This window comes from Notamacropus eugenii, chromosome 2 (assembly GCF_028372415.1).
Source record: "Notamacropus eugenii isolate mMacEug1 chromosome 2, mMacEug1.pri_v2, whole genome shotgun sequence".
Lineage (NCBI taxonomy): Eukaryota > Metazoa > Chordata > Mammalia > Diprotodontia > Macropodidae > Notamacropus > Notamacropus eugenii.
In genome coordinates, this window is record NC_092873.1 from 93,531,184 (window position 1) to 93,675,362 (window position 144,179).

Consider the following 144,179-nt stretch of genomic DNA (forward strand, 5'->3'; position numbering starts at 1 on the left):
TGCTAGAGTGAGGCTTTAGGAAGAAGAACCAGGGCATAATAGAGGAAATCCCAAGTGTAGCCTAGAGAGGAGTAAGACATCTGCACAACGAGGGTTTTGTACTACATGGCCTCCAAAGTTCCTTCTGATGAAGGCTGGAGAGATAGAGGAATGATAGAGGAACCCCAAGACTGGAGTTCCCTGTGTGGGCTGCCTGACAAAGAATTCAAGGACTCAAGCATTCTTGAGGTCAAGATGGTAAAGATTTATTACACTTTTCAGTGGGCAAGAGTTCTTAGGGAAACTGTGATTTGAATGGGGTACAGGTAAAGTTTATATATTATATTCTATAGTAAGATATGTGCCAAGTGTGATGATTAGGTGATTCAGGACTGGATTAGGGAGTGGTTAGTTCTTAAAGGAACATGCACTTTTAGTATCTATTGCACAGGTCTTTTACCCAGAGTTCATCAGGAAAGAGCCTAAGGGGGGCTACATGGAGGTATGGTTTTAGGTCTAAAATGTCACTAAGTCAACTAAGGGTCAGGACTGACTAAAGAATACCAGACTGCTCCCATCAATGTCTTGTTAGACAAGAAACAATCTAAGGGAGTATATGTATGTCTAAGTCTAGGATACATATGATTAGTCAGTAAGTAGTAAATATTGTTATGCTCCAGAACACAGCCAGTTCAGTCAGTACACAGCTGGTTCAAACTAATGAATTCTATAGGTGTAGCTGGCTACTGTATCAGGAAGAGAGATAAAGATTTTGCTAGGGCAGGCTGTGTCCTTGGGCTGGGGAGAAACTGTCAGGGACAGGTTAGGAAGAAATGTGATTTTAGGATCGGAGTCCAAGCACAGGTACTCAAGCACCCCATCACTTCTAGGAAGGAACTTTTGCCTAAAAGACTATTTTAGAGAGAATTCACACAAGGGAAGTTATCACAGAGAGGTCGGAAGAAGTATACAAGGATACTCTCAAGGTCTCTCTGGAAAATTTTGGAATCGATTGTGAGACCTGGGAGACACTGACACAGGACCACTCAGCATGGCATGCCCACATCAAAAGAAGGCACTGTGCTCTCTGAGCAAAGCAGAATTGTAGGAGTTCAAAAGAAACATAAGATGCCCAAATTTAGAGATAACTCCTCTCCAAATCTTCTTATAAACTATTTGTGTCTGATCTCTGGTAAAGCCTTCCAAGTTTATATTGACCTAATCAGTCAGTCAGACAGAGGGCCATCTCCAGGAGTCCTGATCTATATCTTACCACTAGATCCAGATGCTTCTGGAGGAGAACTGGTGACTGCACAGCCCTCCCTCACTTAAATCCAATGTACTTGCATGGCATCATCTTCCTGATGTTATGGTTCTCTTCAAGAGTGAGAGTGAAGGATGAAGAACAATACAGTTGGACACACCATACCTTGACCCCAAAATAGTGATGGCATTTTGATCCTCTTTGAGCATGAAGGACAACAACCAACCAACCAAGGACTTCCTTCTAGACTGAATGATCTCCAAATCTCCAAATCCAGCCCCACCATTCTAGGATTCTCTGGCTTCTTGATGTATTTCACAATGTAAAACATGAGCAGCTGTGTGCAATTTCTTGCTTGTTACACTGCTAAAATAATATACTGTAATTGGACCAATGAGCTACACTTTAGAATATCCTCTATTTATAATGGCAGCAAAACTCTGACAGCCATTCCAACCAAAGGCAGAGCGGGGGAGGAGGTGAAACACTCTTCCCTTTAGCCCTGCTCATGATGGCTCCATCAGCAGAGTGTCCTAAATCTTAATGTCTCTAGTGGTATCTATCAGTTGGATCTAAAGTTATGTCTGTGTAGCCTGGGGTACACTACTAGTCACCAATGGAAAATCAGTCACCATGATGCCATCATGTAAAACACCAAACATAAAACATTTAGTTAATTATAACACAAAATAAGTATTATAGCATTTACTCATCCAGATGAGTAACATCACAGTTACTCAATAGAAGATAAAAATAAGAATAATCATAATATTTACTCAATAGAAGACCAGAGCAGGAATAAGGGGGGAGGGGAAGGGGCTGAAGTCAGCTCTAACCAATTTATTAGAGAGATGATGAAATTTTCAGTGTGAGCATTCACCCTTCAGAAATTGGCAAGGACTAGATTTGTTATTTTATTGGTTACCTAGACTTAAGAAAGTGTTCATAATGCAGATTAAACTTAAAATTATGTATGTGTAATTTTTTTTTTTATTTCAGAGCTATTTACCAACGTACTTCAGGATAACTCTATAAACACTGCTTGAACTCAGCAGGTATGCAGAAGTCTCAGAGCATAAAGTCATCATCAGCCTGGCAGTCTGGTGACTTGCAGGCTGAAAATAATAATAGTAGTGCTGAAAATAATAACAACAACTGGCATTTCTGCAGCACTTTAAGGTTTCTGAAGTGCTTTACAGTCATTATCTTATTTGAATCTTACAACACCCCTGGGAAAAAACATGACAATTCATCTATAAACCTAGGTCACCATCTCCTACCAATGCACAAAGTATGTATTGTGAAGAGGGGACATATACTTGCAGAAACCTAGCAGGGAGGCACATGAATCAGGAAACTGATGTATTTGGGATAACTTTGGACTGAAGTACTTGATATTTTTTGGACCCTCCACAATCATACAAAGCCGCTTCTTTGCTAACTGCTCCTCTTCCAGTGCTTATGGCTTTCCTGCTGGAAAAAGCTGCTCTTCTCCTATTCTCAAGCTTATGAACCAGTGGCAAGCTCTTTTCTCTTACAGCCACACTCAACAGGGTGCTTGAGGAAGTGTTATGCTAGTTTAGTGACAAGCAGTATTCTTTAACTGCAGAACTGCCAAGTTGCAAAGATCTGAAAATAGCAGGTGATTAAGCCCTCCTCGAATCAGATCCAAGACTCTTCCATAGCAAAGCACAGCTCCAGGAAAATAGAAGCAAAGCTGGCTCCTCCACCCATAAACCCCATCCTTCCTGTCACATCACAGAGGACAGCAGAGAGCAGCACAGGCACCCCAAAAGGTGTCTCCTTTCTCAACCTGAAGGTGGCGCTAGAACAACAAACCCCAATAGCTCTGCACTCAGCAGCAAGGCTCAGTTCTCTTCCAAAGAGCTTCCAGCAGCTGTTCCAGTCTTGCACCTGTCAATCAGTAGAGCAGTTTCTCTCCTCCAGTCAGCAAGTTCCCAGCAAAGCAACTAGAGTCAGCTGTCTCAGTTTGCTTCTTCCCTCTTGCTTCCTGTCTTTTCTTCCGGATTCCTCAAATCTTCTCCTGTTGGCTTTTTACTTCCACTCTCATTGGTTTATCAGCAACCTCTAATGACTCAAGTCAAAGACCTGGTGGTCAACGACTTATCTTTATCATGTGAAATAAAATTCAAGAAATTCATCTTTGTATCAGGCGTGAATATTCCATATTTAGTGCAACAGTCCTGATAGAATCTTCCCATTGTCCCCAATTAATAGATTTATAGTTTTGTCAATTTCGTAGTTGTTTTGTAGTTTTATTTATTTATTTTATATTTTAATTTTAGAGTTTAATTTATTTTAATTTTATAGTTTCATTATAGTTAATTTACAGTTTTGTGAATTTTAAAACTCCAAAAATAGTGCCATGAAGATGAGGTATTGGAACATAATATCCTGAACTATTCTTCCCTAAGTCATTGCTATGCTCCCAAACAGGTACATTCATCTGAGGGGCCACTCTCCATCCAATTCTCAGAGGTGTCTGTCTCTACATCGCCCCCCAAACTATTTCTCTTCACAAGTGGGTTTTTTTTAAATCATTTTTTCCTTATACAAATGTTCTCTCCCTCCCACCACTCTCAACAATCAAACTATTTACATACAAAAGCTCAAGAACTTTACATTTGGAACCCTTCTAACAATGTGTGTATAGGTGAATCCCCCAGTTTCTCCAGGGTTTGTTGGTGCCCAATTGTTTCAGTTAGGTTTTTGCTAGAGATACTGGAGTGGTTTGCCATTTCCTTCTACAGCTCATATGACAGAGGAGGAAACTGAGGCAAACAGGGTTAAGCGACTTTCCCAGGGTCACCCCAGATAGTGTCTGAGATCAGACTTGAACTCATGAAGATGTGTTTTCCTGACTCCAGGGCTGGCACTCTATCCACTGTGCCACCTACCTGCCCATTTGGCCAAGACAGTGATGATTTTTGACAACCTGTAACTGTATTCAGATGACCCAGAAAAAATACTGAGTAGACTCTATTCCAGGGCTCAGGGGAAAAAACTTTCTGTCAATAAGAACCAATTGTGAAGTCTTGTCCCTTATTCTGTGATTTATCATAGTTAAATTAAGATAGGTATATGGTAGTTGGCAAGGAATTTTTGATTCTTTATATTCTCTACAAATCAGAGCCCTGGCTCTGATCCTAGGCAATGGCCCCTCCAGTCCAACTACGGATAAATTAAGTTATCCCCCTCAAGCATAGATTCCACACAAAACATTCCTTAAAACTATAACCATAGAGACTGAGGGTTATAGAGAAAAGGGAGGAGCAAATGTTCCTCATCTCTGACTCTCAAATGGCTACTTTTCCTGGGAGCTGTGATGATCTCTGCCAAGTTATTTCCCTTTTCTAGGGAATTCATTCCCTAAAGTTCATTTTCCTTTAAGCAATGGATTTGGAACCCTAAATTTGGAGTCAGGACCTGGGTTTGAATTCTAACTCTGCTACTTATTACCTGTGTGACCTTGGCAAGTCAATTTAAATGGACCTCAGTTTCCTCCTCAGTTAAATAGGGAGGTTAGACTAAATAATGAGCCCGTGATATTTCCTCTCACCCTCTGCACAGACACCCACTGTCACCTGCCACCCAACGTTTCAAGGTAACATCATCCTATTCCCTTCCCAAACTGGCTTTCTTTCCCAATTTCCCTATTTCTATCAAGGGTACCAGCCTTCTCCAGGTCTCCAGATTCCAAAATGCAGAGTCATCTCTGATTCATCTCTTTCCTTTATCCTCTAGATCCAATCAGACACCAAAGGCTATTGAGCCTTCATAATTGCTCTTGGTCTCATCTCTCCTTCCTCATTCCCCTGGTTGCCATCTTTACGTTGATCCTTATTACCTTACATTTGAATGTTGCAACATTCTCCTCACCAGACTTGATATTTCTGGCCTCTTTTTATACCAATCCATCTTGTGTACACAGATGGCCATCAAAATACTGCCACACGGGCTTTCATCATAGCACCTTCAGCTCGATAGCCTATAAATGGCTCTCTACATCTTTCATTGAAAGCCTGCCTCCTAAAGCAGCGTGATGTGAAGGAAAGAGCACTGGATTTGGAATCAAAAAGCCTGAGTCCAAATCCCAGCTTTGTCACTTCCTACCATTGTGACTTTGGGCAAGTCACTTAACCTCCCTGTGCCTCAGTTTCCTCAACTGTAAAATGAAGGTATTAGTCTGGATGATCTCTAAGACTCCTTGAAGCTCTAAATCTATGCTCATGGGGTTATTCTGAATCTATCCAGTTGTAACTTCCATTACCCCCAAAGGTAGGACCCTTTGAGAGTCTTATCAGTGTGCCCTTCTTTGCCTGTTGTTCCTCTAACCTGAAATGCCCTCCCTATCTCCTCATTGGCAATTCAATTCAGTTCTCATTTATTAGGCACCCACTGTGTACCAGAGACTGCCATAGATACTAGCGCCAGGGGAGATACATCTAAATTTTCTAAGGCCCTAAGCAACATCAGTGTTGCTTTCCTACTCATTAAGGTACAGTGGCTCCTTGGTATGTTGAGGATCAAATATAAAATCCTTTGTTTATCACTTAAATGTCTTTATAACCTGCCTTCTTCCTACTTTTCTAGCCTTCTTACATGTCACTTTCCCACACAAATTTCATGAACCAACTACAATAGCCTGTTTGACATTCCATCTCTGTGCCTTTACACTGGCTGTCTCCCATGCCTAGAATGCTCTTCCTCCTCTCCTTTACCTCTCAGTTTTTCTGGCTTCCTTTAAAACTTTTGCAGCCAGCCTTCCCTACTTCTCCCCAGCCACTAAAACCTTGCCTTCTGAAATTACCTACCATAGGTAGATTAGGGCAACTGGGTGGTGCAGTGGATAGAGTACCAGTGCAGAAGTCAGGAGAACCTGAGCTCAAATCTCACCTTAGACACTTGACACTCACTAGCTGTGTGACCTTGGGCAAGTCACTTAACCCCAATTGCCTCATCCTGGGTCATCTCCAGTCATCCTGATGAATATCTGGTCACTAGATTCAGATGGCTCTGGAGGAGAAGTGAGGCTGGTGACCCGCACAGTCTGCCCTCACTCAAAACAAAGTCAAATGCAAGTCATGTCATTATTTCTCTGATGGCATGGTCTTCTTCAATGAAAGAGGAACACATCACAGGTAGATTACCTACCTTCTTATCCTGTATATACCTAGCTATGTACCTGCTATCTTCCCCATTAGATTATCAGTTCTTTGAGGGTAGGGAGTGTTAGGGTAATTTTTTTTGTCTTTTTTTGTATTCCCAGCTCTTGACATTATACCTAGTAAATCCTCTCTATCCATCAAGGCCTCAATCAAATTCCCCCTTCTCCGCAAATTCTTTCCTGACTATTCCAGCCCACACAAGTCATAACACTTTTCAGAGTTCCTCCAGCATGTAGGGTTTGTGTCACATAGTTTAAGATTTAATTCTCTGATTGTTTTGGGAGTATATACTTCACCAGACCTTAAGTTATTTAATCTGTAGACTGTATCTCCACAAGGGCTGGCACAGTTTTGGGTTGGTTGACAACTGGTAGGGTCTCCAAACCACTCTCTCACCCTCCCCAGAACAAGATTTAAGATATTATTCCATGATCTTTCCTTTCAGGTTCAGACAGCAACAGGATTGTGGATTTAGAGCTAGAAGGGGCTTAGAGATCATCTGCTTCAATGCCTTCATTTTTCCAAAATAAGTCTTATTGTTGTGTTTCATTTGTGTATCAGTCATTTCTGGAAATCTCTGTCCTTGCCTTCTGAATTGAATACTTCTTGTAATCAAGAAAACGATTAACTAGAACTATCCAAAATACAGTCACAGTGTACGAAACATTGTATCCTAGAAGTCTTTTCCATCCTCTTTTCCAAGAGAAGGGAGGTACATTTCATTATCTCCAATCTCTTATTTTGTTTTTAATTAAATTTTACATTTAATTAAACATAGTCTGTCTTCTGTCCCTCCTAACACTTCCCCCCCCCCTCCAATGAAAAAGAAAGAAAAGTAAAGCTCTTGTCACAAAAAAATTTCCTGCATTGGTCATGCTCTCAATATATCTCCATCTATACTTTGAATCTATCATCTCTATTAGGAGGTGGATAGCAGGTTTTATCATAAGTCCTCTGGAATCCTGATTGGTCATTGCATATTGATCAGAGTTTGTACGTTTTTTGAAGTTGTTTGACTTTACATTATTATTATTTTTAATTGTACAAACTGTTCTCCCGGTTCTGCTCATTTCTTTCTGCTTCTATTCATACAGGTCTTCTCTGGTTTCTCTGAAACCATGCCCTTTATCATTTCTTACAGTACAATAGTGTTCCATTATATTCACATTCTATCATCTTCAGCCATTCCCCCATTGGCGGGCAGTTCTTTGCTGGAAAAAGAACTGATATAAATATTTTTGCACATATGAGTCCGTTCTCTTTTCCATAGATGACTTTGAGGTATCAGCCTTTTTTCAGTATTATTGGATCAAAGGGCAGGCACAGTTTAGTGACTCTGAGGGCACAGTTTGAAATTGCTTTCTGAAATGGTTGAACCAGTTCATAGCTCCACCAACAGTGTATCAATTATTATATCTGTTTTGCCATAACCTTTCCAGCATTTACCTTCTCCTCTTTTTTTTGAAGTCAACTTTACCAATATGATGGATGGGTATACAACCTACTAATTTTACAGGGAAGAAAAGTGGATTGTGACTCTTCCATGTAATAAGTGGGTGAGGTAGGATTTGATCCCAGTTTCTCTGACTTCAAAACTGACTTCTCTCACCATATCATGCTGCTGTTATGGGCATTAGAGGTTCTCTGGACTGTGCATGTTGAGATTGTAATAAAGGAGAGTCCTGAAGTAGGTATGATGGTAGACAGGATAAGTTTGAAGGACCCTTCCACTTCTGGGATTTAAGATCAATTAGGGCTGGGGGAGGAGGGTTTCTAAGATCAAATTCTTCAGTAGCTCCCTCTTTCCAAACTCATCCTGGCATTTAAGGCCCTCCATTATTGTCTTCCACTTTATCTTTTTTTTTTTTTTTTTGGGTGGTGGGGAAGGAACTGGGCTTGTGTATCTATTTGGTGTAAAGGACTCCCAGGGAGGAACCTCCCTCTCCCACTGCAGATTAGCTCCTGTTCTTCAAATTATAATCTTAGAGGGTTGCCTGCAGCACCAAGAAGTAAATGAACTTGCCCAAGATTACATGGCTAGTATGAATCAAGGGCAAGACTTGAACCCAGAACTTCCTCATTTTGAGTCCAGCTCTATCCATTCCTGCACTCTGCTTCCCTTCACATTACCTTTGCCATCTTACCTCATGCCACCCTCTTCCATTCACTATAGGATGCAGTTAAAAGCTATGACTCTCTGACTTTTCACATTTTTAGCTGTTCTTGATTATGCCCAGAATTTTTCCTTCTCACATTTTTTTGAGGTTATGCACCATGAAAATTTATTGCCTTTTACAAGCCCATAATTTTTTTATTACATGTAAGCAAAAATTTTTAATGTTCATTTTTAAAAAAAATTTTGAGTTCCAAATTTTCTCCCGCCCTCCTTCTCCTTCCCCCTCCTTGAGAAGGCAAGCAATTTGACATAGATTATACATATGCATTGATGTAAAACATTTTCACATTAGCCAAGCTGCAAAAGAAAACAGACAAAAAATAATAAAGTAAAAATCATGCTTCAATCTGCATTTAGACTCCATCAGTTCTGGAGGTGGATAGCATTTTTCATCATAATTTCCAATTATTTGGAATTATCTTGAATTAATTGTATTGATCAACATAGCCAAGTCATTCACAATTGATCCCTCTCACTATTCATCTGTTGAATTCCTACCCAGTCTTTATAGTCCAACTCCTCCAGTAAGTCTTATCTGCCCCCATCTCTACTAAAGCTAGTAACTTCCCTAGTTGGCCAATGTGCTTAATTCTGATGATTTTTTGTGGGGGTATTATTTCCCTATTCTTCTAAAGAGGCATCAAAACATGGTGGATAGAGAATTGGTCTCAAAGCCATGAAGATCTGGGGGTCAAGTCCTGCCTCTGATACTTACTGGTTATAAGAAAAGTTACTTCTTGGGACCTCAGTTTCCTTATCTGTAAAACTAGCATACTATAGTAGAATTTAGTAGGACTGTCACGAGAATCAAATGCGATACGTAAACTGGTCTGTGAAAATTTTAAATGGTGTTTTAAAATTTGTATTGATTTTGGGGGCATTTATATCACCATTTACAAATATGTCTCCCTTCCCCTCTCCGAAGAGCCATCTCTTTTAATAAAGAATATGAAAGAAAAATCAGTTCAGCAAAACTAACCAACACATCAGTTGAGTCTTATTGTATATGGAGCATTCCATACCCACAATACCTCAGCTCTTTGCAAATCTTAAAACATTATATGAAGATCAAGTGTTACTACATAATCTTGGACAAGTCACTTCCTTTCCCTGGGTCAAAGAAATGAAGAATGGCTCAGATGATCTTCCTGCTGTCACGATACGTGAATGTAGAACCTCCCAAGATCAAAAGCCATGACTCTAGCTCTGTTTCAACTACAAAATATGCGAGGAAGCTTCCTGTGTAGGTGGCCACCTACCAGGTGCTAGGAAAATCGTCTCCGCCCCCCCCCCCAAATTCCTAAACATCTCCCCTTCCCAGGCAGGAAACTGGTTGAAATTCTTAGGCTTTTAGAATCATTCATTTGGACTAAACATGACCATTGGTTCCCCTTTGAAGATGAGAACACCCTTGTTATTGTGTGAAGTTATTAATAACTCAGTAATAGTTTAAAAATCCATTGAGAAGGCAGTGTGTTGTAGCAGAAAGAATGCTGCCCATCAGAGGACCTCATCTTGGATTCCTTACTGTGTCACCTTAGGCAAATCACTGCCCTTCTCTATCTCAGTCTCTTCATCTGTGAATTAAAGATCAAACTGGCCTGCCTGATCTCTATCAGCTCTGATGTTTTCTGAGCTTCCTGGTCAGCAAGAGACTGTGGTTGCCTTAAGGTACAGGGGAAGCAGGTAGTTAAGATGTTAGGGGTGGTGGAAGAGAGCAGGTGTGGAGACATCTGAAGTCTAGGCTTCTAGGCAGAAATCTGGTTCTAATGGGCCCCTAGAAATAATTATGCAAGAGGAAAATGACAACAATAACAAAAAACTATAATATCTTACAGCTAGTCTCATCAGGGCCTAGTGGCCCCCAAAAGGGAAGAGGGAGGGGAGGAAGTCATTATGACACTTAATGAACAGAGATAGTTGTGGCCAGTTACAATTTTGCCTTTGACAGCTTTAAAAAAAAATGCCTCAACCACTGATTAAATTCCAGCTGGGTATAGTATAGAAGAACTAATACAAAAGGTCGAGAAATAGAGTTGGTTTTTAAAAGGCCTAGGGAGTGAAGTCTGTGGATAGCTCCTACCTGTGTGGGGAGTGGGAGTGTGGGGAGGAGCATGGATGTCACAAGCCCTGTAAACAAGGTCTCCTTCTGCCTCGTTAACCATTGCACACCTCCGGCCGCACTTCCTGCGATCGGGCCACCTTCCCGCAGGAGAAATGCCAACCCTTTAACTCACTCCCTCACTCAGCATCGCAGCAGCACGGTGCTAGGAAGGGAGACACCCACCCGCAGATAACCATCACCTGGGTTTGCAACAGGCTGAAGATTTGACACTAGTTAGTGGCAGGTCGTCTGAGCATGGTTGAACTTGGGGAGCCCTGAGCTGCTCCTCTAGTGGGGATCTCAAGGGATCTCCTACCACTGTCCCCCACTTCCACCCCACCGCGTGGGCCAGGGCTCAAATCCCCCCAAAAATGGGCTCGGGAGAGAGCTGACAGTGCGATTATATCAGGCGCTGGGATCGTGCAACCGGGACGCCGCCTGCACTGGCTCGACAGGGATTCCTGCTTCCCCAGCCAGAAGCCTGCGGTTTCAGGCACCACCGTAGTGGTGGCTGCTGCCTTCAGACCGAAATTAACTCCGGCCGAGCCGGCCCGGGAGGTGCCGAGCCAGCCGTCCGGCCCACATCAGGCGCCTTGTCGGCTCCAGGGAGGCCCCAGCTTGTCCCGACAGGACGAGACAGGCGAGGGACTCTTGGAAGGCGAGGGCTCGAGGCTGATTCCTCCCCCTCGAGGGAGGCCCACCCGTAGCTGCAAAGATGATGGAACAGGTCTTTAAGGGGGACCCCGATACCCCGCATTCCATCTCCTTTTCGGGCAGCGGCTTTCTCTGCTACTATCAGGTGGGAGCCGTGGATGCTTTCCGAGACCTGGCGCCCCGCATGCTGGATACGGCTCATCGTGTGGTCGGGACGTCAGCCGGCTCGGTGGTGGCTGCCCTGACCGTGTGCGGCATTGGCATGAGTAAGGAGTTTATTCTACTTTCCCTACACCCCTGGTGAATCCTCTGGCAGGAAGCCTGGCTCTGGGTGCCGGCAAAGCACTCTGAAGTAGGCATTTGGGAACTGGAGGAGGTCCGAGCACATTCCAGGAGGGGAAAGCCAGTCACCGGGGTGAGGGCAGGGGCCCCTGCCTCTCTTTGTTAGTTTGGGCAAATGACTCCCTCCTCCCCTGGCTTTCCTATGCATAATAGAAATCACAAACGCTGGCTTCCAGGAAAGACCTTGTGTTTGAAGGCAAAGGAGCACTGCTTTAGGACTGAAAGGGACAGAAGAGATTATCTACTCCCACCTTCTTTTACAGACAAGGAAATGGAAGCCCATAGGGATTAAAAAGTCACTGTCCAAGGTAAATGGTATCAGGGAAAAGAGTCTGGAGCTGAAGGATATGTATGACTTTAGGCAAGTCACTTGACCTCAAGGCCTCAGTTTTCTTATCTGTAAAAAATAATAAGTTCAAGTCCCTGCTTTTTGACAGATTAGTTGTAAGATCTCTTGACTTTGGTTTCCTCATCTATAAAATAAGATGCTTGGATCAAGGTCCCTTCTAGCTCTAAATCTATATAATGAGTGACAGCGATGGGATTTGAACTCAGGTCTTCCGACTTCCAGCATTCTTTTCACTCAACTTTGCTGAGAGTAGGAAATGACTTCAGAAATTGGCTAATCTGCGGTTTCCCTCACTCAAAGAGCCTTGAAATATTTCAAATGATCGTTGGATTGAAAGCTGAAATAGATCATAGATGTCATCTAGGCATACATATCTCATCTTGGGGCAGTCAGGTGGTGCAATGGATAGAGCACCAGTCAGGAAGACCTGAGTTCAAATGTGGCCGCTTCCTAGTTGTGTAACCCTGTGTAAGTCACTTAACCCTCTTTGCCTCAGTTTTTTCATCTGTAAAATGAGCTGAAGAAGGAAATGGCAAACCAGTCCAGTATCTTTGCCAAGAAAACCCCAAATGGGGTCAAGAATCAGAGATGACTGAACAACAAAGTCCAGTTCCCCAATATTTCCTCATTTCCTTTTTCTGAAGAGGGTTACTAGGTAGATCTGAGGGGAAGGAGTTAGACTTAGTATTTCCTGATTTCAGAAAGACATTTGACATATTCCTATAGGAACAGCCACCTGATGCAGTGGATAGAACACTGGGTTTAGAATCACGAAGTCAAGTTAAAATTCAGCTCAGACATTTACTAGGTGTGTCATTCTAGACAAATTACTGTCTGCCTCGGTTTTCTCGACTGTAAAATGAGGATCATAAGAGCATCTACCTCATAGGGTTGTTGTGAGGACAAAATGAGGTAGTATTTGTAAAGTACTTGGCACAGTGCCTGGCACTTGAAATAAATTCTTATCCACTTACCCCTACATCCTTGTGGACAAATTGGAGAGATGTGGTTTGAATGAGAGTACAGCTCAGTGGATTTGGAACTGATTGAAAGTCTAGATTTAAAAAAAATAAGAGTGATAGAAGAAACATAGAAGGAGATAAATCCAAAGGATGTTCCCAGAGATGCTTCTTTAGAGCCCCGAGCTCATCAACCTTTTTATCAATGACTTACGTAGAGAGAATGTTCATTAAATTTATGAATGACATAAAACTGGGAGGGATGGCTAACATATTGGATGACAAATTTAGAATAAAAAAACTAACTTGTTCAAAACAATGGATATAATTGGAGAAGATGAAACTTAATAGGGATTAATACAAAGTTCCATGTTTGGGTTGTAAAAAAATCCATTGCCCAAGTAAGGGAAGGTAACCGGCTGGGTGTGTATATGTGTGTGTGTGTGTGTGTGTGTGTCTGAACTTGATACTAGTCAATAATGTTCCATTAACTAAGAAAGCTAATATCATCTTAGGTTGTATTAATAGATGCATAATCCCTGAAAAAAGGAATGTAAAAGAACCATTGTGCTTTGCCCCAGTCAGACCTCCTCTAAAGTACTTAGTATGGTCCTGGTTGCTGTATCTTAGGCAAAATATTGACAAACTGGAGAATTTTCAAAGGAGGGTAACTTAGATGGTGAGGGAGCTGAAAATTATAAAATCAGAGGTTTGGTTAAAAGAACTAGGGATAGTTAGCCTGAAGCAAAAACTGAAAGCTGTCTAGGTATTTCAAAGGTTGTTATGTGCAAGAGACAGTAGATGTGTTTTGCTGGGTTCCAGAGGACAGCACTAGGAACAGTGTGGGGAATTTAGAAAGAGATGGAGGGAAAAACTTCTGAGCTATTAGAGCTGTTCCCAAGTAGAAACATATGACACCTGCTTGGCATTTTCAGGATATGGTACGTTCCTTATTTATGGTGATCTTTTGAATCTGGATGATCCACTGGCTGGGTATGTGGAAGGGGATTCTTATACAGGTTTAAGTTAGACTAGTTAGACTGGCATTCCTTCTAATTCTAAGAGCCTGTGATTCAAACTGTGCATATTGATAGCATCCATGCAGGCTCTTCAGGGTTAGGGGAAGGGAAGAGAAAGAAGGGAGAATGGAACAACCTTGGGAGAATGGAACAACCTTGGGATAAAAGGGAATTCATGAGGAAAATGATGGTATGAAATTGAAGAAGTTAAGCCTTCATACTTGCTGAGAAACAGTGTGCCAGAGTGACTAGAGAGCTAGTCTCAGACCAGAGAAGACCATGGTTCCAGTCCTCCCCCTGATACATATTTGCTGTGTGACTGGGGCAAGTTTTTTTAACCTCTCAGTGCTCTAAGCAATAATATGATAATAGCAATTATAGCTGGCATTCATAGAGCCTCAATACTACACCAGGAATTTTAAGATTATTATCTCGATTGAACCTCTCAAAAAGCCTGGGAGGTAGATGCTATCATGATCTCCAGTTTATACTTGAAGAAACCGAGGCAAACAGAAGTTAAGCGACTCACCCAAGGTCACAAAACTAGGTGGGATCTGAACTCATGTTTTCCTGAATCTAGACCCTTCACTCTATTGACTGCACCACCTAGCTGCCTGCCTTCAAAACTAAATTGCAGTGAAGTTGTTGACCAGCATTGGTAGAGGGAGCCTTTTCATTTGGGAGTCCTTTGTATCCATGGTATTACAGGTTTATACCCTATCCAGGGATGGGGAACTTGTGGCCTTGAAGCCACATGTGGCCCTCTAGGTCTGTAAGTGTGGCCCTTTGACAGAAGTCAAAGGGCCACATTTGAGGACCTAGAGAGCCACACATCGTCTTGAGGCAGCAGATTTCCCACCCCTGCACTTATCCTTTTATGCTGGACACTTTTGTGCTTAGTATTTTGATGTATGCATAATTTAAAATTTATTATTTTAAAACAGAAAATATTGCTGTTGTAGGAATTGTTTCATGAAACCCTTGTTCAAATCATGTGGCACCTCAGAATTCTGTGGAAAGAAATTTAGGAAATTCTGATCTACCCTAAGGCCCTATTTCACATTTTTGTTGTTGTTCAGTCATTTCAGCCATGCCCAGCCCTTCATAACCCGCTTTGGGATTTTCTTGGCAAAGATACCAGAGTGGTTTGTCATTTCTTTCTGCAGCTCATTTTATAGATGAGGAAACTGAGGCAAATAGGATAAAGTGACTTGCCCAGGGTCATATAGCCAGTAAGGGTCTGAAATCAGATTTGAACTCAGGTTTTCCTGATTCCAGGTCTGGCACTCTATCCACCTGGCCACCTAGCTGCCCTTTAGTCTTTCACATAGCAGGAAACTAAGTCACACCTTCTAATAACAGGGAGATGATAACTCCTTCTGCCTTGATCATACCACATCTAGAATATTGTGTTAATTCTGAGCATCACAATGTAGGAAGGTTGTTGACAAGATGGAGAACATCTCAGCATTCTTTAAGGCTTCTTAGCAAGTCTTGAATTCATGTCATGGGAGGATAGACTGAAGAAAATGGGGCTGTTTAAACAGAAGAGAAGGCTTGGGGGATACATTACAACTGTCTTCATGAAGGTTCAATATATATGAAGATGGGGGTAGGGATGGGGGGGAGCAGAGGTCAGAATCAGGAGCAGTGGGTTAAAGTTGTAAAGAGTTAAATATAGGCACCAAATCAAAAATACTTCCTGATGATTAGAGCTATCTAAAAATAAATGGATGGAGTTGGAATGTAGAGCAAAGCAGACTATTTTCTATTTTGTTTTTTTTCTTTCTCATGGTTTCTCCCATTTGTTATAATTCTTCTATGCAACATGACTAATGTGAAAATGTGTTTGACAGGAATGTAAGTGTAGAGCCCATATCAGATTGCATGCTGTCTTGGGGAGGATGGGGGAGAAAATTTCAAACTTATGGAAGTGAATGCTGAAAACGAAAAATAAATAAATTGAAAAAAAGGATAAAAAAACCCCAAATAAACAAAAACATTCCCTGTCCAAAAAAAAAAAATGAATGGACTGTCTTGGAAGGTGATGGATTCACCATCATTGGAGGACTTCTGGCAGAGGCTAGATGACCACTTGTCAAGTATGTTATGGTGGAGATTCCTTGTAGGTATGAGTTAATTCAACCCATATACCCATGCCACTGGGTATAGACAGCTGCTGAGGTCTTCCCCAACTCTCAGAATTCTGTGATTCTTTGAGACTCAAAGATAGATGGGAAACGACTTGGCAGGATCATATAGCTTAATAGGGGCTGAGCTAGAATTTGAACGTGTGTCTCCTGACTTCCAATCCAGGAATCTTTCCACTGAATTACACTATATAGTCCTCTCTGTGTTAGGATTTGAGGGGAACTGGAAATGTTGTCCTAACTCCTAAATATTACCTCCAAAGATGATTGAAATTCCACTACTGGAGAATCATTTTCCTAGATTAGCACTCTGCCTGGTGGCCTCTATTAAAACACGAAGACCCTTGGAAGGTGCAACACTTTAATGGAAATTAATAAGAATAATGACAGGTAATATTTATATAATTCTTACAATTATTATCTTCATTTAATCCTTGCCATAACCCTGGAAGATAGGTGTTATTATTATCCCCATTTTACAGATGAAGAAATTGAGTCTTAAGTAGGTTTTGTGTTTTAAGAGGTTAAGTGTTTTGTCCAGGGTCACACAGCTCTAAACTTCTGAGGTCTTAGGTCTTCCTGACTCTGTGCCTGACAGTCTATCCATTGTGCCATCTAGATGATCTCCATTTGCTTTATCAGATCAGCTTTCCTTATGTTAGAATAGATAGAAGTAAGCTGAAATCAGTGGGTACCTGGTTGAGCTGTAGGGTAGAAAGAACATTGGATTTACAGTAAGAGAACTCAGACTCAAATCTCACTTCCGCCATTTACTAGTAGTGTGACTTTGGGCAGGTCACTTAATATCTCTGAGACTCAGTTTTCTCATCTGAAAAATTATTGGCTTGGACTATATAGCTGCCAAATTCCCTTTTAATTCTAAATCTAAAAATCTCAGTGTAACTTAAAACCTTAACAGCTTTAAACACACACATGCACGTATATATACATATACATATATGTAAGTATATATGCACATAATATGTATATATATGTGTGTCTATACATATAGCTCTATCTATATCTGTATGTATGTAGGTATGTATCTACTATGATCTAGCTATTGACCCTGGCTTTGCTCTCTATTCTGTTATTTTGGGCAAATCTTTTTCCCTCTCTAGGTTTGTTTCTTGGTCTATAAAATGAACGGGTTAGATTTAATATACTCTTCTAGTTCTAGCTCCTGTAATTTTAATTGATTTAAGAAACATTTAATAATTGTTTTTTATGAACAAGTCACTATGTGAGGTGTTGATTTGGATTTTAAAGGCTAGCAACAAACAGGCAGTTTCTGCCTAGAAGGAGTTTACCTTCTACTAGGGAGATAGAACAAGGTCAGAAAATACAAAACTAACTGTACTCATCATGGTAGGGATCAGGGAAAGCTCAAGGTAGAATCCCTTAAGATGCTGAGGACAGAAAGATGTCTCAAAAATCCATGTTCTGCATTACAGGAATATGTGGCCAGCAGCATGAGGGGACAAACTGAACTAATGTAACTACTAAAAATAAAAACTGGGTGGTGAGGTATGGTAGAAAGATCCCTAACTTGGGAATCAAAAAATGTGGACTCCAATTGTAGTGCTGACATTTTCCAGCTGTGTGACCTTGGACAATTTAGAAGGTTTCTGGTAGGAGGGGGCCTCTGACTGGAGCCTTGGAGAATGATAAGAATCCCTAAGAGTTAGAGGGGAGGCCTTCTTTCAGTCCAGGCATGGGGGAAGAGTTTGTGCAAAGGCACAGAGATAGAGATGGGATGCTGAGTTCAGGAAACAGTCTAGTTTGTCTAGAATTTAGAGTGTGTGAAGGGGAATGATGTGAAATAAGGCTGGAAAGGGAGGCTGGAGCCAGAATGTAGAGGATTTAATATGCTGTGGTGATGGAACAGAAGGTGCTGACAAGAAGAGAGAGAGAGAGAGAGAGAGAGAGAGAGAGAGAGAGAGAGAGAGAGAGAGAGAGAGAGAGAGAGAGAGAGAGAGAGAAAGGAAGAGGGGGGGGGGGATAGGGAGGGAGAGAATAAAGGGTTTAGGGGATGCCAAAGACAAATTTAACTTCCAGGCTTTCCTGGAGTGAGTCTTGTTAACTCTAGAATTTAGAGAGATTCTGAGAAGGTTCTCATTGAAAAAGTAGAGTTGAGAGTGGATTGTTGTTGTGTTTGTCCTTTATTTTCGTAGAGGACCATGATGTCAGGAAAATGATGACATGACTTGCAGTTGACATTGTTTTGAGTGAGGGAGGGCTGTGCAGGTCACCAACCTCGCTTTCTTCTCCTGAGCCATCTGGATCCAGTGACCAGATATTCATCAGAATGCCTGGAGATGGCCCAGGATGCAATGGGAGACCCCAACCCTTTTAGTCTAAGGCCTTTTCAGGTACCCACTTAAAGTGAGGTAATACATTGGACTCCTGAATCAGCGCTTTTTCCATGGTACTACCCTTTTGTAATTGTTGTTAAGATCTATGATTTCCTGGTAAGGAAATTCCCTACACTAAGGAAGACTGGCAATTCCTCTATAATGTAACATTTTAAAGAGTTGCCTGGGGGCCACAAAAAGTTGCCAGGTCCACAAAACCAGTCTTCCTGATTCCAAAGTGGACTCTCTATGCCTACCTTGTCAAGATACCTTTACATGTATAGTTTAGCAAGAATTTAAAAAAATAGTTTTCTGGACATCAGCAACAGCAGATTATTTATTTAGCAGAGAATTTAAATAACCCAGTCTCATAAAAAGAAATTGAATAAGCCATATGGGAAATCCCAAAGGAAAAGAAAAAATAACCACTCTCTGATCACATTTCTATAGATCAGCATTGTTAGAAATAACTTTATGATCTAATAATAGTTTAGTGAGGTGGACAGAGCAAGAATTGATATCCACATTTGTAGATGAAGAAACTGAAGTTCATATTGGTGAGGTGACTTTGCCAAGGTCACACAGCTGATAAGTAGGACTGATGAGAAATAGGACTGAAATCTATTTCTTCTGCTTTCCTAAGAGTTCTGAGCTTTTATTTTGTCTTATTCTGTTGGAATTTTATTGCCACCAAAGGCATCTAGAGTGACCAAGTGGATGGAGTGCTGGATCCAGAGTTAGGAAGGCTTGAGTTCAAATCCTTCCTCATGATGAGTTCCGGGTACACCCCAAGAATGTTGGGGTGCCATCTGAAATGATGGAATATAGACATGTGGATCCTAGTGTTTTGAAAGCATTCATATTCACTCAGACAGCCTCCAACTTCAAGAAAGGCATTTATTGGGGTGATGCACCCAAGTGGTCATGCTCTCTGTGAGCAGGTCCTGTTCCCTACTACATGTGGGAGGCAGAGCCTAGGCAGCAAGCCCTGCTCTCCTAAGGGAGCTTGACCCTGCTTCTCATAGCAAGAATTTTATTTTATTTTTATTTTTTTCATAGCAAGAATTAAAATTTTTTTTAAAGGGCCATTATTGAGATTAGGTGTCTGATTTAAATATAATTTTATGGAAGATGGGGGAAGGGGATATCATGTCAAGAAGAACAGGAAAGGGGGAAGAGGAGGATTACTCCAGAATGTCACCTAGTTCATACAGATAAGCTAAGAGAATAGGAAAGGGGAGGGGAGATTGTCAGGTTAATTGGGTGTGTTTTGTGAAAGCACACAGATAAATCCATAGTGGGGGTATCAATGCACAGTCTTCTTTGATCACTTTTCGGGCCGTCATACCCCGAATCTTATCTCCTATCTCACATCCTGCATCCTGCTTGCTCCATCAGCCTCTAGCACTCCTGTCTGCCTCACCCCATCTTTCAGATGCTTGCTGGCTGATTGATCCTGGGCAAGTCACTTAACCTCTGTTTGCCTCAGTTTCTCCTCTATAAAATGGGTATGATATTAGTATCTGCCTTACATGGTTGACGTAAGGATGAGAATGAAGACCGGACTGATTTTACTGAGTCAGGGCCCTCCTAAATGAGGAAACTCATCACTAATTCAAATCTGCCCTTTTCTCTGCTAACTGTAGCTTCAGAGAGCTTCCTAGAGCACTGAGAGGTTAAGTCCATCTTGTATAGCTGAACTCAGGCCAGTTCTCTAGCCATCAGGTCCCACTGCCTCTTTTGTATTTTATCTTATGACAATAAAAGGATATAAACACTTTGTAAATGTTTAAGTTCAACATAAGTGTTAACTTACTGTTATTATTTTTTTTAAATTTTTATTATCCAAACCCTTTGCTAACAAGCCACGTCCTGGAATGAGACTCAGGGGTCAGCCTCTCTGGGCACTGGGTCCTTGGCTTAACTTCCCTAGGTTAAAGACCTGTGGCACAAATGCCAATCTCTCCTTGTACATTACCACGTTATCTAGGCACCACTCCCTCACTGTTGTAACAAACATTTATTAGGTATTCAATGTAGGCAGAAAAATGTACAACCAGCTGGGGAAGTTACAGAGTTTTGATAAGACTGGGGATGGGCCTCACAAAGACTCTATCAGGGAGATAAAACACCAAGGCAGCTGTAATACATCCCTACTGTTTAGTCTTCAGTCTTCAACTCCTTTGGGGGTTTTCTTGGCAAAGACACTGGAGTAGTCTGCCATTTCCTTCTCCAGCTCATTTTACAGATGAGGAAACTGAGGCAAACAGACTTGCCCAGGGTCACACAGCTAATAATTGTCTGAACTCAGGCCTTCCTGACTCCAGGCCCAATAGTCCATCTGCTGAGTCACCTAGCTGCCCATAATGTTTACTACCCTGGGATGAAGATGGGGAGGAGGTGTTAAAGAAAGTACTGCATGGACTTAGAGGGTCGGTCATCCCTGACTTGAGCATCAGAGGAGACTTCCTGCAGGTGAGGTTGGAGTTAACCTTTTAAAGGATGGTTTGATATTCAGCCCATAGGGCAGGAGGGTAGGGAGAGAAGGGAACAAGCATTTATTAAACACCTACTATGTGTCAGGCAGCATTCCAGCTGCAGAGAACACCTGTTTCTGCCTAACTAAAGCTTAGACCACAACCTTGTAATTTCCTAGATATTTTATTAAGAAAGGAAAGGAGCAGTACACAGAAATAAGAAGGGTTCTCTGATGGCTTCTAAGTGGTACAGTGGATAGTGCTACACTTGAAGTGAGGAAGATCTGAGTTCCAATTCTAACTCAGACACTTGTTAGCTTAATGACCCTGGGCACATCATTTAAATTCTCTGTGCTTCAGTTTCCTTACCTTTAAAATTAGAGGATTGAGCTTAACCTCCAAAGTCTCTTCCAACTCCAAATCTGTCATCTCATGATCTTGCCTCAGAGCTTTCCTCGCTGTGTAAAGTCACTTCAATGCTCTCAGCCTCTATTTCTTTCTCTGTAAAATGGGGATAAGAAGAACTCATACCTCCCAAGGTTGTTGTGAGAATTCATTAAAATAATATATATGAATATATATGTTATCCTCTAGTACGTGGGAAGGGATGTGGGGAATTATCCGAGTTTTGTCTGCATGGCATGGTGGGTAGAATGTTATACTTGGAATAAGGAACACCTGAATTTGAATCTTGCCTCAGACGCTTGTACCCTGTGTGACCTTAGACAAGTCACTTCACAAATCATTCAGTTTTCTCCTCTGTAAAATGGAAGGGAGATGTTAATAATTGCAGGAGATGCTCACTAGACTGTTACCAGGATGAAATGAGTCTATCAATCAATCAACAAGCATTTATTGACCACCTACTATGTGCCAGGTACTGTGCTAAGTGCTGGGGATACAAAAAGACAGTCCTTACCCTCAAGGAGCTCACATCTAATGGGGAGGCAACATGAGAACAGATTTGTACAAAACAAACTGTATACAGAATAAATAGAAATGGCCTGAAGCTTGCGCAAAAGGCAATGATTATAGTAACATAAAATTGTAATAATATATTATATATAATATAAAATATAATAACATATGATTGTTATTATGTTGTGCCTGAAGCTCTCAATGCAATCAATTCTGTGTCCCTAACTAAGCTCTCTTTGTGAAGGGTTCAAGAAACCACCACCCCCAGTCCTTTCTCCCCCTGCCCCCTCCCCGGCCCTCAAGGATCTGACCTTCTAGTTGGGTAGATAGGGCTACACATACAAGGAAATGAAGACTGGAAGGAGATTGCATGTAAGCAAGGGGAAAATTTAAGTGTCACTGATGAGAAGGGTTCAAATAACTGACATTTATTGGTCCTTTCAGATCGACTAAGCTTGTTCAAATCTTTGTACAACTTGCTTCTTTTGACTCCAAGTTCAATTGCCCCTTTCCCTGCAGCATAATTGTATGGGTGGTGAGAAAGCAGAGGTAGAAATGACATGGGAAAATCTCTTAAGAGGATGGCAGGGTCAAGTGAAGGTTTTTTAAAGATGGAGAAGACCTCACTTACTTTGGGGGAAAGATTAAAAATGGGATAATGAGGAAGTGGTTAATAGGATAAACTTTCAAAATAAAAATGCAATAAAGGTTTATTTGTTAATATAAAAACAGTAGTTTTTTTTTGGTTTTTGTTACTATAATAATATATAGTTTCTATATTATTTATGTATTTATATATAATATATATAATCAGAAATAGTTTTTGTTACTATAAAAATAAAAGAATACTTTTCTTGAGGAGTACAAAAAAGGCAGTAAGCTAGATGTGGTCCACTGTGACAATTTGCTGCCCTCTGCTATAGAACAATGCTATTAATAGTGATTCAGAACTTTGACATCCTAGCAACTCTCCCCAGTCATGTGATGCTAAAAAAAGCTGGAGAAAATAATGAAATCAGACTGCCTGGGTCCGCTATAAGTTTATGTTACTTAATCTCAACTGCACCAGGGCAAGGCAATGCTTTTATACCTCAGGTCTTCCCCTCCCAGATTGATTCTTTTGTGAGGGCAAACTAGGCCATCTTTTGCCTCAAAATCTTACCTAGCCTTTAATTATTGAATGGGCATTGCCTCAGACAAACTGAAGCCTGGGAAAGACCTTAGTTTAAAAAGGTCAAGGTCTCCTATGGCATCTGGGGCCATCACCCATTAGTTATCTTGATCTATGTCAAGTATATGTAGATATGATTTTATGAAAAAGGAGAGAGCTGTAATATCTAGGGGGAATCAGCAAAGGCTCTTTATAGGAGATTACATTTGAGTTGAGCCTTGAATGAAGCTAGGTGTTCTAAGAGACAGTGACAGGTGGAGTATGCATTGCAGGCATGGTGGAGGGGGATAGCCTAGGCAAAGTGATGGAGACCAGAAATGAAATACTGAGTTCATGGAACAGCAAAAAGGTCCAATTTGGTGGAAACTAGCATATGTGAAGGTGAATGACCTGAAATAAATCCTTACAGGCAGATGAAAGGGCTTTTTGAAAGACTTTAAATGTCCATCTGAGGAGTTTGTACTAATGAAAGAGGTGATCAATGAGTGTCAAATGTTTCACAAATGTTTAAACCTTACATGGGCAGCTAGGTGGTGCAGTGGATAGAGCACTGGGCTTGGAATCAGGAGGATTCATCTTCATAATCCAGCCTCAGACATTTACTAGTTGGCAATTCACTTAACCCTGTTTGCCTCAGTTTCCTCATATGTAAAATGAACTGGAGAAAGAAAGAGCAAACTATCACAGTATCTTTGCCAAGAAAACCCCAAATGGGATCATAAAGAGTCAAACACAACTGAAAAACAACTGAACAACAATAAGCCTTACATAGATGTGATGTAAAAGTGATATTAGATTAGCCCAAAGGCACTGGAAGATTCTTGAACAGAGGAGTAACATGACCAGACTGGTATTTTAGGAAGATGATTTTGGTAGTTGTGTGGAGGATTTATGGGAGAATCAGAGGGACTGGAAACAGTGAGAACAATTAGGAGGCCACTGTAGTAGTCCATGGGATAAAGGGTAGTAAAGGTTGTCAGAGAAGGAGGTGGAAATCGAGTCACTAAGACTTGACAGCTGATGAATATGGGGAATGAGAGACAGTGAAGAGTAAAGGATAATGGAGTTGGAAAACCCGAATGTCTAGAAGAATGTAGTTGTTGTGTTTGTCCTTCGTTCTCCAATAGGACCATGACATCAAGATGATGACATGCCATTGACTTTGACTTGAGTGAGGGAAGACTGTGCAAGGTCACCAACCTCACCTTCTCCTGCTGAGCCATCTGGGTCCAGTGGCCAGATATTCATGAGGACGAGTGGAGACGCCCCAGGATGGAAAACGGGACCTTGGCCATTTTAGGCTAAGGTCTTATCAGATTCTCATTTGGAGTGAGATATACCCATTCAATGCATAGGCCTCATTAAGTAGTTACTCAAGGGATGGCCTTTTTTAAGAAGAAAAATAATAATAATAAAATCAAACTGGGAGGGGAAGACCCTCAGGGTTCCTGAGTAAAAGAGAAGCAGGTGCCCTCTACAGAAATAGGGAAATTTGGAGGAGGGAACAGATTAGGGGAGGGGAAAGGGGAAATGAATTCTATTTTGGATATGCTGTTTGAAATGTCTAGACTCTGACTACTGACCTCCCTCATTTCCTTTAAATCTCAATTAAAACCCCACCTTGAGAAAGACCTCTCTCAAGAACTTTGGATTTGATTGTGCGACATGGGAGACACTGGTACAGGATAATTTAACATGGCATGCCCACATCAGAAGGGGTACTCTGCTCTATGAGCAAAGCAGAATTGAAAAAGCACTAAGGAAACGTAGGATGTGCAAATTTGGAGTATCCATCCCAAATGTTCACATGGACTGTTTGTGCCCTGTCTGTGGCAGAGCATTCTGAGCTTGTATTGCTCTGATCAGCCCCAGTCAGACACAATAAAACTTGACTTCATCATGGTGATGTTATTTTGGTCCTCTTCGAGAACAAAGGACAACAACCAACCAACTTTCCTTGACAAAACCCCACCTTAAGAGGTATTAATACTTCTTAAGGTACTAGAACACCTTCCCTTTATCAATTATCTCCTATTTATACAGTATATACCTGACTTTGTACAATTTGTTTGCATGCTGTCTCTCCCACTAGATTGTGAGCTTCTTGAGGGCAGGGACTGTCTTTGCCTCTTTTTGTATCCCCAGTGCTTAGCATAGAGCCAGGCATTCAGTAGGAGCTTAATAAATGCTTATTTAGTTGAATTGGTGATGTGGGACTGGAATTCAGGAGGAAGACTAGGGCTGAATATCTCATTCTGGGAATCATCTGCATAGAGATGATCACTGAACCCATGGGAGCGCAGATGAACTTGAGAGACAGGGGTAGAAAGAACTTCGAGAATCACTCACAGTTAGGGGGAGTGATATGGAGCATAAATACAGCAAAGGAGTCTGAGAAGGGGTGGTTAGACAGATAGGAGGCAAACCATGAGAAGGAAGTGTAGCAACACAGGGAGAAGAAGAGTGCTCAGGAGAAGGGAAAAGTCAAGTGTCAAAGGAGGATGAAGGCTAAAGTCTAGCAACGAAGAGATCACTGTACACTTAGAGACAGTAGTTTCAGTCTGTGATGGGCTTGGACCAAGGGGTGAGAAGTGAGTGGGAGGATAGGAAGCAGAGGCAAGGAATGCAACAGCTGGACTCTTCTCCTTTTTTTCTTCCTTCCTTCCTTTCTTTTTCTTTCCTTCTTTCTTTCTTCCTTCCTTCCTTTTTTCCTTCCTTCCTTCCTTCCTCCCTCCCTCCCTCCCTTCCTTCCTTCCCTCCTTCCTTCCTTCCCTCCTTCCTTCCTTCCTTTGTTTATTCCTTCCTTCCATCCTTCCTTCCTCCCTTCCTTCTTTCCTTCCTTCCTTCCTTCCTTCCTTCCTTCCTTCCTTCCTTCCTTCCTTCCTTCCTTCCTTCCTTCCTTCCTTCCTTCCTTCCTTCCTTTGGATGAGAACAGCAATGACAACAACCATAATAACATCCAGCATTTACATTGACATGGGTGTTTAAAAGTTTGCAAAGCACTTTACTCGTATGATCCCATTTTATCGTCACAACAACCCTGGACAGTGAATAAGAAAAGGATGGTAGCCAGAGAAGATAGCTTGAGGAGACACTAAGGTCAAGTGAAGATTGGTTTTGTTAGTTTGGTTTAAAGTGTAGGGGTGACCTGGCCACCATTTGTAGGTACCAGAGAAGGAGCCAGAGGAGATGAGAGGAAGAGAGTCCTGACTAAAGTTATCAGGGACCTGGAGGAGATGAGAGGAGATGAGATCCAAAGGGACAAGTAAAGTACGGGTCTCACCAAGAGTCAAATTTAAATCTGATGTATGGAAAAAAAATTTTTTTAAGAAAAGCAATGAGATCCAAACAAAGGTGGAATGAGATTCCTCTGGAGGTAATGGGTTCCCACTCATATGAAGGCGTTAAGTAGATGACTACATGTTGGGTGTGTTATGGGAATTCTTGTTTGAGTATGGGTTGGACTCTGTGGCTGCTGAGGTGCCTTTTCCAAGTTGAAAATTCTGATTTTTCCTTTTAATCTTCTGTTTCTGAGTTCTGGGTGCATTCCTATTGAAAGTCTAAGGGTGTGCCCCCAGAGATGAAATCACAAATCCCCAAAAAGTTTCTTTGTTTAAATACAGATGTTCCTTGTTAAAGCCCTTCACTCTTAAGTAGTTGAACAATCCCTTCTTTACTCTATCAGTTTACCACCCACCAACAAAGGACTGGGCCAAATGGAGAAATGTAATCATCCCTGACTGAGGTTGCTTTTCCTGGAGGAGCTGCACATCTGGGACCTGAGATCACCTATCTCATTATATGGGTGATGTTCAGAAGCAAATTAGGTCAACCAAGGTTCTTAATTCCTCATCCATTGCAATGTGGTGATAGAGACGCTTGGCTCTGGTTTAGAGAACAAGGCAGTGTGGTCAGTTGTAATGAACTTTGTTTCTTTCTCAAGGCAGAAAGGAGACTTGGGTTTTAGTCCCACTCCACTGTTAACCCCAGATAAATCACTGCCCCTCTCTGGGCCTCAGTTTTCTCCTTTATAAAGTAAAGAAATTAGAATCAAATTAGACTAGAAGGTTCCTTCTGACTAGTGGAGTGTAAACCCTGTTTTAACCCAGCAAAATACCTGTCAAGATCAATTCAGCTTTCTATCTTTGTACATACCCTTAATATGGAATTCATCTAGCTGTGAAATCAAAGTGAAGTCATCTCCTCTGACTGGGAATAGATATCAAGAGATCATCTCAGTATTCACAAAATGCATAAAAGAGTATCTGCAAAATGGATTCTTTCCCTAAGAATGCCTTCTTTTTCTCTTCCTTATCTATCTAACTTTTGTCTCATTGTTAAGGCCCAGCTGTCACCCCTCAGGTACAAACCAGAGGGAATAAGTTTGGCCAATGAAGTGATGTGTCCTTAAGGGCATAGCACAATAGATGATGGTCCTAGGTTTGGAGTCAGGAAGTCCTGGGTTCAAATCTTGCCTCTGACATTTACTGTGTAACCATGGGCAAGTCACTTAACATATCTGTGCCTTAGCTTCCTTATCTTTAAAATGAGGTGGTGGTGGCCCAGATGGCCTCTGAGGTTCCTTCTAGCTCCAAATATATGATTCCCCAGGAGCTACTGTTTTCAACACTGTTTTTAGTCTTTATACTATATATCCTTCTAATTTAGTATTTACTATGTACTGGCTCCTCTTCAGCCCTAAAACATGCCAGTCTTTCCCTTTAAAAAACCAACAAAAAAGATGACAAAAAAGACCCTTGTTTTCAATTATGTCCAACTCTTCGTGACCTTATTGGGGATTTTTTTGGCAAAGATACTGGAGTGGTTTGCCATTTCTTTCTCCAGTGTGCCCCCATTTACAGATGAGGAATTAAGGCAAATAGGGCTTAAGGGACTTGCTCAGGGTCATACAACTGGTGTCTGAGGCCAGATTTACACTCAGGTCTTCCTGGTTCCAGACTGAGTTATATAGTTGCCTCTGCCTTAACCCAGGATCCCCTACAGGATATCATCTCCCTTTCATAATCAAACTCCCAGAAAAAAAGCTATCTCTACTACTTAACTTCATTCAGTTTCTTTCCCTTTCATTTCTCAGCTTCTGTAATTCAGCTTCAAATCCCATCACTTACTGAAATTGCTTTCTGAAAGATTAATCATGATTTTTATATGACTACATCCTACTGCTAAAGTGTTCTGCACCATTTGACACTGTTTGTTCATTCTCTTCTCCTCCAGCTGTTTTCCTGATGCTTTTCTCTGCTGGTTCCCTTCCCACCTGTCTGGTGGCTTCTTCTCAGCCCTCTCTGCACCATGATCATTTTTCTCTTGTGTTCCTGAGACAACGAGAGAGAGAGAGAGAGAGAGAGAAACTTCAGAGGCTTTTAGGGCTGATGAAGACCTAGAGACCTCCCAGTCTAATCTTTTTATTTTACAGAGGGGACAATGGAATAGTCCCATAGAGGCTAAGTGACTTGCCAATGGTCTCAAATTATGAGTGCCAGAGCAGAAGTTAGAAACTTGGTCTTCTAACTTACAGGGCAGCTAGGTGGTGTGATGAATAGATTGCCTGGCCTAGAGTCAGGAATACATCTTCCTGAGTTCAAATCTGGCCTCAGACTAACTGGGTGACCCTGGGTAAGTCACTTAACCCTATTTGCCTCAGTTTTCTCATCTGTAAAATGAGCTACAAACCACACTAGCGGTCAAGGGTCAGGCTTCCAGAATGATATGGGAAGGAGTTGCATAAGATCTTTTGTAAGAAAAGTGAGGCAGCTAGGTGGCACAGTGAATGTAGCTTGGGCCCTGGAGTCAGGAAGACTTGAGTTTGAACCTGTGTGACCCTGGGCAAAGCACTTAACCTTTCTGTATATCTGCTTCCCCATCTGTAAAATGGGGTGATAATAGAACCTACTTGACAGGGTTGTTGTGAGAATAAAATAAGTTAAAATGTAAAGTACTTTGCGAACTTTAAAGTGCTCTATAAACATAGAAATAATCACACAAATTCATCCTGTACTTAGTCTGTTTACATATATTTATCTCTTTGTTTTCTGCCCCATTAGATTATAAAGTCCTTGAGGGCAGAGACAGTCTTTTACTTCTTTTTGTATCCCCAGCCATTAACACAGCGTGTGGCACATAGTAGGTACTTAATAAATATTCGTTGATTTGTTGATTGATCTCATCTAAAAATGGGGATGGTAAACAATAGCTCACATCTATATAGCATTTTAAGGTTTTCTTTCTGTATCCCATTCCATCAGCACAATGCTGGGCACATAGTAAGCCCTTAACGTAAAATTTATGTTTCTTAACTTGTTGATTGATTTCCTCATTTGTAAAATTGCGAACACCTTGGTAGTATTTTAGTATTTTAAGATTTTCAAGACATTTTAAATATATTATTTTATTTGACCTTCACCACTACTCTTTGAAATACAGACTACAATTATCCCCATTTTACAGATGAGGAAAGTGAGACCCAGAGAGGTTTAAAGACTTTTCCCAGTTCACACAGGCTAATTTGAACCCAGGTCAGTCACAAGTCCAGGTCCACCACTCTAAGCACAATCCAATACTTTCTTACTAATACTGGTACTACCTTCCCCGCAGGGTTGTTGTGAGAATCAAGTGACATCATGGCTATAAATTGTTTAGGGTTTTGTAACCATTGAGCTATATAAATGTAATACGAACAATTCACTCTGTACTAGTATGTTCCTGGGTACTAATGGATTCATAATATGTTACCACAGCAAAGAACTCTGTGTTAATTTTATCAGGGGCTTTCTGAAAGCAATGTTCTAACTTGTATAATGCAAAGGTCTCATCCCTACTATGGCAGATTGATGAGGGGCTCAGTTGCTTTGTTGGTAATCAATAGTGGTTAGGGCACTGAACTTGAAGGAAGTTATTGTCCTGTCATTTTAGTTGTGTCTGACTTCATGACCCCATTGGGGGTTTTCTTGGCAAAGATACTAGAGTGCTTTGCCATTTCCTTCTCCAGCTCATTTTACAGATGAAGCAACTGAGGGAAACAGCATTAAGTGACTTGCCTAGGGTCATACAGTGAGGATCTGAGGTCAGATTTGAACTCAGGAAGATGAGTCTTCCTGACTTTAAGCCCAATGCTCTAGCTGCTGTATCATCTAACTGAAGACCTGAATTCAAATCCTCCCTAGACACTGATGAGTTCTATAACCCTGAGCTCTTCTTGGGTCTCAGTTTCCTTATATAAAATAAGCAGTGAAAATTAAATGGCTATTAGGGTCTCTGCCCATCCCCAAAATCTAAGCTCCTATTCTAAGTAAGTAGGGAATAAATGGATAATCACGTGAAGCAACCATAAAAATTTTTCATTTCTCCATTTTTGTTAAGCAAACACTTTGTTCTTCAAAGTAGCCCCTTTCCTCAGATCTTTAATTTATTGTTGCTTGGAAGTGACCCTGGGTTTTCTAACACCATGACAGGGATTTGCAAGGTGTAGCAGATACACCCAAAGTAGGAAGACTGAGTATGGACCCAGCAAGGGACTAATGGGTTTATTGCCTAGGACTAGTCTTGCTAAGTTGGAGGATTCGTGCAATTGAAAACTTTACTTCCTTCCTTCTATCTTTCCTTTTTTCCTTCCTTTCTTGCCACGGGTTGCAGTCGGATTTGATGGGTGTCAGTGAAAGTGTGTATGGGCAGAAAAGTATTATTTCCCTTATCTTAATATGTATGGGCCTCAGTTTCATTATCTGTAAAACAAAGGGATTAAACTCCCTCCCAGCTCTAGATGATTCCCTGGTCCCATTATATAACTAAGGAAACTGAGGCCCATAGAGGTTAAGTGTTTCCTCAAGGTCATTCAGACAAAAGTGAGAGGGCTCAGATTCAAACACAATTCTTCTAATTCCTAGGGTCAAGGATTTAGAACTGGAGGAGATCTTAGAAGTTCCCTTGGTCAATTCCTTCATTTTACAGAAGAAGAAAGCAGATGAGTAACTTGCCCAAGGTCACCCTGGTTGCACAATTGAAATCCAGAGATTAAGTCACCATGGGTGGGAGCTCAAACCCATAGGTCCCCACCATGGGTCGGGGGAGCAGGGAAGGAAAGGGCACTGTAGATCCTTGTTCATTAGGCCATGAGAGTAGGACTAATGCTCTGTCTATGACATCTCATTGCCTCCCATGACATTAAAAAATATAAAATTCATATGAGGGAGAGATCAGTGGGGGCTGAATCAGTCAAGGAAGGACTTTAATGGAGGATGTCCCTTTCAGCTCCAACTTCAGTCCTTTCCATAGTTCTTGTAAAATGGACCAGAGATCAGGGCCCCTCCTATCGTGGGCTTTGTTAGCCTGATGTTTATTGTTGTTCAGGTGGGTAGCAGTCCTTGTTGCTGGGCTGAATGGTGGAGGCAAAATGAAGAAAGAGGAAGAGGGAAAAGGAAAAGCATTTATTAAGTACCTACTATGTGTCAGACATTTTTCAAAGTACTTCACAAATCTTATCTTCTTGGATACCTCACAATAACCCTAGGAGGTAGGTGCTACTACTAACCCCATTTTATAGTTGAGGAAATTGAGGTGGATACTGTGCCTTGCATGGGGTCACACAACTAGAGTGTGTCTGAAGCCAAATTTGAACTCAGGTCTTTCTGACTCCAGGCCTAACACTATCCACTGCACCACCTCGCTGCCTTTAACTCACCTAAATCACATCTTTCTAAGATTAGTGGCTCACAAGGGAAGATGCCTTACCCAAAACAAACCTACACACTAACTATGTCTTAATAGAAGATACAACATTCCAGACCCTACTCTCTAAAGACATTAGGGAAGTATTGATTGATCCCTGAGGTCCCTTCTACCTTTAAATCAGTCATTAACCTTTTTAATGTCTTGGACCTCTTTCTAGCAGTCTAGTAAGGTCTATGGATCCCTTCTCAAAATAATGTTTTTATGCATAAAATAAAATACAAAGGATTATAAAGGAAACTATCTATATTGAAAAAGTTTTCAAAATATTAAAAAAAGTTCATAGACCCTAATGCTTTGCTTCATCATTGGTCCTTTGGGAATCAAGATTGGTTATTACATTAATCTGAAGCCTGATGTCTTGTAGTTCCAACACCTTGTTAACGGATATCTAGCCCTGGTGAGATGGGAAATATAGGACACTTTGGAGTCAGAAAACTTGGCTGCTGATCTCAATAATAAGAATTATAATAAATAACATTTATATAACACTATATGCCAGGCACTATGCTAAGCTAATCTCATTCAATCTCCATAACAACCATGGGAGGTAGGTGCTATTATTATTATCATCTCAATTTTACAGATGAGGAAACTGAGGCAGACAGAGGTTAAACCTAGGGTCATATTGCGAGGTAGTGTTTGAGGCAGGATTTGAACTCATGTCTTTCTGACTCCAGACTTGGCACTCTATCACCTGTTGTTACCTAGCTGCCCCTGTAGCTCCAGCACTAATTATCCAGGTGACTTTGGGTACTTTAATTTCCTCCTCTCTAAAATGGAAACAATAATAATTATAGCATTTATCTCATAAGTATGTGTTGTGATCAAAGAAGATAATGGGGTCAAATCTTTTGTCCCTATAAGGGTCATAACTAAATGAGTTGTTGTTATTATCAGCAGAGGTTGAATGAGTTTATCAGATCTAAAGGAAATAGGAAGAGCACTGGGTGGTAGAGAGTAGGGGAGGACAAGAATAAGACAAGCTTCACCTGCTTCCCAGGTAGATGTGCCCCCAGAGGATGCATCAACTGTTTGGTTGGCTTGTCAAGCAACCGAAACACACACTTCACTGGCTGGTGGCTTTTACTAACTTGATGAGGTCATTATTTGGGGAGGGTGGCAGCCTCAGTAGGCTCTCCTGTGAATTCTCTGTGAGTACTTCCATTTTCTTGGGAATGACCAGTATCTTTGGAACTTGAGTGCAGAGCTGTTTTTTCTCTCTCTTTCTTCCCCTCCCCTTTTCTCCCCCTCTTCCTCTCTCCCTCTGTCTCTGTGTTTTTCTGTCTGTGTCTCTCTGTCTCTCTATCTCTCTGTTCCTCTCTTCTTCCCTCTATCTTCTCTTTCTCCTTCTCTCTCTTTCTCCTCATCCTTCTGTTCTCTCCTTCCTCCCTTTTTTCTTTCTTTCTGTTTCTTTCCTTCCTTCTCTGTTTCTGTCTCTCTCTCCTAGCAGACACCATAATAGGGAAAGGTGGCATGTGTCAAGGCCTGGAAAACACCGAGAAAACCCTTTATAGATAAATGGCTGAACATGAGGCAGGTTGCTTAGCAACTAGGTCTAGGGCTGACACATTAAAAAATTCCCAAGAACCTATCATCTGCAAGGGACTTTATTCTGAGCTGGCTTGAACTAGTAAAGGGAAAAAAATATCAGAGCTGGAAAGGTCCTTAGAGATGATCTTGTTTAACCTCTGCATTTGACAGCTGAGAAAACTGAGGCAAAGAGAGGAGAAGTGACTTCCCTAATGTCATACAGCTAGGAAAGGGAAGGGATTCAAAGTTAGGTCACAGTGGTAACTGCTGAAGATCTCTGACTGTGCAGCAAAGGGTCTAGCATCTAGTCTATATAACCTAGGACTTAACCTCCCTGGGCTTCAGTGTCTTCTCTTGTATAATGAGCTGTTGTTCAGTCACCTCAGACTCTTTGTGACCCTATTTGGGGTTTTCTTGGCAAAGACACTAGAGCAGTTTGCTATTTCTTTCTCATTTTATAGATAAGGAAACTGAAGCAAACAGGGTTAAGTGACTTGCCCAAGGTCACACAACTAGTTAAGTGTCTGAGGTCAGATTTGAATTTAGGAAGATGAGTCTTTCTGACTCCAGACTGGGTGCTCTGTGCAAAATGAGAGGTTGTACTATATGGCCTCTGAGATCCCTTCCTGCTCTTCTGAGGCTAAGGATACTGTTCTATCAATTATACTACAAACCCCATTTTTCAGAGGAACAGACTGAGGACCAGTCACAGTGTTGGTTTGAATATTGAGGCATCATCTAGCCCTGGTTAGAGGATTTTCCTCACAGTCCTCATTTCTTCCTGGAATAAGACAGAAGCAGCAGGCAAAGTTTTCCTAGAGCACATATCTTTGCTCCTTTTCCTGCTTGGTTTACATCATGGTTCACATCTGGTTTCTATGGTTCCTACATTATGGAAGAGTGGATCGGGAGTCAAAGAAGCTAGCTTCACATCCTGCCTGTGGCTAAGTTGCTTAGATCTTTGGTGGAACCTCAGTTTCTCTTTCTGTAAAATGAGAGATAGGACATAGGGGTCAGCTCTGTGATTTTATTGGAACCAACTACCAACTTGGAAGTACAGTTTCCAAAAGAACTCTACCAACATGGGTCAGTACCTCCTCTGACTAGCACCTCTGGTGTGAGTGCTTTGCCTATGGTGTCCACTTTTCACCCATCTTTTACCTGTGACTCAAAAAAACTGTACCATGCCCCACAACCATATCCTGGTAAACTTTCTTGGCAAATGGGCTGAACCAAGATGAAGGTAAGCGATGGGCCACAAACCTCTTGGTGAGTTAGGGAGGTATCTACTCCAAGCATTGAGGACTTCCCCCAATGGAATGGGTTGATGAAGACAATTTATTTCAAAGGCTAGGAAGGTGGATGAAGCAGGCTCTGTGGAGCGTTTAGAGCTTGGTCAGATGTCTAAGATACCAAGGCTGTCCATTGTATCCTGGCATCACCAGTTATTCTGACTTTTGTCTTGCCACTGGACTGATGATTCTGGAAGAGAGAGTGAGGCTGATGACTTTGTGTAACTCTGCCTCACTCAAATCCAATTCATTGTCCATTCAAGACATCATCCTGTGATGTCATTTGTCCTTTTTGAAACAATGAACAAGAAAGACTTCTACAAATTAAAGTCTTAGTGTTGCTTAGAGCAGTGAGAGGTGGGGTGTAGGATGTGTTTAAGGAGGAGTAGTACCTCTGGTGTGATGGCTGCCAAGCCCTTTTCAGGGCTGCTTTCCACTTTTGGTGTCCATCTGTTCCACTCAACTCTCACCTATGTCTCCAAGAAGCTGTAGCATGCACAGTGTCCACATCCTAGGAAACCTTTTGATTAGATGGGCTAAATTAGGTTAAGGATAACCAACAGGTCTCAAACCCATTGGTGGTTTAGGGGGGTGTCTATCTTAAGCACGTGAAGACTTCCCCTGGTGGAATGGGTGGATGAGAATAATTTGTTCCAGTGGCCAGGAAGGCAGCTCAAACAGGCTATGGAGCACCTGCTTGGTCAGACACTGAAGATGCAGAGGTCATCCATTGTATCTTGTGCCATCACCAGTCGTCTTGACTCTATCCTGCCACTAGACCATGAGGACTCTGGAGGAGAGAGTGAGGCTGATAACTTCATGCAACTCTGCCTCACTTAAATCCTATTTATGCATGAATCCCCCCCCCCCAAAAAAAAGACTGAGAGGTTAAATGACTTGCTCAGGGTCACACAACCAATATGTATCAGAGCCAGAACTTGAACACAGATCTTCCTGGCTCTGAGGCTGGCTTTCTATCCATTATAACATGCTGCTTCTCCAGTAAAATGAGGCAAAGGGAGAGAATGAGATGGGTTGGACTCAATGACCTTTAAGGCCCTTTTCTAGTTCCAAATCGATAACAGCTCCCTTTTGCATGGGACTCTAAGGTTTGCTAAGAGCCCTAAATACCTTCCGTCATCCAAGCCTCCTGATGACCCTGTGAGGTAGGTACTCTTAATATGCCTACTTTACTAATGTGGAAATGGAGCCACAGTTAAGACATGAGATTCAAGCGTGTTCCTTCCTGATTGCCTAGTCTTTCTCAGCAATGCCACCCTGTGAAGAGTTTGAGGTGGGGCGGGGTGAGGGATACCTTCATTCTATAGAGGAAAAAAGGAGCTCAGAGAGGTCAAAATTCACTTCTCCTCCTGAGGTCACACATTTGGGAAACAGTCTTGTCTCTTCTGGCTCTGAGCTCAGGGCTCTTTTTGTTGTTCTTCAATGCATCTGAGAGCCTGTCAGCTAGATGGTCAATTAGACATAGTTGTCATTTTTCAGTCCTGTCTGACTCACTGTGACATTTTGGGATTTTCTTGGCAGAGATACTTGAGTGGTTTTCCATTTCCTTCTCTAGTGTGTCCCCATTTTGCAGATGAGGAACTGGGTAGCTAGATGGTACAGTGGACAGAGTGAGTACTGGACCTATGTCAGGAAGACTCAACTTCATGAGTTCAAATGTAGTCTCAAACACTTATTAGCTGTGTGACCCTGGGCAAGTCATGTAACCCTATTTGCCTCAGTTCTTCAAATATATAGGAAACTGGAGAAAGAAATGAAAAACCACTCTAGTACCCTTTCCAAAACAACCCCAAATGGGGTCACGAAGAGTCTGAAACAATAACAACAAAAAGCACTAAATCTGTGAGCTTATGGTCTATACACTTTTAAATTTTTTACATTTTCCAGGTAAGAAAAACTTAATTGCCCAAAGTCATACAGCTAGTGGATGGCAGAGCCCGGATTCAGCCTTTTTGCCTAAACTAAGGAAGAGAATCCCATGGTTAATGTTATTTATCCATTACAAAGCTTCCTTTCAAATTGCTACCATTATAGCAAGCTCACAATTTCATTTAAGATTCCCTCTTGTTCACCTTTCTTCCTCTTCCAGTCCAGCTAGAAACTTTTGTTCCTTTCCACCTAATAGTATTTTATTTTTTCCAATTATATGTAAAGATGGCTTTCAGCATTCACTTTTATAAGATTTGGAGTTCCAAATTTGTTCTCCCTCCTTCCCTTCCCTTCCCTCTCCCCAGGATGGCAAACAGTCTCATACAGGTTGGACATATACAATCATATTAAACATATTTTCCCATGAGTTGTGTTGTGAAAGAAGAATCAGAACAAAAGAAAGGACAAAAAGAGAAAATAGTCTGCTTCCATCTGCATCCAGGCTCCACAGTTCTCTCTCTGGATACGGATAGCAATTTTCCATTATGAGTCCTTTGGAATTGTCTTAGATCATCATAGTTGGTGCTTGTACAATATTGCTGTTACTGTACACAGTGTTCTCCTGGTTCTGCTCACTTCACTCACCAGATGGAAGCCTTTAAGCCAAAATACTTAGTTACCTTCCCACTACCTCAGGGGAGGTTAGAGAGGGGTTCTTCTGCCTTAACTTGGACAGAATAAGAAAGAAGTAAAGAAATAGGAGCTGGGAAATAACTCAACTTGGGTTCCATGAACTTGTTTTTGAAAAGTGTATATCAATATGATTGGTTTCTTTTGTAATCCTGTGTACTTTACTCGATGCCTTTAAAAACATGGTTCTGAGAATGGATCCATAGGCTTCCCCAGATTGTCAAAGTGGTCCATATTATGAAAAAAAAAAAAAAGAAAAAAAAAGCTTCCCAACCCATAAACTAGGGGGAAATAAGTTTCTCAGCTCCTCAGTAATTGCTGACATGGTAGGGATATATTTTTGCCAATTCCCATCATTTCAGGATCCTTAAGACCAAGCTTAAGTACCACAAACATAACCCAAAGTAAAATATTCAGACTTCTCCATTCCATTCTCCTGGCATACTCGCCTTCCTCATGGATAATTGATTTAATTCATAGGTACTAGAAAGAGCCTTAGGAAACATGGTGTCCCGTGGCCAAACAGTTAAGTTGAGTAGACATAATACTTTGAAGATATTATCTTGTTTGCTCCTTGAAACATCCTGTATTGTAGTATAAAGAGGCTTTAGTGACTATGTTGTTTTTCAATTGTTTCAGTCACGACCCCATTTTGGGGTTTTCTTGGCAAAGACACTGGAGGGGTTTGTCATTTCCTTCTCCAGCTCATAGATGAGAAAACTGAGGCTAACAGCGTTAAGTGACTTGCTCAGGATGATGCAGCTAGTAATTGTCCGAAGCTGGATTTGAACTCATGGAGATGTCTTTCTGATTCCAAGCCCAGCATTCTATCCACTGAGCTACCTAGATGACTTGTAGCCAAAAGGGCCTGCAGAGTGCAGGGGTAGAAGAAGCCAGGGAAAGCCTACTTCTCCCATGTCCCTGTCCTTGATCTAGCTCCAGGGCTAGAATTCGGGTTCTATTTATAAATACTCTTGTTGGCCTTCATGAATCTTCCACCCACTCCCCAGTCCCTGCTTCCACCTTGGACCAGCTTGGGTGCTGGTGCAGAGGTGGGGCCTGGTTCCCAGGAGGGCTCATTGTTCTTACCACTGCTTAGCCTTGGGGACCATCGCCAGAACCAGATACTGGGTGACGTTATCGTGTTTATTCTGGGCACCCTACTTTGAACAATAACCACCTAACAAGACATTTACCCTGCTAAACCCATTTAATATATGTATTTAGAAAGCTGAACAAGAGCAGTCAATCACCTGGGGGTGGGGAGAGTAAACTGATCAGTATAGACATTAAAACACCAAAGCCAGAGCTTTCTGAAGACAAAGAGCAGAGGGGCATTTCTTGCTATAATCCTGAAAGTGAGCTTGGTACCTTCTCTTATCCAGTTGTCCCTGATTCTTTGTGACCCCATTTGGTGTTTTCTCAGCATTTGCCATTTCCTTCTCCAGCTCATTTTACAGATGAAGAAACTGAGCAAAGTTAAGTGATTTGCTCAGGTCACACAGCGAATAAGTGTCTGAGGCTGCATTTGAACTTAGGTCTTATGGCACACTGCTCACTATAACACCAAGTTACTACAGTTTCTGGTGGAAGGATAATGTCTGTGAATGGTTGTCTCACTCAACAGGCTATTATAGTTCATACCTAATCCACACCACCCGTGTGGATTAGTCCTAGTCCCTCTGGATGCAGGCTCTGGGGAAACATCTTTGGGAATGACCCCACATATGCCTTGAAAATCCATCCATCGTTTGAATTTAAGTCTCTGTGTCTCAGTTTCTGTCTTCTCTCTCTCTCTCTCTCTCTCTCTCTCTCTCTCTCTCTCTCTCTCTCTTTCTCTCTCTCTCTCTGTATTTTTCTTTCTCTATCTCTCTGTCTTCTCTCTGTCTCTGTCTCTCTGTCTCCTCTCTCTGTCTCTCTCTCTGTCTCTCTCTCTCTGTTTCTCACTTCTGTCTTCTTTCTCCTTCCTAGAACCATATATACTCATGCAGCCTGGGATTGTTTCCCAAAGCAACTACTGGGTGTTCTAATAACCTGAACCTTGACAATCATGGGTTGCAGTAGTAGCATTTCCCCCCCTTTTACAGATGAGAAAAACAGACCCCAAGAGATGAAGTCACTTGCCCAAAGTCAGGCACTAATAAGTGGCAGAGCTGAGGCTAGAAGCCAGGCCTCCTGACTGGACTTAGAGAACCACAGAATATTACTTTGTGAGTGCAGCTACAACTCCCAGCCAAATCTGAGATATTTTATGTGAGACTCTCCAAATTGGTGGAAAGAATGCTGGTGCAAGTCTGGAATTTCCATACATGTAGAATAAATATAGAGATATAGGTGTGTCTATACACATACATATAGAGATACATAGTTACACATATGCACATTTGTACACGTCTACATTTTCTATCTACCCATCTCTCTATCTAGTATTTACTTATTTCTGTTCATGTTGTTTTCTCCAAATAGATTGAGGTTCTTGAGGGTAGAGACTTTATCCTTTTGGTCTTTGTATATCCCAGCATCTGGCACATAGTAGGCACTTAATAAATTCTTATTGAATGAACGCATGAAGTTAGAAGACATCTTAGGAACCCTCTTATTTTCCAGAGGAAGAAGCAGCCTCAGAGAAGCTACCTGCAGGTACAGGGAACGTGCCTCCCACCAACACTGGCTATTGATATGACTCTTAGTAGAGCAGAGTTCAAAGGATTCCTTTTCTTTTTTTTCACAATCCTTGTCAAAAGGGAGAAAAATAAACCCTGAACTATAAGGCCTACCCACTTAGCTTCCACTTGAAGCCAAGTTTTCAGGATTCTGAAAGAGTGTCAGGAAAGGTCTTTGAGGATTTCTTGAGAGCTACTAGTTAAGAATCCAAAAACAGAAGGGTGACCACACCCCGAGTGTGGGTAGGCAGCTTGTACCGTAGCTTGTTTGTCCTCTCAGGTGGGTCCCTGATGTGAGCACACATCTTGGTATCTGTACTGTCTTGTCTTTTAATGACATTCAAGACTGTCCACCTGCCTTCCCCTCAGGGCCAGGAGGGAAAAACTTGTAAACAACAAATTCATTGACCTCCATCTTCACGCTTTTAGCAACCCAGTACTTTCCTGTATTGTCTTAACCACCCATGTTCCAAGCTGCTTTGGGCGCATAAGATTTTGAACTGGAAGAGATCTGAGCTATTTTTAGTTGAGTTCCCTCGTTTGACAGATGATGAAGGTGAGGATGAAGGAAGGAAGGTCCTACAGGAGTTTAAGGAACAGGACTGGAGGTCAAATCCAGGTCCTACCTCCAAATTCAGAGTTCTTTCCACAACACTACATAGTTAGCCCAAGTAAGGATTGTTATTCACATTTTCCATGAGGGAAACCAAATAAAGCGTTATCACTTGGAATTGCTTTAGACTATTGGACACTCAGAGTTGGAAGGGACCTCTGACACTATCTCATTCAGTCACCTCACTTTACTGGGGGAAAAACAGGCCTAGAGAAGGAAGTGATTTTCCTCACACAGAAAGTAAGAGGCAGAGGACTTAGGATTTGAACTCAGGACCTTTGACTCCAAATTTAACTCTTACCATGCTGCACTCTGGAGCTCAGATTATATGCAACAATGGATCCTGGACCAAGCATCACCCAATGGTTATTTTTGAGCTCTCCTAGCTCATAGGGTCTTCCCCTCCCAGTTTGTTTTTTCTTTTTTTTATTAAAGGGGCCATCCTTTCATTCACTTCTTATTCACTGAATGGGAGTTACCTCACTCAAAGTGAGAACCTGCAAAGACCTTAGCCTGAAAGGGCCAGGGTCTCCCATTGTATCCTGGGCCATCTCCAGTCATCCTCATGAATATCTGGCCACTGGATCCAGATGGCTCTGGAGGAGAAAGTGAGGCTGGTGACCTGCACAGCCCTCACTCACTCAAAACAAAGTCAACTGCAAGTCATGTCATCATCTCCCTGATGGCATGGTCCTCTTTGAAAACAAAGGACAAACGCAGCAATCCTGGAATAAACATGTGGGATAGTAAAAAAAAAAAAAGTACTGGATTGTTTTTTAGTCCTGACTTTACCACTGACGTACTGTGTGATCTTTTGGTAAATTATATCACTTCTTCAAGGATCAGTTTCTCCATCTGCAATTTGGGAGCGATTTCTGCTCTGCAATGAGACAATGGGTATGAAAGCAGTTTTAAAACTACAATGCATTATATAAATGCAAGGAATGGTTATTAATCCTGGTTGTGTTACTTGCTGTATGAAACTGGACAAATGTTCAGCCTCTCTGTTTTTGGGTTTCTCTCTCTAGAATCACTAATGCCCCACTTCATGGGAATGTTTGTGAAGACAGCAGGAGTTAATATATTATAACATTGTCTTGTAGAGGAATCACAAGAACTTAGAACCACAGGAATAGTGAGTTAGGAGTTATCTTAGAGTCATCTAGTGTCACCCAGTGTTGGAATCTTCTCTAGGGCATCACTGACAGGTGGATATCCAACTCTCCATTTGAACCTTTCTCATGATAGGAAGTTCACTACTTTGGTAAAAGACAGTCAAAATTGTTATAATTGGCATTTGTACAGTGTTTTAAAGTTTACAGGGTAATTTACTCACATTCTCATTTGAGTCTCATAATAATCCAGTGAGGTTAGCTGGCAGCTGGGTGGCCCAATGAGTGAATCAAGAACTGGGTCTGGATTCAGGAGGACCTGAGTTCAAATCCAGTGTCAGGCATTTACTGGTTGTGTGTAAGTCACTTAACCTCTGTTGGTTTCCTCAACTGTAAAATAAGCTGGAGAAGGAAATGGCAACCCCTTCCAGTATCTTTGCCAAGAAAACCCTATGGACTTAGCCACAGAGTCATAAAGAGCCAGGCATGGCTGAAACAACTGAATAGCAATTGTTAGTTCTTGCTTATGGGATGATTTAAGATTTTTTCCACAAGGCAATAATATTAGCTCTCTCTCATTTAAACCTCACGTTATCCCTAAGAAGGAGACGAGGTAAGCAGGTGATATGGAACCAAAGATTTCTAGAATGTTAGAGCTGCAGGGAGAACTTCAAGATCAACTTATACAAAAATCTCATATTAAAGATTGGGAAAACTGAGCCTCAGAGAATAAAAATAACTTATCTGAGATCACAGTTTGACTTTATGGAGGAGCTGGGGATAGAAGTTCAGACATTCTTACTCTCAGATCCATGTCCTTCCAACCAAGTCCCACTACTCCAATGATCCATTATTTTTGGTACTTTCTGTATCAAACATTTGCAAAGTACTTCCCTCTTAACAACCTTATAAAATAGGAAGGGTACGTATTATTATCCCTGTTTTACAGATGGGGACACTGAGACTCAGAAAAGTTATATAATTTGGGCTAGTAATCATAGGAACTGGAACTCAAGGTCTGCTGAATTTAATTCGACAGTAATTCAGTGAGACACAATCTGGCCCAATGGAAAGAGTACTTACTGGTTCTGGATGGAGGACCTGGATTCAAATTTTGCCTCTGAGCTTATTACTTTTGTGGCCTATGAGAAGTCATTTACTCTGACCTCAGTTTCTTCAAATGTAAAATAAGAAGGTTGAACTAGATGGACTCTGAAGTCCCTTCTACTTCAGTATCTATGATCAATTCAGCTAGAATTCATTGTTATTGTTCAGTCATGTCTGGCTCTTCATGATGGCAAATATTTTGGAATAGTTTCCACAGGGTATCCCCATATAACAGATAAGGAACTGAAGCAAATAGGGGTTAAGTGACTTGCTCAGGGTCACATGGCTAGTAAGTATCTGAGGCTGGATTTGAACTCATATCTTCCTGATTCCAGGCCCAGTGCCCTATCCACTATGCTACCTAGCTGCCCCAAGGATTTATTAAATACCTACTATGTGTAAAACATTGTACTAAGTACTGGGGGAATAGATAAATGGCCCAAGGAGCTCATAGTCTAGAAGGGGTATAAGACACCAACAGATAGGATTTTATTTTGAACTGAATCTGACTCAGACCAGTCTCCAAATAGCTTTTCTTTGCTGTCATTCAGTCATTTCAGTTGTGCCTGACTCTGACCCTTTTGGGGTTTTCTTGGCAGAGATACTGGAGTGGTTTGTCATTTCCTTCTCCAGCTCATTTTACAAAAGAGAAAACTGAGGCAAACAGGGTGAAGTGACTTGTCAAGGGTCACACAGCTAGTAAGTGTCTAAGACAGGATTTAAACCAGATCTTTTGACCCCAACTTTGATACTTTTTCTATTATTTGGTCTCTTCCCACTCATCTACTTAGAGTACCATCCTGGTTGGTTTGTAGGCACAGTGAATAGAGCACTGGGCCTAGAGTCAGGAAGCTTTGGGTTCAAATCTGGCCTCAGACACTTACAAGTTGTATGACCCTGGGCAAATCACTTAATCTCTTTTGCCTCAGTTTCCTCATCTGTAAAATGGAGATATAATAACACCTTTGTACTAGGATCAGATGAGACAGTGCCTGGCATGTACTAGGGCATATATTGATTAAAAAAAAAAGGGGGGACAACTAGGGGCACATGGATGGAGTGCCAGGCCTGTAGTCAGGAAAACTCATCTGAATTCAAATTCAAACTCAGATGCTTTCTAGCTGTGTGACCCTGAGCAAGTCACTTAACATCAATTGTCTCAAAAAAACTCCCAAAGTTCTGAGAAGGGACCAGAGGCTTCACTAGACTCTCAAAGAGGTCTATGTCACAAAACAAGTTAAGAACCCCTGCTCTAGACACATGATCAACTTAATAGGTAATCCACAATAATAACAATAACTCAGTTTATAAGTTGTTGTTCAGTCATATCTGACTCTTCATGATCCTGTGGACCTCTGTCTATAGGGTTATCTTGGCAAACATATTGGAGTGGCTTGTCATTTCCTTCTCTAGAGGATTAAGGCAAACAGAGGTTAAGTGACTTGCCCAAGGTCACACAGCTAGGCAGGTTCTGAGACTGGGTTTGAACTAAGGTCTTCCTGAGTCCCCTGAACCCAGGACTCTATCCACTGGCTGCCTCAATTTAGACAATACCTTATTCATTTTTACAAAACAAGGTTTATAAATTGAATATAAACATGACCTACAATGTGCTACAGTGTCAGGAAAGAGGGAGAGAGTGATCTCTCCATAGAGATTCTTATTAATCACTGAAGGGTTTATGAAGGAGCTGGAACTTACATTGGGTCTTGAAGGATGGGATGGTTTTGGATAGGAGAAGGAAGAAGCAGACAGTGGGAAGAATGATGTGGCCAAGGGGCAGATGTGGAAAGGAGTGTGGCCTATGTAAGATTCTGGATATGTGATTTCACTGGCATTCATTCCCTCTACCAAGTCGTGTTGGCACTTTTTCTGCAATTTATAGTCTCAGAGATTTTCCTAGAACAGGGAGAGGTTAAGTGATTTGCCCAAGGTTACATAGTCAGTTTGCATAAGAGGAGGGACCCAAACCCATGCCTACTTGGCTTCTAGGCTTGGCTCTTCAATAACTAAATGATACTTGTTGTTCAGTAAAAGGAAGTAAAAAGATTGTCTTGAAAAAGGTGAGACAGGAGTGTATAGGTATTGTAGGGCCAGATCATGAAGGACTTTGATCATCTAATAACTGCTTGTTTATTAATTGATTGACCTTGAAAGCCACGGAGAGGACTTTAGAATTTATTTTTCTCTTCCACACTTGTCTTTCTCTTCTTGGCACTAGATGGCAGTTCAGCAGAAATGCCTACATCATGCATAGGCCCAGAAGACCCAAAAATAACTTTAGGACAGTTTCCATCTTGGGGGACTTTGATGCTGATCACTCTTCCTGTTTCTGCCTTAGATGAGTATCTCAAAGTCTTAAATAGTGGTGTGGCTGAGGTCAGGAAATCCTTTCTGGGACCATTTTCGCCTTCCTGCAAGATGGTCCAGATGATGAAGAAGTTTCTTTACCGAGTCCTGCCTGAGGATTCCTACAAGTTGGCAACAGGAAGGCTCCATGTGGCCCTCACACGGGTGACAGATGGCGAGAACGTGGTGGTGTCTGAATTTACTTCCAAGGAAGAGCTCATTGAGGTAAAGGTGCTATATCCCTGGGGTTAGGTTGGAAGGTGGATTCTGATCAGATTTTTCCCAGGAAAGAAAGAGAGGGAATTTCCTGACTACTGGATTTTTCTTTTCTTTTCTTTTAATAAGCGTTTATTTTTCTCTTCCTCCCAACTCCTCCTATTGAAAAAAAACTGAAAGAGAAAAGCCTTCTAACAAATATAGTCTTTAAATATATCAAAAATAGAAGTTGGCTAAAGAACCAGAGAAACCATTCTCTTTAAAAAAAATTTCATTTCATTTGCATTTTAAATTAAAAAGCAGTTATTTTCTCTCAATCTCACCCCCTCTGGAAAAAAAAAGAAAAGAAAAAGAAAACTCCTGTAACAAATATGTACAATCAAGAAAAACAAATTTTGAAATTGTCTATCTCTAAACATGTATGTTTCATTTTCTTTCTTGAATCTATCACTTCTCTCTCTCTCTTAGAAGTTGGGTACATAATTCATCATCGGTCCTCTGAAATCATGGTTGGTCCTTGCATTACTCAGAGTTCTTTAAGTCTTTCACAGTTGTTGCTTTAAATGTTGTTATATAGATTCTGGTTTTTGCTTCCTTCATTCTGCATCAGTTTGTAGAGATCTTCCCAGGTCTCTCTTAAACCATTCCTTTCATCTTTACTTATGGTGCAATAGTATTCTATGATGTCCACATACTCCAATTTATTCAGCCATTCCCCCTAACTGATGTATATCCCTTTAATTGCCAGTTCTTTACCACTAAAAAAAGTTGTTATCAATATTTTTGTACGTATATAACCTTTCCCTCTTTCTTTGATCACTTTGGGGTAAGGAATTCCTATCCATCCACTCCGACATCCCAGTTTACTGAATCATGGTCAATTTCCACAAAATTTCTCATTGTTTTCATAAGACACTGAGGCCCAGAGAGGGTTCTGTGGTGCATTTATTTCTCTTGACCTTGGCTACAGTGCAGCTCCCCTGAAGAAACAGCCAGGGAGAAGAAGGCCCCTTCTCTCTCTCCCAGAGATATTTGTTAATGAGACTGAATTACTGCAGCCATAGGCTGCACTTTGCAAGAGACATGGTGAAATAGTGGGTAGAGGACAGAGTTTGGCATCAGAAAGACCTGGGTTGAGTTCCTGCCTCTGACACTGGCTCTGTGACCCTGGTTAAGCTTTTTTACCTCTGTTGTCTCCAGAATATAATATAGGTGAGTTGCCTGTATAAGTAGAGTAGTTTCTACAATGTAAGTTCCCTATACCAATGGAATCACAAACCTGGACCCCCTCCTCCCCCCAAAAAAACCCAATAATTGTCCTTGTGCTGAGTTCTTACTTAAACCAAAGTAAAACAATTATTACAGATATGTGGGGGGATAACAAAATGTACCAGTCATCTAAAATTACTCACATTTGAGCCTCATAATAACCCAGTGAGGTTAGGTGGCAGTTGGGTGGCCCAATGAATGGATCCAGCCCTACATCCACAGTTTGTTTTTAATGAAACAAAAATGGGGTCTTCCTTCACCCTACTTACTCCATTCCCCTCCATGGCCATGACTACACTATCCAGTCACCATCCATACTACATATAAAACTACAGAAAGGATGTGAACAGGAGTCATAGGGGAAGGTATGAGTATGTGGTGCCCATCGTTAGCCTTCCCTGATCTCCTCCCCTTTTGCCATAAAACAGAGTAGAAGAACAAAATGGCAGGTATTTGTTGAGCACCAGTCAACTAGTATTTGCTGAACACCTGGTTGCTGTGATGAAAACTCAGAGGACACTATATGCCAGGTTGAATCTGGACTTCATCCTATAGGTAGGTTTGTGGGTAGACAGGTGACATGATCACAGGAAAAGGCAGCAGGTGGTGGCTGGAAGGATTGGAGTGGGGCAGATGGTCCTCTGGATTAATGACTCCCTTTCCATCCTCTTTCCCCCAAAATAATTGGTTACTCCAGTTACTTCAAGGGAGTTGTGTTATCAATGATGTGGATACTCCCACTGCTCATGCATGTTTTCTCCTCTGATGTGATTCTTGTCCATGTCTTTCCTTTAAATCCCCCACAGAAGCTCCACCCAACATTTGGAGGATTTCTCTAGTTATTTTTCTTTTTAAAATTTTAATTTCTTTTAATTACATGTAAACAAAATTTTTTCATTTTTAAAAAATTTTGAGTTCCAAATTCTCTCCTCCCCCCTCAGAAGGCAAGCAATTTGATATAGATTATACATGTGCAGTTATGCAAAACATTTCCATATTAGCCCTGTTGCCAAAAACAATAAACAAAATACACGCACACAGATTAAAAAAAAAAGAATAATAAAGAGAGTTTTTAAAAAGCTTCTATCTACATCCATATGCCATTTGTTCTCTGGAGGTGGATGGCATTTTTCATCATAAGTCCTTTAGATCATTGAATGGCTAAGAATAGCTAAGTCATTGATAGTACAGTAGTACAGTTATATGTTATAATGTTCTCCTGGTTCTACTCATGTCACTTTGCATCAGTTCATCTAAATCGTTCCAGGTTTTTCTGAAAGCATTTTGCTCATTATTTCTTTCTTTTTTGCTGATTATTTCTTATACCACAGTAATCATGTACCACAACTTGTTCAGTCAACCCCAATTGATGGGCATCCCCTCCGATTATTTTCCAAGTCTTTGCCCTTCTAATTATTTTTGTATTTTATGAGACCAGGGCATCCCTCACTTCACCCATCTGTTATCCTTTTCCCTTTGTCTGTGACCTGCCTGTCTCTCTTTCTAGTCCTTGATTAATCTGTAAAATATGAGGGATGGACTATATGATCTCTAAGGTCTCTTTCAGCTCTGAATCCTGTCTTTTACTTGAATGCGCATCATCATTGGAAATATGCATCAGCCTGCTTATACTAACCATGAATCTTTCCATTGCCCTCTGGGCCCTCTCCATAGGCACTCTACTGCAGCTGTTTTATACCCGTGTACTGTGGTCTCATTCCACCAACTTACCGGGGTGTGGTGAGTACTCAAGCCTCAACACAGGAGGAGAGGTTGGGGAGAGGGAAAGTCAATGCTTTTAATAAGCATTTATTAAGAACCTAATTGTGTTCAGAGCACTGTGCTAGGTTCTGGGGGACATTATCATGAGGACTGATTTAGAGTTAGAAAGAAGTCTAAAAGACTATATAGTCTAACTCGGTCATTTTCCAGATAAACAAGCTAAGACTAAGAGAAGGCAAGGGATTCACTCACAGTACACAAACAGTTCCTTGCATTCATGAAGTGTTACATTCTGGTAGAGGGGTATGATGTAAAGACACAAAAAGGTAGCTGGCGGCTCAGTGTCTATAGTGTTGGGCCTGGAGTCAGGAAGACCTGAGTTCAAATCCAGTCTCAGACACCTATTAGCAGTGTGACCCCAAGCAAGTCAATTAACCTCTGCTTGCCTCAGTTTCCTCAACTGTAAAATGGAGGTATAAATAACACCTACTTCCCAGGATTGTTGTGAGGATCAAATGAGATTATAGTTATAATATGCTCAGCACAGTGCCTGGTGCATAACAGATGCTTCTCTCTTTGCAAATATCCATGATACAAAATAATACATAAGTGCCCAAGAGAGATTCAAACAAAGTACCATGTGAGGTGTGAAAGGTCATAATAGACTGGGTTAGTCAAGGAGGGCTTCATGGAGGAGGGAGCATTTGAGTTGGGTTTTGAAAGATGAATAAGAATTAATTAGATTAATTAATCAATCAATTAGCTTGGGGATACGGATGAAGATGTTTTATGAATAAGAAACTTAATGAGCAGAGTCATAGAGATGAGAAAGTTTGAGGTGTGTATAAGAGACTAAATAGTTCATTCTGGTGGAAGCATAAATGGGAAAAGTATGAGATAAGTTTGGTAAGGTAGTGTGGCTTTAGATTATGAAGGGCCTTGAATACCATGCTAAGGAACTTGGAGGCAATAGAGACCCGAGGATGCATGAAGCAATGGTATGCATGTGAAGGATGGTTTGCCAGGGAGATGGGAAAGAGGTTGTTATATTATTGTATTCAATTCTTAATAATATCAATAATGGTAATAATGGTGAGGGCTGGAGAAATAGAGGTACAGGAACTCCAAAACTGGAGTTCCTTGGGTTGACCATCTAGGAAAGAATTCATGGACTCAAGTATTGTTAAGGTCAAGGCAAAGATTTGTTATGCTTTTCAGTGGGCAAGAATTCTTAGGGAACTTGCAACCTTAGAAGGGTAAAGGTAAAGTTTATATAGGATATTGTATAGTAAAACTCATCAAATATGCTAACTAGGTGATTAAGGGCAGGATTAGGGAGTGGTTAAGGAGTGGTCAGTTGTTAAAGGAACATTCACTTTTAGAATCTACTGTATAGGTATTTTACCCAGAGTTCATCAGGAAATAGGCCGGGGGGGCTATCTGGAGGTGTGGTTTTAGGCCTGAAACATCACTAAGTCAACTAATGGTCAGGGCTGACTAAGGACTGCCAGACTGCTCTCATCAATATCTTGTTAGACAAGATGAATGTGAGGGAGTATATGTATGTCTAAGTTGAAGATACATATGATTGGTCAGTGAATAGTAAATGTAGTTATGAGCCAGTACACAGCCAGCTCAGCCAGTATACTGCTGGTTCAGACTAATAAGTTCTGTAGGTGTAGCTGTCTGTTGTATCAGGAAGGGAGATAATAGTTGTTGCTGGGACAGACTGTATTCTTGGGCTGGGAAGAAACTGCTTGGGATAGTGTTTTGAGGCTAGAGATTTTTAAAGAGAAATGTGATTTTAGAATTGGAGCCCAAGCACATGCCCCCAAGCACCCCGTCAATAATAGCTAGCATTTACGTAGTGCTTTAAGATTCAAAGAGTTTGACATTTTATCTCATGATCTTCCTACATATACTCCTATGAGGCAAAAGGAGTAGACAACATGACCCCTATTTACAAGTGAAGAAACTAAGGCCATGAGGGATAAAGTGACTTGTCAAGGTCATTCTGATGGTTCAGAGGTCTCCTGACTCCGAATCTAGTATTCTGTCCACTGTACCATGCTGAGAGAGCCAAGACTACTTGACAAGCTTTATTATTATTAATTATTATCATTTTGCTTAGCTAAGGCATTGCTATTTTTTTTTGACCTCATGGGAAGTCCTGGTCAAGTGACCTGCTAACAGGTGCCATTGATAAGTTCTTTCTCAGATGAGAAAGTTTCACTCAATTTATAGACAGCCTTTGGATGCAGACAAGAAAGGTCAAATTGAGGGGGGCATAGAGTAGAAAGGCAAATAAGGGACAGAATAGAATATTCTGGGAACAAGCAACATTCTTTTTGTTAAGAAAATCAATGACAGTACACACTGGGCAGATGCTTGCTATTGTTCTGCCTAAAGGCAGAAAATTTTCCCCTGGGAAAAGAAAGTTTCTCACCTGTCTTTCAGGGTAGCAAGAAATAGACTCTCCATTCCCCACTACAGAAATGTCAAACTGTCTGAAAGGAAAACAGAGCTAAGACAGGTCTAGAATCCTGATTCCCACCGAATACACTCCTGCCCACTCCCATCCTAATATCCCAACTAAAAATAAAAGCCTCTGTCTTTTTCAGATTTAAGGTTCTAGAATCCTTTCGCAGTAAAGAGAACAGTGTAGAGCTCTTGGGACCACCCTAATTAGTGAAGGTCTTCATTTAAATTGGAGAGTGTTCTCTCTGGGCTTAAAACACTCACCAACACCCACCTCTCATCAGGTCATAAACACAAATCAAGCCAATATTTTCATAGATGACAATGACTTCATAGTTTTCTCCCTCCCAGCTTTCTCCCTCCTATTTTCACAAGGGCCTCCTGGGGACAATGGCTTTCATCAAAGGAGTAAACTTATGAAAATGTACACCTTCTCTGGGAGATATTTGGGTGTGTGTTTTAGTACCAGCCCTACACCTAGAAGTGTGCTGGTAAAAGTTTAACAACCACTCAAAAAAATGCATATACTTGACACATACTGCCTTATTAACATTTTCTCCAGCACTTCTTAAGTCAAGATGATCCACAGAATAATAAACCAATCTTTGATTTGTATCATTTACTAATTTCTGAGGCATAAGTGCTCACATTGAAATTTTAATCATTGGCTCAAAGGAGCCAGTTAGAGCTGGCTCTAGCATCTCCCACCTTCCCCTCCCCAGGCAACATCCCATGGTATGGCTGGTCACATGTGGCCTGGAGGTCATCCATTGGTACCCAAAGGTCTAGTGTAAAGAGCAGTGGATTCGGAATCAGGTGCCTTGGATTCTGGTCCTGACTCTTACTAACTCACCTAGTGACCTTTGTCAAGTCATCTTCCTCATGTGAGCCTCAGTTGACTCATCTGTAAAATCAGGGAGTTGGATGAAATGACCTCTAACGTCCCTTTCAACATTAAATCTATGAGGATGATAAATTCTTGCGGGGTGTTCTCAGTACCTGTATTGATAGCTTAATTATACTAATAGCCTTAAGTAAATGCTTAATTACATCTACTATATTCCAATGGATACAAAGTAGATACTGAGAATGCAAAATTGAAACAAAGAATCTACATTCTCCTGGGAGGATAGAATATGTTCTTAGAAAAATAAATCCAGAACATGCACAAAATAAATTCAAAGTGATTTTGGGGGGCAGCGCTAACAACTGGGGGATGAGGAAAGGCCCCTTGCAGGAAGGCAAGAGACAATACTTGAATTGAATTTGGAAAGAAATTAAGGGTTCCAAACAGCAGAGTGAGGTGGGAGGGCACATCAGGAATAAGGGAGAGACGGTTTGAGTCATGTATGGAAAACGGAGAAGCCATTTTCAGTTGGAGGGTCGAGTGAGTGCCTAGGATTAATGTATAATCAGCCTGAAAAGAAGTTTGGAGCCAGATCATGAAGAACTCTAACTAATTGCCAAACAGGGAGATTAATGAGAGGGAGGGATTTGGAAGTGGAAGGCAGGGGCAGGATGTAGGTGAAACAAAGGAGGGGGAGAAAGAGTTAGTTTTCTATGTTATAGGTTCAAAAAATTAAGGACCTTTGACAAGGATAGTTTTGAGGGTCAGAAACCAGTGCTAGTTAGGAAACTTTGATGTAGATGGTCCCTAAGGCCCTACATAACTCTAACATTCTAGAATTCTACTATCTTTGAATGAAAAACTTCCTGGCACGTTCACCCAGGTATATTTCCAACGGTTCTTCTTTGCATTATCAATAACCAAAAAGAAATCAATAACCCCAAGTCCAACAAATATTCTTGTTCCCTTCTCCCTCCTACTTCCCAAAACAGAGGTATATTGATGGAGGTTTCACGGGAATGCAGCCATGCTCCTACTGGACAGACTCAATTACCATCTCAGCTTTCAGTGGCCAGCAAGACATTTGCCCTAGGGACTGCCCAGCTATCTTCCATGACTTCCAGCTATTCAACTGTACCTTCCAATTCTCCTTGGAGAATATTACCCGGATGACCCATGCACTCTTTCCCCCAGACCTGATGGTAAGTGGTAAGAGGTTATGTAGTCACTTTTTGAAGAGGATGGAGGGCTGCTCAGGATCATAGAGAGAGATTTAGAAGGGATCTCATCTAGTCTACCCTCCTTCCATTTTAGAGATGAGCAAACTGAGGGCCTAAGAGTACAAGTGACCTGCCCAAGACAGTAAATCAAGGGATTTGAATCCAAATCCAGTATGCTTTCTATCACAATGACTCTCTCTGGAGTTGGGGGCATTGGACTTGTGGTCAAAAGACTTAAGTTGGAATCTAGCTATACTGCTTACTACCAGTGCACCTTTGGATAAGTGACAACTTTCCTAGACTTCAGTTTACTCTTACGTACAATGAAAACTAGACAATCTCTAAGGTCCTTTGTGGCACCAGATTTTGTGACCTATGAAACAAATATGGAAATTGTGGAATTTGAGGGTTTGCTGAAGTCATGCAAATAACAGCAAAACAGTTTTGTGTTTATTTCTTTCTTCATGAATTTCCAGCAGAATCCTCTAAAATTTACCAGTCCCACATCTAGACAATACTTTTCTGGGGAGACATTGCACAGGGCTGGACTTACACATGAGCAGAGTAAGCAATTCAGTTCCATTCAAGCATTTGTTAAATGTTTACTATGTGCCAGGTACCGTGTTAGGCACTGAAGGGTACAAGGACAAAAATAGAACAGTTCTTGTCCTCAGAGAGCTTATATTCTATTAAGGGAGACTGCAAACAAGTACAAAACCAACATGAAGTAATTTCAAAAGGGAAAGACCATTAACAACTAGGAGGATCAGGAAAGGTCCATAAGCTATGAACCTGAGCTGTACTTTGAAGAAAATGAGAGATTCTTTGAAGCAGAGGTAAGAAGAGAGTATGTTCTAGGCAGAGAGGACAGCCTGTGCAAAGGCCTGGCAATAGGAGATGGGAAGCTACGTATACTCAACAGAGAGCAGGCTTGTTTGACTAGAATGATGAGTATGCAGAGATGAATAACAAGACTGGAAAGGGAGGTGGGAACCATTTCATGCCAAGCATGCCAAGCAGGAAAGTTTGCTCTTCACCCTAGAGGCAATGCAAAATGTTGAATGTTTTTGAGTAGGTGAGTGACATGGTCAGATTGTATTTAGTAATATCAGTTAGGTAACTATATGGGGGATGAACTGGAGAAAGGAGAGATGGGAAACAAGGATAGCAATCTGACTATTGACAGTGGTTTAAATGAAAGATGGCAGAGGCCCAAACTAGAGTACAGACAGAGTAGACATAAGAGATATGAGGCAGGTAAACTTACCCAAGAATTGGCAACTGATTGGATAATAGTGTGAGAACAAGGAAAAAGTCATGGATAACTTCAAGGCTGACACAAGAAGAGGTATCTTGGAAGAAATAGGGACATTTAAAAGGGGGATAGATTTTAAGGAAAGAAGGAGAAAACAAGCATTTACTAAGCACTTACTGTGTGCTGGGGGCAGCTAGGTGGTACAATGGATAGAGCTGGGCCTAGAATCAGGAAGAGTTGAGTTCAAATTTGGCCTCAGACACTTAGTAGCTGCATGACCCTAAACAAGTCACTTGACCCTCTTTGCCTCAGTTTCCTCATCTATTAAATGAGCTGGAGAAGGAAATGACAAGACACTCCAATATTTCTGTCAAGAAAACTTCAAATGGGGTCACAAAGTCTCAGACATGACTGAATAACAAAAATGTACCAAGCACTAAGCTAAGCAGTTTATAAATATTGGATCATTAGATCCTCACAATAACGCTGGGAGGCAAGTGCTATTAGTATCCCTACTTTACAGTTGCAGAAACTGAGGCAAACAGAGGTTAACAACTTGCCTAAAGTCACACAGGAAATTTCTAAGGTTCGATTTAAATTCAGGTCTTCCTAACTCCAGGTCCAGAGTTCTATCCACAGTGTCACTTAGCTGCAAAATTAGTTGCGCATTAGTTACATTTTAGACATCTTGAGTTTGAGATGCCTGTGGGACAGCAGATGTCAAGGTCTAGCTAGCCTTTGGTCATTGGGACTGAAGTTCAGGAGAGAGATTAGGACTGGATATAGAGAAATTTGAGTGATATCTGCAGAGAGATGCCAACTGAATGCATGTAGACTGATGAGGTCACCAAGGTAAAGAACACTTAGAGAGAGGAGAGGAAGACCCAGGATAGAGCTTGCGGTGAAGAAGGAGCCAGTGAATAAGAAGAGATTAAAGATGAGAGAAAGAGAGAGAACAACTAAGGGGAAGGTTCCTGGGGTAGGAGGATTCTAATCAAGAGTGCCATGTTGAAGGGTTAACCTAAGCTAGGAGGAAGACTACCTCTTCAGAGACAGCAGCAAAGGAGAAGGAAATGGAGGATGATGAGGACAGGTGTTTGGAGGTGTGGAATAAGAGAGATGAGGAAGTACACAGCAGATGTCTTTGATTTTCTTGTAAAGTTGGAGAAAAGGTCCTTGGTTGGGAGGAGGGGGGAAGATGGTAGTGTAGGAAGTTTGAGAAGATAGGAGAAGGGACTTGGAATATCATCTATGGAGAGTGTGACAGAATAGCAATCTAGGAAGAAAAAAGACTGTAATGGCTCAATTGAATTCAATGAGCATTTATTAAGCACCTACTGTATGTCAGGTGCTGTGTCAGGCACAAATGAAGCACTCCTTGCCCTCAAGGAGCTTATTTCTGCTGATCTAGTAGAGGGTAAAATTTTAACCCTTTCAGAGTTCTGAGGGAGGGAGGAAATAAGTCCCTCCTCCACCTTCTCTCCATAGCTCCCACTAGTATCCCAGGAGTGGGAGAAACAATGGCTTTTCATGGTATTTTTCTCCCCAGGCCCTGCATGAATACTACTACCGGGGATATCAGGACACAGTTTTATACTTGAAGAGGCTAAGTGAGTACTCTGGGGAGGGAGGAGATAAAAATAACAAAAATAATAGATAGCATGTACGTATCACTTTAAGGTTTGCAGAGTGCTTTATAATATTATAATTTTTATGTTATATTATAATATTTATAATATATAATATTATATATAATATATTATTATTATATTATATATAAATAATAAATATATAGTTATAATATTATAATTCATTTAACCCTCACAACAACCTTGGGAGGCAGGTGCAATTATTATCCCCATTTTACAGATGAGGAAATGGAGGTAGAGATGAAATGACTTGTCCAAGGTCACACAGTGTCTAAAGCTGGATTTGAACTCAGCTCTCCCTGATTCTAGGTCCAACACTCTAATTGCTCTGCCCCCTAGGGACCTCCTTCCATTGGCCAGCTAGCTTTTGCTTAAGCATCTCCAGTGGTTGGGGATCTATTATCCCAAGGGATCTTTGAAAAGTTACATGGAGGGGTTGAACAAAGAAATTCATCTCCAAAAGCATTTAAACTCATGTTTCACTGTGATGGTTGGGAATCATGGTATTCTAGTTAACAAAACATTCTTGTGAACTGACAGTCACTATGATGAACCCAAAAAAGAACACTTACTCTGAAATTGTTGGACCGAGGTCCAAATCCTTCCTCTGATATCTGTACCGATGATTCTCAGATTTGACTTTCAAACTCCAGCTGACACCTGAAACTGGATGTCCAGCAGACATCATATATAACCTCAATATGTCCAAAGCAAAACTCGTTATCTCTCCCCCAAAACCTTTCCTCCATTAGTTTGTAAACTCTTCGAGGGATGGAACTTTTCCCCTTTTTCTCTTGTGTTGTCAGCGCTTAGCAGTTTGTTCAGTCATTTTCAGTTTTGTCCAGCTTCATGACTCCATTTGGGCTTTTCTTGGCAAGGATACTGGAGGGGTCTGTCCTTTCCTTCTCCAACTCATTTTACAGATGAGGAAACTGAGGCAGACAGGGTAGTGCCTGACATAAAATTGTTTATTATTCGATTGCTTCCTGTGTGACCTTGGGCAAGTCACTCATCTGGGACTGCCTAGGTCTCAGTTTCCTCATTTGTAAAATGAACCAATGAGACTAGATGACTTCTGAGATCATCTAAATCTATGATCTGGGATCAAGTTTAGGAAAGACTGAATAGTCCAGTTTGGCTAGAGCATAAGGAAAAAATACAAGAGTATGGTGAGAGAAGGCTCAAAGTCTTGAAGGTGATGCTGAATTTTTAACATTCATTGTTTAAATACAGAGTGTTGAGTTCCAAATTCTATTCCCCTTCTCCAGAGGGTAAGCAATGCGATATAGGTTATACATGTGCAATCATGTAAGATTCGTTATGCTTGGCCCAAGAGGAGCAGAACTGGAAGAAATGAGTGGGAAGTGATGAGAAATTCATTGTGATGCCTTGTAAGGAACAATTTTCTATTTCTTTCTTTTCGGAGTCACTTAACCCTGACTACCTCCAAAAAGAAAGAAAGATAAAATTGTTCCTTACAAGGCAATCACACAGCTAGTAAGTGTCTGAGGCTGCATTTGAAGTGACTCCAGCACTCTATCCATTGTGCTGCCTAGCTACTTCTAAGGGACAGCTTTCTAATAAAGCCATCCCAAACTAGATCAGGTTGCCTTGGGAGGCGGAAAACTCCCTATTACTGAAGGTCTTTCCATAGAAGGCAGGACAAGAATGATGTCTTGTCAAAGACTGTATATTTAGAAATGGGGGCAGCTAGGTGGTACAGTAGATAGAGCACCAGTGCAGGAGTCAGAAGGACCTGAGTTCAAAATCTCACCTCAGACACTTGACACTCACTAGCTGTGTGACCTTAGGTAAGTCACTTAACTCCAATTGCTTCATCCTCAGTCATCTCCAGTCATCCTGATGAATATCTGCTTACTGGATTCAGATGGCTTGGTAGGAGAAGTGAGGCTGGTGACCTGCACAGCCCTCCCTTACTCAAAACAAAGTCAAGTGCAAGTCATGTTATTATTTCTCTGATGGCATGGTCTTCTTCGGTAATGAAGGATGAACACATATTTAGAAATAGATGATCTCAGAGATCATTCAATCCAACCCCCTCATTTTATAATTGAGGAAACTGATGTCCAGATGGCTTAGGCAACTCACCCAGGGTCCCTTAGGCAATGTTATAGACTAGATTTGAAGCCAGGTTCTGACTCCAAATCCATCATCCTTTCTGCTAAAGCTGAGGTTCTCAAAGCTTGATTTGGGGACCCTTGGGAGTCCATGAGGGCCAAACTATTTTAATAATATGAAGATGTTTTAATTTTTAAAATGGTAAATATCTATAGATAGAATCCACATGAACAGAAACTTTTTTGGGGTTGTTTTTTAATTTTTTAAGAGTGTTACAAGGTCCAGAGACAAAAAGTTTGAAAACCTACAGAGGTTCCCAAAGTGGGGTATACCACCCCAGGAGGTGCACTGGAATGATCCAGGGGGACAATAGTAGCCTCAGGTGCAATTGGGGGATGTTGAATAAAAATAAGGAAAGAGTGGAAGCATAAGGAGAGAAGAAAAGATAAGAAAATTTTGAAAAGCCATTTGTGTATGTTTCATCTGTTGTATAACAGAGTTAAAATTGTAGTGATTAAATTATTTTCCAAATAAACACACTACATACAAGTTACAACCAATCAGTGGTCAAGTCGGCTGACAGGTCTTAATAAGCAAGTGTTGGCAAGTAGCATGTGTGCATTGTCAGGAAGTCAAGCATGCATTGTCAGGAATATGTATGTGTAATGACTTGTTTGCAGTACAATACTATATGGTTACATGAGGCAATACTATACAGTTACATGATGCAATATTGCATCATCAAAATTTCAATACAGGAAAAAACCCATAAATTTAAAATAAATTATTAAATTTAAGATATGTCATTTAAAAACATTTTATATATTTTTAAATGATGTAAATTTTTTAAAAAAAACATTAAAGGGTTAAATAAAATAGATTTTTTTTTTTTTGAAAAGGGGTCAGTAAGCCAAACAAGTTTGGGAACCTCTGCACTAGACCATGGACTGGTAGGTGGTGCCATAGAGCATAAAGTGCCAGGACTGAAGTTAGAAGGATTTGTCTTCTTCAATTCCAGTCTGGCCTGAGACACTTACTAGCTGCACAACCCTGGACAAGTCACTTCACCTTGTTTGCCTCAGTTTCCTCTCCTGTAAAATGAGCAGGAGAAGGAAATGGCAAATTACTTCTTTGCCAAGAAAACTCCACAAAGAGTTACTAAGGGTCACAAAGAGTCAGACAAGACTGAAATGACTGAACACACTAGACCATATTGGACTCTGTGTTGTTTGGGTGAATCCTGTACTTCAAACTTCTGAGGTCCCCTTCAGTTGTGATATCCTACACTTCTCTGAGCAGGCTAAACTTGGTTCCTTCCAGACTCCCAAGGCTGGGATGAGTATCATCATGGTGGGCCAGGATTTCTCAGGTTCTAGCTACTATGACCAAGAGCTAGTTGGCTATTGCTATAGAGGAGACAAATTGCCATTGGTGCTCACATACTGTACCTAGATCCATTCTTTCCTCAGACCAAAAGAATGGGAATGGTGCAACCCAAAGCCTCACACCCAGAGATAATTCATGTTTGAGAGCAGGCATGACTGAAGAGTCAAGTGCTGGAAATGGCCCTGCCCCAGCGTAGTATCATCAAAGCTTCAGTCTGACCCTATATTTAGACATTTAGAAGGATATTTTTTCACCTTTGCCCTACTCCTCCCTTCTAAAGTGATCTTGGACAGGTATTTTTCCTGTTGCCAATTCATCCATCTTCTCCACCCTCAGTCTCCATCAGTGAGATCTCTTTGCCACAGGGAGGATCCTCTCTATCCTAACATTCCTGAAGACATATATCCCCTTTCCTGGAGATGTTCTTTCCTTTTCATGACATTGGCCCTGGAAATAGCTTTAACTTAATGTTATGTCCACTGCATTATCTCAGAGACATGCCAGAGTCATCTGGACAATTCTGTAGTCACAAGATTAGAGATTTAGAGCTAGAACGTATATTCAAGGTCTTTGAGTTCATCACTGTGCCTCATTTTACAAATAAAGAAACTGAACCCCAAAGACCTTACATGCCTTGCCCAAGGTTAGACAACAAGCAAGGCAAGACTCAGATTCTGCCCTTACTGACACCATGTTTGATCCTCTTTCCACCTCACCATGTTGCCTCTGAATCAACTGACAGTTCATATTTTCAAACTAGATCCAAACCTCCATTCTTTACCTGAATCACATGGAGGGATGAAGGAAGAACCAACAGGTCATCACCTTTCATATCCAGCAAAATCCTCGGTAATTAAGATGCTCAAGCGGCTGGTTAATTGGAATTAGGAGAAACTAAGTGTTAACACAACTCTTCCCCATAAGATTTAGAGTTGAAAGATTCTGTAGTCCAGCCTTCTCATTTTATAGATGACCTTGGTTTGCCCAAGGTCACACAGTTAATAAGTAGAAGACAGGATTTGAACTCAGGTCCTTTAAATCCACATTCAGTGTTCCATTGCTCTATTCTGCTTTACTTTAACCCATTTGGGATATATAGATAGATAGATAGATAGATAGATAGATAGATAGATAGATAGATAGATATAGATAGATAGATAGATAGATAGATAGATAGATAGATAGATAGATAGATATTTGCAAGGCATATTGTCCTACTTTCTTGCCTTAGTTTGTAGAATATGGGTGGGGAGGAGACATATGTCTTCTTGGACATAGAAACAGTTTAAGAATTGAACCATCTTGTTCAGTTATTTTTTAGTCATGTCTGACTCTTCATGAGCTTTCTTGGCATTGGGGTTTTCTTGGCAAAGATATGGTAGTGGTTTGCCATTTCCATCTCTAGCTCATTTTACAGATAAGAAAACTGAGGCAAACAGGATGAACTGACTTTCCCAAAGTCACACAGCTAGTAAGTGTCTGAGGACAGATATAAACTCAGGAAGATGAGTTTTCCTGACTCCAGACCTGGTGGTCTATCCACTGAGTCATCATCTTAAGAACATTGAAAAAGATCATTGAGAAACCCAGGAACTTAAACTCGAATTTATGACATCTTAGAGAGGGAAAGACTCTTAGATGCTTACCTGAAAGGAGAATCTCATCTACAACAGTGAATCCCAGAGAGAGAGTCAGCCTTTAGAGGCACCTTAGAATCAAGGTGACATGGATTCATGTCCTGTAGTGGATACAGACTTACTTAACCTGTCAGGCATCCCTAGGCAATTCTCTAAAGCTCTAGAACAGTTGCCAATAATTTGTTATGGTAGAAATTTCTACTGGGCTGAGTGCCCTGAATGGGCCTAAACTAGATTAAAATGTAATGGGGAAATATTTAACCAAATAAAAATACAATAAAATATGGATAATATTGATATGTGGTTTTCTAAGTCATCATGAGGCCCACAGGGATCTTCATGTCTGGTTTATTGGTCCCCATTTCTATTTGAGTTTGACACCACTGTTCTATAGCAATGAGATGTCATTGTTTGTCTTTGAGAATTAAGGCTGAACAAAACCTGAGGGAATAAAAGGTCTCATTAACATTGACACATAGACCTACAGTTAGAAGGGACCTTACAGATTGACCAGTTCAGCCTTCATATGTAGCAGATGAAGAAATTGGGGCCCAGAATGGGGTTGTGATTTTCCCAAGTTTACATGGCTAATAGATAAGTGGTAAAGCTCAGCCAGGAGCTTTGTCTTTGATTATAATAATAATTGTTAGGGTTTATACAGTGCTTTAAGGTTTGCAAAGTTCTTTACATCTGAATCTTGTTTTATCCTCATAATCTACCTGGGAGGTAGGTGTTAGTACCTTCATTTTACAGAGGAGGAAACTGAGGTAGAGGTTAAGTAACTTGCCTGGGATCACATAGCTATTAAGTTTCTGAGGCTGGATTAAAGCTCTGGCCTTCCTCACTCTAGGTCTAGTGTTCTAACTAATGCGCCACTAGCTGCCTCTTCCCATTGGCAAGCTAGCCTCTGTTTGAGCACTTCTAATGACTGGGGACCAATTACCTCAAACAGTTGTTTCGTTGTTGGACAGCTGTGATTAAAAGGAAGTTTCTCCATACCTTCCAGCCATTGGGCTCAGTTCTACCTTTTGGGGTCAAAAGCAAATCCGATGATTCCATGGGCTAACCACTCAGATACTTAATGTGAATTTCATTTGTCTTTTTCAAGTTAAGCATCTCTAGTTCCTTCAACAGATCATCTTATGGTCAGCTAGTCAGTCAATTAGCATTTATTAAGTGCCTACTCTGTGTCAGGCACAATGCTAAGCACTAAGGATACAAAGAAAGGCAAAAGACAGTCCCTGTCCTCAAGGAGCCTCTAGCCATGCAGTTGCACCACATTAACAGAGATCAGGAAAGGCTGCTTTTAGAAGATGAGACTTGAAGGAAGCTGGGAGAATTAGGTGATCTCAATCCAATTCCCTTTAAAGACTGGTTATTCTCTTCTGGACCTGCATGTTCCTCCTAAAATGTGTCACCCAGAATGCAATAATAATAAAAGTTACCATATACATGGCATGTTAACTTTTGTAAAACAATTTACATTGGATTCTTACAACAACTTTGTGAGGTAGGTTCTTTTATTATTCTCATTTTGCCGATGAAGAAACTGAAGTAGAAAGAAGTCAAGAGACTTGCCCAGGGTCACATACTAATGATTCAAGGCTGGATTTGAATTCGAATTTTCCTAACTCCAAGCTCAACATTCTATCTATCTACCTATCTCCTAATACTTTAACATGCCACATGGCAAACCTCCCAAGAAAAAAATTTAACAATGAATGAATGAAAAATATATTTTTAGGGGCAGCTACTTGGTATAGTGGATAGAGCACCAGCCCTCGAGTCAGGGAAAGCTGAGTTCAAATCCAGCTTCAGATACTTACTAGCTGTGTGACCCTGGGCAAGTCACTTCACCCTGATTGCCTCAATAATAAAAAAAAATAAATGAAAAAGCATTTTTTAAACACTCACTGTGTGCCAGGCATTGTGCCAACTTCTTGGGATACAAATACAAAAAGCAAGACAGTCCTTGTCCTCTACATTATATTCCAATAGGAGAACACAGCACATATAGGAGAATTGTAGCTAGGAAAGGGAAGGACTTTTGGTATGGGAAGTCACAGGATAATAAGTAGTCACAAGACAATTGATCAGCACTCCCTTTCCAGGAGGTAGATTTGATTCAGTTACTATTCTAGTACCAAGAGATAGAAAAGAAGTGGTATGAGAGTGCCAGTCAGGATAACAGCATCATGGCAAAAATATAGCTAGAATGTAGCATGGCGGGTCTGTGCCAGCTGCGTAGGGGAGCTCCCACCCATCAGGAGACCTCTGCTCAACTGTGGGGGAGCTGGAGGACCAGTGGGAGGTGGAAGGTGGAGGGAGGAGGGGAAGACATCTTTTCTCTTTGGGAGAGGACCCTTTTCTGTGCTCCACGACTCAGACACTCAGGGGACTGCTTTATCTGGAGCAGCACCACAAGGTGTCATACTCCTTCCCTGGAGAATTTTAAGAATAAGGTAAATACCAGTCTCTGAACATGAAACCAGCTCCAAAAGCCTGGGATTCTGTTGCCTTGCCTTGATACAACATACTTTCCTAATCAGGGATTCTGCTTCTGTTGTTGGTGGACACATTTCCCCCTAGTGGTGGAAAAGCGACAGGCCTCTCCAAATCGAGACTACAGAATTGTTTTCCAATTGGGAAGAACACAAAGGAATATTAAAGCTCCTAGAAGAGTAACTGAATCAAATCTACCTCCTGGAAAGAGTGTGTTGGTCAATTGTCCTGTGACCCTACTCAACATTAATGACCACAGTCATAGATCATAAATTTAGAAGGTACTTTGGAGAACACCTAATTCAGCCCCCTCATTTTGCAGCTGAGATCCAGAAAGATTAAGAGATTTTTGAAAGGTCACCCAAGAAACTTAAAATCTAATCTTCCATTTTCCTACAGTATTCCTTATAATATAATATAATATAGTCTTCCTATGGCTTCAGCAGATTAACTCCCTGATGGTGAAAGTGGCAAAGATGTCAATTTAGGATTGATGCCAGGAAAGACTTCTTTCGTTAAATAAGAAAGAGTTGCATTGATTGGCGTTGGGTTCTTCTGAAGAGGAAGTCTTCAAGCAGAGGTTGAATGACTGCTTTTCTGGGAACTGTATAGTGGGGGTTCCTTTCATGTATGACTTGAACTAAAGGGCCGAAGGAGGTCCCTTCCAATTCCCCAAATCGGTGATTCTTTGAGATTAAAGAGTGTTCGTGTTGTTTTGAGCAGTTTAGTTTGGAGCTACTAAGATCAAATTCCTTCCTTTTAGGGAAGAAGGTTAGGGAGACAGCTGGAAGTGATGGGAAGGGCTCTCCTGACCTTGGACTAATTCTACGTCACTACTCCTCCTTGCTGCTTTCAGAACTCTGACTGATGTTCCATTAACATGGATGTCATTGCTTTTGATGAGACACCAATAGGAACTATGTATGGAGTCTAGAAAATATAGACTCCTGGTTCATCCCCCTAAGTAAGTTTTACAATTAATAAAAATGATCATATCAGCAATTAGATATTAACTATAACAGTAATAATAATAGAATAATTTTTTATCATGTATCATACTATAATATGATAATAGTCATATTAATTAGAATGATTAATTAGCATTAAGCTATAATTAATAATTTTTAATTATTCAGATGAAATAGCACCTCATCCTATCCACACCCACCCACAGTGAAATTTCACCAGAAAAATATCTCTTTTTGTTCTTCTTCAGATACTTTCCATTGGTTCCCTGATACTTGTGATTTATTCACAAAGACTTTGGGTCTCCAATTTGGGGTCAAGATTTAAATCACAAAGACCCTTGGAAGAGAGAACACAGCCATTTACAATACTGAGGTTAGCTTTTGAGGGTGAGGGGGGCTTACTGGATTTGGGAGATTAGGCAGCTGGGAATAAGGAAAGTGAAGAAAGGATAGATTAGATGCTTGAAAGATAAGTTTAGCAGACTCTACAGTTTTTGCTAAGGTCCTCTATCTAAGCTGGGAAAGAAAGCGGATATAGACATTGCATTTAAAACTATAAGAATGATCCTCAGCTCTGTGGCTACATAAAAACAGGTGGCAGGCCAGATTTTGCTATTGGGTCACAGTTTTTTGACCCTATAAGCAGTAACTCTGTGAGAGAGTAGCTTATCACCTGCTGGGGGACCCTCACAGAGAGCCATTTATCTATGAAAAGCGTTAGACTTTGGGTCTAAGGCAGGAGACCTGGGTTTTGGCAGTAATTCAGTCTCTTAGTAGCTGTGGCATCATGGACAAATCACTGAAACTCACCAACCTGTTCAACAATAATTTATTAAGCTCTTATTATGTGCCAGGCATGCTATTAGGCATGGAGAAGGTGAGTGTGTGTGTGTGTGTGTGTGTGTGTGTGTGTGTGTGTGCAAGTGCGGGGGTGGAGGGTGAATGCAAAGAATAAAAGTTCCTGCTCTCAAGGAGCTAATAGTCTGTAAAAAAAAAATTTTGAGCCTGGGTCTCCTAATTCCCCCAAGTTGGAAGTACAGGGGTAATTATAAAGCATGTGTAAGAAAACTAACAATTGGGAGGGGAAGAGGAAGTAATTAGGAAACCATAATGTCATAGATTTCACGCCAGAATTAAATTGAACCCTCTGTTTTCTACATAGGAAACTGGGGACTAAACAGGTCAGGTGATTTACCCAAGGCCATGCACATAGTAAGTAGCAGAGCCATATCAGGGCTTCTGACTCTAGATCCAAGGGACCCTCCATGGCATCGCACAGGTTTCTCATATAGGAGACAACCCTGAGCTATGCTTTGAAGAATACTAGGAGTTCAGTACACCAGACACTTATTATGAGTCTGCCTAGAGTCAGGAAGACTCATTTTCCTGTGTTCAAATCTGGTTTCAGACCCTTCATAGCCATGAAGGCAGGTCACTTAACCCTGTCTGCCTCGGTTTCCTCATCTGTAAAATGGACTGGAGAACACAACAGCAAACCACTCTAGTATCTTTGCCAAGAAAACCCCAAATGGGGTCGTGAAGAGATGGACATGATTGAAAAACAACACCACCAACAAGCAAAGTCCCGTGCTGGTGTGGAAGTGGGAAAAGGCCTGAGTCCCACTTTCTGACTTCAAGGAGCTTGTAGAGTAGGGGACACAAGATATACATAAAAAAAACTTCAGTAGGATAAATATGGGGAATTTATAGGATAACAGCATCATTTTCAAGCGGGAAGGGGCCTGAGAGGCCATCAAGTTAATTTTAGGTGAGGAAATGGAGGCCGTGAGTAACTTGTATGCACACACACGATGCACACATGTAATAAACATGCACACATGTAATAAACATGCACACATGTAATAAACACGCACACATGTGTGTGCATGTAAGAAACATGCAATACGTGTACACATGGAACAAACATGCACGCACGCAATAAACATGCACACACATGTAATAAGCATGCATACATGCAATAAACATACACACATGTAGCATACATTCACACACGTGCACACACATGTAATAACCATGCGGACACGTGTACATAAGTGCAATAAACGCGGGCACATGTAATAAGCACGCACACACGTGCACACACATGTAACAAACATGCACACATAAACGTACATGCACATGTAATAAGCATGTATACATGCGATAACCACACGCACACATGTAGTAACCGTGCACACATGTAATATGCGTGCATACATGCGATAACTGTACACACATGTAACAAACATGCACACACATGTAATAAGCATGCATACACATGCAACAAACACACATGTAACAAACACGTGCACACATGTGCTAAGCGTGCACACATGTAACAAACACGTGCACACATGTGCTAAGCGTGCACACATGTAACAAACATACGCGCACATGTGCTAAGCATGCACACATGTAACAAACACGCGCGCACATGTGCTAAGCATGCACACATGTAATGAGCGTGCACACATGTAATATGCGCGCACACGCACGCACACACATGCAATAAGCGTGTATACATGCGATAACAGCGCACACATGCAATAACAGCGCACAGACATGCAACAAACACGCACACATGTAATAAGCGTGCACACACATGTAACAAACATGCACACACATGTAATAAGCATGCATACATGCGATAACCGTGCACACGCAACAAACACGCACACACGTAATAAGCATGCATACACATGCAACAAACACACATGTAACAAACACGCGCACACATGTGCTAAGCGTGCACACATGTAACAAACACGTGCACACATGTGCTAAGCGTGCACACATGTAAAAAGCATGCGCGCACATGTGCTAAGCATGCACACATGTAATGAGCGTGCACACATGTAATATGCGCGCACACGCACGCACACACATGCAATAAGCGTGCATACATGCGATAACAGCGCACACATGCAATAACAGTGCACAGACATGCAACAAACACGCACACATGTAATAAGCGTGCACACACATGTAACAAACATGCACACACATGTAATAAGCATGCATACATGCGATAACCGTGCACACATGTAACAGACATGCACACACATGCACACACATGCAATAAGCACGCGCACACGTGCACACATGTAATACGCTTGAACACAATCTATAACCGTGCACACACATAACAAACATGCACACACATGTAATAAGCGTGCATACACGCGATAACAGTGCACACATGCAATAAGCATGCACACGCAACAACCGTGCACACACATGTAACAAGCACACGCACACGCTTATTACATGTGTGCATGCTTATTGCGCTGTGTGCATGTCTGTTGCATGCGATATACATGTGCACACACATGTAATAACCATGCACACACATGTAGTATGCGTGCATATACATATTCACACACACAAAATATACACATATATATGCACATATACATATACACAGTTATATGCATATACATGTCTATATATGCACATACATGCATACAAGTATACATACCCATGCACATGCATGCACACACATATACATGTATGTACACACATACACGTACACCCATATGCATGTGTATATATGTCATATATAGTAAGTGTTGTTCAGTTGTTTCAGTTGGACCTGTGAGAAAAGATTCATTTGACCCCTCCTCTATTCCAATAGGCATTAAACAGTTTGATATTTTACACAAATGATATTACATAATTAGATAAGATAAGTTCTTATAGTAGGCCATTATAATGGACCTCACAATTTAATGTAATGTTCACTACTTGATTGGTAGTTATGAAGATCACTTGCACAGCCACAAGAATGCTAACAGATATCTCCATCCTCTTTTACTCACATTCCACGTCCAACACCATGGGTAGGATGCCTTGATTCTTTGGAAAGTCCCCCAGTTTATTTTTTGTACATCTGAACCACTCTCTCTCATGTAGCACGAGCAGGTGACTATCTTAAGATCACTTGGTGGAGATGCCCCTTGCTTCACCCAACCCGTGACCCCCCTACTGATATACCATATTTTGGATGATACATCATATTTGGCACTCAAGAGCAAGGTCTATCAAATAATGAGATTCTGTATTTTACTATGCTTCTTTCGTATATTTGGATGTTGAACCCTATAACAACAAGGTCCAAGGGACCACAGGCATCTCAGATTGTGAGGAAGATCTGAGGTCCACTTCATTAGAGGACACCGTGAATCATTTAATAAAGTACCATTGCCTCAGAGGTCCGCTTCAGTTTTTTAGGTTTGACAGTTTAAATCCACAAGTCTAATTTTTCATGACCCTCTTTGGGGTTTTCTTGGCTGACATACTGGAGTGGTTAGCCATTTCTTTCTCCAGCACATTTTACGAATGAGGAAACTGAGGCAAACAGGATTAAGTGACTTGCTCAGGGTCACATAGCTAATAAGTGTCTGAGGCCAGATTTGAATTCAGGAACATGAGCCTTCTTGACCTCAGGCCCAGTGCTCTACCCATTGTGCCACCTAGCTGTAGTAAGCTAAGTGGTAAGAACTAGAATTGTAGTAAGTGGCAGAACTAGAATTGCCCTCTAAGTTTTGAGCAATGGATAGTTTGCCTTTCCCACTACACAGGATTTTCAAGATAAAAATGAAATATGTCAATGGGGGTGATTTGAAGAAGTTTTGTTTTCAAGTGCATTGCCAGCGTAGAGTGGTATCGTGTCTTCATGCTCATTCTGTTGTCTTTGCTAGATGGCGTCTACCTTGAGTCCCCCACCAAGAATTTAATGTTCCCACGGGTGGAAGTGTTCTGCTTTGGAAATCTCTCCCGATGTGGGGAATGGAAAGTGACTGGTGAGCAGAACCCAGAGACCACACAAGCCAGCTTGTCAGAACTCTCAAGCCACACTCTGAATAAGGCCAACAAGGGGATTGTGAAGGATGATGATGGTCCACCTGATTCCTCTGCTGTGCAGGCCCCTGAATCTGTCCCTGCCCAACTCCCTCTATCACCAGCCATGCAGCTATCTACAGTGTCAGTTCCATCACTCAGAGAGTCACCTGTGCAGTCTCCTGTCTCACCTGTGGGGCTTCCATCATCACCTGTGTGGTCTCCTGTTTCACCTGTGGGGCTTCCTGTCCCATCACCATCCGAACAGTCCCCCATCTCACCAGTTGCTCAGTCAATGGCACAATCACTTCCATCACTCCTGCAGTCATCCATGCATCTCTGTCCTGTGCAGTCACCTTCCTCATCTATAGGACTTCCTTTCTCATCCCTTCCCACACAGTCATCTCTATCACCTCTTGAGCAGTTACCTGTCTCACCTCCAGAACAGTCACCAGGATCAACGCCTGTGCAGTCACTTCCTTCCCTCATAGTGCCATCACCAACGGTATCCCCAACCTCCTTACCTGCATCCTATCCTCCGTCAGTATCCCTGCATTCACCTTCAGCATCTTCTGTGCAGGCATCATCCATGGAGATAGATGTCACGTCCCAGCCCCAAGGTACCACCCTCCTCTTATGGGATTCCTTATGGGCTTTTATACCTGGAAATTATTTCATAAGTGTAAAAAAAAATCAGTTTAAAATAGTCATAGTCTTAAAGGTTCAGTTTGTTTTATAGGATTCTCTTTCTATCATCAGGGTTGAAGGAAAAGTTCACACAGTCCACTCAGTGTTTTTGTCCACTCAGTCCACTCAGCTAATGTTTCACCTTGAGCACCAACTGTGCCATGATCAAACTCTGACAAAGCTGGGAGATTCACATCTGAGGAAAAAGCCAGTCCTCTTCTCCCTCCATCTCAGCACCCCCAGAGGTCTGAGAAATAGGACATCTGATTTGTCCCCTCTGCTCTGCCACTCATCTCCTGTGTGATTACGGGCAAAGCAACTTTCTCAGTTTTCTCATCTCTAAAATGGGAAGAACGATCCCTGTGCAGCTTAACATCATAGGGCAGTTGTGAGGCTCAGATAGGATAATGGAAGTGAAAGCCATTGAATTACATTGGAAAGCCATAAGATTTCACATTTACGTATCGATTATTGTTACAAAGTACAATGAAGAAATTATCTTATAGGATCCTTATAACACTACTATATATTCTGCCAATTTTGCAGATGGGGAAACCAATCCCTGTAGAAAAGTTATTTGTGTAAGGTCATATAGTTGAAAGGAAGCATGAGGTAGTGGAAATGTTCTTGGACCTGACTTCTTGTCCTGGTTCTGTTAGCTAATGATACTAAATTTACATAATCCTTTAAGGTTTACAGTGCTTTTTAAATATATTACCTTATTTGCTTCCCACAACAACCCTGGCTGTTGTAGGTGCTATTTTTTATCCACTTCTTACAGATAAGGAAATTGAGGCCAAGAAGTTAATTGACTTGCCCAGGGTCACACAGCTAGTGTCTAAGGCCAAATTGGAACCCAGTTCTTTCTGACTTCAAGTCCAGTACTCTGGCCACTCCACCCATTCGTTGTGACCTGAAGCAAGTCTTAATTTCTCTAGACTCAGTTGCCATTTTTGCAAATATGAAAACTCTAAATCCTATGTTTCTGGAAACCATAAAATCACAGTCTTAAAGCCAGAAGGGATCACAGAGGTCATCTTGTTCAATTTTTTTCTTTTACAAATAAGAAAACTGGGCTTCAGAGAAATAAAAGGATTTGTCCAAGGTCACATAGCAAATATCAGAAGTGAGATCGAACCCAGTGCCAGGGCTGGGATTTGTACCCATGTCTTCTGACTCTGATCCTAGCTGCTCCTTCTCATTGAACAGTATCATACAGATGAGCCATACAAATTCAAGGGATGATTGGGATTACAAAGGGAAGATGGAAAAACATTTATTAAGCACTCACTCTTTTCCAAGTAAAGAGAAAGTCAATCTGTCCCTGGTCTTGGGAAGTTCACATTCTAATTGGGGTATGACAACGCATACAGAAAACTTCAGTTGTTCCTTAGAGTGGGTGGACAAGTCCAGGGATCCTTAAATTGTACTGTTGGGAAGAGGTGGTCATGATGGATTCTAGGCTGGCTCTCTTTGTTATGGTATATCTGGGGAATCCCTGACTGCCAGTAGGAAGGTAGGAAGGAAGCATTTGTTAAGCACCTGACAGCGGATAAAGCAGAGGGCATGGAGTCAGGAAAACCTGAGTTCAGATCCAGTCCCAGATACTTACCAGTTGTATGACCCTGGGCAAGTCATTTAACCCTGTTCGCCTAAGTTTCCTCATCTGTAAAATGGCAACCCACTCCAATGTTCTTGCCAAGAAAATCCCAAATGGGGTCACAGAGAGTCTGAAACGCCTGAAAAGATTCAATAAGAAAGATATGTTGGGCACTGTGCTAAGCACTTTACACACATTATCTCCCTTGATACTCACATTAACCCTGGGAAGTAGGATTATTGCCCCCACTTTACAGCTGAGGAAACTGAAGCAGATGTAGCGTAAGTGACTTGTCCAGGGCCATAGAGTTAGTCTGAGGCCAGGTTTGAACTCCTGACTCTAGATCTATCCACTGTTCCACCTGAACTTAGAGGAACAGTTCATACTCATTAAAAGCGTCTGATTTCCATCAAATCTGACACCAGGCTGAGATCTACTTGTTTATTCAATGGGAATGATTGATTCATTCTACCCTCAGGGCCCAATTCTGTACTTTCTTAGCTCCATCAGGTCAGGATGATGGCCAATTCAGGAACAAAGCCTTCCTTGTAACCAACTGCTGCTGGCAACTGGCTGGCCTTGTACTGGCCTTGTTAGCACTGTGTCTGGTCACGTGCCCGGTCATATCCTGGGCACAAAAAGAGAAAACTGCCTCTGGAGTTTATCTGTGATAAAATGGTGTGTCTAGGAGGGGATGGAGGTGGGAGTCTATGGGACAGAGAAGTTGTTGCACATTGAAAGAAAGTCCAAATGTATCATGCCATGTAGAGTAAAGAAACGAAGTGATCTGGAACAGAGCCAAAGTGTGTTTGAGGGAAATGGTTTTGAGAAGAATTGCTAATTTTGCAGCCCCACCAGCCATGTTCCTTCAAACTCATGGATAGTTGATGGTAAGAACATTTCTCTATTTCTTTCAAACATCGATCAAGGGGCTCACAAGGGCCTGTGATGCGTATACTACCTCTCCCTCCCACCGTGGGATCATCCCTGTTATACTGACCAACGAGGTGCCCAATTGACAGTCACTTAACTTCTAAGGACCTTAGTTTTATCATCTATAAAATGCAGATAATGATAGGGGTACTGTGTGGTTCAGATAAGATAAAGTGCTTTTTAAATGTTAAAGTACTACTTGATTGGCAGTTATCATCCATTCATTTGAGCATTGGAGAGGAGCATAATTCTTATATATTTGAGTGGTGACAATCAAATGAGATAATAGTAACAAAGCCCTTAGCACAGTACCTAGCGCATAGTAGGCACTACATAAATGCTATCGTGTCATTACTGTTGTTGTCATATGACTTGTATATTTGAGTTTTAGAACCTCAGAGCTGAAATGGACTTCAGAGATTATCTAATAATAGTTAACATTTACCCAGGACTTTAGGGTAGCTATGTGTCTTAATGGATAGAGCGCTAGGCCTGGAGTCAGGGAGACCTGAGTTCAAATTCAGCTTCAGACACGAGCTGTGTGACCCTAGGCAAGTCACTTAACCCTGTTTCCCTCTGTTACCTCATTTGGAAAATAAGCTGGAGAAGGAAATGATAAACCCTTCTGGTATTTTTGCCAAGAAAACCCCAAATGGGGTCACGAAGAATCAGACATGACTGAACAACAACCCAGCACTTTAAGGTTTACAAAGTAATTTCACATTTCATTTGGTAATTGTAATATAAATAGTATATTATCATCTCCATCTTACAAATGGGGAAACGGAGGCCCAGAGAGTTTAAATGACTTTCCTTTGGTCGCAACTAGAAAATGGCAGACAGAGCTAAAGTATAAAACCAGTCCTTCTTGCTCCAAGGTTCTAAGATGAGTCAAATATGTGAATCACACAACAATAAAATAATGGTAATACTAATAGCTAGCATTTCTATAGCACCTACTATGTGTCAGGCTCTGTGTGTTAAATGCTCTATTAATATTATCTCATTTGATCCTCATGATTCAGATATCTAAGAATTTTATTTCTCTCCCAGTGCTCAAATGAATGGATCATAACTGACAATTAAGTAGGGCCTTACATTATGAAAAATAGCTGGCAATTATGTAGTAGAACCACCTTTCATTCCTGTGGGCTCTCCTTGATAATCTACCTGCCAACAATAAATTCCATTTGCCTCTCAAGGTACCATGGTCAAGAAAAGAACCCTTTGGACTCAAAAATACAGCAAGGAATGTACAAATTATCCTTAGAGGCTAAGAACCTCATTTTTGCAAACCCATGCGCATCTCATTTAGAGCCTTGAACCCCAGACTGAAGTGAACTGTGTTATTCTGCTTCTCTCCAAACCTTGGAGACAGTATGGCGCAGTGTACCAAGGGTTAGATTTTGGATTCAGAGTGTCTAGGTTTGGGTTCTTCCTCTATCACTGATACTGGGACTAGACTCATCAATTATTTGAATTCATACAATTTTTTTATCATTTTTAATTTTTTGGTAATTTTAATATAATTTGCTTTCTCTGTAAAAGTATTTTAAAGACAAATAATTAAAAGCAGATATTATTATCTTACTTTGAAATAAAAATTTTCATCCTGATCTCTCTGATATGTGCCACTGTATCACTTGATGCAGTTTGGCCCTTCAAGATGCTCTTAAATTCCAGTCAGTCAGTCAGTCAGTAGACATGTATTATGCACCTACTATGTCCCAGGCACTGTTATAAACACAGTGCTAAGCTGTCCTTTTTTTCAACTGCCTGTGTGATCTTGGTAATTTCCTTTTTCTGGGCCTCAGTTTCCTCATCTGTAAAAATAAATTGTTGTTCAGTCATGTCTGACTCTTCATGACCCCATTTTGGAGCTTTCTTGGGAAAGATACTGGAGTGCTTTGCCATTTCCTTCTCCAGATCATTTTACAGATGAGGAAACTGAGGCAACTAAAGTTAAAAGACTTGGCCAGGGTCATATAGATTAGTAAATATCTGAGTCCAGATTTGAATTCAGGAAAATGATTCTTCCTGATTCCAAGTCCCGTGCTCCATCCACTGCACCACCTGCCTACCCTAAATAAGAGGGTTAGGATCTCCTAGATTCCTTCTAGCTCTGAATCAATGCTGTGAAACACTATTTTTAAAAACCCTCAATAGTCTAGCAGTTTAAACTGGCCTATATAATATGCTTTTCTTTTAAAAGGAAAGAAGCATTTATTATGCATTCATTATGTGCCAAGAATTTTGCTGGTTACAAATATTATCTCATTTGATCCACGCAATAACCTTGGGAGGGAGGTGCCATTATTATCCTTATTTTACATTTGAAGAAACTGAGGCAAACAGAAGTTAATTAACTTGACCAGGGATATAACTAGCAAGCATCTGAGGTTGGATTTGAACTTAGGTCTTTCTGACTCCAGGCCTACTGCTCTATCCACCTTGCCACCAGCTACCTCAACTGAATAGCAGGATGTTCTCTAAACAAAAACAGAACAAGCATCATTCAGTTGATCTAAGTCTCGAACTGGATCAGCAAAGGTCACAACAAATTCCCATGATCAATCTAAGTTTCTTCCTTATAATTATTATTATTTTCATTGTTTTTTTCATATCATTTTCTTTTCTAAATACATTCTTCCTTGCTCCTCCCCAGATAGCCATCCCATGGAACAAAGAATTAAAAAGAAAAAGAAAGGGGGAAAAAAGCATTTTAACTAAATCAACTGAATCTTAACTGAGTCTGACAGGAAGCGAGTTTGAATCCCATCTCAGCTGCTTTCCACCTGCTTTAATCACGAGATCTCTCTGGGCCTCAGTTCTCTCGTCCATAAAATGATGGGTTTGGATTGAATGCTCTCTATGGTCCCTTTTAGATCTCAACATGAATTGTATACTGAATATTAGTAGACAAATTATTCCCCACAGATACAAGAAATCAGGTTCTACTTTTGGGGAGGAAGAGCATTTTTGCTTCATTTTATAGGGAAGCTTTTTGGAATTTCAGAAACTTGACATTTAGAGCTGTAAGCAGGGGTATGCTGGAAGCAGCTCTAACCAGCCTGCATGAGCTGACTGTTGAATTTTGAGTGAATATTTAAATCTCAGAAATCAGCAATCACTACATATCAGAGTATGATTTATTGTATTTTTATTTTCTAGATTTAAGAATGTGTTCATAATTGCAGATTAAACTTAAAAGTATGTATATATACTACCCCACCCCACCTCCTGAGAGTCTGGTTGTTAAATATTTAACAGCACACTCCTATATTGCTCTATTTACATTGATTGAGCTCTATAGGAGTGCAGTAGAAGGTTTTGGGGATAGAGCCGTCACCAGACTGGAGGCCTGATGACCCATAGGTGAATAATGATAATAATAAATAGCTACTTGTGCTAACTTAGTGTAGCACTTTTAGCTTGCGAAATGCTTTACAGATATTATTTCATTTGAGTTTCATAATGACTATGGTTGGAAAAGACCTTAGAAGTAATTGAGTCTAATCCCCTCATTTTGTAGATGGGGAAACTAAGGCCCCAAAAGTTAAATAACTTGTCTAACACACTACAGGTATTGATTGAGTAGCACTTCCAGGACCCGACCTTGAGTCCTCTGACTCTAAACTCAGGCCCTTCAAAGGATATTTTCTAGACTAAATGGCTAAATGATGAGGTTGCCAACAGGTTGTGTTGGTCTAGGATTTCTTTTTCTTTTTTTAAGTTTTAACATTTTCCCCCAATTATATGTAAAAACAATTATTATCCTTTGTTTTTCGCAATTTTGAGTTCCAAGTTCTCTCCCATCCTTCCTCCTCTCCCCTCTCATTGGGAGGGTAAGAAATTTGATAAAGGTTATAGATGTATAGTCATGCAGAACACATTTCCATATTAGTCATGTTGTGAGAGAAAACACAGACAAAAAGACCCAAGAAAAATGAAGAAAGAAAAAACAAAAACAAAACCAGCATCGATCGGCATTCAGATTCTATTATTTCTTTCTCCGGAGGTAGATTTCATTTTTCATGATAAGTCCTTCAGAATAGTCTTTGATCTTTGTATTACTGAGAATGGCTAAGTCATTCACAGTTGATCATCATACAATGTTGCTCTGTGGAACAAGTTCTCCTGGTTCTCATTCAGCATCAGTTCGTGTAAGTTTTTTCAGGTTTTTCTGAAATCTCTCTGTTCATCATACAATACAATACGTATAAACACAAGGGTATTTCCTTTCGATCATATACCACAATTTATTCAGCCAATTGATGGGCATCCCCTCAATTTCCAATTTTTTTTGCCACCAGAAAAGAGCTGCTATAAATATTTTTATATATGTGAGTCTTTTTCCCATTTTTATGATCTCTTTGGAATACAGACCTAGAAATGGTTTTGCTGGGTCAGAGTATGCACAATTTTATAACTCTTTGGTCATAGTTCCAAATTGCTCTCTAGGATGTTTGGATGACTTCATAACTCTACCAACAATGCTTTAGTGTCCCAATTTTCCCATATCCCCTCCAACATGTGTCATTTTCCTTTTCTGTCATATTAGCCAATCTGATAGGTATGAGGCGGTACTTCAGAGTTGTTTTTTACTTTCCAGCTTCCCTATTTAAGCATTGTCTTCTGCTTTCAGAATATGAGCTCCTTGAGGGCAGAGAATGACTTTCTTTTTGCTTGTAGTTGTATCATCAGTATTTAGCATGGTCCCTAGCACATAGTAAGTGCTTAATAAATGCTTGTTGACTTACTGAGAAAGTCTGAGTTTAGAAATGTTCTTCACTCTAAGTGGAGAAAGGAGAAAAGAAATTTTTGGAAAAGTGAAAATAATAAAATTAAATATTTGAGAGCATAAAGAAATGTTTTCTCTACACGTTACTGTTAAAGGTGGCGGTCTTACCATTTGTTACATCAGAACTAATCTTTCTTTTCTCCATATTTCCTCCATATAGCTTTACCTAAGACTTCAAATCAGAAAATCACTGTATTCCTGGTGAACGTGAAGGAAGCCGCCTCTAAGCCCTTTGTGAAGTACGTGTTCCCTGGGGGTGGATGGGAGGGGGCCTTTCTTTGTGTAAGAGTTAAGAGCAGGGCTCAGGGTGATCCAGGGACTGACTCACAATCATTTTAGCTGCCAATGGAAACCCTGGGCCATGTTCCCAGGTCAGGTAATTAAACTCCACCCTTCAAATGTCTCCTTGGCTGATGTAATCTGCTTTAATTCTTTGAGGCTAGTTCTTACTGGGCTATTGCCCAGTGCCTACTTCCCCTCCAGAAATGACTGCATTTTATTCCTGGGTAGGTTTGCAATCATAATATTCATGTTTATATCATCACCGATTCCAACTGATTTTATCCCACGCCTTCTTTTGTCATAGTGGAAGACAACTCCACCTGCTTCTCCCCCTGCCCACCTACACCTACCTCCCTGACCTATCTTTCTCTCATACTTGAGTCTTAGTTGATTCCTGATTTGAGGAGAGAAAACTACAACCTAGTTTTCAGCAGCAACCTGGACAGCCATTGTCTAACATTTGTATGAGAAGTAGTCAGGAGACTTGCCTGACTTAAGAGACTGACTTTGTAACAGCTCCACTGACCAATTCATCTACTTGGCTTGCCGTGGGGTCTGAAATCTCCACCCACTGAGTCACACCTTTGGGTGGATGCATTGTTTTCCAAAAATTCTAGTTGAAATTAACACTTGTTAACTAGTTGAAAGTAACACTTGTGTTACTTGTTAAGTAATCTATTAAGCATTACCTTTTTTAATGAAAAGAAATGCAGCTTGTTACCTTCAAATACTCACAATAAACACACCCATTAATTAATAAAATTTTGTTAAATAGAGGTCCTCCTGAATCTACCTTACTTGAATAATCTAATTTTAATGATAGATTATAGCCTATCTATATTTTATCATCCCATATATCTCTTATCAGTAGCCAGGGGGAGCAACTGAACACACTGGGGGATTTCCTTTTAAGCTCCTATTAAGTTATTATTCTGTAAGCAGGAATTAATTATTTTAGGTCCCTTGACTGAGAGTAGGAAAGTTCCTAAAGAGATAAGGCATAGGATGGATATATTTTGATGAGAGCCCAATGACAAGCTTCACCTTTTGTATATTTGTGCATAGGGGCCACTCTGTGAATGACACACGTTGGGTGAATAAGTTGTTTGGAAGGACCAACCATGACACAAATGGTGACAGGAGAGACTTCTCAAGACACCGAAAATCCAGTCGAGCATGGAGAAGAGAACAGTAAGTTTGTCTAATGTGTCCTAAGTTTAACAGAAAAAGAAAAAAGGATGGGAGGAGGCTCCAAACATTGCAGAAAAAACAATGTGCAAGGTTCTGTTCTATTAAAATCCCCCCAAAGCCTACTCTTCCTACCTTCCTCCTCCTACCCCCTCCTTCAGGGTCCTCTCAACTTTGAAACATAGGGGACATCAGAAAGTGCTATCAAGGAAGAACATAGCTGTTGTCTACCTGGTTATAGTGGCATGGTTGCCTTCAGTGTTGTTCATGCCCAAGACTTCAGGAAACTTGTAACATAGCCTGGCACACAAGATTTCCCCGGACACAGAATAACACCTACATGAGGAAAGTTACTTGGGAGTACTAGACCTCCATGCCTTAATTCCTGTGCCACGTAGAGATAGATATTATCTGATCTTTTGGTTCTCAAATTTTCTAACACCTATAGCTTTCAACTTGTGTGGGCAGCTGAAATTGTGGCCCTTCCCTCCCCCCCCACCCCCCAGTATGCTGCTTGCCTATCAGCAGCCTGGAAAGGAAAGAAAGGCCAATCAATCAAACAACCAACAAGCATTTTTTGAGAGTCAAACTCTATACTAAGTGCTGGGGATACAAGGAAGGGCAAAACCACAAAATATTTACATACTGTGAGGGAGATGAGCTATAAATAATAAGGTCCATGTAAGATACATATAGAACAGAAGGAAAGTAACCTAAAGGGCAAATCTTCAGTAGCCAAGCAAAGCCTTCTGCAGAAGGAGGCTCCTGAGCAGAACCTTGAAGGAAGTCTGGGATGTCAAGAGGTAGAGATGAAAAGGGAAAGAATTCTAGGCATCCGGCTGGCCCATGGAAAGGCATGGAGACAGGAAATTAAGTGTAGTATGCAAGGAACAGCAAATAAGGGAAGAGGAGAAGGGAATAAGCATTTATACAGTGCCAGGCACTATGCTAAGTGCTTTACAAATGTCTCATTTGATCCTTACAACAACCTTGGTGTTGTTTAACTTACCCTGGGAGGTGGATGTTATTATTAGCCTCATTTTACAGCTGAGGAAACTGAGGCAGACAGCAATGAAGCAACTTGCCTAGGGCCACACAGCTAGTAAGTGTCTGAGGCCATATTGGAACTCAGATCTTCCTGACCCCAGGTCCAGTGCTCTATCTGCTGCACCATTTAGCCAATATCCCTGGAGAGGAATAAAGTATAAAAAGAGGGGAAAAGTAGGAAGGGGCTTGGTTGCGAAGAATGAACCAAAACAGTTTTTATTTGATCCTGGAGGTAATAGAGACTGATCAGAGCTTATTGAGAAGGTTGTTGTTGTTTGTCATTCATTCTCGAAGAGGACCATGATATCAGGAAAATGGCACCATGACTTTGAAGTGAATTGGATTTAAGTGAGGCAGGGCTGTGAAAATCAGCCTCACTTTCTCCAGTTGTCCTGATCTATATCTTGCTATTGGACTCAGATGGCTCCAGCGGAGAAAGTTTGGTTTGAGCTAAGCTTTAGGAAAATCACTTTGGCACGTGATATGATGACTTGAAGTAGGAGACAAGTTAGAAAGCCACTATAATAGTCCAGGTGAAAAGTGATGAGGGATTAAGCTAAGAAGGGGGCTGTATGAACACAGATGAAGAAAAATATTCAAGGTAGAAATGACAAGATCTGGCAACTTATTAGCTATGTGAGGTTAGAGCAAATAATTAAGGATTGCTCTGAGGTTTCAAACCTTGGAGTCTGGGAGGACAGTGATGCCCTCCACAATAATAGGGAAGTTTGGAGGAAGGAGAAGGTTGGAGGAAAAAAACAATGATTTTTGTTTTGATCATACTGAGTTTGAGATGTCTTGGGGATGAACAGTGTGAAATGTCCAATAGGCACATGGAGATACAGGACTAGAATCAGGAGACAGACCGATAGAGTTGATTATTGAGCTGATGGAAACTGACGAAATCATCAGGGAAGCTAGTATAGAGAAAAAAGAGAAGAGGATCCAGGACAGAACCCAAGGGATACCCACAATTAGAGGATATTATAAGGACAAGAATCCAGCAAAGGATGAGAAAGAGTCATTAGGTAAGTGGAAAGAGAACTAATAGAATTGTAAAATAAAATCCAAGGAGGAGAGGTAATCCAAGAAAAGGCATTTAACAGTGTCAAGTGCTACAGAAAGGTCTATAAGGATGTGAGGACTAAGAAAATGTCTTTAGATTGGGCAATTAGATCATTGGTGTAGGGTAGTGACCCGGCCAGACCTGAACATTAGGCAAATCACTTTGATATTTAAGAAGGAGATGGAACAGAGTAGGGAGAGACTTGTGGCAGGGAGACGAACCACTGCAGCAGTTCAGTTGTGGTGTGACTTGCACCAAGTGGTAGCAGTGTTAGAAAAGAGAAGGAGCATATATGAAGGTAAAATCAAAATCTGTGTATTTTCAAAACACTTTCTAACAGGTCAGGGTATGTGTTCTGATGTGGGAGCCAGAACTGATATCTAGGTCACCTAACCCAGTTCTCTCTCCAAGTGACTTGCCCAAGGTCACATGATGAGTTAGCAGCAAAGCTGGGACTAGATCATGGGTGGGAAACCTGCTGCCTTGAGGTCACATGTGGTCTTCTAGGTTATTGGGTACAGCTACAGTTTTGACTGAGTCCAAATTTTATAGAACAAATCCTGGATTTGTTCTATGAAGTTTGGACTCAGTCAGAGAGCCACACTTGAGGATCTAGAGGTCCCCACCCCTGGACTAGGTACTAGAATTCCTGATTCCTAACCCAGAGCTCTTAAATTTCCTGAATTTCTCTTGTTCTAGGCCTTCTCCCTGCCTCTTCAACTCATCTGGGACAGTTTGGGTATCCTACCGACCTCATCCCATCAGCACATGTCAGACATACGATGACCCTCAGGTTTGACAATCAGTCTTTTATATGCTTCCACCCCCTCCCATTTATTTCCCACAAGCTTTCCCTAGTCAGCTCTGAGCCCTTGCCTGGCATTGACTGGGGTTCCCTTGCATTTGTCTAGGCTGCTACAAGCTGTTGGTGATACCTTGTCCTCAGTGACCTGGGCCTCTTTCCTTCCACTGTCTTCTTCTACCTGGTTAATGATAGTTCCCACTATCCATTTCAATTTTGTCAGACATAGCATATAATATTTATTTATACATATTGTATATATATTAATATTTCTGAGCGTTGCTGCTCAGATTCAAATTACAGAATTCCCCTTACTGGTCATGACTCTATCTCCTCAGGCAAGGGCTTCGTACATGTTTATAGCATCCAAAAGCAAAGACAAAGTTCCGTAGTCCAGATTAAGCCAGAGTTCAGAGTTTGGGTGACAGTCTTTGCCATAGCAAATACAGCAGAAGTAACTCAAAATACTGGAACATCCTAGAGAATTTTTTCCTAACCCATTCAATCTGGTGGAGGGTAGGGAAAGTAAAATGAGTCTTGATTGGATTAGTCCCAGCAGCTCCTGCCCTTGACCAGTCATTACTCTGGTTCTATTTTCAGGGAGATCAGAGTTCTCCCCTGAACTTTGACTTCATTTCCTTTTGGAAATTGGTTAGGCCTTTGGATTCCAGGAGAGGACAAGTTCTCCTTGACATTTATGTATTAACAAGGTTTATTTCACTCACATAGTCCAAAGGCTTCAAACACTGAGAAAACATGATTTCTTAATATTTCTAAAGTGGGAGGAGGCATTAGGGGTCCTTCCATATCATAAACTCACTCTTTGAAACTTGTGACTTTTATAAAGGAAAGGAGACCCTTTGGTTACTCTAGTAGAAACATCCCCCAACACTTGAATATGAATCAAATTTTTGTTAATTGAATCATATTTGAAAAACATGTATGGAACTCCCTAATTAATGAACTCCTGCAGTGAATCCCTTTATAAAGTATTGAATCCTGTGGAGCAGTCATACTTTAATTTATCCTCATTGTAAATCTACTATCCAGGATAAGATTTGCTTAAAAGGAAGCTTAGCTGAGTGTGTAAAAAACACAGTGCTTTGCTGAAGATGTGGACCATGTTGTTGCTATGACAATAAGGTGGAGGGGATGGGGGCAACTCCTCATCTAGCTTGCCAGGAATTCGATAAAACCTTTTTACTTTTCAAAATTTTTTCTTCTTAAATTATCATTAATATCTTTCTTCTGATATCGCCTTAATTTCTGAATATATCCCTTCCCCTCTCCTACCCAGTAAGGCATCCTTTATTAAAAGAGAGCAAGGAAGGAGAGACAGAGAAAGAGAGACAGACAGAAACAGAGACAGACAGACAGAGAGACAGACAGAGACAGACAGAGACAGAGACAGAAAGAGAGAGGCAGTTTGGCACATTGTGTCTGACAATATATACAGTATCACATACCCATAGTTTCCCACCTCTGCAAAGAAGGGAGGGGAGTACATTTTCTCAACTTTTCAATATAGTACAAAACTGTTTCTCCCATTAGGTACCTACATACCTCGAGAGGGACCAGAAGTAGGCTCTGTGTGACCCTGTGGGGAGTTTTCTTCTGCCTCTTGTGGTACTCCAGACTGACCACAACTCACTCCTTTCCCATGGCTGTGCTGTTGATTTTGGAAAGTCTGACTTTCATTTGGTTGGAGACTTCTGTGTCAGGATAGCCTTTCAGTGTCCCTGAGCATCTAAGAACCTCTGCCAAGACAGATCTCTCAGCTGGGCCTCTTATGTCAAGGGAAAGAAAGTCCACCCGGATAGACAATTGTTCTCTGTGAATCAGCAGTGTCCCTGAGAACCAACTCCTGGGTATGAAACACATCAGGTGCATTACGTCTAAGCTGTCAACATTCATCCCTGTTTCTACTGCCTGTATGTATATTCACTTCACTGTCCTCTCCATTTGGTGCTATGTAGATACAGTATTCTGGGGGAGAAAGTTTTTTTTTTAAAAGGATTAATTACTTTTCCCATTTCTCGTAACCCCATCGTCTGTTCTGTGCTCAACTTTCAGCCAATGGAATCTGTCTCTGGGTTTCTGCATAAAGGGGCATTAGATATTTTGTCTCAGGGCTCCCCTGGCCAGTTCCATCCCAAGAATTCAATGAGGCCTTCACACCCTGTATCCTCCCCCAGCTGCTTTATAGTAATTCTAAGAGGACTCTACATATCCATCCTCACTTTTTTCAGTCTCTTTCAGAAGGTCCATTTCTATCCTTCACAAGAAGGCTCAAAAAACCTCCTGGCTGATGCCATTTGCAAAACAAACATTATCTAGTCCCAGGGCTGGAAAGAGAGTTTGTTTAACAAAATATGTGATTCAAAATCAATGTAGTGTATTGGAAGAAGGAAAACAGAAAACAGAGTGTTCCCAATCGAACATTCCAGGAAGAGTAATTCATTTTGCATTCATTTTCTTGGGTAAATTTGAGTCCAAAAGTGCAAACAATGGATGTGGTGAGAGTAAGAGGAGATTGAGTGTGGGAATATATTTAAATGGGGTCATTTAACATAATACAGTTTTTGATGAACTCTGTTTTCAGTGGGCTTCTAAGTAGATGATCCTGTGGTCAGCTCCCAACCTGAAATCATTCCCTTGAAAAGGCAGATGCAATTTTAAGACATCTGACTGGAAGCTCCTTTGGAGATCTCTTCCTTCTTCTGTTTTCTTTTGTTGAGTTTCTGATATCAACACAGGGAAGAAAATCTCTCCTTAGGTTTATGGAGGGAGGAAGGGATTACATAATTCTGCACAGATGTCTATATTGTCTAGAGAGCAAAGTGGCAATCCATTTGCAAAGAGAATTGACTGTTGCCCATTCTTCCTCAAGACTTACAGGATGAACAGAGAGTCTGGGAGGGGAATAGGATGTTTTTGCTCCCTTCATGACCTGGGAATGCACATTCCCCAGTGCGGGAGGGTGGGAAATACAGCTCAAAAATAATTATTGTTCTAATACTAAGCTTGTACATACTGCCATATGTAACCATGATGTTTTAGCATCGACCATGCAATAAGCATCAATAAAGATTTCCAAAAGATTTAGTGTTAATTGCTTGTGTATCTTTCCCTACTTTTGCAATTTTCTCTGCCCTTGTTTGAGAAAAATGTTTTCCTTCCTCCTCCATTTTTTTTATCCTGTGAAATAGCAACCACATCTGCCAGCAAAGACTTTTCACTACAGAGACAGCCCCCCCCCCCCCCATCTTCTCCTGTTTCTCTTTCTCTTTCTGGTCTACCTCTCCTTCTTGGGAGAGTTCTAATTTAGAACTTCTAAGCTTTCTGTGCTGGGAGTAGTCCTTCTCCCCCAGTTGCCTGGGATGTCTTCATTAGAATGTCAGTTCTTTGAAGGCAGGGAATGTTTTTTTCTTTCTTTGCATCCCCAGCACCCAGCATCAGTGTGTGTGGCACATAATAGGTGCCCAATAGGTGTTTATTAATTGATTGACCTTCTCCATGCAGCAGAAGCCCTCCAGGTCCCTGGGGAATATAGTTCCCCAAAATAATGTACCTGCTAAATGTGTGCTAAGCTCTAAAGTCTCCAGACAGGGTCCCAGTGACAGACTTTGCTGCCTGAGGACTACAGTATTCAAATATAGAGAAACTTATCACTAGAAGTTTGGCCACTAGGTGAAATTTGGAATTTTACCACATTGACCAATGAAACAGATAAAAATTATGGTAATAACACAGTAATAAAAACAATAACTAGCATTTAAATGACCCTTTGGTAAGGTGTTATGTATAATTTACCTCATTTGATCCTCAAAATAGCCCTTGAAGTTAGGTGCTATTATTACCCCATTTTAAAGATGAGGAAACTAATGCAGATAGAGCTTAAGAGACTTTTTTTCCCCAGGATCACACAACTAGTAAATGTCGAAAATGGAATTTGAACTCTAGTCTTCCTGACTCTCAAATGCAGCCTACCATGCTACCTAGTGCTTCCACTTCCAAGATGATAGTGACATGGTAGACATCAATAAGAGGACACGACAAGTTTTGATCCATACAAGGAAATAGAGGGCCCTCCAGGGCAATCTGGGAAAGGAGGCAGAGCATAGAATCTCTTTTCATTTTTATAAAATCTTTATGGGAATGGTTGATTCCTGAGTCAAGTGTAATTGATAAATGGTCAAAGAACATGAACAGGCAGTTTTCTGATGAAGAAACCAAAACAATTTATACTTACGTGAAAAAATGCTCTAAATCATTATTGATTAGAGAAATACAAATTAAAACAACCTTGAATTATCACTTTATATCTATCAACTTGGCTAAGATGATTGAAGGGGAAAGGGACAAATGTTGGAGGGGATGTGGAAAAATTGGGACACTGATTTCTTGTTGGTGGAATTGTGAACTGATCCAACCATTTTGGAGAGCAATCTGGAATTATGCCCAAAATGTTGTTAAATTGCCTATATCCTTTGACATAGCAATACCACTGAAAGGTCTATTTCCAAAGATGAAAGGAAAAGAACCTATATGTTCTAAAATATTTTTAGCAGCTCTTTTTGTGGTGGCAAAGAATTGGAAATTGGAGGGAGGTCTTTAATTGGGGAATGGCTGAACAAGTTGTGGTATATGAATGTGTTGAAATACTACTGTGCTATAAAAGTGATGAGCTCAATAACTTTTAAAAAATGGATAGACTTGAGTGAAATAATGAAGAGTGAAATGGGAGGAACCAAGAATACATTGTATACAGTAACAGCAATATTGTTTTAAGAACAACTTTGAGTGAAAAATCATAATTACTCAAATTAACTACAAAGGACATATTAAGGAAGATGCTATCTGCATTCAGAGAAAGAACTGATAAATTAAAGTATGTACAGAATGATTTTACATATGTATATTGTATACATATGTATGTATTATATTTGGCACACGCCCACATATGCACACATATTTGTGTCTAATGTTAGCCAGATCTAGGGTGGGAGTGGGTGGGGAAGAGAAGAAAAAAAGAAATTTACATCATAACTTTATTATATATTTAAAAGGAATAACAAGTTGTGCATAATAGATTTTCAGTTTCATGTGCAATCATCTTTTTTATTATACTGCTAAAGAAATGTTTGTTTTATCCCATAAATTAAAAATAAGATACGTAAATAATTTTTAAAATATATTTGATATATGTGTACATAAAAAATATATTATCTGTATAATATAAATATGTGAAGGGAATGGGTGGGTCTTTATAGAGGATTTTCTAAGGTGGATAATATTTTCAGTTATTTTGACGATTTAGAGATGTAAAATATATAAGATGCTACTGTATTGTTTGTTGATTTTTTTAAAAAGAGGAAAATCTATCATTTTGTAGACCAAAAAAAATTGGATTGAGAGACCAAAAGGTTTCCTCATGTATAAAAATGTCTTTCATGTGTTGACCTGAAAACTTTGTTAAGAAAAGGCAACAGGCTAATGCATACATTTTATGATTTAATTAATTAATTGATCAATTCCCTATTAAAGACAACGGTAACATAATGCATTATGGAGCCAGAAATGTTCTGGCTACCCAGTGCAGAAATCTTCTGGCTTATATACATTTTGCTGTGAGAAAGGAACTCTCCTAGTTGAGCAAATCGTAAATTCAGTAAGACAAGACAATTAACAAAGTAATGTTGGTCAGGCCTTGGGATTCCAGGCTGGGTAAACATATGTCTCGGTGATAAGAAAATCCCACCAGTAGTGAGTGGCAGGCTTCCTGCCCTAAACAGATAACTGACATAGGAAAGGGTAAACAAAGTTCAATAGAAATTACGACCTAAGATGTCTGTGTTTTCTTTACCATTAATATGCCATAACATAGTGTAGGTCTACAAATATTAAGATATGGAAAATGTCCCATTATTCAAGATAGTGTCTTAGGTTAAAGGTCTCCTTAAGGAATGTAGAGTCAGCCTTGGCTGGCTTTTGCTGACATAGGAAGAGGCACTCTCTGAGTTTGCTTCAGAGAGAACAAAGAGATTATTCCAAAATTTTATATTAAACATTATCACATGCGTAGCTTAAAATAGTCTGTGGGCAGCAGGAAGTGGTCCATAGGAAAGTAGGCTGGGGCACAGGGTAGGTATGACTTTCTTTCAGCTCTTTCTTTCCTCTTTCGGGGGTGGGACCTTATTTGTTGAACACAGTCCACGTAGGATAATGGCTGTTAGTTTGAAAGAGCAAGTGAGCTTCTGTCAACTGATCATTCTCAGGAGTCAGATATTCCTGGAAATAAATAACAAACTTCATACACTAGGTTCATACAACATAGTGCTATTCTGCCATATTATTCTAATTGCTCTAGGCCCCCAGATCTGCTCTAACAGACCAATTTTTTTGTCTGTAGAATAAACTTTGCCCTTTCCCATCCTTATTTGTAAACTTTAAATAAAATAGATGAACAGCTCAGTATTTCTGCAGACCAGCAGGGCCTTACAGTAGGTAAATGAGATCTAAACAAAAGCAAAAGATATTATAGAGAAGCTAGCATACTCAGATAACTGGAAGAGGGAAATATGGCTTTTCTAGGAATTGTGAGGTCCCCAGATCAGTTGTGTTCTCTGGACTGATTCTCACCACCCCAGAACTTTGGATTCCTAGTTTTAATACTTCAGCTTCAATGGATTAGGGGAAGAAAATCCATTCAGATCTTCCTACTGGCTTTCTCAAGCTTATCTCTCTCTTTTAAAACAAATAAATCGATTTTATTTTCATGAAGATTTGCATTTTTCCGCCTCTGCCCTGCCCTCCTTGAGAAAAGCAAAACTCCTGTTACAAGCAAAATAAAAAAATTTCCACATTGTCCTTATCCAAAAAAATTATGTCTCAGTCTGTGCTCTGAGTCTGTCACCTCTGTCATAAGGTAAGTAGCATGTTTCATCATGGTTCCTAGGAAATACTGGGTGGTTATTTTGTTGATCAGAGTTCTTAAGTCTTTCAAAGTTGTCTCTAAAATATTGTCATTATGGTTGAATTGTTCTCCTAGTTCCTCTCACTTCACTGTGTATTAATTCATGCAAGTCTTCCCAGGTTACTCTGAAACCATCTTTTTTATCATTTTTTTACAATACAACAGTATCCATTACAATAATATACCATAATTTGTTATACCATTCCCTAATCGATGGTTACCAATACAGTTTTCAATTCTTTGTCATCACAAAAGAAATTGCTACAAATATTTTTGTAGGTGATCACTCTCATCTCAGCTCCTGAGATTCCTTTGGATAAGGATAAAACTGTAAATTGATGCTTGCGTATTATATATAATGCACAGGGAACTCATCCATATCTTCAGAAAGCTTCCATTTTTCCTCCTGATCAAAACTGTTTCCCTTTTGTGTCTTAAGAATATATACACACATACAATTATATATATATACATATACATATATATATGTATGTATATATTGCCTCAGACACTAGTGACCCTGAGCAAATTACTTCACCCTCTTGGCCTCAGTTCTCTCACCTGTAAAATGAGCTGGAAAAGGAAATGGCTTGCTACTCCAGTATCTTTGCCAGGAAAATGCCAAACTGGGTCATGAAGAGTTGGACACAACTGAACCACAGCAACAAATAATGTGTGTGTGTATATATATATATACATATATATACACACATGGGTATATGTATATATGTATATAATGTATGTATCTATGTATACACACATATTAAGTTGTCTATATCAGTATCTTAGTTCACAGTTGGAATAAATATACACACCCGGAGTCAATTCTCAATCATTCATAGTACTCATGCTCTATGAAGTCACTATGAACACTGAATTAACAAAACAGAAGTAACCCTCAGTCTAACCCTGACCCTCCTAAGGGAAATAAGGTTTAGGTTCCTTTGAGTCTCTGCTTACATTTACTCCAGCACTTTTCCAGCAAATTTCCTCTTCCTTTTTCTAGATGTGTGGCATTGATTCATTAACACTGAACATGCCTGATCAAAGCTTATCTTATGCACATATTTTCTCTTTAAGGAACCTCTCAGCCTTCTTGTGCTTCAGAACACTAGACAGCACTTCAGCACCACATTTAAGGGTCATTTTAAACAGCAATTACCTTCAAAAGAAAAAAATGCAAAAACCATGGCACTAAATAGATTGCAAAAAGGATACTTATTTGCAGTTTAAGAGCTAAAACCTTTATTTATCCTTAGCTAGTAATGTTCTTATAGGGCATCTCAAACTTTTTTGTTACTCTGTGCCCATCCAAGAATTGATTTTGGGGTCCCAAATAAATTTTGGCAAATAAGTGGATTCGCAAATATGGAATTTGAGAATAAAGAGGATTGACTTTATATGCATATCTCTGCATATATATACATGTGTGTATATATATGTATATGTATGTGTGTATATATGTGTGTGTGTACATATATGTGTGTGTGTATATTATACATATATGTTATATATACACATATATAGGATAAGCATGGGGTTTTATACCCACTCCAATAAATGTAATCCCTGAAAGTTTAGGCAACAGATTGAATCTTTTAATCAAAAGTGTAAATTAGGTGTGAAGAAGTCTTCAAATCAGTTTAAGAAGATTAAAGTGCTTTGATCATTGGATAAAGACAGATGGAAGCTACATGGGAAATATATTAATGTGATAAGTTAAAAGAATCCGATGTAGCCCTGGGCCTGTTATAAAAAAGGAAGGAAGCAAGCATTTTTAAGCTCCTACTATGTGTCAGGAAGCACTGTGCTAAGCTTCCACAAATATCGTTTCATTCAATTCTTACAACAACCTGGGAGGTAGGTGCTATCTTTATCCCTATTGTATAATTGAGGAAACTGAGACAGACAGAGGTTACGTGACTTGCCCAGGGTTACACAGTTATTTGGGTCTAAGTCCAGATTTAAATTTAAATCATCCTGAATCCAGGCACTACATTATCTAGCTACTTCTCAAAAACAGAAAGATCGATTGGAGTCCAGGCTAGTGGGGGAGAAGTTCCAACCAATTCCCTAAGAAGGGCATTGGTGGGAAGGTATAGAGGGAATAGATATGTTAACTTAGGATAAGCCACTTGCCATTTTATTTTAAGTTTCCTTTTTGTGACTAAGCAGTTACATAGGTTGTTTTTCTATAATAACATTTGCATGTCCTTAAATTTGATGCGTCCCCTAAATTTGGTAAACAACTGCCTTGGTTCATACAAGTATCTATGAAATATTAAAATCACTCAATCAATAAGCATATTAGGTACTTATTATGTGTCGAGGATTGGAGATACAAAGAAAAAAATGATTCCTGCCTTCAAGGAGCTTATATTCTAATGAGAAAGACAAGATATATCCAATTAGATAGAAGACAACATATACCCAATTAGATAGGCCTCCTGGAAGAGGTAGTAGTTGAGGGGAGTCTTAAAGAGAGATGAGAGATATGGAGATAAGGAGACATGATGGATAATTAGATAGATGATAGTCATAATTAGGCGATAGTGGATAGATAATTATATATTAGATAGATAAATTATTAGATTAAAAAGAACATTTATTAAGTGTTTACTTTGGGTCAAGCACTATGCTAAACACTAGAGATACATATAGAAACAAACAAGACAGTTCCTGTCCTCAAGGTGCTTACATCTTAAAGAGGGAAGTCAGCACATAAAAGGATGCTAGGGAGTAGGATGGAAAGGTACCCATGATGGGGAATGGCATAGATTGTAGGAAGTGGCCTGATTCTTGGCTAGATAACACAAAAGACTCACCTAGCAGAGCTTCTTAAAGCAAGTAGTAGACTCCTTGTTTCCAGTAGGGAAGAGATGGTCAGAGAGTAAGGCCAGGGAGGGGATACTGCAGGAAGTGTTGAAGTATTCTGACAGCTTCCTTTTCTGATCATGCATCTCCTTGATAATATCTTTATGCACAACTCACAAGTCATCAGTGATATTACACTACATCCTACATCTATCCACTGTCATTTGAGTTACTCACAGTTGAATGAAAGAATTAGATTAAATAATATCTAGAGTCCTTCTAAATCTATGATACTATTTTAATGGGGGATCGAGGAGAAGAAAGGGTCGATTAGAGGAATACTTGATCAACTTGATGAGTCCCCTAAATCACCTTGATGAAATTACAGAGAAAAGACATTTGCTGGAAGGATATCTCCCGTTGGGGTACACATATACTCTGGCACCTTGCCCAGAAGGCACAGGAAACTCGATTATTTTTAATGAGTATGACCATTTACTGAGAGTTAGTAGGAAATAGGCTCTTGGAAAAGGGCTGCCTTTCCCTGTGGTCTACAAAATCACATGGTGAAATAGTTCACTCCTTTTCTTTGCATGACCTTTCTTTCCCTTGGACTTCCAGACCAAAGCTAATCAAAGGGGGTGTAGCGGAGAGGAACTTTCCCCCCTCATCCCAGGAGGACAAAATGGAAATTGGCAGGAGATACATATGGCAAGTTGCCTGTACTTGTCCAGTGACCTGTTGATGGACCTTGAGTTCCTGGATATCTGCCTTTCTTGTTTCCTTTTTTGAGCAAAAGTCAGAGATTAGAGAGGTTCTGAGAATGGATAGTTCTGTGCCTTGGAAATTACCTTGTGGGTAATCATGTGTTCAAGAGTTCTTGAGTTCAAAAGTCAAGCACCATCTTCCTAGGAAGAAAATTTATTCAGCCCAGTGCTCCTTTGGGGAAGAAGAGAACCACTGCCCATCACTGAAAGACTAAAGTCATGCCATGAAGGAAGAATGGATGAAATCTGGATCTTGTTCAACCTAATATTGCCATGAGTTGCTGAGAAAGTGTAGGTTAGAAAAAGTATGTGTTCATCTGTCCTCTACAGTATGTTAACATTTCAGGGAGAGTCTAATGAACACTTAAGGGCATCTAGGTGGCACAGTACCAAGCCTGGAGTCAGGAAAATTCTTCATGAGTTCAAATCCCACTTCAGACACTTACTAGCCATGTGACCGTGGGCAAGTCATTTCACCCTTTCTGTCTCAGTTTCCTTACCTGTGTGTGGGATGAGTCTTGAGACTCTTGAAAATAAGTGATCAGAGACTTGTCTTAGGAAAGGCAAGAAGGAGTTTATTGCTTTCTCATAAGAAAGGGTACCCCCTCCCCGATCCGTTGCACTAATAGCACCGGCCAGGGATACAAGGGAGTACAGAAAGCAAGATTGATAATACCCTAATGAGAGCTCCCCTTCCCTAACCCCTTCCTCTTATCCCATTGGCTGGGCTTCAGGGGTACATTCTATTTGCAGAAATCTTCCCCAGCAACAAAGAACATACAAACTTGGTGGGAAGTTTTGTAAAGGTAGGCGGGGAGCGGGGGTTGTAGGGTTTTTTCTATTACATGCTTGAGGCGAGGTCAGGAGGAAAGGGGAGTCGAGTACAGTACAAGATATGTTACAAAGCGTGCTTCTCTACAAGGTTAGCTATCTGCAGATGTTCAAGGGAGTGTGTTTTAATAATACAAGAAACAATTAACTCTTTGAGGAGGCTTCACTTCTGAGAGATCGTCTCTCACACCTATAAAATGAGCTTCAGAAGGAAATGGCAAACGACTCAAGTATCTTTGCTAAGAAAACCCCTCATGGGGTCACAAAGAGTCAAACACAACTGAAATGATTCAGCAGCAATAAATGGGCAATTTGGGATGTTTTATGTGTCAGCATTTATTCATGGGCACATGCGAGTCCTTTGTATCCTGTATTTTTGGTGATGGTTAAAATGAAAGCTGTTCCGTACTTGATACTAGTATTGTTCATCAAGTGCTGATATGTGAGTTAGGGCACTTTTGACTCACACTTGAAGAAACCTAGACATAAGGCAAGAAGACTAACTAAGAGGCTATTGCAATAATACAGACAGCACTTGATGAGGGCTTGATCAAAGGTGGCAGCTATTCAAGTGGAAAGAAGTAACCATATGGAAGAGAGAATGCACAGGAAAATACAACAACAAAAAAATATGGCAACCAATTAAATATACAGGGTAAGGGAAAGTAAGGGGTTGACAAGGGCACTGAGGCTGTTGGTGATGGTGACAGGGAGGATGGTGATCTTGACTGAAACAGGAAAGTTCAGAAGAATAGTAGGATGGTGATCTTGACTGAAACAGGAAAGTTCAGAAGAATAGTAAGTTTGGGAGGAGAAATAGAGAAGAAATAGAAATAGAAAAATAAACTATTTTGGACATTTTGAATTGGTGATGAATTTGGGACAGCCAGTTTGAAATATCAAATAGGCCACTGGTGTTTCAAATAGGAGAGAGACTGAAGCTGGATATGTAAACTTAGACGTCATCTGCATAGAGATGATACCTGATGCCATGGAGGGCCATGATGAAGACATCAAATTAAAGAACAAAGAGAAGATGGTGCAGGACAGACCTTGGGGAATCCCTTTCCTCTAAACCGCCCTTTCTCCATGAGAGGTAAGCCACAAGGTCATTTCAGTCCAACATTGCTGGTTGCAGAATGTTCTGAGCTAAGTCTAATTTAGGACTATCTGGAAGTTCAGACTTGGGATTAGAATAAAATGGCATATTTGCAATTTCTGTTTTGTGGTTGTTCAGTATTTCACTCATGTCTGACTCTTTGGGTCCTCATTTGGGCAAAGATACTGAACTGGTTTGCTATTTCCTTCTTCAACTCATTTTACAGAAGAGGAAACTGAGGCAAACAGGGTTAAGCGACTTACCCAGGGTCACACAAGTAAATGTCTGAGACCACATTTGAACTTATGAAGATGAATCTTCCTGATTCCAAGTCTTACACTCTATCCAATGCCTATAAAACCTTTAACAAAAGTAATGTTACTTAACAATAACATAGAAAAGATATTCAGCAAGGATACATCATTGGTTAGGAATAATATCTCTTACGCAGTTGTTTTAAGATTTGCAGATTGCTTTATAAATATAATCTCATTTGCCTCTCACAAAGGTCTTGGGAGATAGGTGCTATCATTATCCTCATTTTACAAGTGAGAAACCTGAGGCAGATGGAAGCAAAGTGACTTGCCCCAGGGTCTTAGAGCCACATTTGAGTTTAGGTCTTCTTGACTCTAGGCTTTCCATTCTATCCATTATGCCACCAGCTGCTTCTAAAAAAAACTAGGTGGGTGAAGATTCCTTCCTAGACCTGGCATTTGCTATGGTGACACACCTTGGTTGGTCATCAGGGCTTCAGGATTGAGGAGTACCTGACATCTATAAGATGGGTCTCATAATAGTTCCTATCTTACAGGGTTGTTGTGAGGATCAGATGAGATAATGCCTGACACGCAGTAAGCATTATATGAATCCTAACCATTATTACTATTTTTGTTAGCTCTTAGTTCCCTGGACCAATAAAGTCACAAGGTTTTGCTGCATTTTAGGGGGAAAACTGGTCTTTCCCGTATGGGGTAGATGCTGCCCTTCCTACCATTGCTGACCTGAGAACTGATCAGAGGGCAGATTCTTTGTAAACTCAGAGAGCAGGGTAGATGTCCTATCTTGTCTAGCTTAGAAGTCTCTCTTAGAGGTTTTTACATTCTGGTTGGCTCATCTAGCTTGTCTCTTATCTATTTCCTTTTCCTTCTCCCTGAGGGAGTTGGTGTAGTAGAAAAAACACTGAAATCAGAGTCAGATCTGGATTCTAATTGTGACTATATGCAGTTCCACTCTCTGAACCTCCTCTTCTGAAAAATGAGGAGATTGAACTAGATGAAATAACCTAAGTTCTCACTCTTACGGGGAATATGAAAGTGGCATAGTACAATAGAAAGCAAGCAGGATTTGTTGTCACAGGACCTGAGTTCGAATTTTGACTTGGCAACTTGTGTAACCTTAGACAAGTCACTTAACCTCTGGACCTTGTTAAGTGTTTCAAACTCTTTGTGGTCCTGTTGAGGTTTTCTTGGCAAAGATATTGGAGTGGTTCTCCATTTCTTTCTCCAGCTCATTTTACAGATGAAGAAACTGAGACAAACAGGGTTAAGGGACTTGACTGGGATCACACAGCTAATATGGGTCTGAGGCTAAATTTGAACTCAGAGAGGTGAGTCTTCCTGACTCCAGGACTCTAACCACTGTGCCACCTAGCTGTCTTCAAATCTCTGACCTTACATTTTGCTATGTATAAAATGGAGTTAAACAGCCTCTGAGGCCCCCCTTCTGCTCTACATCTTCGATGAGTTTACACTGCTTCTACCTCCAGTGGTACAAGCTGAGCTTTCCCTGACCACTAAGGAAGTAGGTATCTCACTTGGTTTCTAATTCTGAACACCCTTGGTCATTCTTAAGAAAATACAAAGCCAGGAGAGAATCATACTATGTGGATTCCTTCCCCAACATTTTACCCACATGAAATTTGGGCTGGAATGAATTTCCAGGGCAGGTTTGAAAAGCAAAAGGAGGCAAAAAGGACTTGATGTCACAGTAGGGAGATGCGAAGCCTGAGTGGGTGTGTCTCAGGCAGCCAACCCTTGTCACACCCTGTTGCCTTGGTACCCTGGGGGGAGGTGGTAGGAGGGGAGAGGAAAGAGTAATTACAGATTTTTGTTGCCTGGCAGCACCTTCAATCCTACCCACTTTGCTTTAGTTAGGGTTGGGGAGGGGAAATATTACCCATGCTCCCATCAGTTTTAGCACTTGGTGATGGGCTGGTGCGCACCCCTACCCCCACCCCCCAATCAGTTCCCAGGCTGTCCCATTTAGTCACCTTCTGCATTATTCCAACCCTCCTGAACATGGTAGGAACCAGAATTCCCTCTCTTTTACTAAATCCTAGAGATAAAGCCTGGGCCCTGGGCCCTGGGCCCCAAACTCAACCTTGAGTGTCTGATTCTTAGTGGATGGTCAGTCTTGGCTCCATCCTTCATCTAATTCACACATGGTCCAACATTCATTCCATTGATGCCCTTTATATACAAGCAAACATGAATAGGGTCTAACCAAATTTCACCACAAAGTCAGGAAACTTTCCCTCCCTTCAACTGCACTTTGCCCATTTATAATATTTTTTTTTTCCCATTTGGAACTGACTGACCTTTTGAAATACTGATGTGCTTAACACCCTATCTCACTTTCCTACTCAATAAACTCTGGTGGCTCCCTATTGCCTTTAGGATCAAATAAATATAAACTCATTCTTTGGCTTTTAAAGCCAAATCTGGCCCCAACCTACCTTTCTAGTCTTGTGATATACCATTTCTCTTCCTACACTCTGAGGTCCAGTTGAACTGGCCTGCTTGGTGCTCCTCCCACAAGACCATCCAGCCCGCATCTCTGCACCTTTGTAATAGCAACCCAGGAACGAACACTCATCTTACTTCTACCTCTTAGAACCCTATTTCTTTCCTAACTGCTCAAGCACCACGTCTCTGCTCGACAGTTCAAATTTTTTTTATTCCATTAGCTCTCCCTCCTCCCAAAACAACCATGTATATACGTGTATGTATACATATACATGTGAGTCAGAAGAGGAGATTGTGAAGACTTTTCATAATAAAAATATGGGGAATATTGGATTTTCTAAATAAAATTTCTCCTCCGTAAGGCCTCTCTCCCTGGATACCTTTTTTCTAAAACTATCAGCTTCAACCCCAATTCTAGTAGGGTCCTTTCAGTGTTAACTACCAGTGCCCCAGTTGTTTAACCAATCAACAATTAGCTTCTAATCAATTTAATTAGTCAATTAGTTTTTACAAAGAAATATTTAAAGAGATAACAAGAAGAAAAGTAAAAACCTTTCTCTCCTCCTTCCCCCAAATCAGAGCCTCAGAGAACCCTCTCCTCTGCACTGCCTTTGTCCCAGGGGAGAATGGTTTCAAACAATACAGTTTCTATGTGACATTGGTTTAAATCCAAATGCCGCACAGAAGCAGAAGGAGTCCTCGTCTTAGCCACTGCTGGGCTGAGTCCTGAAGGTCTCGTCGCTTCTCCGGGCACTAACTGACTGAAATTCAGCCTGTTCTCTACTCCTAGACCTTGGATGGCTCTTTTCCCTGACCTCTTGATGCTCACAAGACCGTAGCCTCCATTCTCTTTCACCTGAAAGAACAAATGCTAAGGAAGAACTGAGACCCTCACTCAAGGGGAGATATTGACCTCAGAAGGGGAGAGTCCAAGATAGCGGTGTTCCAGTAAAATGTTTAATAATCATATATCCCTGGTGGAGGTGGGGATGGGGGAGGGAGGTGAGGAAAAGGAAGAATGTATACAAGACACACTTCTACATTTAATCTGAATTTTTAACATTTTCTCCATCACTTTCCTAAGTTTAGAAATCGACAAAACAAATCAGGTCCTGATTTGTAATATTTGCCAATTGGCAAGGTCTAAATGTTCATACTAAATATCATTATATTAAATAATTATTTATAATTAATTATTTTAATCATTTATAATAATTATTATACTCAGACTATGAATATTATATTTAATTATTTATAATAATTATTAGATTTAATGCATTATTTGTTATATTATATTTAATTTTAATAAAGCAATAGTGTACATTTAATAAATATAATATTTGGCTCTTATGATCCACTAGATGGCAGCACCAGATAGAATACTGGTCCTGGAATCAGGAAGACCTGAGTTCAAATTTGACCTTAAACATTTACTAAGAGTTTAGTAACCCTGGGCAAAGTCATTTAAATTCTGTTTTCCTGAATTTCATAATCTGTAAAATGGGAGTAGCAAAAGCACCTGGCTCCCAGTATTGTAAAGATCAAATGAGACAGTAATTGTAAAGTGCTTTGTTAGACATTATTATCTCATGAGCCAGTCTAAGTTGGCTCTTGCACACCCTGACCCAGTCTCTTTCCTTTCGGTGCTAGTTCTCTTTTGTAATTGGAAAGCCATTAGTGGGAAGAGTCAATCAAAGACAATAAGTCAATCCAAGAAAAAGGCAGCCTTTTCCAAGAAGGGATGAGGCTGGTGAGGGTTTTTTGAATACCCCCTAACTCCAGCTGCACAATCTCAACCCAAGAAACCCCTGTTCACCCCTTACTTACAGAATGCCTGTGCATGCTCCAAATCTTTTCAAGATTTTACATGTTGTCAAGACTCTCCTGAAGGCAGATCCCCAGTCTCTTGCATGGGAGGCACTAAAAGAGTGAGACTTTGCCTATGCTTGTCAGGTCTGGGCCTAATGGTCAGTCCCCTACTATATACATATAACTGTGTATGTGCCTGTCATATCCCCATCCACCCAGAACATAAACTCCACAAGGGTAGGATCCATTTCATTTTTGCTGTGCATTACCAGTTCCTAGCACAGTACCTGGCACGTAATGAACACTTAATACTTTCTGAATCAGTAAACAAACCTAAGACAAGTCAAGTCCACAGACAAAGTTAGAGTATCTGAGCTTTGAGTTATCTGTTTGGCAAATGGTGCTGTGAATAGCACACTGGAGTTGGAATCATGAAGACTCATCTTTATGATTCCAAATCCAGCCTCAGATACTTAGTAGCTGTGTGACCCTGGGCAAGTCACTTCACCCTGTTTGCCTCAGTTTCCTCATCTGTAAAATAAGCTGGAGAAGGAGATAGCAAACTGTTCCCTTATCTTCATCAAGAAAACCCCAAAATGGGTTTTCAAGTTGTATTTGACAAAGATTCAGACACAACCAAACAATGACAAAATCTCCATACCCTGGGACGCTACTTTTATCAATTTCCTCATTAAATTCCTGCTCTTTTCATTTGAATTTTTGTCATTTTCTCTCTTTTTAAAATTCCTCTTTCTCTTTTCTTCCATTTTCATCTGACTTGTATTCAAGGTTGGCCATTTATTTACTTACACCTGCGGTCGTGGAGGTCAAATATTTAGAGCTGGCAGGACCTTAGAATCCATCTATTTCAACTCCCCTAGTTTTACAGATGATGAAACTAAGGACCAGAGGCTAAAATACGTGTCCAAGGTCCCATGAATCACTAGTAGTAGAGTTGAGATTTGAACCCAAATCCTGTGCCTCCAAATCCAGTGCTTGCTTCATTGGAGATAGGGAGAGATAGTAAGTTGGTACAGCAGGTGAAACTCTGGGCTTGGAGTCAGGAAAACCTGAGTTCAAATCCAGCCTCATTCACTAGCTGTGGGACCCTGGGCATGTCATTTTACCTCTGTCTGCCTCAGTTTCCTCAACTGCAAAATGAGGATAATAATAGCACCTACTTCCCAGCGTTGTTGTGAAGAAAACATGAGGTAATATTTGACAATATGCTTGTTTCCTTCCTACCACACACCTGCCATATTATTTAGACTTGGAAGGGTCCAAGTTATATATTTTTTTGAGGCAGTCAGAGTTAAGTGACTTGTCCAGGGTCACTCGGCTAGAGCATGTCTGAGGCTGGATTTGAACTCAGGTCCTCCTAACTTCTGGGCCAGCGCTCTATCCATAGTGCCACCCAGCTGCCCCCAGGTTATAGCTTTTTTAAAAAAAATAAAATAAAAATGGAATGATCCATCAATTTACATGTCATCCTTGTATAGGAACCATGCTAATTTCTGTAACATTCCAATTTTAGTACAAGGTGCTACTGAAGTGAGTACTATAAAGAGCTTTTAATGCCTTAATAAAGGACTTTATATTTGATCCTGTAGGCAATAGGGAGTCACTGAAATTTACTGAGTAAGGGGATGGCATGGTCAGATCTGAGGTGTAGGAAAATCACTGTGGCAATCATCAGTGGAGGGAGAGATTGGAGTAGAGATATGAAGGACTTTGAAAAGTTCAAAAGGGACTTTTGTAATCATTACCATTTATGTTGCCAGAGTCAGAAGCCATTTACAGTATTTGTTGTGCTATGTGGCATGGCCCACACAAAAGCAGCCACTAGGCCATTGTTTAATGGCTACAATACTACTTGGCCTGAAATTTTTATTGCTGCATCCATTGGTAAGTTACAAATCAAAGGTAAAAGCTGCATGACACCTGAGGCTAAGATTTATTATTTATTATTATTGCTTGCATATATATTATTACCTTGTCAGGTACAACTTGACTCCTGTAAGGAGTCAGGAAGACCTGAGTTGAAATCGAGCCTCAGACATTATCTAGATATGTGACCTTGGACAAGTCTTCAACCTCTCCCAATCTGTTTCCTCACCTGTGAAGTGAACGGATTGCCCCTTTGAGGTCCTTTTTTGCTCTAAGTCTATGGTATGAAATGGAATTATTTTTGATTTTTTCATCTGTAAAACTAGGAGAATTCTAAGGTCCTACCGCCTTTAAATACTTGACCTCCCTGCCAGCAAGCATCAGTAAGGTGATGCAAAATGTTTGGATGCCTTTGATTGTCCCTCAGCAAAGTTACACACTTAGCTATTTAAAGGATTATATTTTATGATGGGTGGAGTCCCATATGACATCAGGAGGCTTTCTGATTGACTGTGACTGAATCTAGGTAATCTAGGCAGCTAGGCGGTGCCATAGTGCACAGAGCAGTGGACCTGGAGTCAGGAAGACTCATCCTCCTGAATTCAAATCCAACCTCAGACACTTACTAGCTGTGTGACCCTGGACAAGTCACGTCACCCTGGTTGCCTCCATTTCCCCATCTGTAAAATGAACTGGAAAAGGAAATGGCAAACCACTCCAGCATCTTTGCCAAGAAAATCCCAAATGGGGTCATGAAGAGTCAGACATGACTGAACAACAGCTTCTTTTTGTCTGGCTATTTTCGAAAAACCTGGTTCTGTCATTCTTTACATGACCATGGGCAAATCACATAACTTTCCTAAACCTCTATTGTCTATTGTCAGATTAGTAGAAAGTCTTTTAGATTTTTCCTATGGAGAAGACCCCTTCCATATCCTGCTGAACACAGAGTCAGGAAGGCCTGAGTTCAAATCCTTACTCAGGACACTTAATAGCTGTGTGACTCTGGGAAAATCTCTTAATGCCTCAGCCTCACTTTCCTCATCTGATAAAATGAATGCCTTACAGGGTTAGTTCTAAGCATCAAAGAATATACATAATGTGGTTTGTAAACCTTAAATTGAGGCATAAATGTTAGTTAGAGTTATTGCTGTTTTTAACTGCCTTGGGACACTAATTGCCGATCTGTGGTTCTGAATAGAACACAACTTCATTTCCCAAAACAAGATCTAAGTGTGGCAACAACGCAGATAGATATACATCTCCTTGTACATTCTGAATGTGTGTGTGTGAGAGTTAATATTTACCCAGTGATTTCAATGCTAACAATAAAGCCTATGAGTAGATTACAGGGAGGTGTGGCTCTGGACTAATGTACTTACGCTGGTGTATTATTTCTGAATTTCCATATTCTTTCCCCTTCCCCCCATTATGTTCTAGGAAGTATGCTCTTGTGGTCTGGATCAGGAAAGGGCTGAGTTGCAGAAAGGGGGTATACGTGTTAGGAATCATCACCTGGAAACAATGGCAGAGCAAGAAGGAAAGGTAGATTAGCACTCAGGTACAGCAGATCTCTGAGCCCAGAGGAAAAAGAAACATGTGAGAACTAAGGAAAGCTGGATTCAAGTATGAAGCTGGGAGAGGGAGGAGAGAGAAAGAGAGACAGAGAAAAGACAGAGATAGAGACAGAGAGACAGAGACAGACAGATGGAAAGAGAAAATTCCACATTAGGGAGATGGAAAGGACCCTGGATATGAAATCAAAGAAACACCAGAAACTGTCTTTGAATGTAGGCTTTGGTACTTAATAGCTGTGTGAGATTGAGTAAACCACTTTCCCTCTCTAGGCTCAGTTTCATCATCTGAAAAATTAGGGGACTGGACTCAAATTCCTTCTAGCTCATGATCCTGTGGTCCTATTGTTATGGTGACCAAGGGTTTAAACTTGGGATCTGTGTATGAGCCAGGGTAGGTCCAAGGATTTCAAGTTTGACAGTGCTGCCAGGAGCAGGAGAGTGGCTTGTAGGAGTTATTCTTGCCTTCTCTCTACAATCCATGCCCAGGAGAGGATGGAGCATCATTCTAAGGATTAGTTACGGCTTATCTGGGGCATCTTGGGAAAGGGAGTACAATGAGAAAAACTATAACTATAGCTGAGATAAAAAGAAGTTGTAATTCAAAAGAAGGGAAACTAATCATAAAATATACTGTAACAAACTTCAGGCTTAAAATGAATGCCTATAAATGTACAGGCTCTTTCCCCATTAGAATGCAAAGTCCTTGGCTGCTTTGACTACATCTTATATCCAGCCTTGTTACTGGGGTGGAGATGGCAGGGCTGAGGAAGGGTCTGGCTATGGCATAACTGTAACCAAGGTGGGGTGAACAGAGATTGCTGGCAATACTTGCAGGCCTTCTTATAACTACCCCCCCAAAATCCAGACCTCAAAATTTAGCATGTAAGAATTCAAAATAATTGGTTAAAATAAGAAACTACAAAATGGTAGACTTTAGATGGGTCTGTTGTATCTCCAAGGCAATATTCAGGTGGTGACCGTAAATGTGCTGGCTTCGTTCTCAGTTGCAAAGTATAACAGACTCTCCATACAGAAGGCATAAGAAAAGACTTATTCAGACACCAGAAAGTCAAATCCCAGAACCAGAAAGCAAAATCAGTCATAATAGCCAAGAAGTCAATACATGTTATAACTGCAGAGGTCAAAGCCATTCCCAAGTCTCCCTTCCCCCTACTGGGACCTTCATACAAACAAACAAATACTCAGAACCTAGCTGTGCCTACCTGCCTATGTCCTTTCCAGCTCTGACTAGCCTGACCAACTTCTTTCCAGATTTGCTCCACCCTTCTTGTTCCACCCATTCAGCAAACTTCTCCCACTACATGTGACTAAAGCTTCCATGTGATTTAAACAGGTCACAAGGGTCTATTAATGAATGGGAAAGATTTTCCCATTTACATTACCATTACATTCAGCTCCAGGATCTTTCATATTCATTATGTAGGTCAGTGGGGCATCTGGTATGAATAGAATTATAATAGGGATAAGAGAAAATAAGCATATAATGCAATATCTTGGGCAACTGGTGTCAACAGAACTTTACAAGTAGAATACATGAGTTAGTACAATTTGATAATTATCTTCTCCTGAATAAACAACAGTTACAGTATTATCTTTCCCATGTGCTATAATTTCCACAGCCTTTGGAACATCATCTGATTTCCATTTTACCCATACTTTAGCTCCCAATTTTATTCTATCAAGGGGTATTGTTTCACAAGGAATAATAATCACTGGAACTATTCTATCATTTTTGCGAAACTGTATGAGTTCTTCACCTAAATTTTGGAATGTCACAATAATTTCTCCTTGATAATTAGAATCTGTCACTCCAGCCAAGCTGTTAATCCAGATTTAGGTAATATGCATCCGAAATGATTTTTGAGGATTCTCATACATATTCCAGTAGATATTTTCTTATTTCTTTTCTATCTAACCCAAAGTCCTCTAAACAATGTAAATCATATCCTACTGAATCAAGTGTCCTGGGATAAGGTGCTAGGACATCTGGTCTCACAGTCCAATACTCAATATTTGTGATCTTATTTATTTGTTGTTTTCTAATTTGCAGATTTGGGGGTCATCATTCTGACTAGAGGTGTACTTTCTCCTAATGGTCTATTATTCAAATTATGCAAAGCAGTGAACATATTTCCAATGTTGATAAGAATTACTAGAACTTAACTTCCTTAACTGTTCTTTCAATAATACATTCACTCTTTCAGTTAACCCAGACACTTGTGGATAATGTGGAATATGATATATCCATTCTATGTTGTTTAAAACACAATATCTCTTCATTTCATTACCTTTGAAATGTGACCCATTGTCACTTTGGATCTGCACTGGGGTTCCATAATATAGGCTTAAGATATCTAGAGTTTTACAGGTGTTTTTCTGGGTCACATTATTATAGGGACAAGCCACTAGTACACCTGAATAGGTGTCAATACAAGTCCATATAAATTTACATCCTTTATCTTTGGGTAAGGGTCCAATATAATCTATTTGCCAAATCTGGGCTGGTATTTTTCACCTTGCTATCTCTCCAGTTATTACCCGAAGAACAGTTCATCCCTTTTCCAATTGACATATATAACATTCCTCTGCTACTTGTTTTAACAATGAATGAGAGATACTAATACCTTGGTCTTGTGCCCTCTGGTGTGTGGCTTGGATTCCTAAATGGCTGGCCATCTGATGGACCCATTTTGCTAGTACCAGATCATCAGTTGGTGTCAGAGTAGGGACAATATGTTGAGTAGCAATCTTTGCTAGTCTATCAGCATGTGCATTATACTCACATTCTGGCGTGGTGAGAGCCATGTGAGGATCTACATGAAAAACTGACAAATTAGTAACCAAAGACACGTCCCATATAACTTCCCATAATTCTTTGCCCCAGAGTTGCTTGCCATGAATTTCCCAATTTTGATTTTTCCACATGGGCATCCATGTAGCAAATCCATTAGTTACTGCCCATGAATGAGTGAATATATGACACTGCCCTCCTTGTTCTGTTCTGATAGCTTGATGTATTGCCATAAATTCAACATATTGACTACTTCCACTTATCCCAGGACTTTCCAAAGTCCTTCTAGTACATGGGTCATAGGTTACCACTTTCCATTGTCTTTTTTTGGCCACTAGGCCACATAGAGTCAGTAGGATATTGCCTAGTGCAGCCTTCTACAGACAAAGATAACAGATTAGTTGTACTGTTATCTCCTTACATATTGTAATCTCTAAAGGTTTGTAGTACAAAAGGATCCTGAGTGATACCTATAAATTTCAAGCAATCCATGCCATCTATCAATACCCCTCTAGCCCCTTCATCAATGATTCTCATCATCCAAGATATTACTGATTCTGCCATCCTTTGGGTGAACCAACTCAAGATTTCTGTTACCTCCTATGAGTAAAATCCTCAATTGTCCACTTAAAAGCTGTATTCCCTTCTTGGTTCTCTTGTTTCCACCTTACTATGGTACAAGCTTCAGCCTTATATGTCTCCTCTTGCAACATTGTTTCATTTTCCAACTCTGACTTAATTACATTTTCCACCCATGCAGTTGTCATCATGGCCACTAGACTGGGTCTGTACAAAAGTCATATGTACACTTCTTCTCCCAGCCTTCTGCTTCTTCTTAGCTAAATGAATAACTTTTCCTTCCATCTGAGACCCCCCCAGCCTGTTCTTTTAAAGGAGAGCCCAAATGCTGGGAATTCCCATGCAAACTAGCTAACTCTTTTTCCATCTGAATTTTTCCCTTCAGCAGCTCATCTCTGTTTCTATACATAATATGGTAAGCCATTAGGAAAATCCATCCTCTCCTACTTACTCCTGCCAACTCCTTCCCTTACAATACCTTTCCAAGTCTCCAAGTTCCCCCTCCTATAACCTCACTTACCAGCTTTCACAGGTTCCAACTTTTTTAGCCCATTCCCTTGCTAGTGAGGAATACAATAAATCTTCCCATTTTGGGATATCAATGTTCTCCTCTAAATCCATGCTGCCTCCAAATAGAGATTTTATACCCTACAGTCATGTTCATGACACTAAACATATCACCAAGGCAATATTCATAGCATTGGTGGTGACTACGAATATGCCAGCATAGTTCTAAGTCACAAAGTATAACAGACTCTCCATATAGAAGGCAGAAGAAAAACATTTATTCAGACATCAGAAAGCCAAATCCCAAAACTGGAAAGCAAAATCAGTCATAGTAAACAAGAAGTCAATACACATTATCACCACAGGGGGCAAAGCCATTCCCAAGACTCTCAGCCTACACCCCCCCCCCCCCCCCCCCCAGCAGCTGAGACCTTCTCACAAACAAACAAAATATTCAGGAGCCTAGCTGTGCCTGCCTACCTGTGTCCTTCTCAGCTCTGACCAGCTTGACCAACTTCCTCCCAGCTCTGCTCCACCCTTCCTGTTCCACCTATTCAACAGGCTCCTCCCACCACATGTGACTTAGGCTTCCATGTGATTTAAGCAGGTTATATGGGCCTATTCATGAATGGGAAAGATTTTCCCCTTTAAATCGCCATTACATCTGTGCAGTGACTTCCCCAGAAGCCACCTCCCATCAGTGTTCCAAGATCTTTATCTCCCCTTCAGGGGAAGGTGGCTTTCTCCAATTCTCTCTGAAAAAAAGAAAGAAGACTTTGTACTGTTTGTCCTTATAGAAATTCATGTTGTTTAGCAATTGCCTCAAGAGTAAAAAGGGCAGCTAGATGGAGCATGGATAGATAGCTAAGCCTGAAGTCAGGAAGACTCATTTTCCTGAGTAAAAATCTGGCCTTAAATACTTCCTGGTTGTATGACCTTGAGCAAGTCATATAACCCTATTTGCCTCAGTTTCCTCATCTGGAGAAGGAAATGACAAACTGCTCCAGTATCTCTGCCAAAGAAAGTCCCAAATGAGGTCACAAAGAGTCAGGCACAAATGAATTGTCTGAACAAGAAATATAAAATTACCTGATTTGTCTTGGGACAGCTCCCAAGTCACTCTGATTCAATCTGGGGATTTCTTTGTCTTCTTAACGAGATGCCAACGGATAGCTCCATAAAGAGGTGGCCGGTAAGTTTATCAGCCTCATGGGATTGGTGGCAGGCTCCCTTGACCATCTCTCCCTTGCCAGTTTCTCTAGGGGGCTATCCTTGATTTTCTAACTTTTCCATATTAGAATACAAATAATCTGCTACTCAGCGTCCCCTCTAACCTCCAAGGTACGAAATGGATTTTGTAGGGGGTACTGGATGATAAGCATCACTTATCCCTGGAAGATACAGTCATAGGCTTGTGTAAGATCCCTTTGGCTCAGTGGACTACAGAACAGCAGAAGAGCAAATGATTTGGAGCCAGAGAATCTGGGTCCAAATTCTCCTTTTGTGTGACCTTAGGGAAGGAACCTTTCCTCTTTCTTCATTTGCAAAACGAGGGACCTGAATTAGGTGGCCTTCCAGCTCTAAATCTGTGCACCTATGACTTGGGTTTGAATTCTGGGTCTGTTACTTAATATCTGTGTTACTCTGGGCAAATCCCCTAAATTCTCTGGGCTTTAGTTGCCTCATTCATAAAATGTGGAGTTTGATCAGGTGACTAAAGTCCCTATCAGCTCCAAGACCTATGATGTCATACACTGCAGGGATTTATAGGTATTCGAGGAGGACTAGCATCTCTGGTGCAAGGGCTGCCAAGCTTTTTTCAGGGTTTCTCGCCCACCTTTGGTGTCTATTTGCCACCCAACTCTCACTTGTGACTCCAAAAAACAGCATCATGCACAGTGGCCACAGTCCAGTCCACCATTTTGGCAGACGGGCTAAATCAGGTTGAGAGTAACTAAAGAGTCTCAAACTCAAATGGTGAGTTAGGTGGGTGTACCTCAACTGTGTGAAGACTTCCCCTAGCAAAATGGGCCAGCATGAACATTTGTTCCAAAAGGCCATGAAGGAGGCAGAAACAGGCACTGTGGAGATCTTAGAACTTGGTTAGACACCAAAGATACCAAGGTCATCCACTGCATCCTAAGCCACTGACAATTGTCTTGACTTTTGTCTTGCCACTGAACTCCAATGACTCTGGAAGAGAGAGTAAGGCCAACAACTTCCAGTAGCTCTGCCTCACTTAAATCCAATATATGTACAAGTCAAAAGACATCACCCATACCATTTTGCCATTTTTACCTACCTCAAAGTCTGTGGTAACAGGTAAGCAAAGAAGCAGCAGGTAGGATATACTGGGAGCTATAGTCACAACCCTGCACACAGGTGGCCCAGGCCATATGGTTGTCTTCTTACTGGACTGAAGCAGCATTGGGATTCGACAGCCCCCTGGGTGTCTCAGCAGCCTTTTTTAAGGACCACGTTGCTCACTTCCAGACATGAGGAAGGGGCTAGAAAAGGTGCCCTCAAAATTGTCTGTTTCGCTCAACTCTGGCTTGCTCACTGCTGTAGGCAGGGATCCTAGCTCGTGATCAAAACACCAAAAAAAAAATGTGCAAAATCTTTTGCAAAGATGATTCCACACCATGAGTACATGGAATATGCACTTATTGACAACCTGAAATCCAATAGATATGAAAGACAAATAGCTCTTATTGTGAGAGAACTCCACAGGTGTCACATCCAAACAGCAGCCCTGAATGAAACAAGGCTGGCAAATAAGGGCCAGCTTACTGAAGGCAGAGCTGGATGCATGGTTTCCTGGAGTGACTGCAGTGACAGGAAATACTGTGAAATTAGTAGATGTATCGCAATCAAATCTAATCTAGTCAACAAACTTGTATGCTTTCCAAAAGCAGTGACTAACAGACTCATGACAATGTGATTGCCACTTGGGGGAAAGTACCACGCCACCATCATCAGTGCATATGTTCCTACCATAATGACCCTTCATATAGTCGAAGAAAAATTTTATGAATACTTTGAGACCTTCATCATCAATGTGATAAAAGAGGACAAGCTTATAATTCTGGGTGATTTTAATGCCAGAGTAGGCACAGATTATCAGACATGGCAAAGAGTCCTTGGGAAGAATGGATTGGGAAACAATAATAGTAATGGTCACTTACCACTGAAGATTTGTACATCTCATGACCTTCTCATCATTAACACCATCTTCCATTTACCTAAATGCAATAAAGCTTCATGAATGCATCCTCACAGCAAACACTGGAATTTAATAAACTCTGTCATTGTAAAGAGAAGAGACAGAAAAGAAGTGAGAACGACAAGGGCAATGTGTGACATAAAGTGCTGGACGGATCATAGACTTACCCTCTGTAAGCTAAGTATGGCCCTAAGGCAAGATGATGAAGGATTAAGAGAATATACGATCTTCCCTGTCCATTTACAAGCCTATGGAACCACATGTGCTCCCTTTCTTCCTTGAAACTTGTCTAAATGTACACAGGTATTTCAATCAAGGATGTCTTGCTTCTTTGAACTCTGGTCCAATTCCCAGCTGTGATATATTCTGTGCTGAGTCACATAGGCTTTCACAACTATTGGCACTGAGCCAATTAGGAACTGAGTCATGTGGCTTGTGTTACCTTTTGGCTCTGAGCCCATTAGTTGAGAACTATATATACTGGGAGGCTGGCATTTTACTTTGGGGCTCACACATGGGAAGAATGTGTCTGTAATGTGGCCAGATAAGACTCTGGATAGCCATTGTTAAGGGGCCCCCTGATTTTGTGAACCCAGATGTTGGTGCTTCCTGGTCTGGTGATTATGTATCTATTACTTTGTTTAGACAAGTCTATTCGATTCTTTCTTGAACACTCACTTCTCTCTACTTATATATCTTTCTCATTATTTAATTAAAGTAAGATTACCCTTGAAACCGTCTTTCCTTTAGAAAAGCAGATCAAGAACCTGTGTTAGCAGCCCTCTTGTGTGTTGGTGTTATTGGTCTTATACCTCCATAGCAGCTGCTAGTAGAATTCTGCTACAGATGACTTCAAGAAGACTTAATGTCAACAGATTAGAGCACTTCTCTGAGCAGAATAGTTTGTTGCTAACTTGGAGGGAAAGCTAAGCCAAAAGACAGTTGACAAGAGCGAACACAAAAGGAATGGATAGCCTTCAGAAATTTGGTATAGAGCACTGAATTTACTCATCTGGGCTAGAACACTCACAAACATCAAAATTGGTTTGACAAAAACGATGGGGAAGTTCAGAAGCTGATAAACAAAAAACAAGAACTCCACAGGTTTACCAGCAGAGTAGTTTGTCTATCTCTTAGAAGGCAGCATTTAATTTCATCAAAAGTAAAGTGCAAATTCCCAACGGACTCTTGAGGCAAAATGCCTTCCACATCCAGAGAAAGAATTATGGAATTCAATTGCAGAATGAAGCAGACCATTCTCTTTTGTATTATGTTTTGTTTTGTTTTATGATTTCTCCCATTCATTTTAATTCTTCTATGCAACATGACTAAGGTGAAAATGTATTTAATAGGAATGTATGTGTAGAACCTATATAAAATTGCATGCCGTCTCAGGGAGGGAGTAGGGAAGGAGGGGAAGGTTGGGGGGGGGAAATCTAAAATATATGGAAGTAATTATAGAACACTGAAGACAAAAAAGATAATTTAATTTTTAAAAAAAGAAAAGAAAAAAGTAAAGTGCAAGCAAAGCTCTTAGAAAAATGCAAGATTCTTGACTCAGTAAGAAAGCAGATAAAAGTCAATTTTATGCTGATAGTAATAATCCAAAGCACTTTCATAATGCTCCGAAGGATATTTATGGGCCAAAGACCTATGGTGCATCTCAGCTACTCAGTGCTGACAGAGCCACACTGATTAGTGATGAGGACATGATCCTGGAGAGATGGACTGAACACTTCCATAGTGTTCTCAACAGACCATCATCAACCAATGCTGAAGCCACTGAACGTACACCTCAGGTTGAAGTCAGTCCCTCTCTGGCTGAATTTCCAACTGAAGAAGTTTGAATGTCATTAGGCTCCATCTTATGTGCAAAGCACCTGGTGCTGATTCTATTCCAGGTGAGATTCATAAGGCAGGGGGTTCACTGCACCTACAAAAGCTGATGGAATTTTTTCCAGGTTATGTAACAAGAGGATATTAACCCCCAGGAGTTCAAGGATGTTTTCATAGTCCCTGTATTGAAAAAAAGGAAATAGATTATCCTCTAACAACTACAGGGGAGTCTGTCTCTTAGTCATTGCTGGCAAGATTCTTGCCAGAGTCTTCCTTAATAGGTTTATCCTTGACCTGGAAAACGGTCATCTACCCAAGAGCCAGTGTGCTTCAGAAAGGGCTGAGGAACAGTAGATATGGGGTTTGTTGCCCAACAACTCCAGGAGAAATTCCAGGAGCAGACCAGAGCTCTGTACAGACTATTTGTGCCTGCCTTGTGTAGAGTTTTCTGAGCTCTTGCTGGTCTGATCAGCCACAGATCAGCCACATCAGATATCCTGTACCTTGACCCCAATATAATGATATCATTTGGGTCCTCTTCAAGCATAATGGACAACTACCATCATCACCATTATATACCACATGAAAGGCAGGAGAGCATGGTGTAGGGTAGGGGTGGGAAACCTGCAACCTCGAGGCCACATGTGGCCCTCTAGGTCCTCAAATGTGGCCCTTTGACTGAGCACTTGAGTACCTAGAGGGCCACATATGGCCTCAAGGTCACAGGTTCCCCACTCCTGGTGTAGGGGATAGAGGGTCAGCTTTGGAGTCAGAAATCTTGGGTTCTAAGTTGATATTTACTAGCAACATTAGCCTGGGTAAGACATTTAGCTTCTTGATGGTGAAATATTTATTAAGCACCTACTATGTGCCAAACATTGTGCTAAGTAAGAATTTTACAAATATTATCTCATTTGATCCCCACAACATTGAGGTGGACGAAAGTTAAACGACTGCTCAGCTAATAAGTGTTTGAGAGTGGATTTTAATTCAGGTCTTCCTGGCTCCAGGCCCAGTGGTCTATCCACTGCAGCATGTACGTGCCTCAGCAATGATCCGAGGAATTCTTTATGACTACAGTAAATTAAAATGAGCGGCATATCTGAGTTGGTGGAGAGGGTTTTCCTAGTGTTGGTGGTGGGAATTTCCACGCTGAAAATTTCCAACTTGGTGAAATCACAGGTCTAGACTCCCTCCTGTCCTCTCTCCTCCTCCTTTTCGCAGAAGATAGCTATAAGCTGTGTATTTTCATTCTCTGGTAACAGAAGGAAAGAAGGGGTCAAAGTCAAGAATTTCAGTCGATTACAGCAGGCACGTGTTCAATTCTAGTCATGGCTAGGACAAGAATGAATTAGAAGTCTAATGGGAAATCTTAGATGGAGTGATACAGAATACAGTTAAGCAGGAACAGGTAAACAATATTTGCAATGATAACTATGCCAAAGGAGAGGACAAGATTAAAACGAAACTAAGTTCTGGATCGTTACAATGACCCACAGAAGAGATGAGGAGGTGCACCTTCCTTCCTGCTTTGCCTAGGTAGAAGAATATGCAAATATGGGTAGGCTCCCTCCCTCCCTCTCTCTCTCTCTCTCTCTCTCTCTCTCTCTCTCTCTCTCTCTCCCTCTCCCCCTCTCTTTCTCTCTCTCCCTTTTATTTGCTAAAACTACCTATTGAACAATTCAAACATGGCTGTCCCATCTCAAACTCATGATGTCCAACAGAGAATTCAATACTCACCCTCTACTGAACTTTCATATTTCTAGAGAGAACACACCATTCTTCCTTTCATCCAGCTTCACAGCCTTGTCATTACCCTCAACCCATTAGAAACCCAACATGTTGTCAAATCTGCCCTTCTCTACATGTACATTTCTTGAATCCATCCCCTTATCACTACTCACACAGCCTTTACCTTAGCTCAAATCATCATCACCTCTTACCTAAATCGTTCCAATGGCCTCCTAAATGATCTCCTTGCCTGAAGTCTCTTATTTCAAACCACCCTTCACACAGTTGCTAAAATGATTTTCCTTAAGCATAAGTCTGACCATGTCATTCTTCCTATTCAATAAAAGTCAGTAGCTCCCACAGGAAGACCTGAGTTCAAACCCCATCTTAGACATTTCTCAGCTATGTGAATCTGGAAAAGTCACTTAACCTCTGTCTACCTGAGTTTCCTCATCTGTAAAATAGAAATAATAATATTACCAACCTCCCAAGGTTATGGTGAGGATCAAATGCATTAATAATCGTAAAGTTCTTAGTTCAGTCTGGTACGTAGAAAGAGCTACATAAATGTTAGTGATGATGAGGAGGAGGAGGATGAGGATATAAACTCCTCTGTTTGACTTTTAAAGTCTGTCACAATCTGACTACAAATCTATCTTTCCAGGCTTGTTATGTTTTTCTCTCCTTAGTCTCCTGCATTCTGTGATCCAGCCAAACTGGCCTTCCCTCTGTTACTGTCCCTCCAAGTTAACGACAAACACTTCACACTCAGATAAGAGCTCTAATTTGCTGACATTAAATCTTCTAGTGGTCATTTTGCCTTGGGGGCAGCACTTTTGATGAATGTGAATATTTAGCTTGGAAAGGATAAGTCCATTTGAACTGTCTTAGGAAAAATCTGAAGATCATCTGGCAGGGTAAGGTATCAGACACTGAGGTCCTTGCTCAAACTAAACTGCCAAGCATTCAAACTATGCTTCAAAGAGTGCAAATCCAATGGGTTGACCACGTGGTTCAAATGCAAAATGTACAATTGCCAAAAGACTATTTTATGGAGAACACCCATGGGGCAGGTGATCCCATGGTGGCCAGAAGAAACAATACAAGAACACTCTCAATGTTTCTCTCAAGAACTTTGGATTTGACTGTGTGACACGGGAGACACTGGCACAGGACTCTTCAGTATAGTGTGCCAACATCAGAGAAAATGCTGTGCTCTATGAGCAAAGCAGAATTGAAATAGCACCAAGGAAACGTAGGATGCACAGATTTAGAGAATCCACCTTAAATGTTCACGCAATTGCCCAATCTATGGTAGAGCATTCCGAGCTCATGTTGGTCTGATGAGTCACAGTAGGACATATTGAAATTTAACTTTATCATGTCATTTTGGTCCTCTCTGAGAACAAAGAGCAACAGTCAACCATACTCAGCACTCCATCTTCCATCACTTGCATTTGTACCAGCTGCCCTCCATGCCTGGAATGTATTTCCTTCTTACCTCTGCCTCATATCATCCCTCTCTTCCTTTAAGCCACAACTCAAGAATCACTTACTATACGAAATTTTTCTTTTCTTTTGAAAAGGCAAATGTATTTATTTAGATTTACATGCATTTATATAATCTGCCTCTCCCGCTACTCTAATAACAGGGGTCTTTGGGCTTGTAAAACACTATGTTACTCATTTCCCGTTTGGATGCACTTCTTTGGACCCAGGAACTTCATTATTCTGCAAGAATGCATCAGCCCTGGAACTCTTACCTCTCCTACTCTCTAGCCCTGTGGCCCCTCTGAACAGAGGGTGGATCTAAGAGCTTCTCCCAAAAGAAAGTAGCTAGATGGTTTAATGGATAGATTGTTGGGTCTGGAGTGTAGAAAAGCTGAGTTCAAATTCAGCTTTAGACACTTACTAGTGTCTTGGGCAAGTCACTTCACCTATGTCTGCCTTGGTTTCTTCTACTGTAAAATGTAAATAACAGAAGACTTTTGTTGTGAGGACTGAACAGCATAATATTTATAAGACGTGTTTAGCACAGTTCTTGGCACATTGTAGATGCTATATAAATGCTTTTTCTTTTTCCATTCTATTCCCCAAATCTCCATTTAAGGAGGATCCCCTGCCATAAGGCTCTCCATTTTTCACCTGGTTACACAACTTTGTTCCTCTCTAACATGATCCCATACCTCTCATACCTCCTCCCTGCCCTTATCCTTTTCAGCTTCCCTTTGAGTGATATCTTCCACCATTAAATTTTAAGCTCCTTGAGGACAGGGACTGTCTTTTTTCATATTTGGATCCCCGTTCCATAGTAGGTACTTAATAAATGTTTATTGGCAGTGTGAGTTCCTTATGTTACATACCTAATCTGTTTCACTGATAGATCTCCCTTTTTTAATCAGCATCAAATCATTTTATGATTACTACTTTGGAGCATGGTTTGAGATCTAACTCTTTCTTTCCACTTTTTTCCATTATTACTCTCTCGATTCTTGATCTTTTGCTTCCCAATATGAATTTCCTTGTTATTTTTTTCTAACTCTATAAAATATTCTTTTGATAGTTTCATACAGCACCGAATAAGTAAATTAATTTAGGTAGTATTTTAATTCTTATTATACTGACTCAAACTACTCATGAACAAACAAGAAACTTTTCTTGATTCCCTCAACTACCTGTCACTCACTAACTATATACATATATAGGTATGTGTATATATATGTGTATATATATACACACAGATACATGTATATTTCACACATGCTGTCTCTCCCGAAACAGCATAAATTCCTCAAAAGCAGAAATGGTTTCATTCTTGTTTTGTGTTCACAGAGAGTAGGACAGTGCGATAGTAGATACTTACTAAATGCTTCTTGACTGAATAAAGGGATAGTTTTTTGGGGGGAGAATATTTGAAAATTAGTATGGTACAAGAATAAGTTACATTAATAAAAATTACATAATTTCAAAATAAAATTTCAAAATCATATCTTCCAAACCTCAAATGATACAGGGTTTCTTAAAAGTATTAATCAGTGCATTCTAAAGCCACTAAAAGCTATTTAAACTTCATACAGTGCTAAGACTTTTGAGACATCCTGTATTATAAAGCAGCAGTCTTCAAAAACCATTTGATGTCGGTTAAATAGCAGAAAAGTAGATCAGTGGAACAGACTGGACAAGGAAGAATTGGAAATAATAAGACAATAATCCAGTGTCCGATAAGTCTAAAAATATAAATCATAGAATTAGGAAAGAACCCCCTATGTGATAAGAACTACTGGGAAAATGGCAAAACAGTCTGACAGAAAATAGGCCTAGACCAACATTCCATACTCCATAATATATTCAAAATAAATACTTGAATATTAAAGACAAATGCCATTAGGAAAGCAAAAGAGAATTACATACCCAGTCTGCCTTCTGTCTTGCCTCTGATCAACAAGGTACAGAAGAAAGGGGGCCAGTCTTTGTACAGACAGACAACCTGGGCTCAAGATTGGCATTGACTAGCTATGTGATTCTGCCAAGTCACTTAACCTCATTTTCCTCATCTCCAAAATGAGGCTGAGAATGCATGCTCCACTCCTTCCATCTATCTAACAAAATTGTCTTGAGGAGGCACCCTATCAACCTCAAAGTGCTACAGAAATGGAACTTGATTACTCAGCACAAGTGGTTAATTTTCAATCAGACTAATCAGCTGAATCATCAGAACTTTGTTCAGTCATTTTTCAGTTGTGTCTAACTCTTTGTGATCTTATTTAGGGCTTTCTTGCCAGAGATACTGCAGTGGTTTGCCATTTCCTTCTCCAGTTCATTTTATAGATGAGGAAACTGAGGCAAACAGGATTAACTGACTTGTCCAAGGTCACACAGCTAGTAAGTGTCTGGGGCTAGATTTGAATTCAAGAAAACGAGTCTTCTTGACTCCAGGTTCAGTATTCTATCCACTGCATTATTTAGCTGCCCCAAGTAATCAGGTTAACAATCTCCATTAATGGAAGTCAAGAGGGAAACAGACAGTGAGAGAACAAATGCCCTCATGGAAGTGAAATGGACTGAGAAGTAGGAGATAAGATATATTATGGGTTCTTCTCTACCTCCCTTCATTGGTGGGGGAGGGGGTGTCTAACTTGGTCAGACTGTCTTTTTCCCATTTCATGCCTGGTTATTCAGTGAACTTACTGCAGTTTTATCACCTCAGGCTTACCTTCCATGGAACAGGGCCCCCTGTTCAGTATCTTCCTCATCCCATCAAATTGACATAGAACCAGAGCTGGAAGAGATCTTAGAGGTCATCTATTGCAATCATCTCATTTTACAAACGAGGAAATCCAGACTCAGGAAACAGATATGACTTGCCCGGATTCTCCCACATTGATTTGAACTCAGGTGCATTGATTCCAAATCTAGCATTCTTTCCACTTTGCCAGTTACAATGGACATCACCACAGCCCTATTAAGGGTTGATGGTAATGGTGGAAATCTCAGATGGAATGATAGGAGAGATATTGGTTCAAGTAGGTCTTTTGTTGACTCTGGTATCACACCCATCAATAGCTACTGCCTTGGCCTTTACATAAGTCCAGGCTTAGGCAGAAGTCTAATTGTTGGCAGGGAGAAGCCCAGTGTCCAAAGTTTAAAATAACAGCACAACAATCAATGACTTTCACTGCCTTTGTAAGACCAGCCTTTGGAACGGTCACCAGAATCAGCAGACTATGGAACATAGTATTAGGATGCATGGTTAAGGAAATTTCTCATACTTTTAAATGTTGACACACTATCAGATCCACCTTCAGGGCTGGCCATGAGCTAGTTTATGAAGCTGGTACAGTTTGTCTTTGGTGGTGACTTCTCACTTCCTTTTCAGTAGCTCTGCCCTGCTTTTGCCTCATGAAACCAAACCCTTCATTCCCTACCCCACCTCTCCCCACCCACTATCTTTGGTGTGTTCTGTTCTCGGGTCCTTCCTGCCAGTCAAGACCCACTTCCTTCTCCATTGGTGAATTCCTCCCAGGGCCTCCATTTAGTGGAGGGGACCGGCCCTGACTTCATCCTCCTCCTGGTTCTCTTCTTGATTTCCAGACTTCAAAACCAGACACCTCAGTCTTCACTGCCTGGTCCCATCCCATTTAATTGTGTTTTCCCTTTAGAATGGAAGCTCCTCATGGGCAAGTATTGTCTTTCTTTTAGCTTATATTTTTATCCCATTGCTTAGCACAGTGCCTTTGGCATATAATAAGTGGTTAACAAATGCTTCTTTCTTTCCTCCTTTCTTGCTTCCTTCCTTCCTTTTTCTCTCCCTTCCTTCCTTCCTTCCTTTCTTTTCTTTCTTCCTTCCTTTTCTTCCTTCATTCCTTCCTTCCATCAGATCCTTTCCTAAGTGCAGATTTTAATAAAGTATGTGTGTGTGTGTGTCTCTCTGTGTGTGTGTCTCTGTGTGTGTGTGTGTGCATGTGTGTGTGAAAGGAGTTAGAACAAGAGGGCCCTAGATACCCTAAAGTGATGGTGGGGCGATTGCTATTGCTCATCCTTCATTTTCAGAGGACCAGTGATTTGCTTGTGAATTGGATTGAAGTGAGGCAGAGTTATGCAAAGTCATCAGCCTCTCTCTTCCTGAATCATCCAAGTCCAGTGACAGAAGTTAAGATAACTGGTGATGGCCCAGGATGCAGTGGTAATGGAGGAGAAAGGGCAAGGAAGTACCTGCACCTTCCACTCAGCCACCTTTTTGCACTCCCTTGCAACCCAAGTTCATCAGTCAAGGGTCAAGAAATGAGCCCATCCTCACACCGTGCCCAAGATGCTTATCATGTGCCCTCCCATCCTTCCCCCTTCCCCCCTCCAAGAAATAAGCCAGTCCAGATCATTGCAGAAGTAGACTTTTTAATTCACTTTATAATTTTATTATAATTATAATAAATAATGTCATGGTCCAGAAAAGAATATGAATAGTTGGGGTCTTGGGGCAAGACAAGTCCCCATTCTCCCTCCCCACTAAATGTAGTATCATTATTTACTATGCAATTTGTAATGCACCTTGTGGCTCTGGGGACCCTTCCACCTGGGTGTCCTGGAGCAACTGCCTCTTCTTTGTTTCATTCTCTAACCCGTCCCCCCACCTGGCAGCATCGAACACTCTCACTCACACTAAAACTCTTGGCCAATCTAGGTTCACCCATGCTACGCCTATGACAGAAATCTGAAAATCTGAAACTTCAAATCTGAAAATTCTCTGAATTCCCCAAATGACATTTCCCTTTCCCCTACACATTCCTCATGCTCTCCAGTCAGACATACACCAAACAGGGTGACAGTCAAATGTGCAAGAGCTCTCTCCCAATCACTCATCCCTCATGGGATTCTCACAATATCCCTCAGAGAGGAAAACGGTAGAAAACTTGTTATTATCAATAATCCCAATGTTCCTTCCAACTCTAAATTCCATTATTCTAGCTGAAGAAACTAGAGGCAAGAGAGGTTTGATGACTTGGCCAATGTCACGGAGAATGCAATCGGTAGGGGAGTTTCTATTCCTCTCTCTCCCTCACATCAAACTTATGGAAGATTTAGGATTTGAACCCTGGTCTCTTGGTCCTGTGCTCTTCCCCATCACACTATGACATGGAAATAATAATGTGGTTGCACAGTAGATAGAGACCTGACCTCTGAGTCTGGAGGACCTGGGTTTGAGTCCTTCTTTGCACACAGACTGACAGCATTACCCAGTAATATATCCAGTACATTGCCAAATCTTGCTTAGACCTTTACATCGCTGTTCAGTGGTTCAGTCATATCTAACTCTTCAAGACCCACTAGCCCATATGATCCTTAGCAATGATACTGGAGTAGTTGGCTATTTCCATCTCCAGTGGATTAAGGCAAACAGAAGTTAAGTGACTTGCCCAGGGTCTCAGCTAGTAAGTGCCCAAGACCAGATTTGAACTCAGGTCTTCTTGACTCCAGGACCAGTGCTCTATCCCCTGAGTCACCTCACTGCCTCTTTCTACCTTCACAACATTTGCTGTACATTCTCTTCTTTAGACTTACATGAACTTTCACCATATCTGGATTGGACTATTATAACAGTCAATACAAACTGGGTTACTACAATAGTCTTCAAATAGGTCTCCAATTTACTGTACTCAACAGCAAAAGCAATTTTCCTAATCATTTCCTAGCTCAACAAGATCTCAATGACTTCTTTGATCAAATATCAAATCCTCCATTGGCATCTGGAACTCTTCACCACCTGGTTCCTTCTTCTTTTTTCAGTCTTTGCTTTTTACTCCTCTACATGTACTCTATGACACAACCACAAGAACCTACTTGCACTTCCTTAAAGACAATACTCCATCTCTCCTGTCTGTGCCTTTACAACAGGATTGCCCTTTCCTAGAATCCTTTGACCCATCACTGATACCTCTTCCCTTTATTGACTTCCTTCAAGACTGCTCAAAACCCCCTGTAGGAGGGACACTTCCAACTTAGGAGGCCCTTTCCATTCTCTCTCTCTCTCTCTCTCTCTCTGTATATATATATATATATATATATGCACACACACATATACATATACATATATATATACACACGTATGTATATGTGTATCTTGCATGTACCAGTTATTTACATGTCATCTCCCACAGTAGAATGCACATTCCTTGAGAACAGAGGCTTTTTTACCTTTATTTACATCCCTAGCACTTAGCATGGTGCCTAGCACATACTAAGCATTTAATAAACAAATGAATGTTGATTGACTTACTCTGTAAGTTTTCAATTTGCATATGTATATATATACACCCATATATACTGTATATGCATGTGTGTATATACATATACATATGTATGTGTGTGTGAATGTGTGCATATACATATATATATATGGTTTCTCTCCAATATATCAAAAGCCCTTTGAAGTCAGGAATTATTTCACTTTTTTTGCCAAATACTTTTTTTGTTATTGTTCTTATTCAGTTGTTTCAGTCATGTCCAACTCTTCATTACTTCATTTGGGGTTTTCTTGGCAAAGATATTGGAGTAGTTTGCCATTTCCTTCTCCAGTTTATTTTATGGATGAGGAAACTGAGGTAAATAGAGTTAAGAGACTTGCCCAGGGTCAGATAGCTAGTAAGTGTCTGAGGCTGGATTTGAACTCTACTCCAGGCCCAGCACTCTCTCCACTGTGTCACGTAGATGCCCTACATGACATATAGTCCGTGCTTAACAACCGATTTTTGAATGAATGGTTCCAACTATTCCAGCTTTATCTCATTATTCCCCTTCATATGCTCCATGCTCCAGGCAAACTAGACTACTTACTGTTTGTTCCCTGAACATCCTGTGCAGTGCTGCCCTCTTCATATCATCTGTACTGTTGCCTATCCCCTTTCCCCATCTCCCTTTGCTGAAGGTTTACTTGTTCTCCAAGGCCCAGCTTAATGTCTATGAAGCCTTCCTTGATTCCCCCAGCTGGAAATGATCTCTCCCTCTCTGGAACTCCCTTCAATTTCATAGCATCATGGGATGATAGATTTAGAGCTGAAATATCAGACCATGTAGTCCAACCCTCCCACTACCACCATTTTACAGATGGGAAGAATGAATAAGCCTCCTTTGTTTATAGTCACAAAGCTAGTTTCAGATACGATGCTGAGACCCACATGTCCCTAACTCTAACTCTCTCTCTCTTTTCTCCCTCCCTCTCTCCTTCCCTTGCATCTCCATTATCCCTTCTCCACTATACTAGATGCCCATAGACCTTTGCAACTCCATCATGGCATCTATATCATAATACGCATTGAAATAAATATCTTATCACCCCCACTGGACCCTGAATTCCTTGACTATAATAACAACAATAATAATAGTTTACATCGCTATAAATCATTAAGGTTTACAAAGTGCTTTCTTCACAACAACCCTGTGAAGTAGGTAGTGCAAGTATCTTTCTCCCCATTTCACAGATGAGGAAATTGAGACTCAGAAAAAAGAAATGACTTCCCTAGGACCACACAGTGTACTAGTTAGGACCCTAAGTTCTCTGATTCTGGGACTACAGAGTCACTATACCACCACCGGGGTTCTGTATGTCTCTCCTCATCTTTGTGTCCACACAGGGCTCACAGGAAGTTGCGCTCTGTTGAAATGAACTGGAGGATTCACCAGGCTGAGTCACTATTTCTTTCCATCAGGAAACTCTCCCAGAGATCTGGTTCGATTCCCACATTGGTACATTCTCCATTTCAACTGGAAGTGACCAATCAATCAAAAGATATAAAAGGCATGGGAGCCTTTTATTTTATTCTCATGTCTTCCACTGAGTCCATGAAGCATTAGCTTGTGGTTTTAAGAAAACATCTTCCCATCTCCTCCAATTGTTTCTTGTACGGCAACTCGAAGGAACAGAAAGGCCTGGGTTTCAATCTGGACTATTGAAGGGCTTACTTGTCCCATACTGTGAAGAGAAAATGGACATCTTGAGATACTTAGCATTTCAAGACCCATCAGGATATGGCTTGGCCCCACTCAGGGATACTTTAAAGTAGAAGGCCATAGGACCAAGGATAAGTAGAGAGGCAGGAGAAACCAGTATAGAGGAATTCTAAATATGGGTTAAGTGACTCACCCAGAGTCAAGCAGCTGGTAAGGAAGTGTCTGAGGCTGAATTTGAACTTAGATTTTCCTGACTCCAGGCACAGTGCTCTAACCACTATACCACATAGTTACCATCTATAATGTTTACAAATGATCAAATAAAATAATATGTGAAAAATCCTTTGTAAAGTTTCAAAATTGTGATCCAAATGTCAGCTATTAACAAAATGTCAAGGCAAAATTATTTTTAAAAGTTGTCAAATTTTTTCCATTGGTATTATGGGGGATATAAAGATGATTACATTTGTCTCTGGCTACCTTTTTCAGACTTTTCTCATACTATTCCCCTTCATGTACTCTACATCACAGTCACTCTAGACTATCCCCAATCTCTTGTTCTTCTTTTGCCCTTTCCTTTTCCTGGGCCTTTGCTATTCCAAACTGCCCAGTTCCTCCACACATCTGCTTACTGAGATCTATCCCATCTTTAAAGGTCCAATTCAGGGGTCCCCTTTGTCAAAAGCCTTCCCTGACCTCGCCTAGGCAAAAGTGATCTCTCCCTCCTCATATTTCTCATAACACATTATCTCTACCTCTCCTTTGCACCTTTCCTGTTTTTCTTGTATCAGTGGAGTCTTATGGCCTCTTATTTCCTCAAGGTCAGGAACTATACCTTATTTCATCTTTATGTGTCCCCCAGGGTCTACCATGGACTGTTGCATTTGAATTGAAGTGAAGTGAATTACAGGGGATTACAGCCCATAGACATAACTAAAATATTCAGTCATTCATACTATACAAAATACTTTCACGCTCATTATCTTATTTGATTTTTCTGAGTACCTCTGTGAGGTAGACAGAGAAGGAGTTGTTCCACTCTTACAAGTGTGGAAACTGAGGATCAGTTAAGTGATTTAACCAAGGTCTAAAATCCAGCTCTTTCAATTCTGACTTGAATGTTTTGTCCATCATTCTATGGTGGTATTTCATATCACCTTAGAAATTGAGAGAAAAATTAGAAAAGGGAGGGGTTCATATGGGTCAGAGTCATTAGGGAAAGGTTGGTGGACAAGCTAGAACCTGAGCTGTGCTGTGAAGGTTCGATAGGATTTGGGTGAACAGAGAGTAGTCATAGGGAGGACCTGCTTTTTGGATAGGTCTCCTTTTGAAAGCATAGAGGATCTTCTCATGCCGCACCAAAGCTCTTAAACATTTTGTGTCATCCCCTTCCCTCTGCTCCCACTTACCTGCATATTATTATAAGACATGTGGCCAAATGGATGCATCACAATGTGATCTCTCCAACCCATGATTTGATGGACAGCATGCTTAGTGTTGCCTGTGCATTTGTTAGCCAAATAATAACGTCTCTCTACTTGATTCTCATCTGGCTCCTGGTTCTCTTCCTGATTTCCAGAATCTTCTGCCAAGGTTTGGATGGAGGTAAGGGAGAGGCTGTCCCAGACAGCCTTAAAATTTAGGTCTCCTTTGATCTAGAAAGCAGAAACAATGGACAAGATTACGGGAGGCAGCCTGGATTTGGGAGGCAAGCACAGGATTTTTGACTCAGAACACCAGAGTTCAAATCCTACCTAGTTCTGCTACTGTCTACCTTGGAAAAAATCATTTCCTCTCTCTGTGGGTCTCGGTTTTCCTCCTCCATAAAATTTGCCTGGCACATAGTAACTGCTTAATAAACATTCGCTTGTTTATTAATGAAAAGAAAGAGGAAAGAAGCAGGACAGAGAGAACAGACCTCAGAATCAGCAACACCTGGGTTCAAAGCTAACCTCTGAATGATAATGAATTTATGACCCTAGATATGACATTGAACTTCTCTGGTCTCTGAGACTCTATGCTGTTGAGCACGTGTCAACTTGGTTTGCTAGAAGTAGTTTCTGTCTGAGAAGGTCAAGGGAAGAGTGAATGAGAGCGAAAGAGAGAAACAGAATCAGCAGAGACAGTAGAGACAGAGACACACAGAGAAAGAGACAGAAACAGAGACAGATAACACAGAGAGAAACACAGAGATAAACAGAGACAGAGAGGGACACATGCAGAGACAGAGAGACAGAGGCAGAGAGACAGAGAAAGGGAGAGAGAGAGTGCAAGTATGCATTGGAAGATAGAAGGCTGACCTTGGAGTTAGGAAGACCTGAGTTCAAGTTTTGCCTCTGACATACTCTATCTGTGTGTCCATGGGTTAACTCCTCAAGCAATTCCAGCAACTTTCTCTTTCTAAGTTCTAAGTTGTAGACAAGTTGTCAATCTACATTGGTAGAAAGAGTTCTCACAACAGAAGCTTTCCACATCAATGAATTCACAGACCCGGACCAAAAGTTAAAAAAATAAAAAAAGTGGCCAAGTTACTATCATTATCATCAATGCTGGTTTTTCTTTTTTAATACCTGGTGGGCACATACCAAGAAGAAGGGGCAGGAAAGAGGCAGAAGTAGGCAGGCGGGTGACTTGGCAAGCTGTATAATTTGCCTATCGTGCATTCCCAAGGAAATCAAACTACTCTGAATTTTCCTCCATTCGGCGAATGGCCAGGCCTTTCGTTCTCCATTCCATGTAGAAAGCAGGAGGCCTTTTCCAGTCCCTCCTAAGGTCACTTTCCATCTAGTCTAAATGCATCTCATATGTACCCATGTAGGCTTCCCCATTAGAATGTGAACCACTTGAGAGCAGAGACTGTTTTTCACAGTGCCTAGCACATAATAAATGTTCATTAAATACTTGTTGGGTGATATAAATAATCACAAAAGGACAAAAATAATAGAGCATTAGTGCTGGAAGAGACCTTTGAAATTAAACTGCTCATTACTTTTTTTTGGAGAGAAGGCAAGGCAATTGGGGTTAAGTGACTTGCTCAAAGTCATACAATTAGTAAGTGTCAAGTGTCTGAGGCCAGATTTGAACTCAGGTCCCTTCTGACTCCAGGGCTGGTGCTCTAGTCACTGTGCCACCCAGTTGCCCCTCAAACTGCTCATTCTTAACCCATCAACCAACCAAAAAAAAAAAAGCCAAATGTTTGTGTGCTCAATCCTGTGACTAGCCCTAGAGCTGGGATGAGAGCCAGACAAGATAATTGCTTAGAGTGTGACACCCACAGGATGCAAGGAAGGACACTTTGCAGAATTATATTGAAATTCAGCATTTTACATGGATACATGTTAGAGCCAACAAATGCTGCTTTCTATAGTACATAGCTATGTTCAGTCAAGTTGTATGTGCTACAATGAAGGTTCAAAGCCTCCATTGTTGAGTAACGAAGATAGGGTCAAAGCTCCCAGAGGCATATGATTGTACAGGCTGTGATTTGCTCTATGGGGGAATCCAGAAAAGGGAAAAAACTAATAACTAACCCTGAAGAAATTTACACATACAACTGGGGAGACACAGTCCATTCTTAAAGGGAGACAGAGATATTTGGACTGTCAGATCTCAAAGGGACCTTAGAGACCATCTAGTCCAATCCCCTCATTTTACAGAAGAGGAAACTGAGACCAAATGGAGGAGGAGATGATAGTCATACAATGAGCGGCAAAGTCAAGGCTAGAACCCCGATCTCCTGATTTCCAGGTTGCTGCTCTTTCTGCCATACTAGATTACCTTTCCTATGGAATGATAAAAGAAAACTCAAGTGCCATGTTACCACTAATGATATAATAAATGTATTAAATACATATATAATAATATATCAGCTTAATACAATAATGTATTCTATTATATGTTATATTATTATATTTATATTATATATTTATACATTATTATATTATGATATAATATAATGATATAATCTAAATATAAATGATGTAATAATATATAGTGATAAATATATATAGTAAGTAAATATACAAATATAATAAATAAATTTAGTAAAAATAATTACAACACCCATGTACACAGCACTTTAAGGTTTTTTTTTTATGCTGAATAGTAGCGTACATGCAGGATTAAGCTCTGAGATGGGAGAGAATGCTACGGACAGGGGCCCACTCCAGGCATCCTGGTGTAGTGTATAGAGCTCTGGACTTGGAATCAGGAGAACACGAGTTTGAATCCAGCCTCTGAGGCTAGCTGTATGACCTTGGGCAAGTCACTTAATCTTTGTTTGCTTTGGTTAACTCAGACGTAAGATACAGAGATAAGACTTCATAATCTCTAAGGTTCTTTCCAACTCTAAATCTATGATACTGTAAGAAGATTTCATGAACGGAGTAGGTCTGAACTAGGTTTTGAAGACAGAATCAGCTTGAAATAGGCAGAGGTTTGGGGTTGGTGAAGATAACTGGGGACATGCTTCTCACCTTTTCATTGTACTTGTCGCCTTGCTGTCTGAGAACAGTGGCTATCCCCTGGATAATATCATCCTCTAAAGGAAAAGAAGAGAGATGGGTTACTTTTTAATGTCCCAAAATGCTCCTTAAAGGACAATATTGTTTTCTAGAAACCAAATCAAGACTTTTTTGCTCTTGACTTTCAACCTAATTCAAACCTCTCAGGAGGAAAGTCAGCCCTTTCTACCAGGCAGGACATTGTGGGTGGAAAGGGATAGGGGGGCAGGGAGTGAGACTTGTTGGGGGCTGTAGCTATACCCCCAGGTAATTTTCTGAAATAAATGGATCTCTTCCTGCTCCAGGGCTCCAAAAGGAATAAATAGAGAACAACATACTAGAAATAAAAGGGCCCTAGACTGGGAGTCAGAACTGGTTTGTGGTCCCAGTTCTGCCACCAACCAACCAACTATGCAGCCTTGGGCACATACGCTTTATGTCTCTGGGCTTCAGGTTTATAGGGTCAAAGATCTAGAGCTGGGAGAGACCTTGGAAGCTGTCATGCCAACCCCCCTCCCCATTTTACAGTTGAGGAAAGAAATGAAATGACTTGTCCAGAGTTACCAAAGTAGAGGTCATCAGAGGCAAAATTTAAATCACATTCTCTGACCCCAGAGACAGTGTGCTTTTTATGGGACCATACCAATGGCTTCATCTTTAAAATAAGGGAGTTACTTTCCAAGGTCTCTTATAACTCTACAATCCTATTTATGGTTACGACCTGCCATATTTTGTAGATCCTGCCAGGGGAATTGACCTAAAGTCCTGTTCTAGCATTCTGTGAGATCAAGTGGAAAAAAATGCTGCTTTTTCACCCCAGGATCTCAGAACAAAAGTTCACCCAAGACCTTGGTTAAAGTCATGCTCACTAGATTGAGAATCTCTTTTAAGTGGCTCTTCCTTTGGTGGGGGCCGTCCAACTTGGTGGGAAAGTCCAGTAGAATCAGGAACCCTGACTTCTGTGAACCACCTCTCATGTACTTCCTCTTCATCTGAGTCTGGAAACAGAAAGAAACAAATGTGTTATAAATCTACATATGCTTAATGGCCAAGGAGTCCATAACTGAGGGCAAAGTGGCAGAATGAGTCTTCTGGTTGGCCCTAGGTCCTATTCAGCACATCACATGAAGACATTAACATGAGAGGAGATATGCTGCATCAGTCAACAAGCCAATCAGTCAGCAAAGATTATTATGTTCTTGCTATGTGCCAGGCACTGTGTTAAACAATTGGGATATGAGGAAAGACAAATAAACAAAAATTATCCCATTCTCAAGGAACATACATGCTAAAAGGAGAGGCAACATATCGTAATCATCATCATAGCATCCTTTATTTTTGTGCCCCTTTAAGATTTATAAAATGCTTGGAGATCCATCATCTCATTTGATTCCCACAATTGCCCTCGTAGACAAGGGTCATACGGAATCCCATTCAACAAATGGGGAAATCAAGACTCAAAGAGCCTAGGTACATGGTTGGTAAGTGGCAAAACTCAAGTTTCCTGATTTTTGGTACAGTGGTAAGGGTTCAAATCTCAACTCTGCTATTTTACCAGTTGTGTGACTTTGGACAAGTTGCTTCTACTCCCTCCTGTGTTACTAGCAGGTCGTGTAATTGCCTATCTGAGTCTCAGTTTCCTCATCTGTAAAATGGGGATGATGATATTTATAACACCTTCCTAAAAAGACTATTATAAGGAAAACTTTAGAAATGTGTGTTGCTGCCCTCTTATCACCGCTGTCTTTTCTTGTTCCTTTGGGGAGGGGATAGTGCCTAACAGCAACTCTACCAATGGAATTGGTCAGTCCCAATAGCAGTGGCTTCTCTAGGTAGGGTGGGGAATGATCTAGAGGCAGCCAGGATGATCTTCCCAAGGTCCCCCTCAATTCTCTCCCTTTTCACAAAAGAGCAAATAAATACAGATGAAACCTGTCACCCTTCAAAAATTACCAACCCTATCCTAAGGCCAGCCATATACGTGTTCAATCATGCAAAGGGGAACAGAGGAGGAAGCAGCTGTGGAGCTGCCAAAGCAACATGGCCTGGTCCAACTTACCGGGAGTAGTCAGACTTGCTGGTCTGTAGCTGATGCACAAAGGAAGAAAAGTAGGCTTGGCAGGCCTCCGTGCCTCAAGGCTTCTGGAATCCACCGCTGATGATTTCTTGACCTCTTCATTGCCATATTTCTTAAAAGAAAAGGCCTTCTTGAGGGTAGACCTCTTGTCTTTCTTCTTAGAGGTCGGTTCCAATGGTTCTACCACTGCCTCTAGAGGTTCTGGGTCCTGAGGGGAGACACTTTTCTCCTTTGACTTTTTGCCTCCCTTTTCCTTGTCTTTTTTCTTAAAGGTTGGCTCTTGTGGGTCTACAAATGCCTCTGGGGGTTCAGGAGCCTGAGGGGAGATACTTTTCTCTTTTGACTTTTTGCCTCCTCTTTCCTTCTGTTCCTCTGACCCGGTATTGGTTAGCAAGTTCACCAGGCTCCTTAGCAACTTATGCTGGCCCTTCTTGTGGCCCTTGTCCTTGTGGTTACTTCTTTGGCCACCCTCTTCACTGGTAGCCCCATTAGTTTTCTCTAGCTTTTGACTCACAGAGGCATCACTATGCAATAAGTTTTCTTGCCTGTCCAAGGGTCGGATCCGTTCGCTTGATACCCGGAGAAGCGACTGTGAGTTCTGAAAGTCCCCAGTTCCTGGCATCTTCTTAGAACCCTGAAATCGATCTGGGGAATGGCCTTTTCTTCTCATCCAGTATTCTGCTTTCCACGAAGCCCTGTGTTTCTCCATTCTTGGACCAGCTACAACAAAAACAAACACCTCTTTTAGGAAAAGAGAATCCTAGGTGAGAGGGTACTCAGAAAAATGAATGGGTTAACACATAACAGGAAGATAATATTGTGAAGAAAAGCTTCTTGAGATGCTAACACACCACGTGTTTACTCAGTCCTTTAAAGCAGAAAGAATACATGTTTATATTATCCTCATTTTACAGGAGAGGAAACTGAGGCACAGAAAGGCTATGTGATATGCCCAAGGTTTAGTTAGTGACTATGACTAAATCCCATGAAGGGGACCACATCACTATTTCAGTGTTTCAGGCATAGGCCTGAGATGCTCTGTGGCTTCCCCTGACCCCCACTTTCTTTTGTACTGTACTTTGTTTTAAGAGAATTTTTATTATCTTTCAGGATTGATTCATACTTTTGGTTTCAGAATTTTTTCTTTTTTTTGGAAATGTTTATAGTATATTATATTAATATGTTATACATTAACATATTAATATAATATGTTATTTTCTCAATTACATGTGAAGACAATTTTTAATATTCATAAAAACTTTTTTTGCATTCCAAATTTTCTCTCTGCCTCCCCCTTCCTGAGATGGTAAGCATTTGATATACATATTCAATCATGAAAACATATTACCATACTGGTTCAATTCTTTGAACCTCAGTTTCCTCATCTGTAAAACTCGTTTAATATTCTCACTACCTCCCTTGGCTCAAATGAGGTAAAAGGATCTTAGATTTAGAGCCAAAAGGGACCTGAGAGTCCATTGAGTCCAACTCCTTCATTTTACAGACAAGAAAACTGAGGCTTAAAGAGGTTAAGGGATTTGCCTAAAACCAAACAGGTATAAGCCATAGAAGAGGGATTTGAACCCAGGCTCTCTGACTTCTGAGACAGTTATGTTTCCACCATGCCAGTAACTCCTTTGACAGTGTTTATACGTATCAATAGAATCCCAATGAGCTATCTTCATAAGTGTAAGTTGCATTATTGTTGTTTTTATTATGATATCATCATCAATTGGTGAGAATTAATGAAACCAGAGCCATAGGTATAGTCCTCACTGGATCTATGATGACAGGTCATGCTATTTAGCCATCCATCTGGGCCATAGGGGAGCTCCTGAGAGTCAGCAGGACCCCAGCCCCATTATGGGGGAAACAAGTAAAATGAATGCCTTCTTGAAGGTAAATCAGTAGAGGTACCATGTTTGAATACAAATGATGGTATATTTTGCCAAAGCAAACTCTTGCTGGAGGATCATCCTTGACTGGAAACTGTCTCACATTTCCTGTCTGCTTCTCAAGACTAAGAAGAAAGTTCTTGTCTTGGTTTTCTTTCAATGTGCATTTTATTCTATATTTTTGTAAATCATTTCAACTTCTTCTCTCCCCCAACCGAGCCCTTCCTTGGGACAAAGAAAAGCAATTAAGCAAAAACGTTCTACCCAGTGATCTCATCAGATGTTTGTAATATTCTGTCCCATTAGCCCTCCTCCACTGCCATCATACCTAATATCTGCAATCTTCATTGGTTTTCCAATTACTCATTAATCAAAATCCCACTTCCGATACAAAATATAATGATGAGAAAGAAATTGGATTTTTGTTCATTGGGGAAAAAAACTAACAGCAGGTACTTCAAGTCTTAGTATCCTGATTTTACAAAGAAGGAAATTATGGATCAGTGAGGGGAAGAGATTTCTCCAATCTAGTTAGTGGCATAGTGGAGACCCAAGCCTAGGACTTTTTGATTCTGAATCCAGTGTTCTTGTTTCTAGCCTTGGCTGTCTCTGAGTTAGTGGCAAAGACAGGTTTAGAACCCAAATCTTCTGATTCCCCTTCCAGTGTTTTCCCCCTGCTACTCATCATTGTAAGACAAACTCTGGACCAAGGGACACAAAACTATCAAAGAGCACAAGGCTCATCCTTACTCCATGCCACGGTTGGGAAGGCAAAGGAAAACATTGGAAACCTTCTATATGCTAAGGGGGGCCCAAGATGAAGGTTCTATGACCAACTGGGACATAGATTCCTAGAATATTGGAATTAGAAGGGAGCTTTGAAGTCATCTGGTCTACCCTCAACTTCCTCATTTTATAGATGCAAAAACTAAGAGCAGGGGAAAGTACCTGGCCCACAATCAAACAATAAGTATTATTCCATGCTTATATGTTCCAGCACCAATTTATTTCAGCTCTTTTGAAAATCATACCATTGGTCAGATGAGGACAGAGTGAAAGTGGATGGATGCAAATACATCCTTATTAGAAAAATGGCTGAAAGTGCACATCCTCCCAATTGCAGCTCATATATATTACTTCATCTTTGTGTGCACAGGACTTTACATCATCATCTCATCTGAGAAAACAAAGACCCATCCACAACAATGTTTCCATCTTGCCTAATCTCACAAAGCACCCTATGATCTCAGAAACCACTGAGCACAGAAACTGAGCAGCTGACCACAAACTGGTTATTGGGTTTGACTAACAGGTACAAGGTTCAAACTAATTCTTAAGCACACAGCTGAGTCTCCAGTCATGTGACTTCTGGTGACTGGTGAATTACCAAAAAATAGATATGATCTGCTATGGGGTAAAATGTGTTCCTTTTAAGCCTGACCTATTGCTTTGACTTCTCTTTTTAACTTTATATTAGCATCATCTACATAATATTTCTCAAACCTACAATAATAACAACTCATGTTTACATATGTGTACATGTATATCATTTTGGAGTATGTGAATATATATGCATATATATTATACAAGTATGTGTGTGTGTGTATTTATATAGGTAGCTAGGTGGCACAGTGAATGGAATTCCAGTCCTGGAGTCAGGAAGACTCATCTTTGCAAACTCCAATCTGGACTGACACTTACTAGCTGTGTGACCCTGGGCAAGTCACTTCACCCTGTTGTTCTCAGTTTCCTCATCTGTAAAATGGACTAGAGAAGGAAATGGCAAACCACTCCAGTATCTTGGCCAAGAAAACCCCAAATGGGGTCACAGAGTTGGACATGATAGAAAAACAACTGAATAAGTAGCAAGGAGGTGAGGGGATAAAGAAAGAGGTGAGGAGGTCAGGGGTCACTTGAGTGATCAGAGGATTATAGTTTAAATAATTAAGCCCAACCACTTGTGCTCATCATTATTTTCACCAACTTCACTTAGAATGTGAAATTGGAAGGCACCTCAGAATCCACTTGTCCGATGCCTGTCAAATGCCTTCTATCTACTCCAATTCCAGTGCTTTCTCCACTACATAATTTCTAAGCATCACAGTAAGGCTCACAACCATGCAAATGCCAGCTCCTGTTTTTGCCACTCTACGACCTGGTTCCCAGTGACTGGATTTAGAATCCAAAGATTCTGCTTTGCTACTATGTTTGTGAACTTGGGGCAAGTTACTTAATCTCTCTGGGCTCAGAGTCCCTTCTCTTGAAGAGAGAGGATTGACCCTGGAGTAAGAGGACCTAGGTTCAAATCCCACCTCTAAATCTTAATCCCTTAACCTCCTCAAGGTTCAGTTTCCTCACCTGTAAAATGAGGGAGTTGGACCAGATGACCTTTGAGTTTCTAACTCTAGATTTGTGATCCCATATCCCCATGAGCCTACAAAGCAGATGTGAGGTGAAGCCCAGGGCTATAGTACCAGTGGAAAGAGATGCAGGAGACTTTGCTTCCTACAACTTTCAACACTATTTCACGGATTGGGGCCAAAATATTAATCTCTCCTCTTACTTGCCTATAACTTAGTCACTGAATGGACGTTGGCTCAGGCAAACTGAGATCTGGGAAACTGCTATGATTTAGAGAGGCCAAGGTCACCTGAGCCATTGGCAGTCATCTTGACTTTTTTTCCTGCTACTGGACTCCAATGACTGGAGGACAGAGTAAAACTGACAGTTTGAACAACTGCATAAGTCAAGATGTCACCCTCATGACGTCATTGCTGTTAAAGAAACCAACAACAACAATGACAACAGTGGATTGGGGCACCACATGGGGCATTAATGCATTCAGTCATTCCCACTAAGCTGATAAAGACTGGACCTGCCCCAGATAAAATTGTGAAGTAGGCTAAATCTGGCCAGCTTTTTCTTTCCCTTGTCTCTGAGTCGCTCTATCTACATTCACTTCTTTGGAACTTTTCAGTGGTGTGCTGGACCTGACTGGCATGCAGACTCAGAGAGCCAATTGTTAAATTTTCAGTATGGGCATTTACACTTCAAAATCAGCAAAGTCACACATTAAGGTTTGATTTAATGTTTTGTTGAGTGTCTAAGACTTAAGAAAGTGATGGGGAAAATGTTAATAATTCAAATTAAACTTAAAATGAAGTATGGGTATATAGTTTCATAGAGCTGGTTGTTAAATATTTAACAGCACATTCTAGGGTCTATTTTGCTCTAATCTTAGGTTTCAATTAATCCTAGCTGAGGTATTACTTTCCTCACAGGTACGTTATAGAATCAGTCATAGAGGTGGATGAAAACTTAAAGACCACTCCCTCCAACCTACTACCTCTAAAGGAATCCCTTTTTAGCATCTTTGATGGATAGTTATTTTGGTTTCTTTTAACAAAAAGAGAGCAATGGATTTAGAATTTCAAGCCACAAGTTCAAATCCCCACTGGTTACTCACTATATAGCATAGTGCAAACCTTGCTAGACCTTATCTTTTTCATCTGTTGAAAGAAGTATTTGGATCACAGCATCTCTAAGGTCTCTTTCAGCTCTAAGTCAATGATTCTGTGATTCTAAGTTCAGTCAGAAGATCTGGGTTCAAGTATTGTCTCAGATACTTACCAGCTGTATGATATTGAACAAGACACTTAACCTTTCTTGGGCTTTAATTTCCTCTTCTATAAATTAGGCACCATAATGTTTGCCTACCTACCCCACATGGCCATTGTGCTATGTAAATGTGAGCTATTATTATGTTAAAGAAATATTAAGCAAATGTCATTAAAATAATGTTCATAGAGAAATCAAAACAAAATACTTTGCTTAAAAGGAGCAAATCCTCCCTCACAGGGAAAAGGAATGGAAGAAAACATTAATTAAGCACCCATTCACTGGGCTAAGCCCTTTACAAGTATACTTTAGGGTTCATCAGAAGTCATGTGACTTATTAGTTCAGCTCCAAACTCCAAAGGTTCCTATGAAACTTTTAATGATGGGGAACTCACTACCTGACTAAATGACCAAGAAATAAGGAATAAGGGCACTAAGCTTAAGGAGGACTGGGAGAAGCTTCTTATTGCCCTGTGGTTGAATGAGAGAAAGTAGGCAATTACTCATGCCTCCAGAGATCCACTCTTGGCATTGTATGTATATTGAAAATGCAATGCCCTGAGGTGCCTGTATGTTGTGGATGTTAGAGAGCTTGACCTGATGATGCCAGGAGCCAGCAGGCATTTCTAGGAAGCTATTATCTGTTTCCCAGCAAGAAGCGAGAAAAGGCCTCTGAGATCTCTGTGCTTGGGATGGAGAAACTGCTGCCGAAGTTCACCATCAAGTATGCTTACAGGGCACATGAACCACGCTCAGCTGGCTGGACCAATGCTTTTACAGCAAGGGTTCTTAATTCTTTTTGTGTGAAATGGACCCCTTGGGAAGTCAAGTGGAACCTAGGGACCCTTTTCTCAGAATGCCTTTTAAAGGCATAAAATAAAATATATAGCATTGCAAAAGAAACCAATTCTGTTGAAATACATTTATTAAAACATTAAAAATAATAATTTGTTTTTAAAGTTCACAGAACCCGAATTAAGAACCCTAGCTTAAGGCAATGGCTTCCTCCTGAAAGGTACCTTTCATTTAAAGGTTTTGTCATTTGTTTAATCATTTTAGCTGGGACTTCATCTGGAGTTTTCTTGGTAAACATCCTGGTAGCTTTCTTATGTGTGAAATGCATGTTTTCTGCACCATTCGAGTAGAAAGTCCTAAAGGGCACAAGCTGATTTTGCTTTTTCTTTGTATGCCCAGCACTTAGAACAGTGCCTGGTACACAGTAGGTGTTTAATAAATGTTTTGTTAATTGATTGACAATGGTCCAAAAATTCTTCCCTACGTTGACCTGAAACATGACTCCCTGTTACTCCCCTGCATTGGTCTTATTTCTATGTTCTCCAGCTGGACAGAAAAGTCTCGTCCTTTTTTTCACATTACAGCCTTTTAAGTCTGTGGAAGTCATATAGCTATGCCCTCAAGTCCCTACAAACCCAGGTCGTCTGACCCCAAATTCAACACTGTTTCCACATTCCAAATAGCAACGGCTTTGTAAACCTTCCAGCTGTCCATCTCCACCCCCAACACACACACACACACACACACACACACACACACACACACACACACACACACACACTGCCTCCAGGTTCACTGAATTGGAAGTCAGGGGACCAGGCTAAAGCATCCTCATTTCTTTCCACCAATCTTCATATGTTATGTCTTCCAGTCAACTCACTCTCGTACTTAACTCAACTCTAGACTTAGGGAAACAGCAGATGTAATACAAAGAACCCTCATTTTATATTCAAAATACCAGGGTCCAAATACTGGCACTACCTCCTACTTACCTATATGAGCTATGAGTCTCCCTGAGTCTGTTTTCTCTTGTATCAAATCAGGGGTTTGTACCCAATGACCTCTAAGCTCTCTTCCAGTTCATTAGTTTGTTATTTTTTGGTTGTGTCTGATCATATCACATGGGCTGCTTGCTGCCCCCTCTGCCAGGCCAGGCTATAGAACCTTCTACCAGATTCCAAAAAGCTCCAAAACAAAACAAAAAAACTGCCTCACTTTTTGTGGTCACAAGGAACTGGAAACAAAGTAAATGCCCAACCAGAAAGTCATGGCTAAACAAACTGTGGCCTGTGAATATAATGGAATATTACTGGGCTTTAAGAAATGGCAGATAGGGTGAATACAAAAAAGCATGGAAAGACTGAAATTGACTGACATAAAGCGGAATCAGGAAAATTAATGTAAACAATGACTGCAACATTGTAACAGGAAAGAAAAACCCACCACACACACAATTACAAATGAATGTTATGTAATTTACAAAAGAATAAGCTTGGCCTCAGAGAAGACACCACCATTCATCACTCCTTTATAAAGGTGAGGAATTATTGCACATGGTGTCAGATGCTGATTGGGATGAATTTTTTTCTCTTTTCTTCTTAAAATATTCTCTGCTAGACCCAGGAGAATACTTCACAAGGTAACAGCAACATTGTGATGACCACTTTGTTAGACTTAGCTCTTCTGAGTAATGTAATGATCTAAGACAATTCCAAAAGACTCACGATGGAAAATACTGTCCACACCCAGCAAAAGAACTATGAAGTCTGAATATAGATCAAAGCATACTATTTTCTCATATTTTTGTAGTTTTTTCTTTTTATTTTCTCGTGGCTTTTCACTTTTGCTCTGATTCTTCTTTCACAACATGACTAACATGGAAATGTTTTATATGATTGTACATGTGTAGCCTATACCAGATTGCATGCCATCTCGGGAAAGGGGATGTAGAGGGAAGGGGAGAAAATTTAGAACTCAATCTCTGTGTCTCTCTCCCTCCTTTTTCCCCCAGCAGAAGGCTGCAATAGCACAATGTCCAACTCTAGTCCACACTAGAGACAATGTGGTACAATGTAAAGATTATGTGCTCTGGATTCAAATTCCCTGATACTGCCTGTGTGACTTTGGCCAGATCTCTCTCCATCTCAGGGCAGTTGGGTGGCACAGTGGATAGAATGCTAGGCAAGGAGTTGAGAAGATTGGTGTTCAAATCCAGCCTCAAATACTTCCTAGATGTGTAACCCTGGGCAAGTCACTTCACCCTGTTGTTTTCAGTTTCCTCATCTATCAAATGAGCTAGAAAAGGGAATGGTAAACTACCCTGGTATTTCTGCCAAGAAAATTCCAAATGGAAAGAGTTGGACTGAACTGAAAATGACTGAATAACAACAACCTTCAGCCTCAGTTTTCTCATCTATAAAATGAAGTGGATGGTCTCTAACTATATATATCCTATGTTTCAGAAAACTCCAAACATCACAACAAAATCCAGTCCCAGGAGACCTCAGGCTACACTAGAAGCAATGTGGCTCAATAGAAAGAAACTTGGATTTTGAGTCAAAAGACCTGGTTCAAATCCCAGCTCTAATTTACTAGTTTACTAATTTGGTGACTTTGAGCAAGTCACTTCTCCTCTACGGAGTGTCGACCTGAAAGTTTGGTTAAAAAAGGCAAATAGGCTAAATGCGTATTGTTTCTCTTAAAGCTAGCAGTTACATGATCATGGAACCAGAAAAACTTCTGACTGCATAATACAAGAATGACCAGGCTTAAATCTGTTTTAGGACAATCCCAGGTTGTCTGTGTTCTTCAGATTTATGGTCTCCATGAGTGATTAACTATACCACCAGAAAGGAATTTCTTAGTTGGATAGGTTGTAAATACATTAAGAGTTGACAAAGTATCAATTGAAATTACAACTCAGGATATCTGTGTTTTCTTTACCATTTACATGTCATAACATAGTATATGTCCACAAAATATTAAAATATGGAAAAAGTCCCATTATTCAAGATAATATCTTAGGTTAAGGGTCTCATTAAGTATGCTAAGTCAGCCCCATCTGACCACAATTGTTGATATAGGAAGAGGTATTCTCTGAGTTTACTTCAGAGAACAAGAGACTATTAGGTCCAGGCTCTTCTTTTGACTGATTAATTCAAATTCTGGCCCTTATTAAAGTCCCAAAATGACATTAAATATTATCAGGAGGAAACCCTTTCTGCCAGAATAAACTCTCTGAACTTCAGTTTCCTGTTTTGTGAAAAAAGCCTAAACTAGATTAATTTCTGTGCTCCCTTCTGGTTTTAATTCCCACAAGCCTATGATCCCCAAATTAAACTTACCGAGCAAGCTGAGTGTCTGTGTGGTGCGCGGAGGTGTGTTCAGTGGTGCAGCTCACTCCTCCGGAGTTTCAATATGATCAGGTTAGGTGCTGACTTTATATACGGTTACTCCAGACCTGAGATATGAATCTATTTATAGAATCATGTTTATGGATAGTTGTATCCACCGGTAGGTGATAGTTAAGCTTGCTTGAGAACAGTTTCACTTGATAACTTCCTTATTTTAACTTCCTTATTACCTTTAAATCAGATAATGAACTAATTCACCAAGTGGAAAACAATCCCATGTCTGCATGTGAAATAAAGGACAGTCACTCGGTGGTAAACAAATGTTTCCTGGAAATACATTTAGAAGCAAGCAAGAAAGGGGATTTTTGCTCATGACCAATATATGTAGTCCTTTACTAAAACTCTAGACCAGAAGCCACATGTAACCTTCCAGGTGCTCAAGTACAATTCTGACTGAATCCAAACTTCACAGAGCAAAGTCCCTTAATTGTTCTGTAAAACTTGGACTTCATCAAAAGGCTGCTCCTGAGGACCTGGAAGGCTGCATATGGGCCTCATCCCTGGATCAGAGCATTAGGAAGCTAAAGCCAGGTATTGTTAATAGAGCACTCGTTTTGGAGTTGGATCAGGTCCCTTCCCAGCTCTGGGGTGCAGCAGATAGAACACCCGCTCTATAGTGAGAAGGACATGAGTTCAAATCCAACCACAGGCATTTTCTAGTTGGGTGACCCTTAACTGTTTGCCTCAATTTCTTCCTCTGTAAAATGAGGATAATAAGAGCACCTATCTCACAGGGTTGTTATGAGGTTCAAATGAGATGATATTTCTCAAGTACTTTGCTAACTTTAGAGAACTATGTAAATGCAATTATTAACCTTTTCTCCACCCTGAAGACTAGCATGACCCCTTCAGTATGCCAGACCCAGACTCCTCTTCCCTTATGCCTCGACAGATTTCACCTATTAATTTCTTAACAGTTCCTAGCATCAGACCTTGAACACGACTGAGGCTTAAAGAATGTGTGTCAAGTTAGACTGAAAAGCTGTTAGGATACTTTGGAATTATAATGACCAAGTTTGATCCTATAGAAGAGCTGAGAAAATGGAGATTCCTTTTCTCTTTGCAGAGGTGGAGGACTATGGCTGTAGAATGTTATGTTATCTCAGTCATGGTTAGAGTGTTTAGTTGGTTTTCCTAGACTATTTATTTGTATTGGCTATCTTTTAAAATTTTTGTTAGATGGATAGTAGAGGAGGAGAGATATATTTGGAAATGAAATGAAGTTATATAAAAACTAAGTTCAGTCATGTCCAACTCTTTGTGACCCCCAGTAGGGGTTTTCTTGGCAAAGATACTGGAGTGATTTGCCTTTTCCTTCTCCTGCTCATTTGATCAATGAGGAAACTGAGGCAAACAGGGTGAAGTGACTTGCCCAGGGTCACAGAGCTAGTAATTGTCTGATGCCACATTTGAACTCAGGAAGATGAGTCTTCCTGACTCCAGACCTGACACTCTATCCACTGCGCCACCTAGCGGCTCTCTAAAAACTAAAGTTATCAATAAAAATAAGATAGGGAAAAGAAAAAGAAGAGCCCTCAAAGAAATGATCTCTCTTCACTTCCCCTCATCAATAATTCCAGTGCTTCACAAATTCTTATCCAGGAAGTTCATAGACACAGTCACAGAATCCCAGATGTGGAACTCAAAGGAGCCTTCCAAGGAATGTGGTCTAACTCTTTATTTTACAGTGGAAAAAACCAAGTTCCAGAGACATTAACTTGCAGTGTCGCACTGCAGTAAGTAGCAGAGCTAGGATTTGAACCCGGGACTCCGGATACAAAAAGTTCAATGAACATTTTTCCCTCTTCCCAAATTCCTGGCTTTAAAACATAATGGTAAGAATAATAATTAGCACTTTTACAGCATTTTAAGGTTTGTTAAATGCTTTACAAATGTCATCTTATTTTTTTCTCATAACAACCCTAGGAGCCAGGTGCTACTCCATTTTACAGATGAGGAAAATGAGGCACATAGTAGTTATGTGACTTGCCCAGAGACATACAGCTAGTAAGCATATAAGGCAGATCAGATGGTCTTGATACTCGTTCCAGGGCTCTAGCTACTCAATCTGCTGGATGTGCAGTTTATTTCAATTCATGTGTGCACATGCATCACACACATATTGGGTTGTAAGCTTCCCTCAAGGGAAGGAAGGGATTGTCTTTTGCCCTTTTTGTTTCTCCAGGGCTTAACACAGTGCCTGGCACATAGTAGGTGCTTAATAAGTGTTTATTCAATGAATGGATGAACATACATGCATATATTAACCCCTATTTACGATAAAAGAATTTAGCTCAGTATGGAGCAAAGAGTCCTAGTCTGGGAGTCAGGAGACCTGGAGGTGAACCCCAGCTGTGCTGTTATTATTAGTATCCATGGGAGAAGGTTGTAGGAGAAAAGAGTGGGGGAAGTGAGGACGAGATAATTAAGAGGAAATTGTGAAGGGAATTTAAGGAGATTTAAGGAGATTTGGACCTATGAAGAAGGCCAGAGGTAGATTTTTGGGAGGAGAATTTTAGGAGAAATTGAGGAAATTTTGAAGAAGTCTCCAGGTTCTACTTTTAATTTCCATCTTCAGAAAAAGAAAATTGAAAGAGAAGAGGATTAAAAAGGACTAAATTAGTAGAAAGATGTTAAAGTAGTTGGCAAGGCAAAATAAGAAAAGGTAAATAAGTAAATTTTTAAGCAAAATAAATTGATGAGACCAGTGAGAGGTTAGTACAAAAAGGGAAAGGTAGTAGAATGGGTGTACTAGACAAGGAAAGGGAGATGGTGTAGATTCTAACTATTCAGAGGTGATCAATAAAAGGTTCTGAAGGTCTAGAAGGTGAGATTCTCAAGTGGTTAGAAAATTAAAAAAAAACAAGATTATGAATCTCAATCAATATGAAGAGTAAGGTAAATTTCACAGTGACTTGCATTGTTTGTATTGCTACCACAACACTGTGACTGCTGTGTATGTTCTGAAAGTAGGTGGTTTTCCTTCTTAGAAGAAGTAAAAGACCTGAGGGACACTTCTCCATACATCAGGTTATCAGGGACAATTAAGTTCCCTTTTTCAAAAAGTTTTCAAATTTATTTTTAATCTAAGTAATAAAAAAGGAAAGAAAAAAATTGCCATGTACACAACAGAACGTAAGAGAGGATTTCCTATAAAGCAACAAATTTTCATTTCAAGACAACCTATATAATAAATACAGTACATTGTTTTCAAAGCTGTCCAGCTTTTCTTTGCTTCTTTGGGGTTTTTTTGTTCTCTGCTATGCACTTTTTACTTTTTTTTTTCTCCTCCCTCCCCCCAAGAAGGCTATAATTAAGTGTATATATATATATATATATATACATACATACATACATATATACTTGTATGTATATACACACATACATATATACACACATATACTTAAGTATATATGTGTGCATGTGTATATGTGCACATATATGTATATATATGAAATACATATACATAGACATCTGTAAACATACACATATATCTCACACACACATATATGTATATGACCGTATTATGTTTATTTCTCCTTGTCACCTGTTTCTCTGAAGGTGGTTAGCATCTTCTTTCATAAGCCCAAGTCTTCCCATATTTTTCTAAATCAACTAGCTCATCATTTCCTACTCCACAACAATATTCCAAACCAATCTTGTTCTGAGAAATTGTTTGTGAAAGTTATTTCCCAATTTTCTGCATTCCTTCTGTTCTTGACTGCATAGGTTTTATTTACACAAAAAATTTTAATTTAAAATCATCAAAATTATCCATTTTATACTTCAACAATGCTCTCACCTTGTAATATAGTTGAAGATCTGATACCACTGGATCTGATTCCTTTACATCTTTTTTCCCCTGGTTTCTCTGAAGTTGCTAACCTTTTGTTCTTCTAAAGGAACTTTGTTATTATTTCTTCTAATTCAGTAAGATAATTTTTAATAATTTAATTGGGATGATGTTACATAAATAGAGTAGTTGGGCAAAATAGTCATTTTTTATTATATTGGCTTTACCTACCCATTAACAATAAATATCACTTCAGTTATTTAGATCTAATTTTATTTGTATAAAAAGTATTTTATTTATATTCATATAGTTCCTGTGTCTGTTTTCGCAGGTATACTCTCAGGTATTTTATACTGTATTTTAAATGGTCTAAAACAATATTGAATAATATGACTGACCCATAGTGTAGTTCCCTATTTTTCTCTTTTGGTTAAATCTGTTTTAGCTTTAACTTTGTCTGAAATCATGATTATTTCCCTTCTTTTTAATATAATCAGTTCTATGCCTATCCTTTATTTTGTGTTTGTGTGCATCTCTCATTTTTATAGTATTTCCTGAAAGCAACGTATTGTTGAATTCAAATGTTTAATCTGTTACCAGTTTTCCACTTTATGGGTAAATTAATTTCATCCACATTCTAAGCTATAATTACTATTACATATTTTCCTCCTCCTTATTTTTGCTCACTATTCTTCTCATTCTGTTCCTATTTCCCTTTCACTCCTCTTCTTTACTTCTACCACTACCTTGCCCTCCTATTCCTTAAACTACCCACTCCTCCAAAAATTCCTCCCTTATCCTTTCCCCCCACCCTATCTCCTTGCCCTCTTATTTCTTTCTAAATATAGAAGAGTTTTATACCCTTCTAGATATATGTATGTTGTTCCCTCCCCCTCCTCACTTCTTCTATATCATTCTGTATCATTTTCCCTTTTTTGCCTCATTTGTATGAGATAACTGCTCCTTTTTATCTCTCCCAACAGTTTTTTTTAGAATCACCCCATCATACTCAACTCAGCCCAAACCTTTCTTTCAAACTAACCAAATAAAAATGATACTCATAATAGAACTGATAATATTTTCATATGTAAGTAAATAATTTGACCCTTATAATTGATCCTTAATGTTTACTTTATATTTCTCCTGAATATTATATGTTAAATTTTTCCTTAAGTTCTGCTTTTTTTGCCACAAATACCTGACCTATTCAAGATTATATGTCACTTTGCTGAGTAAATTACTCTCGGTCTCAACCCCAGCTCTTTTGCTCTATAAAATATAGTATTCTAAGACTTACAGTTCTTCACCAGAGTAGCTGTTAGCTCTTGTGTAATCCTTATTGTAGCTCCATGATATTTAAATCCGTTTTTTCTTGTTGCTTCCAATATTTTCTCTTTAACCTGAGACCTTTGAAACTTGACTAAGATATTCCCGTAAGTTTTCCTCCCAGTACCTTTTTCAAGTGGTGAACAGTAGATTCTTTCTATTTCTGCTTTGCAGATTTTCCTTGCAATTTTCCTTGATAATTTCTTGTAATATTGTGTCTAGATTCTTTTATTAATCATAATTTTCAGGCAATCCTTATGTTACTTCTCCTTGCTCTGTTCTCCAGATCAGTTACTTTTCTAATGCAATGTTTCATATTCTCTTCTATTTTGTCATTCTTTTGATTTTGTTTTATTATTTCTTTGTTTCTTATAATTCCTTGAAAACCTTTCCTTTGCTCATGGTTTTCAAGGAATTATTTTCTTTCTTAAGTTTTTGGTTCTCTACTTCAAGTTGATTGACTTCCTTTTCATAATCTTCTTGATTTTCTTGAAGTGCTCTTTGTTTAAATTTTTCCTCAATCTCTCTTATTTGGTTTTTAAAGTCCTTTTCAAATTT

General features: G+C 40.5%; 2 protein-coding genes, 1 long non-coding RNA gene and 1 other non-coding gene across 4 annotated transcripts; 1 reads left to right on the forward strand and 3 right to left on the reverse strand.

The window, feature by feature from the left end:
* The first annotated feature begins 10,759 nt into the window (after positions 1–10,759).
* Positions 10,760–84,670, forward strand: PNPLA1 (patatin like domain 1, omega-hydroxyceramide transacylase). Its single transcript, XM_072641908.1, has 10 exons — positions 10,760–11,632; positions 45,089–45,321; positions 48,256–48,321; positions 52,621–52,830; positions 55,653–55,713; positions 69,025–69,783; positions 77,345–77,423; positions 78,532–78,657; positions 81,467–81,560; positions 83,121–84,670. The coding sequence occupies exons 1-10, from the start codon at positions 11,428–11,430 to the stop codon at positions 83,151–83,153; spliced, it is 1,866 nt and encodes a 621-aa protein (XP_072498009.1). The 5' UTR covers positions 10,760–11,427; the 3' UTR covers positions 83,154–84,670.
* Positions 69,740–83,220, reverse strand: LOC140526017 (uncharacterized). The gene is made up of 3 exons (XR_011974205.1): positions 83,133–83,220; positions 71,463–71,589; positions 69,740–69,825 (listed from the first exon to the last, which is right to left on the reverse strand). It is a non-coding gene; the product is annotated as an uncharacterized lncRNA (long non-coding RNA).
* A 15,393-nt stretch (positions 84,671–100,063) lies between the features above and the next one.
* Positions 100,064–100,168, reverse strand: LOC140530568 (U6 spliceosomal RNA). The gene has a single exon (XR_011976003.1). It is a non-coding gene; the product is annotated as a U6 spliceosomal RNA (small nuclear RNA).
* Positions 100,169–118,643: 18,475 nt separating this feature from the next.
* Positions 118,644–129,496, reverse strand: BNIP5 (BCL2 interacting protein 5). Its single transcript, XM_072641909.1, has 5 exons — positions 128,764–129,496; positions 127,574–127,702; positions 126,678–126,742; positions 123,612–123,857; positions 118,644–122,224 (listed from the first exon to the last, which is right to left on the reverse strand). Exons 1-5 carry the CDS (start codon positions 129,488–129,490, stop codon positions 122,189–122,191), a joined length of 1,203 nt encoding a protein of 400 aa, XP_072498010.1. The 5' UTR covers positions 129,491–129,496; the 3' UTR covers positions 118,644–122,188.
* Between the last annotated feature and the right edge of the window lie 14,683 nt (positions 129,497–144,179).

Excerpts from the sequence above, each read along its gene's own strand:
- PNPLA1 (XM_072641908.1), top strand. The coding sequence starts at position 11,428 with ATGATGGAACAGGTCTTTAAGGGGGACCCCGATACCCCGCATTCCATC. Across the intron at positions 11,633-45,088 it reads CGTGTGCGGCATTGGCATGA|ATGAGTATCTCAAAGTCTTA; the intron begins GTAAGGAGTTTA and ends TTTCTGCCTTAG. Across the intron at positions 48,322-52,620 it reads CACCAACTTACCGGGGTGTG|AGGTATATTGATGGAGGTTT; the intron begins GTGAGTACTCAA and ends TTCCCAAAACAG.
- BNIP5 (XM_072641909.1), bottom strand. The coding sequence starts at position 129,490 with ATGGAGAAACACAGGGCTTCGTGGAAAGCAGAATACTGGATGAGAAGA. Across the intron at positions 127,703-128,763 it reads AGCAAGTCTGACTACTCCCG|ACTCAGATGAAGAGGAAGTA; the intron begins GTAAGTTGGACC and ends TTCTGTTTCCAG. Across the intron at positions 122,225-123,611 it reads TGTCTTATAATAATATGCAG|TATGGGACAAGTAAGCCCTT; the intron begins GTAAGTGGGAGC and ends TTCTCTTCACAG.